The sequence below is a fragment of the Oncorhynchus masou genome, chromosome 3 (genome assembly GCF_036934945.1).
Source record: "Oncorhynchus masou masou isolate Uvic2021 chromosome 3, UVic_Omas_1.1, whole genome shotgun sequence".
Taxonomy (NCBI): domain Eukaryota; kingdom Metazoa; phylum Chordata; class Actinopteri; order Salmoniformes; family Salmonidae; genus Oncorhynchus; species Oncorhynchus masou.
Window position 1 is genome coordinate 17,277,178 of NC_088214.1, and position 107,331 is coordinate 17,384,508.

General features: G+C 43.9%; 6 protein-coding genes and 1 pseudogene across 11 annotated transcripts; 5 read left to right on the top strand and 2 right to left on the bottom strand.

Moving 5' to 3' along the window:
• The first annotated feature begins 7,295 nt into the window (after positions 1-7,295).
• On the top strand, positions 7,296-15,705 carry LOC135511401 (E3 ubiquitin/ISG15 ligase TRIM25-like). The gene is made up of 8 exons (XM_064932925.1): positions 7,296-7,394; positions 9,066-9,605; positions 9,687-9,782; positions 9,927-10,160; positions 10,982-11,004; positions 11,116-11,261; positions 12,078-12,349; positions 12,583-15,705. The coding sequence occupies exons 2-8, from the start codon at positions 9,108-9,110 to the stop codon at positions 12,850-12,852; spliced, it is 1,539 nt and encodes a 512-aa protein (XP_064788997.1). The 5' UTR covers positions 7,296-7,394; positions 9,066-9,107; the 3' UTR covers positions 12,853-15,705.
• An 87-nt stretch (positions 15,706-15,792) lies between these two features.
• On the top strand, positions 15,793-19,370 carry LOC135511412 (cerebellin-1-like; annotated as a pseudogene).
• Positions 19,371-23,273: 3,903 nt separating this feature from the next.
• On the top strand, positions 23,274-27,034 carry zgc:161969 (uncharacterized protein LOC569044 homolog). Its single transcript, XM_064932933.1, has 2 exons — positions 23,274-23,543; positions 24,348-27,034. Exons 1-2 carry the CDS (start codon positions 23,358-23,360, stop codon positions 26,046-26,048), a joined length of 1,887 nt encoding a protein of 628 aa, XP_064789005.1. The 5' UTR covers positions 23,274-23,357; the 3' UTR covers positions 26,049-27,034.
• Positions 27,035-28,286: 1,252 nt separating this feature from the next.
• LOC135511431 (chromodomain-helicase-DNA-binding protein 8-like) lies at positions 28,287-55,069 on the top strand. The gene is given in 40 exon segments (XM_064932940.1): positions 28,287-28,390; positions 29,332-29,560; positions 29,645-30,708; positions 30,874-31,143; positions 31,271-31,381; positions 33,149-33,592; positions 33,595-33,641; positions 33,740-33,854; positions 33,997-34,221; positions 34,331-34,399; positions 34,517-34,572; positions 34,728-34,845; positions 34,979-35,056; positions 35,203-35,340; positions 35,457-35,578; positions 35,653-35,896; positions 36,042-36,218; positions 36,403-36,645; positions 36,772-36,931; positions 37,160-37,370; positions 37,754-37,949; positions 38,067-38,237; positions 38,344-38,637; positions 38,732-38,952; positions 39,111-39,313; positions 40,314-40,470; positions 40,559-40,648; positions 40,767-40,870; positions 40,966-41,089; positions 41,206-41,281; positions 41,368-41,642; positions 43,012-43,244; positions 50,555-51,211; positions 51,294-51,406; positions 51,592-51,819; positions 52,037-52,132; positions 52,296-52,439; positions 52,576-52,683; positions 52,793-52,897; positions 54,010-55,069. Coding segments are annotated over 38 exon segments (7,734 nt in total). The 5' UTR covers positions 28,287-28,390; positions 29,332-29,560; positions 29,645-29,742; the 3' UTR covers positions 54,355-55,069.
• Positions 55,070-56,163: 1,094 nt separating this feature from the next.
• Positions 56,164-64,197, top strand: LOC135511440 (TOX high mobility group box family member 4-A-like). Of its 6 annotated transcripts, XM_064932961.1 has the most exons (10): positions 56,190-56,269; positions 58,191-58,250; positions 58,322-58,387; positions 58,525-58,821; positions 58,930-59,184; positions 59,323-59,676; positions 61,937-62,017; positions 62,169-62,939; positions 63,032-63,186; positions 63,327-64,197. In XM_064932961.1, exons 1-10 carry the CDS (start codon positions 56,264-56,266, stop codon positions 63,382-63,384), a joined length of 2,103 nt encoding a protein of 700 aa, XP_064789033.1. In that variant the 5' UTR covers positions 56,190-56,263; the 3' UTR covers positions 63,385-64,197. The 6 variants fall into 6 exon arrangements, with proteins under 6 accessions (XP_064789036.1, XP_064789041.1, XP_064789033.1 ...); XM_064932964.1 differs by lacking the exon at positions 58,191-58,250 and having other exon boundaries at positions 56,164-56,269; XM_064932969.1 differs by lacking the exon at positions 58,191-58,250 and having other exon boundaries at positions 56,164-56,269; positions 58,528-58,821.
• Positions 64,198-71,985: 7,788 nt separating this feature from the next.
• Positions 71,986-78,907, bottom strand: LOC135511475 (zinc finger protein 37-like). The gene is made up of 4 exons (XM_064932973.1): positions 78,520-78,907; positions 77,559-77,698; positions 77,053-77,137; positions 71,986-76,922 (listed from the first exon to the last, which is right to left on the bottom strand). Exons 1-4 carry the CDS (start codon positions 78,782-78,784, stop codon positions 75,646-75,648), a joined length of 1,767 nt encoding a protein of 588 aa, XP_064789045.1. The 5' UTR covers positions 78,785-78,907; the 3' UTR covers positions 71,986-75,645.
• Positions 78,908-79,636: 729 nt separating this feature from the next.
• On the bottom strand, positions 79,637-98,524 carry LOC135507819 (calsequestrin-1-like). The gene is made up of 11 exons (XM_064927502.1): positions 98,163-98,524; positions 87,393-87,486; positions 86,580-86,680; positions 86,305-86,416; positions 83,383-83,456; positions 83,145-83,275; positions 82,435-82,480; positions 81,346-81,400; positions 81,121-81,221; positions 80,916-80,990; positions 79,637-80,544 (listed from the first exon to the last, which is right to left on the bottom strand). Exons 1-11 carry the CDS (start codon positions 98,397-98,399, stop codon positions 80,356-80,358), a joined length of 1,215 nt encoding a protein of 404 aa, XP_064783574.1. The 5' UTR covers positions 98,400-98,524; the 3' UTR covers positions 79,637-80,355.
• Positions 98,525-107,331: the final 8,807 nt, after the last annotated feature.

A 107,331-nucleotide genomic window follows, 5' to 3' on the forward strand; every position in this document is an offset into this window, starting at 1 on the left:
TTCCTGGTAATTTGAGATTTATAGGTTAGAGTCCTTACTTGGTGATGGATGGAGCAGTGATCAGCTTTGAAGAGGGTGATTGTCTTACCCAACCCCTCTACAATTCCCTGTGAGAAGTGAAAATAATTGAAGTACAAAAAGGTTACATTCTTCAACACTTCAATTACTGTTTTTGCTCATCTGTTGCTTTACTGCAAATTGCCTCCCATCTAAGATGGTGAAACTCCTCCCTATATAATCCCTAGATGTTTTACTCTGTTTTACATGGTTATGTGCTTACCTAGTCTCTCCGCGTCTGTCAATACTAGTCACGTTTTGTCCTCTCTCTCTAGACAACATTTAGTTATTAAGACTTATCCACATCCTGGGCAGAACCATTCCAGTACTTCCCCTGCTGTCATTATTACATAGAAACATGCAAACCATGTTTACCATTTTAAGGTCAGTGCTAGAGAAGTAAGTCAGGGGACTGACATCACTCTGTCTGCTGTTCTGGTGTTTCTCTTCCTTCCTATCCATCTCGCTCAGTCAATAATAGGCTATCAGGTTAGACATATTTGTTTATATCCATTTTGTGCATATTGTAAAACAGTGACTGGTTGGCCTGACAAAATGATAACACATATATACTGATGGCATAAAGCAGATGCCATAAAAACATAGATGATGAGCATATGCAAATAACAAAGGGTTTATAAAGACAGCATGCTCACCCCTATTGTTGTCAACCATGTCACATTGTGGCCAAAAAGGCACAGCTCAAAGCTGAATAGTGAGCTTTGCAGTGAAATGTAAATATTTGAGTCTATTGGAAGTTTAAAAAAGCATCTAAAGTTTGTAATTTCCACTTTGAAATGTCAGATGAAAAATGTATAAACGCCTACAAAAATGTCCATAAATAATAATCTACATAATAAGTCAAATTTCTTGTTGCTGCAAGATTATTTTCCTGTTTTAGCAAACTGTGCTCAAATTAAGATCCTACACCTGTAGTTGTAGAGCAACACAAATGTGGTCACTTAGGCCGTCACACTCTCTCTGTCTCTCTCGCTCTCTCGGTGCCTCTCAACAGGCTAAAGTGTTTTTCAGCTCATCTGAAAACTCAAGAAAAATAAATAAGCTACCCACTCTGCACAAACTGGTTAAAACAACATTGTTTCAACTTAATTTTTCAATGTATTTTGACGTGGAATCTAAGTGGAAAATACATTGGATTTTGAGTGCAAAATTTCAACCACAGGATTATGTCATCATGTTAACCAATTTTCAACATAGACAAATCTTGTATAAAATATGTTGAATTTGTACCTTTGAAACAATGTCAGATCTTCAACATAATATCCACTATACAAAAAAAACTACAGGCTGGGCAGCACCTCCTACTTAACTCTTTCTTGAACTGCACTGTTGGTTAAGGGCTTGTAAATAAGCATTTCACGGTAAGGTCTACTACACCTGTTCTATTCGGTACATGTGACAAAGTTTGATTTGATTTATCTACAGATATCCCTTCCCATCCAGGGTTTTAACCAAGCCCAGCCAAGCTTACAGTGGCTTGCAAAATTATTCACCCCTTGGCATTTTTCCTATTTTGTTGCCTTGCAACCTGGAATTAAAATTGATTTTTTGGGGGTTTGTGTCATTTGATTTACACAACATGCCTACCATTTTGAAGATGCAATATACTTTTTATTTTGAAATAAACAAGAAATACAGAAAAGCAGAACTTGAGCGTACCAGGGTAGCCAAGTGGTTAGAGCGTTGGACTAGTAACCGGAAGGTTGCAAGTTCAAACCCCTGAGCTGACATGGTACAAAATCTGTTGTTCTGCCTCTGAACAGGCAGTTTAACCCACTGTTCCTAGGCCGTCATTGAAAATAAGAATTTGTTCTTAACTGACTTGCCTAGTTAAATAAAGGTCTAAAAAAAAATCAATACTTTGTAGAGCCATCTTTTGCAGCAATTACAGCTGCAAGTCTCTTGGGGCATATCTCTATAAACTTGGCACATCTAGCCACTGGGATTTTTGTCCATTCTTCAAGGCAAAACTGCTCCAGCTCCTTCAATTTGGATGGGTTCCACTGGTGTACAGCAATCTTCAAGTCATACTACAGATTCTTAATTGGATTGAGATCTGGGCTTTGAGTAGGCCATTCCTAGACATTTAGATGTTTCCCCTTAAACCACTCGAGCGTTGCTTTAGCAGTATGCAAAGGGTCATTATCCTGCTGGAAGGTGAACCTTCATCCCAATCTCAAATCTCTGGAAGAGTGAAACGGGTTTCCCTCAAGAATTTCCCTATATATAAAACACCATCCATCATTCTTTCAATTCTGACCAGTTTCCCAGTCCCTGCCGATGGAAAAACATTGGTGTTCTCGGGGTGATGAAAGGTGTTGGTTTTGCGCCAGACATAGAATTTTCCTTGATGGTCAAACAGCTCAATTTTAGTCTCATCTGACCAGAGTACCTTCTTCCATATATTTGAGGAGTCTCTCACATGCCTTTTGGCAAACACTAAAAGTGTTTGCTTATTTTTTTCTTTATGCAATGGCTTTTTTCTGGCCACTCTTCCGTAAAGCCCAGCTCTGTGGAGTGTATGGCTTCAAGTGGTCCTATGGACAGATACTACAATCTCCGCTGTGGAGCTTTGCAGCTCCTTCAAGGTTATCTTTGGTCTCTTTGTTGCCTCTCTGATTAATGCCCTCCTTGCCTGGTCTGTGAGTTTTGGTGGGCGGCCCTCTCTTGGCAGGTTTGTTGTGGTGCCATATTCTTTCCATTTTTTAATAATGGATTTAATGGTGCTCCGTGGGATGTTCAAAGTTTCTGATATTTTTTATAACCCAACCCTGGTCTGTACTTCTCTACAACTTTGTCCTTGACCTGTTTGGAGAGCTCCTTGGTCTTCATAGTGCAGCTTGCTTGATGGTGCCCCTTGCTTAGTGGTGTTGCAGACTCTGGGGCCTTTCAGAACAGGTGTATATAAACTGAGATCATGTGACAGATCATGTGAAACTTAGATTGCACGCAGGTGGACTTTATTTATCTAATTATGTGACTTCTGAAGGTAATTGGTTGCACCAGATGTTATTGAGGGGCTTCATAGCAAAGGGGATGAATACATACAGTGGGGCAAAAAAGTATTTAGTCAGCCACCAATTGTGCAAGTTCTCCCACTTAAAAAGATGAGAGGCCTGTAATTTCATCATAGTCACACTTCAACTATGACAGAGAAAATGAGGGGGAAATAATCCAGAAAATCACATTGTAGGATTTTTAATTAATTTATTTGCAAATGATGGTGGAAAATAAGTATTTGGTCAATAACAAAAGTTTATCTCAATACTTTGTTATATACCCTTTGTTGGCAATGACAGAGGTCAAATGTTTTCTGTAAGTCTTCACAAGGTTTTCACACACTGTTGCTGGTATTTTGACCCATTCCTCCATGCAGATCTCCTCTAGAGCAGTGGTGTTTTGGGGCTGTTGCTGGGCAACACGGACTTTCAACTCCCTCCAAAGATTTTCTATGGGGTTGAGATCTGGAGACTGGCAAGGCCACTCCAGGACCTTGAAATGCTTCTTATGAAGCCACTCCTTCGTTGCCCGGGCAGTGTGTTTGGGATCATTGTCATGCTGAAAGACCCAGCCACATTTCATCTTCAATGCCCTTGCTGATGGATACATGGCCCCATTCATTCTTTCCTTTACACGGATCAGTTGTACTGGTCCCTTTGCAGAAAAACAGCTCCAAAACATGATGCTTCCACCCCCATGCTTCACAGTAGGTATGGTGTTCTTTGGATGCAACTCAGCATTCTTTGTCCTCCAAACACTGTTTGAGTTGAGTTTTTACCAAAAAGTTATATTTTGGTTTCATCTGACCATATGACATTCTCCCAATCTTCTTCTGGATCATCCTAATGCTCTCGAGCAAACTTCAGACGGGCCTGGACATGTACTGTCGCTTAAGCAGGGGGACACGTCTGGCACTGCAGGATTTGAGTCCATGGCGGCGTAGTGTGTTACTGATGGTAGGCTTTGTTACTTTGGTCCCAGCTCTCTGCAGGTCATTCACTAGGTCCATAGTGGAGTTTGGAGTGTCACTGTTTGAGGTTGTGGACAGGTATCTTTTATACTGATAACAAGTTCAAACGGGTGCCATTAATACAGGTAACGAGTGGAGGACAGAGGAGCCTCTTAAAGAAGAAGTTACAGGTCTGTCAGAGCCAGAAATCTTGCTTGTTTGTAGGTGACCAAATACTTATTTTCCACCATAATTTGCAAATAAATTCATTAAAAATCCTACAATGTGATTTTCTGGACTTTTTTTCTCAATCCCTAAAGATTGGAAAGCTGCCGCGGTCATCCCCCTCTTATAAAGTCTTCGAAAGCCAACTGATCACTGACCATTTTGAATCCCACCGTACCTTCTCCGCTGTGCAATCCTGCTTCCGAGCCGGTCACAGGTGCACCTCAGCCACGCTCAAGGTACTAAACAATATCATAACCGCCATCGATAAAAGACAGTGTGCAGATACTGTGCAGCCATCTTCATCGACCTGGCCAAGGCTTTCGACTCTGTCAATCACCGTAAACTTATCGGCAGACTCAATAGCCTTGGTTTTTCTAATGACTGCCTCACCTGGTTCACCAACTACTTTGCAGACAGAGTTCAGTTTGTCAAATCGGAGGGCATGTTGTCCAGACCTCTGGCAGTCTCTATGGGGGTACCACAGGGTTCAATTCTCGGGCCGACTCTTTTCTCTGTATATATCCATGATGTCGCTCTTGCTGCGGGTGATTCCCTGATCCACTTCTACACCATTCTGTATACTTCTGCCCCTTCCTTGGACACTGTGCTAACTAACCTTCCGAACAAGCTTCAATGCCATACAACACTCCTTCCGTGGCCTCCAACTGCTCTTAAACGCTAGTAAAACCAAATGCATGCTTTTCAACTGTTCGCTGCCTGCAGCAGCCCGCCCGACTAGCATCACCACCCTGAACGGTTCCGACCTAGAATATGTGGACAACTATAAATACCTAGGTTTCTGGCTAGACTGTAAACTCTCCTTCCAGACTCATATTAAACATCTCCAATCAAAAATCAAATCTAGAATTAGCTTTCTATTTCGCAACAAAGCCTCCTTCACTCACGCCGCCAAATTTACCCTAGTAAAACTGACTATCCTACCGATCCTCGACTTCGGCGATGTCATCTACAAAATAGCATCCAACACTCTACTCAGCAAACTGGATGAGGTCTATCACAGTGCCATCCGTTTTGTTACCAAATCACCTTATACTACCCACCACTGTGACCTGTATGCCCTAGTCAGCTGGCCCTCGCTACATATTTGTTGCCAGACCCACTGGCTCCAGGTCATCTATAAGTCTATGCTCGGTAAAGCTCCGCCTTATCTCAGTTCACTGGTCACGATAACAACACCCACCCGTAGCACACGTTCCAGCAGGTATATCTCACTGATCATCACCAAAGCCAACACCTCATTTGGCCGCCTTTCCTTCCAGTTCTCTGCTGCCAGTGACTGGAACTAATTTTAAAAATTGCTGAAGTTGGAGACTTTTATTCCCTCACCAACTTTAAACATCAACTATCTGTGCAGCTAAACGATCGCTGCAGCTGTACATAGTCCATCTGTAAATAGTCCACCCAATCTATCTACCTCATCCCCATACTATTTTTATTTACATTTCTGCTCTTTTGCACACAAGTATCTCTACTTGCACATCATCATCTGCTTCTTTATCACTCCAGTGTTAATCTGCGAAATTGTAACTATTCGCTCCTATGGCCTATTTATTGCCTACCTCCTCATGCCTTTTGCACACACTGTATATAGACTTTATTTTTTCTACTGTGTCATTGATTTATTTATTGTGTTATTGGCTTGTTTATTGTTTACTCCATGTGTAACTCTGTGTTGTTGTCTGTGTCACACTGCTTTGTTTTATCTTGGCCAGGTCGCAGTTGCAAATGAGAACTTGTCAACTAGCCTACCTGGTTAAATAAAAGGTGAAATAATTGTTTTACTTTTTTAAAATCAATGATGCTATTTAAGCTTATATAGCATTTGGGAAGTCTTCAACAGCTATTGTTTAAATTCAGTCCAGGATTCAACTAAAAATATACAATACATATAGGCCAAGGGTTTCAAGCTTTGGTTGATTTCAAATGGAATCTACAAGTTAATAATAAATATGTTGGATTCACGTCTCCACCTCAAAAAATACATCTAAATGAAAGAATATGATTAAATCAAATAAAACTGTATTTAAAGGACATATAACATTTGATTTAGTCCTATTCTTTGACCTAGATTTTTGGTTGAAATGGAGACATGAATCCAACATATCAATTATGAATTTGCAGACAAACTGGAATTAAAGCCAGACTCAGTGGCACAGATGGAGCTATCCAAGCAGCAGAAACATCTCCTTCAAATGTTGATATTTGGTAGTGTTGACAACCAAACACAATTCAATATCACTTTTGCAATACTGTAAATAGCCTATTAACACATTTTATTGTGACTTTGGGACTATAAGGTTCTATCTGCACAAAGCATAGTTCTGAGATATTGAGCATCAAAGTTTTCACATCCCAGATGTCAAAAATATTTTGTCCTGAATTCTTCTTTCTTAAAATTAGTAAGACATCCATTGCCACATTTTGAGCTTAATGTGACAATAAATGTATTCTTATGTAACCATAGAAAGTGTGCATGTTCTGGAAATCTTCACAATTGCTATAATAATCTGCACGGAATCTCAAAACGTCATTGATCACTTGCAGCATGTATTTACTTCAATGTAATTTCAAATTGCAATCCAAGTCATTTGGTTGTGGTTTTAGATGAAGTTTAGTGATAACACATTAGCTTGTTCTAAAAATAAGCAAAATATCTGATATAACTTAATTCTAATGGAAAATCAATGCCAGATAAAAAATAAAATAAAAAAAGTCACCCAAATGTGTTATCTGACATTTTCCATTGGAATTTGGTTGTGCTTTTAGATGGTTGAAAGCATAGCGATGACACATTGGGAATTCAACAAACTTTTGGCTGTTTTTTGAGTGGGTGAAAATAGGCTGGAATCTCATTGATCAAGGTATCTACCGAATATTACCCAATTATCTACGTTTACTTCATAGCGCTGCAGATGCAGGAAAGGAGATGAGAAGAGAAAGCCTCCTTAGAGATTTGAGATGGAAACTCGCTCTCTGAGTTGGTCATGTGACTCTGTGCTCTCAGAGGTCAGTCCCTCTGCTTAAACAGACATAGGTATGGGATTAGCCGGTTTCTACACACATTGACAGGAAAACACCTAACGATGACCACACTCTGACAGCCTTGGGACACAAACAGGTAGGGGGAATCTATACTGAACAATCAGAAGAAAGAACGAAGAGTTTCATCAGAATGAGTATAGAACAGTCGTAAACCGGAAAGCAGGATCACATAGGCAGGCAGGCCGGTAGTCCCGATTGTGGCGATGCCTTTCATTGTGAGTAGATTGCCACACACATTTACATATATTTTAAAAAAAGTAAACGTCCCATGTCTGTCACGAATGTTGAATACAATTATATTTGATTTTACCAATTAACCATGGGGTTGGTCCTTCAGTGGGTCGATATTTGAGACAAAATATCCACAGGAAGTATTATTAAACCTACTTGAAAATGCGGGTCTCTGTGGGTGGCAATAAAGATTTGTTTGCTCACGACCAACGGCACGTGCCCAAGACGAAAGTACATGCATGCATACTAACGAAAGTCTTGCAGGTGTTTACGTGGTTTTAAGCATGTGCTGGGGGATATACATTTCAATGCTTTCCTGTTGATATTTGGTCTAACAAAAATTACCCACTGAAGGACCAACTGCACAGACAACCAGTATAGTAAGATCAAATTAAATGTTATTCGGCATTCTGGCTTGTAAGGAAACTTTCCATGTTTCTGGAGTGGTTTGTTTCAGGCTGTATACCAAGAATTGGTATCTCAGTCACATTTTTTAGGCAAGCAGGCGGGCTGGGAGGATGATCCCTTGATCCCTCCATTGCGACAGACAGGGATTGGGATGAGCATCAGGTCAGTGTTACAACTCCATAGGATGAGAATAAACTCAGTGATACGGGTTATACCAGTTCAATACAGAATTAACAGTCCTGTCTGCCACCAAAGACACATTTTTTTTCACCTTTATTTAACCAGGTAGGCTAGTTGAGAACAAGTTCTCATTTACAACTGGGACCTGGCCAAGATAAAGCATAGCAGTGTGAACAGACAACACAGAGTTGCACATGGAGTAAACAATTAACAAGTCAATAACACAGAAAAAAAAGAGTCTATATACATTGTGTGCAAAAGGCATGAGGAGGTAGGTGAATAATTACAATTTTGCAGATTAACACTGGAGTGATAAATGATCAGATGGTCATGTACAGGTAGAGATACTGGTGTGCAAAAGAGCAGAAAAGTACATTAATATAAACAGTATGGGGATGAGGTAGGTAAAATTGGGTGGGCTATTTACCGATAGACTATGTACAGCTTTAGCGAACGGTGGGAGATCTTGAGGTGTTCTAACAATTGAGGACAATGGCCGAAGATCTTATAAACAGACTTAATGGTTGATTAGTAGGCAGATAAAGAGGCCGGTGTAGAGGACTACACATAGACTGAACAGCCCCTGTTCCTAATTCCTAGTATTAGTTTTTACATAAGTGACTTTGGTGTGAACACTCTTAGAAAAAAGGATTCGTAAGGGGTTCTTTGGCTGTGTTTTGTTTTGTTTTTGTTTATTTTGAATTATAAATGCTTGAGTAAGGGGACAGCCAAAAACACTAGGGTTCTAGATAGCTCCTTTTTTTAAAGAGTGCACTGTAAACGTACTTGTCCTCAGGACTCGACTCACCGCTTATAACGGTCATCATGTGGCTTGAAAATAAAATGTTGGGAATTAAGATGATTTCAACTGCTCATTATTTTTGACAACTTGACACAAATGTTGACATTGATGTTTTTGTTTACAAAGGTGCCTTTTCCCTTTTGTGTTCCTGTTGACAAAACGGTCGTCATGGCGTCCCTGGAGGAGGAGTTGACGTGTTCAGTGTGCCGCGACGTCTTCAGCCAGGCCCAGACCTTGCCGTGCGGCCACAGCTTCTGCCCAGCATGTGTGCGAGACGCCTGGGGCCACGGGGAGGCGGGGGTCAGGGGTCGCTTCACCTGCGCACAGTGTCAGGAGGAACAGGGGGTTGTGGCGTGTGACTGCTGCCCCCCTGTGGGGGATGGGGACCAGTCTGGGAATGCTGTGGCGGTGAAGACCTGTCTGCGCTGTGAGGTGTCTCTGTGTGCCGAGCACCTGAAGCCCCACCTGGAGCGGCCCGCCTTCAAGACACACCTGCTAGTGGAACCTCTGGGAGACCTGTCCCACCGCAGGTGTCCTGCCCATGAGGAGATGTTCCGCTACTACTGTGCAGACGAGCGTGTGTACGTGTGTGCAGACTGTTTATTGGAGGGTGGCCACACACAGCACCGGGTTAAAGGACTGAGGAAGGTGGAGGAGGACCTGAAGGTCAGTTAGCGATGTAGTTCCTTACAGCTGGTGTTATAGTGTGGCTTTAACAGTTCTAAATCTGTGTGTATGTTTCCATAGGTAATCCTCCAGAGCCTTCTCCAGAAAGCAGATGAGAAGCTGAATAAAGGTGAACAGATCCTCCAAGAGCACTGGAATACTGACCACACTATAACAGTAAGTAACCACACACTGTATGCTTATAGCAGTCCATCAATTTACTGTTCGTGCTTATGTTAGTCTATCCGGCCTTCTATTCTGCCCTGACGTTGGGTCTTGTTATAACCTTAGTCTTTGGTGGTGGTTGTTGTCCGCCTGCAGGACTTGTCTGTGGCAGATGACTCCCAGGTGGAGCGTATGGGTATAGCCCTGCAGCTGCAGGTGGAGAGGCTGGTGCTGGCCCTGAGGGAGAGCACCAGGAAAGAGAGGCAGCAGGCTGTGGATCGCCTCCAGAACAACTGCAGCAGGGTTCGAGAGGACCTGAGCCAGACCCGGGACATCCACCATTACCTGGGCTCCTTGCTGGAGGAGACAGACCCCTTCCTGCTCATTTGGGTGAAATGTTTATTAATAACCCTTTTACCAGTTACCAATATGACCAGAGAGGGGAGAGGGTTTGAAGGAGCCAATTGGTATCTGGGGATAATTTGGGGACCATGGTAGTAAGAGGAGCCAGTTTGGGAATTCAGCCAGGCTAGTGGTGTTAACACCCCTACTTTTGGGACAAGTTCCATGGGATTATTTGTGACCACTCCAGAGTCAGTTTTGCAATATGGCAATACATATCCAACCTCACAGTAACCATTTCAGGCAGTTATTCTCTGTGCGTTAGACACAACCTTTGAATAATGTCCAACAAACCAAATAGATCAAAGCCATCATCTCATACCATCAGATTCCATACAGTACGTCACTATTCTGGTAATCATTCTAAATCTCAACATTCACCTTTGTACTGTACTGCAATGTTTTAACCACCTACTGTATTTATTTATGAGACAGCATCTGTTGTATACTACATAACGGAGGATTTAAACTAATCTGTTTACCTCCCTGTCCATCTGGGGGAGATTCACTGGGCCATTTGTGCAGGATTTGTACGATGGCATTAAAGGCTTTGTGCTTCAATTCATTACCGTCAATGAATGTCTATTTTCTTGATGGAAAATTTGATCAACTTTATTAAAGGAATAGTTAAGGATTTTGACAATGAGGCCCTTTATCTACTAACCCCGGAGACTCTGGAGAAGTAGATAAAGGTCTTCATTGCCAAAATCCCAAACTATCCCTTTAACAGTTTTGTGTTATTGTCTTATAACAGTGCATTTTAAGTCTTACAACAGTCCTTGACTCCTGTTCTTTTGTTCTGTCCACAGGCATTTCAATCTGATGACTCAAGGTAAATAAAAAATAGACATTCATTAGTATGATATTGTGTGTGTTTGTTTGTATGTTCGTGTGTTTGAGTATAATATGATTTATGTCTAACCTGCTGTGCTATGTGTAACAGGCTGCTTGCGGACCTGAATTGTCCCTTGTTCACTCCTGACTCCCTCAGCCTGGACAGGAAGTATATTATGGAGGATATCGAGAGCAAGTACAGAGAGTTCATCACCGAGACACTGCGCTGTCTCACCGAACTCAAGAGGGAGCTCTGTGAGTGCACAGGCCAAACCTTCAACCCATAGATTTGAGATGGGAGGAATTCCGCTTGTTTATTCATTTATATATTTGTTTCCCTCTGCTTCGTACGTTGCATTCTGAAAGTATTCAGTCCCGTTTACTTTTTCCACATTTTAAAATGGATCAAATAGTTTTTTATCCTCTACACACAATACCCCATAATGACAGAGCAAAAACAGGTATTTCAAATTTCTTCCCCCCCGGAAAGATCAAATTTACATAAGTATTCAGACCCTTTACTCAGTACTTTGTTGAAGCCCCTTTGGTAGTGATTACAGCCTTGAATCTTCTTGGGTATGACGCTTCAAGCTGGGGACTTTCAATGCTGCAGAGAATGTTTTTGGTACGCTTTGAGATCTGTGCCTCTACACAATCCTGTCTCTGAGCTCTATGGACAATTCCTTTGACCTCAAGGCTTGGTTTTTGCTCTGAAAAGTATTGTCAACTTTGGGACCTTTTATATAGACAGGTGTGTGCCTTTCCAAATCATGTCCCATCAATTAAATTTACCGCAGGTGGACTCCCAAGTTGTAGAAACATCTCAAGGATGATCAAATGGAAACAGGAGGCACCTCAGCTCAATTTCGAGTCTTATAGCAAAGGGTGTAAATAAGGAATTTGTTATTTTTAATACATTTGCTAGAATTTCTAAACCTGTTTTCACTTTGTCATTATGGAGTATTGTGTGTTCATTGATGAAAAACTATTTAACGTGACAAAATGTGGAAAAAGTTAAGGGGTCTAAATATTTTTCGAATGCACTGTATGTCTGTTTCTTTGTTTCCATAGTAACAAGTCCGTTGACTCTGGACACTAACTCTGCCCATCCTCTCCTGAGCATTTCGGACGGCCTGCGGTCAGCCATGCGGGTCAAACAGCGCCTTCCGTGTGCCACTCACCCTGACCGCTTTGACCACTGGGCTCAAGTCCTGACCGTCCAGACCTTCTCCTCAGGAACTCATTACTGGGAGCTGGAGGCAGAGGGCTTCTGGGACATTGCGGTGTCCTACCGGAGCATCGGGCGGAAAGGGAAGGAGGGCACTGCCTTTGGAAATAACAAGGTATATTATCATCACCCATCTTCTACATATGGTCTTTAATAATAGGAACAGTTGTGGTAATAAGAGTAGTATTAGATATTAGTTTATTTGATGGTGGTAGCGAAGCTTTTTGAATTTCTTTGTTAACTGATTGAGGAATTTAATTGGTCTATTTAAATACAACTGACATCACAAGAGAGATTGGTTGGTTTCTCTATTGACTGCTAGATAATGGATGAGGTTTTGACTTGCAGATGTCTTGGAGCCTGACGCAGCAGCACGACAGGAAGCTGGCTGCCTGGCACAACCGCAGGAAGACCCGCCTTTCCAGCCGGATGTCAGGCAACCGTGTGGGTGTGGCCCTGGATTATGGCATGGGCACAATCACATTCTCGGAGGTGGGGCCTTCCAACACCCTGACCCACTTGCACACCTTCAGCACCTCCTTCAACCAGCCTGTGTGCCTAGGCTTTGGCCTCTACAAGGCTGAGCTCCACAGCAGAATCTCTATAGTGAGGGTGTGAGGGATCATTCGAGACCAGAGAATAAAAAAATTATATTTCTATAGCTGGGACACCTTCGGGGTGGGCCTCAGGGATGGAGACTTTGTGTGGAGGTTTCTTTCTGGAACGTCTCCCAGGATCTCATGAGGGATTGGACTATGAACAAAAGAGCTTGTGTGAGCATGAATGTATGTAAGACTACATTCTTACAGCATTCAGGACTTGAAATACTTTGAACTATGACTTTGAATCAGTAAGGAATGGATGTGAATGTCCTAATTTTGTCACAGTTTAGGGGAATTTGAAAGACCCAAGTAACTTGGACCCAAGGCAGAGGGTTTTTTGATCAAATACATCCAAACTACAGGACAATATTCTTAAAGAATTATAAAAGTACACATTCAGTTGATAGTTCTAGATTAATGTGGTGTAACAGCTATGGGGTCCCATTCCCTTTCACAAGTTTGTTTAGACAATTTTTTTTATGCATACAATAATCAATATGCGTTCTATGTGGCACCCATGTACCAAGCTAAATACCATAAATGATGTTTAGAAAAGGTGGAAGGGATGTGGACTGAACCATATTGTAATATAGATGACAAAATCATTAGGCATTAGAAGCTTTCACAAAGGTTAAATTACACTGAGTGTACAAAACATCATGAACACCTTCCTAATATTGAGTTTCACCCCCTTTTGCCCCCTCAGAACAGCCTCAATTTGTCGGGCATGGACTCTACAAGGTGTCGAAAGCATTCCACAGGGATGCTGGCCCATGTTGACTCCAATGCTTCTGACTGTTGTCATGTTTTGCTAGATGTCCTTTGGGTGGTGGACCATTTTTTTTATACACACAGGAAACTGAAAAACCCAGCAGTGTGAAAACCCCAGCAGGGTTGCAGTTCTTGACACACAAACTGTTGTGCCTGGCACCTACTACCATACCTTGTTCAAAGGCACTTAAATATTTTGTATTGCCGATTCACACTTAGAATGGCACATATACACAATCCATGTCTCAATTGTCTCAAGGCTTACAAATCCTTCTTTATCCTGTCTCCTCCTTTTCGTCTACACTGATTGAAGTGACGGCAATAATGGATCATAGACTGAGCAGGTGAATCTATGTCATGAAAAGAGCATGTGTTCCTAATGTTTTGTACACTCCTTTTACGTAGGCTATTATATTGAAAAGTATTCACTTGAAGATGGTCAAGGTATGACCTTCAACAAAATAACCTTCAATATTGAAACATCTCAGATGCAATACTTTCACTGGCACTTTTCATTTATAGAGAAAAAATGAGTGAGAGTGAGAGAGAGCCGTGGGTCCTCTGGCATGGCTATTTAGATGTGTGTTTCAAAGGGAGGTGTCTGATACTGTAGAATGGGAGAACAGAGAAGAGAGATGTTACAGGGAATGTGTTGCTATCACTCCATCTCTAAGGACAAATGACTGACTTCAACTGATATGGAAAGCAAGGAGGACACCTTTCAAACTGTAACAGGTGATATCATCATCTCTTTTTTTATTATTAACATAAACCTAGACTCCAGGATTGTATTACAGTACTCAGTGAATAAATGCCTAGTTTTGCAAATCCCTACATTGTTTGTGTTTAAAATCTCAGATCATTCAGGAAAACTGTTCATCTACTGACTGTTTATTGAATATTGGGGACCAACTCTATGAAACATACCGTGTGGACCAACTCTATGAAACATACAGTGTTGGGTCCGTGTGAGGAAGTGCGTGGGTGCTTGAAGAGCGTGTGTAAGGTTGTTTTAAAAGGTTGTTTATAACCAGGTTAATCACTAATGTCATAGTTTAAAAGATTGTTTATAACAGGTTAATCACTAAAGTCAAAGAGTGACCATCAGAGATGTCCATGTATTTTTACACTTGAATTTACAAAATGTAGAGAGATTATTTTAGGAAAGGGAATCACATAAACAGAGTATAAAGTCTAAAATGTTGTTCTATGTGTAACTGCCAAAATAAAGGAAACATCAATTTAGTGTCTTAATAGGGCGTTGGGCTACGATGAGTTGCCAAAACATGTGCCTTGTCAAAGATTCTACAAGTGTTGGAGGGATGCGATACCATTATTCCACAAGAAATGCCATAATTTGGTGTTTTGTTGATGGTGGTAGAAAAAGCTGTCTCAGGGGCCACTCCAGAATCTCCTGTAACCCTCTCCCATAAGATTGTGTGACTGAGACGGCCAAGGCATATCGTGAAACATCAGCAAGTCAAGCAGTCTTCGTCACTAAAACCACTGCCAAACGTGCACTAACAATCACCCCTCTTTCAAAGTCACTTGAGATCTCTTCTCGCCATGGTAGCCAAAATAATGGGCAACTGGGCCTGCCCAGCATTTTTATACATGACCCTAAGCATGATGGGATGTTAATTCCACACCTGTGTGGGAGCACCTGCTTTCAATATACTTTGAATTCCTCATTTGCTCAAGTGTTTCCTTTATTTGGGCATTTACCTCTATGTATACTATCAATACTGGATTCAGTGCCATCTTCTCTGTGTGATTTACAGTAACCATATATTTAGTTGTGAAAAGATAAACACCTGAGGAATTAAGTGAGTGAATGAAAGAGAAGGACAGAGACACTAAGTGATAACATGGTGGGTGAGAGGAGGAGGGGGGGCATGTTGAACGTCAGGAGGGAGTTGCTCCCTCACTCCCTCTTTCTTTCTCACTATCTCCTGGATTTGACATCCTCCCCTGGTCCCCCACTAACAATATTCTCCTCTTCAAAAGCTTTTCTGGTAGCCAATGCCAAGATTCCTCACAGGTGCCCTATCTTTACCTTTCTCAATTTATCCCTCCTCCCTCCCTTTTTCATTCTCTCCCTCAGGTCTTGTGCAATGATGAAGTAGATTGGAACACATCCAAATTCATTCTCTCCCTCAGTTGCAAACAAGCATATAATCATCGGTGAGAACAGAGTGAGAGAGAGAGAGAGAGAGAGAGGAAGGGAAGGACAGACAGACAGATAGTGTGGGTGGGAAATGGAGGAAGTGACTGCATGTGTTCTGAATTTGGCTCCTGCTGCTGAACACTAATAACCCCAAAACCTCCTGGTTGTCAGTCCTACCTGTTGACTCACCTCTGTTTCTATCACTGGGAGAATTCCTGCATAGGGTCTACACTAGGTGGGATAAGAGACTGCTGTCTTAGATCAGGGTGTTCAACCAAGTTCAACCAATTGAGGACCAAGTTCATCCAGCAAAGGACAGAATATCTATTGATTTATAAGTCGTACACCTCTTTTGCTTGACCATGTGTATCTATGTCTCTAAGTAACATTCCTCCATAATTGAATCAATCACAGAATTACATTCAAAACAGCCAATTAAAAGCATGTATCCCAGGCTGGTTCATCCTTCCAACTTCGAGCCCACAGTGCTGCTAATGCTGCTGCTCCTATGGGGGCCTCTAGGGGCTCAGGCCCAGAATGACACAGAGCCTATAGTCCTAAAAGGGAAGTGTTTGGTAATCTGTGACTCCACTCCCAACTCTGAGCCAGTGGGAAATGCTCTGGGCATGTCAGTACGCTCAGGCACGGCCGGGTGGCCTTCTCTGCCACCCGCCAGACCAACCATGAGCCCACAGCCATGAGCAACTGCATCATGATCATCTACTTCAACCAGGTGAACAAATGTAAAGAAACATTGACCATATAAAGTATCACATCATTCTGATTAATGAATTCCCTTTGGTTGTTGATTGATTTCTCTTTGATTGATCATTGATGAATGATTGATATCTATACCTTATAAAAAACATGACATGGCGCACACCCAGATACAATTATTGTATGTAGAGGTGCTGACTAATGGCGAATAAACTATAAGCTATAAAATAAAGAGAGTTGCACACTATATAAACTCAGGAAAAAAGAAACGTCTCTTTTTCAGGACCGTGTCTTTCAAAGATAATTTGTGAAAATCCAGATAACTTCACAGATCTTCATTGTAAAGGGTTTAAATACTGTTTCCCATGCTTATTCAATGAACCATAAACAATTAATGAACAACACCTGTAGAACGTTCGTTAAGACACTAACAGCTTACAGACCGTAGGCAATTAAGGTCACAGTTATGAAAACTTAGGACACTAAAGAGACCTTTCTACAGACCCAGGGTTCCTGCTCATCTGCGTGAAGGTGCCTTAGGCATGCTGCAAGGAGGTATGAGGACTGCAGATGTGGCCAGGAAAATAAATTGCAATGTTCGTACTGTGAGACTCCTAAGACAGCGCTACAGGGAGACAGGACGGACAGCTGATCATCCTCACAGTGGCAGACCACGTGAACAACACCTGCACAGGATTGGTACATCCGAACATCACACCTGCGGGACAGGTACAGGATGGCAACAACATCTGCCCGAGTTATACCAGGAACGCACAATCCCTCCATCAGTGCTCAGACTGTCCGCATTAGGCAGGGAGAGGCTGGACTGAGGGCTTGTAGGCTTGTTGTAAGGCAGGTCCTCACCAGACATCACCGGCAACATCGTCGCCTATGGGCACAAACCCACCGTCGCTGGACCAGACAGGACTGGCAAAAGGTGCTCTTCACTGACAAGTCACGGTTTTGTCTCACTAGGGGTGATGGTTTATCGTCGAAGGAATGAGCGTTACACCGAGGCCTGTACTCTGGAGCGGGATCGATTTGGAGGTGGAGGGTCCGTCATGGTCTGGGGCGGTGTGTCACAGCATCAGTAGACAGAGCTTGTTGTCATTGCAGGCCATCTCAACGCTGTGCGTTACGGGGAAGACATCCTCCTCCCTCGTGGTACGCTTCCAGCAGGCTCATCCTGACATGACCCTCCAGCTTGACAATGCCACCAGCCATACTGCTCGTTCTGTGCAGGATTTCCTGCAAGACAGGAATGTCAGTGTTCTGCCATGGCCAGCGAAGAGCCCGGGTCTCTATCCCATTGAGCACGTCTCTGACCTGTTGGATCGGAGGGTGAGGGCTAGGGCCATTCCCCCCAGAAATATCCAGTAACTTACAGGTGCCTTGGTGGAAGAGTGGGGTAACATTTCACAGCAAGAACTGACAAATCTGGTCAAGTCTATGAGGAGGAGATGCACTGCAGTACTTAATGCAGCTGGTAGCCACACCAGATACTGATTGTTACTTTTGATTTTGACCCCACTTTGTTCAGGGACACATTATTCAATTTATGTTAGTCACATGTCTGTGGAACTTGTTCAGTTTAAGTCCCAATTGTTGAATCTTGTTATGTTCATACAAATATTTACACATGTTAAGTTTGCTGAAAATAAACGCAGTTGACAGTGAGAGGACGTTTCTTTTTTTGCTGAGTTTATAAACTCCTAGTAAATTATTGGGTAAATCACCAACGTTTCGGCATCACTGTGCCTTCTTCAGGGTGATTTATATACCATCACTCCCCATCTCTCTTATTCTCCTGTATTAATTCTCTCCCTTTCTCTTCTTACCTCAGATCCTGGTGAATGTGGGAAATCACTTTGACCAGGAGAGCAGTGTCTTCCTAGCCCCCAGGAGGGGAGTCTACAGCTTTAACTGCCATGTTGTGAAGGTCTATAACAAACTATCCAAGTGAGATACACACCACACATACATCATATGTAGCAATCACACATGTCTCACATACGGTTAGTTATTTGGCATTGAGACTCTGTGGTTCTTCTTCCCCAGATTAGTTTGATGGGGAATGGGTGGCCAATGATCTCAGCCTTCGCTGGGGACCAGAATGTGACGCGGGAGGCAGCCACCAACGCAGGCCTGTTGATCATGGAGAGGGGAGACAAGACCTACCTCAAACTGGAGAGGGGAGACAAGACCTACCTCAAACTGGAGAGGGGAGACAAGACCTACCTCAAACTGGAGAGGGGAAACCTGATGGGTGGCTGGAAGTATTACACCTCCTCCGGTTCTTGGTTTTTCCCTTATAGGGAGACAGTCAGCAGGAGGGAGAGGAGGACAGAGGGAAAGAACAGAGTTAAATACGGAGTGAAAGAGCGATATGGTGGGAAAACGGTGCGACTGAGAAAGAGATAGGATTTCACATCTAAAAGAGGCAATTATAGATGAAAGATGGAGTGAAACAGAAAGACGTAATGAACATTGACAGCTGTGGGTATGTGAATTGTCTCATACCGTGTCCAGTTTATATGTAACTTGTCCTGTAGGATGGAGGACTGAGAGACTATTTTTGTTCAGATACCAGTGTTGATGATGAGCAGTATCTGCAATAAATTTGTATCTTTTTCATTTTCAATTTTAAAAGTAATAAGATAAGTAAATCCTGTAGCCCTTAAAACATGGCAAGACCTGAATACAACATTCGATTGACATTTGGATCTCTGGTATTTTTACCTGTCAATCTGGCCAGCCCATGGTTTTGTTGAACCTGTTTTTCTTGTGAAGGATTATATTTCCTATTGGCATGTATGTGTTTTGCAGAGTGCATACTTCTTATGAAGATTTAAAAAGTCATATTAAAATTAATATATACATTAGCTCTTTAGAAGTGTTTCGAAGTACTATGTGAATTAGATTATTATTTTTGTTTTATGCATGTTACATTGCATGTTACAATAGGTTACAGAGTATTAATATTCACTCTTGTGTTCTTCATTGAACCAATATCATGACAGCTGTTTGTAAATATAGCTCTCACCACCAGAGTTGGCATGGTGGCAGGGCATTGGCAAGTGTGGAGAGCATTAGCATAGTGAATAACGGATACTCCTCATAGGGCTAACAGTCATGCCCAAACAGATGGAGGCTTTGGCGAGGACACAAGCACGTCCTAGCCGGACTCCTGCGGATCAAGTATGGTGTGCTGTCACAACTAGTCAGTCACGCTTTCCTAGTTAGGGGTTCAGCAGCTAAGTCACCTGAAACCCTATTGTATTTGTTAGCGTTTATTATTATTATTAGGGGTTCAGCAAGCATAGGCTGCTAAAGACCTATTTTTATTATTCCAGTTCATTATTATAATGTATACTTCCGTGAGATGGTATTGCCTACAAAGGTGCAACTTAACATGATGGTAAAGTCCCGTGTGCCACACCCTCTCTTGCAATCCCGCGCCGATTGGCCAGATGGTGGCACTATAACAAGCGATTAAAATACAAACTTTGGAAGCTCACGCCCCTCACAATATGACCTATGGTCATGAAATTCGGTACATAGGTCTCTTTCCTCACAAGAAACACCTTTTCCTCAAGGACCCATAATGACCGCCATGTTGTATTTCCTGCCATTTAGAATTTTGTGAAGAGCACTTAAAGCACTTAAAATTCTACTTCTACTATGACCAATCTAAAAGTAACTTGATACATGTCATGTATTGGCCAAGGTCTCTGAAAGCAACATTTTTCCAGACTATACTCAACCTATGCAAGCACATTCAGATCAACCCCACAGTGGTGCTATTATTGGCACATGTTTATATCACTTGATCTGTTTGACCGAGTGATGAAATTTAGCACACAAGTTCATGGACATGCTAACCTCTAACACATGGTTTAGTTTGGTTTCAAGCTCTTTGCTCATAGTGGCCATATTGTTTGAGCTAGAGTCTTGGAAAATGTTGTGTTTAAAAACATGGGTACATGCTGTAGATGCTATGTACCAAATTTGATGCTGATCAGTCCAGCGGTCCTCAATATCATTGAAAATGTTCCAAAATACCTCAAAAGCATATTATATTGCATGATCAGTTTGATTTTGAGTTCTGATATTTGTCAAGTGTGATAAATAGTACAGAAGTAAATTGTCATAGGGAAATCTGTAAACATTTTCCTGATGGTGGCACAGTGGATGCACAGCTGAACCCTGGCAAAGGAGCTTGCAGCATTAATTATTATTCCTCTACTTCTGTAAAGCCAAATTAAAATGCAAATTCCTGTGAGATTATAAAGCCTAGGAGGATGCAACCTGGTATTGACGGTAAAGGTCCAAGGGCCACACCCTCCCCTGCAATGTCTTGCCAATCGGCCACATGGTGGTGCTATAACAATCGATTTAACATGCAAACTTTGACCCTTACCCCGTTTGACCTAGTCATGAAATTCGGTAGTTGGTCCCGCTCCTCACAATGAACAAATTTGCCTCAAGGACCCATAAGGTCTGCCAGATGGATTTTCCGCCATTTTTATTTTGTGAAAAATACTTCAAAAGCTTCCCCTCTGGCACCGAATGACCAATCTGTATGTAACTTCATATGTGGCATCTATGTACAAAGTTCTCCCAACACAACATTTTCCAGACTAGTACCTAAGACAACATGGCCACTATTGACCAGTAAGCATTCACATGGGCGTGGTCTGGCACATAATTGCATATAAATCAGTCACGGATATTCATATTGTAACAAAACTTGGTACACATGTTCCAAACACTGTGAAGACTCAACATATTTAAGCACATCGACCACACAGTGGCACACTTTTTCCTCATCCTTACCAAACGCAGCATATTAAAGTAATTGCATTCTAAAGTGAAGATCATGATTAGTTGATTATTGGAATCAGGTGTGTTAGCTAGGGCTGGGGCAAAAGAGTGACACCAATCAGGCCCCTGAGGACTGGAGTTGCCCATACCTGCTTTGAAATGTCATTGGAGACAGACTATTGAGTCATACAGTTTTTGTCCCCCCCCAAAATGTGTGCCTTTTAGCTAACCCTAACTATTCTACTAACTCTATAGCTTCCCTCCAAACTCATCATTAAGTTCGGGGCCCTGGGTCTGAACCCCGCACTGTGCAACTGGGTCCTGGACTTCCTTACGGGTCTCCCCCAGGTGGTGAAGGTAGGGAACAACACCTCCACTTCGCTGATCCTCAACACAGGGGCCCAACAACGGTGCATGCTCAGCCCCCTCCCGTACTCCCTGTTCACACATGACTGCATGGCCACACACACCTCCAACTCAATCATCAAGTTGCAGATAACACAACAGTAATAGGCATGATTACCAACAATGACAAGACAGCCTACAGAAAGGAGGTGAGGGCCCTGGGAGTTTGGTGCCAGGAAAATAACCTCTCACTCAATGTCGACAAAACAAAGAAGCTGATCGTAAACTTCAGGAAACAGCAGAGGGAGCACGCCCTTATTCAGATCGACGGGACTGCAGTGGAAAGCTTCAAGTTCGTCAGTGATGTGTACGCCGAGAATCTGAAACGGTCCACCCACACACATGTGGTGAAGAAGGGCAACAACACCTCTTCAACCTCAGGAGGCTGAAGAAATGTGGCTTGGCACCTAAAACCCTCACAAACTTTTACAGATGCACAGTTGAGAGCATCTAGTCGGGCTGTATCACCGCCTGGTACGGCAACTGCACCGCCCTCAATCGCAGCGCTCTCCAGAGGATGGTGCGGTCTGCCCAATGCATCACCAGGGGAAAAATACCTGCCATCCAGGACACCTACACCATCCGATGTCACAGGAAGACCAAAAAGATCATCAAGGACAACAACCACCCGAGCCACTGCCTGTTCACCCCACTATCATCCAGAAGGCGAGGTCAGTACAGTTGCATCAAAGAGAGACTGAAAACAGCTTCTATCTCAAGGCCATCAGACTGTTAAATAGCCATCACTAGGTGGCTTCCACCCAGTTACATAACCCTGCACTTTGGAGGCTGATGCCTCATATACATAGACTTGAAATCACTGGCCACTTTAATAATGTTTTCATATTTTTGCTTTACTCATCTCATATGTATATACTGCATTCTATTCTACTGTATTTTAGTCTATGCCACTCCAACATTGTTCATCCTAATATTTATATATTCCTTAATTCCATTATTTTACTCTTAGGTTGTGTATATTATGTGCATTTTTGTGAATTGTTAGATATTACTGCACTGTCAGAGCTGGAAACACAAGCATTTTTCTACACACACAATAACATCTGCTAAACATGTGTATGTGACAAATAAAATAACATTTGATTTGAACCTGCTGCATAAATTCTCTCAAACCTACAGCCTTTGGGGTGGCAGGTAGCCTAGTGGTTAGAGTGTTGGGCCAGTAACTGAAAGGTTGCTGGATCAAATCCGTGAGCAGACAAGGTAAAAAATCTGTCATTCTGCCCCTAAACAAGGCAGTTAACCCACTGTTCCCTGATTTGTTCTTCTTGACTTGCCTAGATAAATAAAAAAATAAAACGAAAAGTTATTTGACAAAATATGTATCCCTTCTAGAAAAAACTCACTATTGGGGAAGTAATTATACCCAGGTGCCACATCAATATCATCTCCTAAATTGTGATCATACACGACTGTAATAAAGACCATTTGGAACAAAGCCACAAACATACAGGGGGCTGGGTTACTTCGGTAAAAAGTAACCAATGGTAGTAACGCATTACAAGTAATCCGGATTACGTGGTTACGTAATCAGACTACCGCAGTGTGCTTTGTCTGTTTCCACAAATTGCTGTCTCGCTCTAAATGCAACACATTGTACGGATAAATTGTTAAAAATGGATACCAGTATGGATACCGGTACTCTTGCCACATCGTTCCACGTCTGGCGATATCGACAACATTTTATTTTCAAGGAAGTAAAAGACAAGAATATAATCGTTCAATGTGTTCTATGCAAACCCAAAATCCGCATGCTGTCTACCTCCAAGAACTCGACATCAAATCTGAAGAAACATTTAGAGGTTAGTAAATGCTTTCAATTAACATGTTGTATGGCGTGTTAAAAATGCAGATAGTTTATAAAAAATGTAACCAAAGCCCGTATCAACTTTATATACTAGCTGTGGCCTAGCCTCTACTCTGCTACCATCTCTTTCCCAATAAAGAATGAAGGTTTCGCTGTGTTTTGATTGGGTGGCGGTGTATTTCGTCCAGCCCATAATACAGACATTTCATTGGTTCCCTCATGCGTCGACATACCCCCCATATACAATAACACGATCAGACAAAAAAGTATATTGGAAATGTAATTCGAACATTCTTAAGCATTGCAATGCGTTGTCATTTTCACCTACTGAAAAATAACAACAAAAAAGACAGCAACCACAAAGACATTTGGGAAAGGGTGCGCTTCTCAATAGAGTAGCCATGTCCAAGAGCATCACGTTTGTTAATTTGCTGACTGACTAATATATTTTGTGACTTGGTTAAGATTGTGTTTTGCATACAAATAAAGAAAGAAAAGAGTGAAAGTAAAGGGATCTTGATAGTTTCACATAGCCTGTCTCGTCCTATAAGTAAAGCTGGAGAGGACCGAGGATGCCACTTAAGACTTGAGATGCATGAGAAGTATATCATAAGGGTAAACGGGATTCTACTGGTGGTCAGTGTGTATGTGTGTTTTTACCTGCAGAAGCAATTGCACAAGGATGGGCTCTGTGTATATTGCAATAAATAGGTTGGGCAAATATTTTGAGCTTTACAAATATAACAGATGTTCTGATATGTATGCTTCTGTATTAATGCATTTTATTTTTGTATTTCAGAGAAAGCATCCCAGCATGTATCTAAAGTCCCCTAAAGTTGAGATGAATGGACCAAATGGACCAACCACCTCAGATTCTCCTAAGGAGCCAAAGTACAAGAAATCCAAGCTGGAAAGCCTTGTCCATCAAATGACATCACAGCCAAAAGTGAACGCCCTGGTCTTCAACTTCATGGTGGATGATGTCCAATCGCTGTCTGTCTTGGAACAGCCTGCGTTCAGGAAGCTGATTGAGGGTTTAAGTGGAGGGAAGATGTCCATGACCCGAAATACATTTATCAATAGAATTGAGATGGCATTCTCCAAAATGAAGGATAAACTAAAGGAAAATCTTGACAGTGTACAATCAGTGTGCACCACAGCGGATATCTGGACAGCCCACAACAGAAGCTACATTGGGATGACATGTCATTGGATTGACAAGAATGAGCTGGAGAGGAAGTCTGCTGCACTTGCCTGTGCCAGAATACGGGGCACACATACATTTGATACAATTGCAGCCAAGATAAACGAGATTCATGTGGCCTACAATATTGAAAACAAACTTCAGGCTACTGTCACTGATAATGGCAGCAACTTTGTCAAAGTCTTTAAAGAGTTTTCAAAGGGGGACAATGAAAATGATGAAGATGACAATGTTGAATTTGAGGACGTGGGCACCATTCTTGATGGAGCAGATGAGGCCATGCACCTCTTTCTGCTGCCGCACCAGAAATGTGCATCACACGCATTGAATCTGATTGCCTCCCATGACCTAGCGCAAGCTCTATCACAGGGAGAAACTGCCCAAGTGTACTACAGCGCAATGGCCAAGTGTTCTGTAGTATGGAACAGAGTCCACCAATCCCCATTGACTATAGCAGCAGTGGAGGACATAGAGAAAATGAAATTGACTGCTCCTTGTGAGAGTCGCTGGAATTCTGAATACTGTGCAGTGGAAAAGATGGTTTCTCTCCCTGAAACAAAACTAATGGATGTTTGTGACAGCCTGGGGGTCCCAAGACTGCTATCTTATGAGATAGCATTTCTAAAAGAATACGTAGATGTCTTCAAGCCACTTGCTTTTGCACTGGACCTCTTCCAAGGAGAGCAAAAATGTTTTCTTGGACTGGTCATACCAACGGTACTCACATTGAAGAAAAAGTTATGTGAGAAGAAAACTCTTACACTCTATCTCTTCGACGTAATCAACCCTGTTCTAGAAGCAATAGATTCCCGCTTCAAACAGCTGTTTGCTAGTCTGGATGCAAAAATGGCAACAGCAACTACTCCACAATTTCGTTTGTGGTGGCTACCAGAAGCTGAGAGAGAAGACATGCATTTGATGCTAGTAGCTGAGGCGACCCCAATGGAGCTGACTGATGGTGCACCAATCGGCAGTGACGACATGCAGTCAGAAGATGAATTTTTCAGTTTCGGACCTGGGACCGGCAACAGTGACACAGAAGAGGAAGTCCGGAGGTACCTGGAGGGAACCAGCAAAAATCTCAGCTGCCTGAAATACTTCCCAAGAGTGAGAAATCTGTTCCTCAAATTCAACACCATCCTACCCTCAAGTGCTCCTGTGGAGCGCCTCTTCAGTCATAATGGGAACATTCTCACCCCCCAAAGGAATGGTCTGACTGATGATCAGTTTGAGCAAGTTCTCCTTTTGCGTTACAACAGCAAAATATGCACACAGGACAAAATATTCCCTGAATGAAAAAGGAATGGGATTTTTCTCACAGATTATGTATTAGAGGTGTATTCTTGGTTGTTTGTTAAGCTGTTTAAAAGTAATCAAAGGCTGTGCGTACTGAGGTTTAAACAGAGATTTATGTTTGAAAAATGTTTGTCTGCGTGACATATTATTATACTCAACAAAAATATAAATGCAACATGTAAAGTTTTGGTCCCATTTTTCTTGAGCTGAAATAAAATCCCAGAAATGTTCCATAAACACAAAAAGCTTATTTCTCTCAAATTTTGTGCATAGATTTGTTTACATCCCTGTTAGTGCGCATTTCTCCTTTGCCAAGATAATCCAGCCACCTGACGGGTGTGGCACATCAATAAGCAGTCAATAAATAATTAAATAGCATAATCATTACAGGTGCACATTTTGCTGGGGAAAGTAAAAGGCCTCTAAAATGTGCAGTTTTGTCACACAACACAATGTTGCAGGTTTTGAGAGAGCGTGCAATTGGCATGCTGACTGCAGGAATGCCCAACAGAGCTGTTCCCATTTAATAGAATGTTAATGGCTGTGCTCCTGCCCAGTAATGTGAAATCCATAGATTAGGGCCTAATGAATTGATTTCAATTGACTGATTTCCTTCTATGAACTGTAACTCAGTAAAATATTTGAAATTGTTTCATATTGCATTTATATTTTTGTTCAGTGTGTATATATATATTCTGAATATTGAGTTATGTACTCGTTGTTAAATGTGAACATAGTCTACTAGTTGTTAAATGTGAATGTTTACTTAACTATACTTGTCAGAACATTGAGTGTTCTTTACTAGTTGTTAAACGTGACAATCTACTTTTCTTTACTACTTTGCTTAAAAAAATGTACTCAAGGCTAATAACCTACTTTTTACATGAGTACATTTGAAAATTAGTAACAAAAATAAAATGTAATGTGTTTATTTGTGCTTTTATTAAACATGAGGTTACCTTAAATATTTTAAAAGATGTCATGTAATTTGTATCAAGTAGGGTGGCAAAACTCCAGTAAATTTTCCAAAATTCACAGGTTTTCCAGAAATCCTGGTTGGAGGATTACAGATATCCTGTTATTCTTTCCTGATTCCAACCAGGATTTCTGGAAAACAATGGCATTTGGGCAAAGTTGCTGGATTTTTGCAACTCCAGTATCCAGTAACTGATTTTCTGTGCTCCTACATGGCTTTGGAGACCTCCAAACAGAGGAACAGGTTCACACTCACAGTTTACACACACTATCACCTCTAGGTGGCAATGTTGAGTGTGTGTATACTGTGAGTGTGAACCTGTTCCTGTTTGGAGGTCTCCAAAGCCATGTAGGAACACCGAAAATCCGTTACTGGATACTAGGGATGTAAAAACACAGTAACTGTTGGCAAGCTATCTTTCATTTAGCAGGCCACTTTTACTATAATGTTTCAGTTCAGTTTGTGTGTACCAGGAAAATAAAAACACAAGACAATACCCAGTTTCAATTTAAATAGAGAGCACCATACAGAAAATAATCTACTTGGAGCATAATGGGGCAAAGGTGAGATGAGGGCATCTCATCAGGTGGCAGTTAATGGACAACTGGGCATTTCAAAGAATTGAGATGAGGTGTCATATATTCCTCTGCTGCCAGTGATTTTGTTAGTGAATCCAGTGCTAATAATAATGTATTTGATGGATGCACCTTCTAGAGACCATCACCACATAAGCCTCAAGGTTAATTTCAGTTTTGATTTAGTGTACAGAAATAATATAATTAATTACATTTTAAAATAAGCATTGCATCTCCGGTCTGGGCACAACTAAAATGTTGAGTGAATAGTTATAAAATTGAATCAGCATGGTCACCTTTTGAAGAGACTGAAAATATAAGAGGTCAAATTGTATTATTGCCTGGATGGTTAGCAAAACATTCCCCATTATTATATACATTATGCAGGTAATAGGACATATCTTTACTTCTTATTCAAGTTAAACATTCAGTAAACTGGTGTTTACGCGTTTGTTTGGATGTTTGACAGCCAAATCCAACGTGTTGGACCTCTGAGCCAAATTGTCCCAACTAGGCCGCATTTATTGTTTTCTCAACCTAACTATGTCTATTACTGTCTCCCGCCCAGCATTCCGTTCATTATATGATGGACCGCCGTATTAAGCCAATGGTATGTTAGAATCCTGCCGGTTTGTGTAAATTCAGACCAATGATAGTTAAGCGGATGGGATTCGATGGGCACACGTTCAACGTTTTCGCTGGCAAGAACGTTAGTTCCTGCTCTTTGCTGGCCGTTTCCTGTAATCGTACAGTGTTGTGAGACGGAGAAAGCCATGTGTGTCGATGGAAAGGTACATTTAGCACCCCTAAATTATAACTGAGAGTCGGGGCAGTGGATAGTACGGTTATTAGGGGATATTTTTTCTGATGAACAGACGTAGTCCAACCCAAATAGTATTGCGGCCTTACCCGTGTCTGATCGTAGACAGACTATGGTTATTGTGGCACGTTGCCTTTGGTTTGGTCCGGTTTGTTGATGAGATTGAAATAGTGGATGGTAACGTTATGCAGTAAATTATGGAGATGCTGCAACCTATTGACTGACCTATTATATAGTACCGTTTTTCTATACCATTTAAAATAGATCTATCCCAAAACAGCCTCATCCAAAGCAAATAGCAATTTAATGCTAACGTTATATCTGTACTGAAGTGGGTTTGCGGAGAGCAACACGGTCGGAAAGAATCCATGTTATCCTAGACGGATGTTTTTCGCCCACTTGCCATTTAAACTATTACTTTCCATACAAACACTGCTCGTAAAATAGTCTATGATCACAATGAAGGCATGTTTTATTGAAGGAAAAACAAACTACGAGTTAGTGTTTGTTGTTGTTATAGCTAGCTAGCATCGATGGATCAACTTATGATTCCGGGAAACGGTAAACAATACGGGAATGACGATATAGATAGCTTTTCAGAACCCCTACTTGAAGCTGCATGCATCGACTGTTTTCGTATTATTAAAACAAAGCTTTTATGTTATACTATTTTCACCAAAATCGTGAAAATACGTCAGCAACAGGGCCCCTGATACGCTAGTTAGCTTACTAACTACATTACGAACTAGCGTACGTTACTAGCTAACTAGATACCACATGACAACTCAGACAATTTCATCCCACCAAGAGCAGCGAGAGTCATGGCACACTGCCTGCTACTTTCAGTAAGTATATTGGAATAGTGATTTTCCTGGTTAAGCTAACCCCTTATCTTCTCTCTGTCTTCTTTAGGAAAGAGACATCAGCGAATGATCTCTCAGATGGGGATCATTGCACACAGAGAGAAGTAGGCACTGAAAACAAGGAAGAGGATAGGGGCGAACCTCTTTCTCTGGTATCTAGCTTAAATGTAGATTTTTTTTCCCCGCCATCTACACTACCCAAATATGTCATTAGAGGATACACAGACAAAGCCCACGTAAATTGTCTGCACAGGACTGAAACCTCAGAATCCATTTTAGTAAGTGATTGACGTTTTGATAGAAATGTGTTTTGGTTATCTAATCACAGAAGGATATTTATGATCTTTTTGTTTTTCCAATAGTTTTTTTTAGGACATACTGGTCAGATCTACAGTTTACCTATCTTTCTGACTGAGAGCAAGGCTGTTTTGTTCTCTATATCTTCTGTGGACTGGGAAAAATGGCAGACCCCATCATGGACCTCTTTGATGACACGCCACTGTTTAACCTGGATGCCCTGCCAGACGATGCCTTCACAGACCCTGTGGAGGAGGCTCTGAAACTGGCTCTGGGGCAGGTGGACCCCCCCTCTGAACCAACCCCAGACCTCTCCACCCCAGCGCTCAGCATACCAGTGGCAGCTCCAACCATCCCAGACCCAGTACCTGTGCAGCAGCTGGCCCCAGTCCCGGTTGCCCTCCCTCAGACTGTTTCAATAGCTACAACAGTACCTCAGACAACACTTTCTGTAGCCAGTAACACCAGTGGGGCTGCCACAGTCCTGCTGAGCTCACCTCTGACTGTCAATAGCTCTACTGGCACCACACAACAATTCACCACACAGCAGCTTACACAGATCGCACAGCAGCTTACTCCTCAGCAGCTAGCTGCCATCACCCAGCAGGCCGGAGGCCAGGGAGGTGCCAAGATTGTCATCCTGAAAGGACCTGGGGGGCAAGCACAGTTGCTGCAGACTGTTGCTGGGACAGGCTCCCAAGCGGGGAAGGTCACCTTTGCCAGGGTACTGTCTGGAACCCAACTCAGGCCCGGCATGCAGATACTGTCTGGAGGAACGGTCCTGAACCAAGGGTCTCCTGGGCAGGGACAGGTGAAGGTGGGAACTGGGGTACAGAGGCTGGTTCAGTCGCCCAACGGACCCCTGAAGCAGGTACAGTTGATCTCCATTCCTCAGGGCCAGTCCCAAAGCCAGACTCAGACTGTCCAGGTGCAGATACCGCAAGCCCAGCTTACCCAAGCCCAGGCTCAAGTGCAGCTCCAGACCCAAGGACAGGCAACGCAAATCCAGCTACAGCCCCAGACACAGGTGCAGCTGCAGTCTGCCATGCAGACACAGGTCACTGCTGCTGCTACAGGCACCACTACAGTCCGACCACAAGGGGTCACCCTCACTACAGTACCACAACAGGTAAGGTTGCCCTCTGAGCTCAATTTGGCCTAACCATCAGGATTGTCAAATACTATGTTTTCAGTAGTCAGTAACCTCCATTAACCAGGGCTCTTCACCTCAGGTCTCAAGATTGCACATTTCTAACTAAATTAGCATCTTCTAATTGATCATTTCTCCTCTCAGGGTGAAGCCAAGAGGATCACCCTGGTGCTGCAGCAGCCTCAGGGGGGTGCGGCCCAGGGGGGTGCTGTGACAGTCGGTGGGTCGGGTCAGCTGCAGCAGGGCCAGCAGCAGAGGCTGGTGTTGGGTAATCTCCCAGGGAAGCTGGTCCTCCAGGGGGGTCAGCTGGCTGCTCTCACCCAGGCAAGGGCAGGGCAGACGGGGACACAGCCTAAAGTGCTCACCATCCAGCTGCAAGTGCAGCAGCAACCCAACCAACAGGGGGGACCCAAGGTAAGGAGGAGGAGGAGTGGCTTGAATTAGTCATTAGGAAATTCTCCACTCTCACTTAACTAATCAGAAATACTGACCTGTTCTATGAAGACTTTGATCTGTAACTAGAACGGTCTCTGTCCTGCAGTTTCAGCTGGTGTCCGGAGGGCAAGGTAGTAGCCCACAGGTTGTTCAGATCTCCCAGGGTCAAGGTGGACAGAGACTAGCCGTGCCCCTCAAACTGCTGCTGCAACCACAGGTATACATACATACATGCATACATACATACATACATACATACATACATACATACATACATACATACATACATACATACATACATACATACATACATACATACATACACACCAGTCAAAAGTTTGGACACCTGCTCATTCAAAGGTTTTTCTTTATTTTTTACAATTTTTTACTATTTTCATTGTAGAATAATATTGAAGACATCAAAACTATGGAATCATGTAGTAACCAAAAAAGTGTTACACAAATCAAAATATATTTTATATTTGAGAATCTTCAAAGTAGCCACCCTTTGCCTTGACAGCTTTGCTCACTCTTGGCATTCTCTCAACCAGCTTCACTTGGAATGCTTTTCCAACAGTCTTGAAGGAGTTCCCACATATATTGAGCAGTTGTTGGTTGCTTTCCCTTCACTCTGTGGTCCAACTCATCCCAAACCATCTCAATTGGGTTGAGGTTGGGTGATTGTGGAGGCCAGGTCATCTGATGCAGCACTCATCACTCCTTCTTGGTCAAATAGCCTTTACACAGCCTGGAGGTGTGTGTTGGGTCATTGTCCTGTTGAAAAACAAATGATAGTCCCTAAGTGCAAACCAGATGGGATGGAGTATCGCTGCAGAATGCTGTGGTAGCCATTCTGGTTAAGTGTGGCTTGAATTCTAAATAAATTACTGACAGTGTCACCAGCAAAGCACCTTCACGCCACCACCTCACTGCTTCTCGGTGGGAACTACACATGCAGAGATCATCCGTTCACCTACTCTGCGTTTCACAAAGACACAGCAGTTGGAAGCAGAAATCTCAAATTTGGACTCATCAGACCAAAGGAGAGATTTCCACCTGTTTAATGTCCATTGCTTGTGTTTCTTGGCTCAAGCATGTCTCTTCTTATTGGTGTTCTTTTAGTAGTGGTTTCTTCAGCAATTTGACCATGAAGGCCTGATTCACACAGTATCCTCTGAACAGTTGATGTTGAGATGTGTCTGTTACTTGAACTCTGTGGAGCATTTATTTGGGCTTCAGTTTCTGAGACTGGTAACTCGAATGAATGTATCTTCTGCAGCAGAGGTAACTCTGGGTCTTCCTTTCCTGTTGCAGTCCTCATGAGAGCCAGTTTCATCATAGCGCTTGATGGTTTTTGCGACTGCACTTGAAGAAACCGATTGACTGACCTTCGTGTCTTAAAGTAATGATGGAGTGTTGTTACTCTTTGCTTATTTTAGCTGTTCTTGACATAATATGGACTTGTTTTTTTTACCAAATAGGGCTATCTTCTATTTACCAACCCTACCTTGTCACAACACAACTGATTGGCTCAAACGCAAAGTAAAGAAATTCCACAAATGAACTTTTAACAAGGCACACCTGTTAATTTAAATGCATTCTAGGTGAAGCTGGTTGAGAGAATGCCAAGCGTGTACAAAGCTGTCATCAAGGCAAAGGGTGGCTACTTTGAAGAATCTGAAATATAAAATATATTTTTTGATTTGTGTAACTTTTTTGGTTACTATATGATTCCATGTGTTATTTCATTGGTTTGATGTCTTCAATATTATTCTACAATGTAGAAAATTGTACAAATAGAGAAAAATCCTTGAATGAGTAGGTGTATCCAAATTTTTGACTGGTACTGTATATATACACACGTCTACATGATAGATGTATCGAGTTTCAAATCTCACTTGTCAAACCTTACACGTTCAGGTTATTTTGCCTCTTAACAACTTAAGAGGTATCTCTATCTATCTATGTATATATATCTCCACAGACAAATGCCACCTCGACAGCAGGCAGAGCTGTCTCCGTAGTGAAGGTCATCAACACCTCAGCTGCTGGCTCCGCCGCTTCCACCACCACCACTATGTCGTCACCAGGGATACGGCTAGCCAAGGCCCAGGAGCCTGTACGTCGTTTGGAGACCCTGTGCAAGCAGGAGAAGGCCAACCGTATTGTGGCTGAGGCCATTGCCAGGGCCAAGGCCCGGGGAGAGAGGAACATTCCACGAGTCCTCAACCAGGACGAACTGCCTGCTGGACAAAAGGCTGCTGACCAAGGGGCAGCTGCAACGACCACTGGCACACCTGGAGCCAAGAAGAAGGGAGGAGGGAGTAAGAAGAAGAGCCCAGCGGCGGCAGCAGGGAAGGGCGGGACTGGTGCAGAAAAGAAGGGCAAAGCCAAGGCAGCAGGTGGGGCTGCTGGTGGGACACCAGGAGGGCGGCTGGAACCGGCTGCAGCAAGAGCAAAAGCAAGGCAAAGATCAAGTAAGTTGTGATGTTCCCATTCTGTCTTTTTTTAGGGGGTGTTGTATCTATTTCTCCAACTAATTCTCGTTCTCATCCTCCCCTGTCTCTCGCCCCAGTACAATCACTCTAGTGGGGGGTAAGAAGAGGAAGAGGAATGCCTCCTCAGACCATTCTGATGGGGAGTTGAGCCCCGCCTCTCCCTCTAAGGCCCTGGATGAGGACATGCTTGCGGTGAGTCACGTCCCTCCTACTGACACACACTTACACACAACCCCCCCTCCTCCCATAATACGTACAGTACTGCACTGGATGTTTGTCAAGACTTCCTGACCGATGTCTGACTTTTTTCCATGTCATCTCCCTCTTCCACCAGAAGAGACGTTCCAACCGTCAGGTGAAGAGGAAGAAATACACTGAGGATCTGGACATCAAAATCACTGACGACGAGGACGAACCGGAGGAGGACGTGGACGTAACCACCACGACGGCGGCGGTGGCGTCCATTACCGGAGGAGCAATGGGGCAGCTGATGGGAGAGCAGCTCAAACAGGAGCTGCAGTTGGACGGGGACAGCCTTTCCAGCATGCAGTTCTTTGTGGTGAGTGGGAGATTTTGATCAGGTTTGAGCAGATCTGTTGAGTGAGTGTTGGTTGGTTATCTTATCACCTGTACATGACAGCTGTATAACACATGTATATGTATCACAGGAAAACCCCAATGAGGAAGATGCAGCAATTGTTGACAAAGTTTTGTCCATGAGGTTAACTAAAAAGGAGGTGAGTGTGCTTACTGTGCTTTTTTTTCTGTTGATTGTTAGTATTTGGGGATATTGCTAATTTAAGAAGTTGCAAATCATTATGTATCATGTTTGTTCCTCTCTTCATATTTTAAAGGTGTCTCCAGGACATTACATCAATGCTGAGGAATTTTTTGTCAAATATAAGAACTAGTAAGTTTCACTCTTTCCTAAGGATGTATATTGACTAAAATGTTGGTTTGAGATCCCATGAAATTGTTTGTGGAGCATCCAAGATCAACAGTGCATGGGGAGTGTCTTCCTTTACATCCATGGCTGACCCCTGACCCCCCTGTTCTCTCTCTCAGCTCCTACATGCACTGTGAGTGGGCCACTCTGGAGCAGCTGGAGAGAGACAAGAGGATCCATCAGAAGCTCAAGAGATTCAAGGCCAAACATGCACAGATGAGACACCTCTTACAGGAGGTAAGGGAATAATATGGCCTCTTTCACAGAAACTCTCCGATTGTGAAGTAGGTGGGTATGTGTATAGAGGTGTAAATTTAGGGATTCGCTGTGTTTTTTGTGTGTCTTATCCTCTCTGTGCTCCTGTCCTTAGGAAGAGGAGCCCTTCAACCCAGATTATGTGGAGGTGGACCGGATCCTGGATGAGTCCAACAGTGTGGACAATGGAGAGGTGAGAGAAGTCAATGACTGATTTCTGATCTCTAAAGGACAAGTCTTAATCTGTTCTTGTAAACCATGAATTAAAACCATGAATTGATCTCATTGTGAAAATTCTGGGTTAGGATTATTTGTCTAAGTGTGTATTATATCTTCTAGCCGGTGGTGTATTACCTGGTGAAGTGGTGCTCTCTGCCCTATGAAGATGCTACCTGGGAGCTAAGAGAGGATGTGGACGAGGGCAAGGTGGAGGAGTTCAGAAAGATCCAAGACCGCCAACCTCAACTCAAGAGAACGGTGCGTGTGGGTATTCACTGGTTGTGTGTGTTCACAACGTTCCATGTGAGTAGTGCCACTGCTTTAATCCAATATGTCATCATTCCACAGTCTAAACCATTCACTCCTCTCATTAGCCCCGACCCCAAGCAGCTGCATGGAAGAAGCTGGAGGAATTCAGAGAGTATAAGAGTGGGAACGTACTCCGAGAATACCAGCTAGAAGGAGTCAACTGGCTGCTCTTCAACTGGTACAACAGGTACTAATGTTTCTTTTATTGAATGCATTTCACATCCCATTCTACCTGTATTAACACATCCTCTCGCCCTACAGGCAGAACTGTATCCTGGCAGATGAGATGGGTCTAGGGAAGACCATCCAGTCCATCTCTCTGCTGTCCGAGGTATTTGGTGCTGGGGTCCAGGGCCCCTTCCTGGTCATCGCTCCTCTCTCTACCATCACCAACTGGGAGAGGGAGTTTGCCACCTGGACTGACATGAACGCCATCGTCTACCACGGCAGCCTGGCCAGCAGGCAGATGATCCAGCAGTACGAGATGTACTGCAAGGATGACAAGGTGTGTGTGTTGCATTCTGTTTGTGTAACCTTAGAACAGAATAATGGATAGGAACTGTCGGAAGACAATGATTCCCTCGTGTTCAGATAATTTGATTCTTGGTACATCGACATCTAGTTCCTCTAACTAGAGTGTTGTATTACAGGATCATCTGATCCCAGGGGCATATAAGTTTGATGCCTTGATCACCACGTTTGAGATGATTCTGTCCGACTGCCCTGAGCTGAGGGAGATCTCCTGGCGGTGTGTGATCATTGACGAGGCTCACCGCCTCAAGAACCGCAACTGCAAGCTGCTGGACAGTCTCAAGATGCTGGACTTGGTGAGTAATCAGGGGATAGATAGTCTAAGGGACAGGGTGGCAAATGTATTGTGATGTGACAACATTTTGGTCTTGTTTAAAAAGAGGCATACTAACACCCCCTCTACCTCTTTTTCTCTCTGTTCATCTCCTTGTCTTCCTCCTCCACTCTCTATTCCACTCCCCTGTCCTCCCTGGTTCTCAGGAGCATAAGGTGCTTCTAACTGGTACCCCCCTCCAGAACACAGTGGAGGAACTCTTCAGTCTGCTGCACTTCCTGGAGCCAGCTCAGTTTTCATCAGAGTCTGAATTCCTTCGTGACTTTGGAGACCTCAAAACAGAGGAGCAGGTCCAGAAGCTCCAGGCCATTCTGAAGCCTATGATGCTGCGCAGACTCAAAGAGGACGTGGAGAAGAACTTGGCGCCAAAACAGGAGACCATCATTGAGGTAAGATTTGACACTCAAAAATTAATAATATTGCACCATATAACCAAGGTGACCTTGTATATGCGTAGCAGAATGTTTTTCTTAATGGACCATAACCATCAAGCTAATACAACCTTATTTACACAGGTGGAGCTGACAGATGTCCAGAAGAAATACTACCGAGCCATCCTAGAGAGGAACTTCAGTTTCCTCAGCATGGGAGCCACCAGCAACAGCAACGTGCCCAATCTGCTCAACACCATGATGGAGCTACGCAAGTGTTGCAACCACCCCTACCTTATTACTGGTACCTTACACCACAACAACACTTCAATACCCTTCCTCCTCCAAAAACAATAACCCCAACAGCGACTCTTAATGCAGCGAGCATGCAGTCACTTGATGCTTACCACAGCATCTGTTGACCTAACATCACTCCAACTGTTCATCTGTATACGCCACTGTCTTCATACCTTTCCCAGGATGCAATGGTATACAATGGGATAGTAACCCCCCTTCTATCTGTTCTGTCCAGGGGCAGAGGAGAAGATTGTGGCTGAGCTGAGGGATGTTTACAACCCCGTGGCCCCAGACTTTCACCTGCAGGCGCTGGTGAGATCCGCAGGCAAGCTGGTCCTACTGGACAAACTGCTTCCTCGCTTGAAGGCCGGGGGACACAAGGTGCTCATCTTCTCCCAGATGGTGCGCTGCCTGGACATCCTGGAGGACTACCTCATCAACAAGAGGTATGCGTACAGCCCAACACATCACTGGGGCCAAGCTTCCTGCCATCCAGGACCTATATACTAGGCGTGTCAGAGGAAGGCCCAAAAAATTGTCAAAGACTCCGGTTACCCAAGTCAGACTCTTCAGTAAGCATTTCATGATAAGGTTGTATTCGGCTTAGGTGACAAATAAAATTAGATTTATGACGGTCTAGATCGACTGCCTGCCTCATCAACGGGTATGGGCATGTTGAAAACAATAGATTTTGCTAGTAAGTTTTGTTTTACTACATTATCAGTCTGTGGTAGTAGACTAGGATGTGGGTAATTTTAAAAGTAGACAGACTGGATGTGAAGAGTAATCTAGATGAGTAAGAAGTTGTCTTTATTAACATTCTGCCCAGATACCTGTATGAGCGTATTGATGGCAGAGTGAGAGGGAACCTGCGTCAGGCAGCCATTGACCGCTTCAGCAAACCAGACTCGGACCGTTTCGTCTTCCTGTTGTGTACACGGGCTGGAGGTCTGGGCATCAACCTAACTGCTGCTGACACCTGCGTCATCTTTGACTCAGACTGGAACCCTCAAAACGACCTGCAGGTAATGTCTGATCTTCCGCTTTTGTGTTTGGTTCCTTACAATGTTTCGTCCTAGTACCCTTACCACACTGTACAAATGGCATTCTAGTGATGTACTAATCCTGCCTTCTCCCAACAGGCTCAGGCGCGGTGTCACCGTATCGGCCAGTCCAAGGCGGTGAAGGTGTACCGTTTGATCACCAGGAACTCTTATGAGAGGGAGATGCTAGACAAGGCCAGCCTCAAACTGGGTTTGGACCGGGCTGTACTGCAGAGCATGAGCGGTAACAAGGAGAGCAATGTCAACGGAGTAAGGAGGTCCAAGCTGTTGTTTACTTAATATGGAGTTTTTTTTTGTCTGCTGTTTGTTTAGATGCTAACTGGTTAATGTCCGTCCTGTTCCACCCGTTTCGTAGCAAATCCAGCAGTTCTCCAAGAAGGAGATCGAGGACCTCCTGAGGAAGGGGGCGTACGCTGCCATTATGGACGAGGAGGACGAGGGCTCCAAGTTCTGTGAGGAGGACATTGACCAGATCCTCCAAAGGAGAGCCACCACCATCACCATTGAGAGCGAGGGCAAGGGCTCCACCTTCTCCAAGGCCAGCTTCGTGGCTACCGAGAACAGGACCGACATTGCCCTGGATGACCCCGAGTTCTGGCAGAAGTGGGCCAAGAGGGCAGACATAGACTTTGATTCCATGAACAGGAAGGTAATACTGACGTCTCAGGCGTGTGTATGTTTACTCTGTGCTTGTTTTTTGTGAGAAAGGCTCATTTTCCTTATGTTTTCTCACATCCCTGTAGAACACTCTGGTGATTGACACGCCCAGGGTGAGGAAGCAGACCCGTCAGTTTGCCACCCTGAGGGGTGAGGGTGGGGAGATATCTGACCCCGATAGCGACGACGAGTACCCGCCCGCCAATTCCCGGCAGTCCCGGTCCTCCAGGCGCTCCGAGCGCCACACCGGAAACGGCTACGGCCGCACCGACTGCTTCCGTGTAGAGAAACATCTGCTTGTTTACGGGTAGGTGTATTTGGCTAGGGCCTGGAGTTTTTTTAATTTTCTGAACACGTGTAGTTATAATACATATGATAGTGAAGTTGTTACCGGAGTTTCTAATAAAGTAAGCTCCATGCTATTGTGTTGAGCCTCCTTTCTCACTCTGCGACCTGTTTGTCCAGGTGGGGGCGCTGGAGGGACATCCTGTCTCATGCACGCTGTAAGCGGCGCCTCGGGGAGCGAGACGTGGAGACGATCTGCAGGGTCATCCTGGTCTTCTGCCTGCTTCATTACCGTGGAGACGAGAACATTAAGAGCTTCATCTGGGAGCTCATCACCCCGCCAGAGAACGGCCGGGAACCCCACACACTCCTCAACCACTCTGGTACGTACTGAACCCCACACACTCCTCAACCACTCTGGTACGTACTGAACCCCACACACTCCTCAACCACTCTGGTACGGACTGAACCCCACACACTCCTCAACCACTCTGGTACGGACTGAACCCCACACACTCCTCAACCACTCTGGTACGGACTGAACCCCACACACTCCTCAACCACTCTGGTACGGACTGAACCCCACACACTCCTCAACCACTCTGGTATGGACTGAACCCCACACACTCCTCAACCACTCTGGTACGGACCGAACCCCACACACTCCTCAACCACTCTGGTACGGTCCGAACCCCACACACACTCCTCAACCACTCTGGTACGGTCCGAACCCCACACACACTCCTCAACCACTCTGGTACGGACCGAACCCCACACACTCCTCAACCACTCTGGTACGGACTGAACCCCACACACACTCCTCAACCACTCTGGTACGGACCGAACCCCACACACACTCCTCAACCACTCCCACGGACGAACCCCACACACTCCTCAACCACTCTGGTACGGACCGAACCCCACACACACTCCTCAACCACTCTGGTACGGACCACTCCGGTACGGACCGAACCCCACACACTCCTCAACCACTCTGGTACGGACCGAACCCCACACACTCCTCAACCACTCTGGTACGGACCGAACCCCACACACTCCTCAACCACTCTGGTACGGACCGAACCCCACACACTCCTCAACCACTCTGGTACGGACTGAACCCCACACACTCCTCAACCACTCTGGTACGGACTGAACCCCACACACTCCTCAACCACTCTGGTACGGACCGAACCCCACACACTCCTCAACCACTCTGGTACGGACCGAACCCCACACACTCCTCAACCACTCTGGTACGGACCGAACACATTGTCTAAATATTTCTTGCTGTTTTGGATAACTTTGTTCATGTATTTTCTCTCACTTTAGCGTTGCCTTCCAGGGTCCTGCGTATATGTTTTAATGTGTTTCTATGTCTAGGTTTGTCCATCCCTGTTCCTCGGGGCAGGAAGGGGAAGAGAGTGAAGGCTCAGAGCTCTTTTGATGTTCAGAAGGTGGAGTGGATCCGCAAGTACAACCCCGACTCCCTGCTTCTGGATGACAGCTACCGCAAACATCTCAAGCACCAGTGCAACAAGTCAGTGTGTATTCACCCTCAACCTCTATAAAGAGTACTGAAGTGTTTGTGCTCAGTGTCAGAGCATTAACCCTTTCCTTGTCGTCAGGGTGTTGCTGAGAGTACGTATGCTGTACTACCTGAGACAGGAAGTTATTGGAGAACATGCTGATTCTGTGCTGAGAGGAGCTGATGCCAGGTCTCAACCTATTAAAAATCCTTGTTATCTGCTATACACATGCCCACACACACACACATCTACACATGCACACACACTCTCAGGTGTATACTGAATCCATCTGTCTGTGTCCTCGTAGGGATATTGACATCTGGATGCCTGAGATGGAGCAGCTTGAGGTGCCGTCAGGTTGGTGGGATACAGAGGCAGACCGCTCCCTCCTCGTCGGAGTTTTCAAACATGGTGTGTGTGAATGTGAAAAGGTATTTAGGAGTTTGTTTAGGAACGTGGTGTTTAGTGAGTGTGTTTTGTAGTAACTCCACAGTGTGTTGCTCCAGGGTATGAGATGTACACTACTATGCGTGCCGACGACTGTCTCTGTTTCCTGGAGAGAGCTGGTCGCCCTGACGACCAAGCCATTGATGCTGAGCAGCACTCTGCAGACGCAGAGCTGGGAGACGGGTGAGCTACACTGGCTAACCTTATTAGCACCTCACCAAACAGCCCGTTAACTGTATATTACAGAATTATTTAGAGCTGGCCTCACCAACATTAACTTGAAAAAACAATTCCCCCAGAGGAGACGATGACAAGTATTCTGAAGACCCGGAGTTCAAGCCTGCGTTAAGGCACACCAAAGACCTATACGAGGAGGTGTGAATCAGTGCTTATTATTCTCATTGATTTGATTTTGGTTGTAGAATATTGTTGACATGAATGATAATCTCTCTCTCCCCCAGGCTGACTCCTTGAACATGGATGATGATATCTGTGTTGAGGACAAGGCATTGCCTGTTAAAGCCAAGGGGCCGCCCTCTGGCCAGTCCGGAGCCTGTGAGTGGCCGACCAGCTCATCACTTACCGCGCGGCTCCGTCGTCTAATCACGGCATACCAGCGCAGCTACAGGAGAGAGCAGCTGAAGGTGGAGGCAGCAGAGAAGGGCGACCGTAGGCGCAGGAGGTGTGAGCAGGCCAGTAAACTGAAGGAGATTGCACGCCAGGAACGCCAACAGAGGTACCAACTACTACCCTCAACTATTAACTCTGCAAGCATATGTGTCCTGAAACTGAGGTACAGTTGTTGATATGTTTGTTTAATGTCTCTGTATGGTGTAAGGGACAGTTTGAAATTTACTGGGTTGTGGGTCCAGAATAGTGGAAGGTTTTATAGCCGAATGTTACCTGCTTGCATGCTCCTCCCCTATCAATACTTCCCTTATGTTCTACACTTCTCAGCATGCTTACTATACAGTCAACTCTATTCTGCCCTCTGTCCAATGTGACAACAGTGGTAGGTGGATTGTTTGTCCAAATCTGCAATAGGTTAACTAGCAATCATATCAAACAAAACCAATTTTCTATATAAATCCACAAGAACATAGAGGACAAGCTGATGGGCAGTGGAGAGCCATTGTGCATGAAAGAACAGATGTGACATGCAGCTTTAAGGTCACCTATTGATCTTGTTGAGGCTATACAAATGTAATATACTGATTTTTGTAGATTCTTAAAGTTGATTTGGATATTATATTTATGGGACATTGCAACTCAATAGATGCTTGTAGTCAGCCTGAAGTAAACATTTCTAAAGGTAAGATAGCTATAGCTTATCGGCTCTATAAAATCAGCAATGAGTGCTTATAGTCATTTTCAATGATTTTCCCCAAAAACCTTCCCAATTTTAAATGTTGACTGCAAAGTAGCAGAATGATACGGATCAAATCATGATAAATCATGATGATTTATATGAATCGGGTGCACATTTGTTTGGTATACTCTGCCATGTGCAGTACAGAAACACTAATGTGGCTGGGACATGCTTTCAATGGTGCGATCAACCATCACAATCCTCGCTATATGAGCCATGATCCAGTTTCCTACAAAGTGGGTTAACTCTATTGGCACGATGTAGGGTGTTTGGCTTTTACGCCAGTGACCCGGTTTCACTTCCTTGTCCTGCCGTTTACTACATTTTAATTTTTTATTTATTTATTTAACTAGACAGGTCAGTTAAGAACAAATTCTTATTTTCAATTATGGCCTAGGAACAGTGGGTTAACTGCCTTGTTCAGGGGCAGAATGACAGCTTTGTATTTGGATTCGAACTTGCGATTACTAGTCCGACGCTCTAACCACAAGGCTACTGGTCTAACCACAGGGCTATTGGTTGAGTGTGGTACATTGGCACAACCTGTTGGTGGAAAATGTGTTACATATAATTATAAATATAGCGTCAATGTTAAATCAAGGAGGGTGAGATTTTTTATTTTTACAGTACAAAGGGAGGGTCATGTGAATTTCGAACTGTCCCTAACAGTATAAGATTGAGAGTGAGTTTTTAGTGTTTTACTACTTTAAACATTAGTCTTTTGTCTCCTTGCTAGGTGGACCCGTAGAGAGGAGTGTGACTTCTACCGTGTGGTGTCCACATTCGGTGTGGAGCAAATAAAGAAAGAGGCAGATACCCCAGAGGGGGAAGAGGCTGAACTGGAATGGGCTCGCTTCCGGACATTTGCCCGTCTAGAAAAGAAGACTGACGAGAGTCTGAGCCGCTACTTCCGCTGCTTCATGGCTATGTGCCGGAGGGTGTGCAACCTGCGGCCCGCCTCCGGAGAAGGTCAGAACTACATCAAATGTTATTACAGTCAAGGTGTTGATACAGTGTGTAGTCACTAAAAGGTAGACTCAGCAAAATGACGTTGCCACGAGACGCACCGCATATATTGAGATGTGAGAGATGCAAGACTTCGCTCTCACACCGTCACAAACAATCTCACTCTGTACAGCGTGGTAGCCACGGGACCCAAACAGCAGAGAAGTTGAGCCTTGCGCTTCAACGCTCTTAGTTATTGTGGAAATTCAGCCACTGTGCTGTTTACTTTCTGCATCAATGTCATATCGTTGAGTCTACCTTTTTAAATCAGTCAAATACACTGAACAAAACTATAAACGTAACATGTAAAATGTTGGTTTCATGAGCTGAAATAGAAGATCCCAGACATTTTTCAAAAAGCTTCTTTCTCTGAAATGTTGTGCACATGTGTTTACATTCCTGTTAGTGAGCATTTTTCTTTTGCCAAGATAATCCATCCACCTGACAGGTGTGGCATATCAAGAAGCTGATTAAACAGAGTGATCATTACACAGATGCACCTTGTGCTGGGGACAATATAAGGCCACTCTAAAATGTGCAACTTTGTCATACACAATGCCACAGATGTCTCAAGATTTGAGGCAATTGGCAGCCACCTGGACAGCTGACGAAACTGGGTTTGCACAACCGAAGAATTTCTGCACAAACTGTCAGAAACCGTCTCAGGGAAGCTCATCTGCGTGCCAGGGTCTTAACCTGACTGCAGGTCGCTGTCGTAACTGAATTAAGTGGGCAAATGCTCACCTTCTATGGCCACTGGCACGCTGGTGGCTCTTCACAGATGAATCCCGGCTTCAACTGTCGCGTGCAGATGGCAGACGGCGTGTATGGCGTCGTGTGGGCGAGTGGTATGCTGACGTCAACGTTGGGGTTATGGTATGGGCAGGCATAAGCTACTGACAACAAACACTTTTTATCAATGGCAATTTGAATGCACAGAGATACCGTGACGAGGTCCGGAGACACCTTGTTTTGTCATTCATCCGCCTCCACCTCGTGTTTCAGCATGATAATGCACGGCCCCATGTCGCAGGGGTCTGTACACAATTCCTGGAAGCTGAAAATGTTCCAGATCTTCCATGGACTGAATACTCACCAGACATGTCACCCGTTGTTATTTTTTACTGCTGCTCTTTAATTACTTGTTACTTTTATCTCTTTTTCTTATCCATATTTTTTAAAACTGCACTGTAGGTTAGGGGCTTGTAAGTAAGCATTTCACTGTAAGGTCTACACCTGTTGTATTCGGCGCATGTGACTAATAAAATTTGATTTGATTGAGCACATTTGGATTGACGTGTATGACAGCCTGTTCCAGTTCCCGCCAATATCCAGCAATTCCGAACGGCCATTGAAGAGGAGTGGGACTAGGGCTGTTAAGGTGACTGTAATAATGCCATGATGGCAGTCAAATTTCACGTGACTGTTTAGTCACGGTAATTGGGCTTCTCCAAGCTCTGATGCTGCTGATGGTCATTAGTAGCCCACCAAACTTGCTAACTGCCTGGTACTTAGCACTCTATTGTCTCTCTAATCACTCTAACATCAATGCAAATCTTTTCGAAAATCTAATCAAACACTTCATGAGAGCTAATGTTGCATAACATTTTCTATAGGCTATGCAATTGCTTGAGAAAACAGTGGTGCACTCTATTAAAAGGATCCCATCACCTTTTTAGAGTCTATGCCTACTATATTTAAATCTCAACTTTTCTAATATTAAGCACATTGCTTCTCTTTACAATATGAGTATAGCCTACCTGGCTGGCATAAAAATTGACCACGGGAAAAGCGTCCTCCATTCACGATTTAAGTGCATAGATGACATTTTATATAAATGTTTTCCCCTGCCCCTGTTTCGAGACTGGTGCATGATAATGATCCATTCTAAATCAAAACAAATTTCACACTTATATGATTTAGTACAAAGACCAAATGAAATCAGGAATAGTCTGATGGGGATAACATTAGCCTATCACTTGTTTTTTATTTTACCTTTATTTTACTAGGCAAGTCAGTTAAGAACAAATTCTTATTTTCAATGACGGCCTGGGAACAGTGGGTTAACTGCCTGTTCAGGGGCAGAACGAGAAGATTTTGTACCTTGTCAGCTCGGGGATTTGAACTTGCAACCTTTCGGTTACTAGCCCAACGCTCTAACCACTAGGCTACCCTGAACAGCTTGGGTGCAGTAAAGGCAAGAAACAGCGCATGCCATTTTTTTTTTTTGCTTTTTCAAATCGTAGTCGCACACCTCATGTAGCCTAGCCCAAATGCCTATAAGGTTTGTATCACAACTGAAGTGTCCAAATAACTTTAAAATTAAGCACATTTAATCCGCTTTAAAATGAGTGTAGAGCCTAATTTGCATACATACGCAGCGTGTGAGTTTCAAGTTTGGGGGAGAATTTTCACCATAAAAAGGCACCTTTCTTAATAATAAAGGCATTACATGCATAATCACATTTCCAGTCACTTTTGAGAATAGTGTTTTCCAGCTAATTGATTGCATTTTGGAATTTTCGCGCTTATAGCCTACTGCCGTGTGCGCATTGCTGAAGAAATAAACTATTAGGCTATCAAAAAATGTTCAACTAAACATTCTGATCTGTTGCGTCAGCCTAATTGAGTATAAAAGTTTTTTTTTATGCTAGTGGTTGTATTAATTTGGGCTCTATTGCATCCCATAACTGTCCGACTATGTTTGGAATATATATTTCTCAAACAGGATAGAGTAGGTCAACTATTGTACTATTTATTTATTTTATTTGACCTTTATTCAACCAGGTAGGCCAGTTGAGATTCTCATTTACAACTGCGACCTGGCCAAGGTAAAACAAAGCTGTGTGACAAAACAACAATTACACAGTCAATAACACAATAGAATAATCTATGTACAGTTGTGGCCAAAAGTTTTGAGAATGAGATAATTTCCACAAAGTTTGTGGCTTCAGTGTCTTTAGATATATTGTCAGCTGTTACTATGGAATACTGAAGTATAATTGCAAGCATTTCATAAGTGTCAAAGGCTTTTATTGACAATTACATGAAGTTGATGCAAAGAGTCAATATTTGCAGTGTTGACCCTTCTTTTTCAAGGCCTCTAATCTGCCCTGGCATCCTGTCAATTAACTTCTGGGCCACATCCTGACTGATGGCAGCCCATTCTTGCATAATCAACACTTGGGAGTTTGTCAGAATTTGTGGGTTTTTGTTTGTCCATCTGCCTCTTGAGGATTGACCACAAATTCTCAATGGGATTAAGGTCTGGGGGGTTTCCTGGCCATGCACAAGAAATATTGATGTTTTGTTCCGCGGGCTGCTTAATTATCACTTTTGCCTTATGGCAAGGTGCTCCATCATGCTGGAAAAGGCATTGTTAGTCACAACTGTTCCCGGATGGTTGGGAGAAGTTACTCTCGGAGGATATGTTGGTACCATTCTTTATTCATGGCTGTGTTCTTAGGTAAAATTGTGAGTGAGCCCACTCCCTTGGCTGAGAAGCAACCCCACACATGAGTGGTCTCGGGATGCTTTACTGTTGGCATAACACAGGACTGATGGCAGCGCTCACCTTGTCTTCTCCGGAGAAGTTTTTTTCCAGATGCCCCAAACAATCGGAAAGGGGATTCATCAGAGAAAATGACTTTAGCCCAGTCCTCAGCAGTCCAATCGCTGTACCTTTTGCAGAATATCATTCTGTCCCTGATGTTTTTCCTGGAGAGAAGCGGCTCTTGACACCAGGCCATCCTCCAGAAGTCTTTGCCTCACTGTGCGTGCAGATGCACTCACACCTGCCTGCTGCCATTCCTGAGCAAGCTCTGTACTGGTGGTGCCCCAATCCCGCAGCTGAATCAACTTTAAGAGACGGTTCTGGCGCTTGCTGGACTTTCTTGGGTGCCCTGAAGCCGCCTTCACAACATTTGAACTGCTCTCCTTGAGGTTCTTGATGATCCGATTAATGGTTGATTTAGGTGCAATCGTACTGGCAGCAATATCTTTGCCTGTGAAGCCCTTATTGTGCAAAGCAATTATGACAGCACATGTTTCCTTGCAGGTAACCATGGAACACAGAGGAAGAACAATGATTCCAAGCACCACCATCCTTTTGAAGCTTCCAGTCTGTTATTCGAACTCAATCAGCATGACCGAGTGATCTCCGGCCTTGTCCTCATCAACACTCCCACCTGTGTTAATGAGAGAATCACTGACATGTCAGCTGGTCCTTTTGTGGCAGTGCTGAAATGCAGTGGAAATGTATTTTTGGGATTCAGTTAATTTGCATGACAAAGAGGGACTTTGCAATTAATTGCAATTCATCTGATCACTCTTCATAACCTTCTGGAGTATATGCAAATTGCCATCATACAAACTGAGGCAACAGACATTGACACAAATATTAATTTTCATTCTCAAAACTTTTGGCCATGACGACAGTGTGTGTGTGCAAATGTAGAAGAGTAGGGAGGTACAATTTAGCATTAACACTGGAATCACAGATGTGCTGATGATGATGATGATGTGCAAGTAGAGAATAGAGATACTGGGGTGCAAAAGAGCAAGAGGATAAGTAACAAAATGGGGATGAGGTAGTTGGGTGTGCTATTTACAGATGGGTTGTGTACAGGTACAGTAAGCTGCTCTGACAGCTGATGATTAAAGTTAGAGAGGGAGATCTAAGACTCCAGCTTCAGTGGTTTTTGCAATTTGTTCCAGTCAATGGCAGCAGAGAACTGGAAGGAAAGGTGGCCAAAGGAAGTGTTGGCTTTGAGGGTGACCAGTGAAATATACCTGCTGGCGCGTGTGCTACGGGTTGGTGTTGCTATGGTGACCAGTGAGCTGAGAAGGCAGGGCTTTACCTAGCAGAGACCTATAGATGACCTGGAGCCAGTGAGTTTGGTGACGAATATGTAATGAGGGCCAGCCAACGAGAGCGTATAGGTCGCAGTGGTGGGTTGTATATGGGGCTTTGGTGACAAAACGGATGGCACTGTGATGGGCTACATCCAGTTTGCTGAGTAGAGTGTTGGAGGCTATTTTGTAAATGACATCGCCGAAGTCAAGGAACGGTAGGATAGTCAGTTTTAGGAGGGTATGTTGGCAGCGAAATAGGAAGCCGATTTCTAGATTTAATTTTGGATTGGAGTCATTCGAGAAATCAAGGCTGTTGAGTCTGCCGATAAGAATACGGTGATTGACAGAGTCGAAAGCTTTGGCCAGGTCGATGATGGCGGTTATGATATCGTTTAGGACCTTGAGCGTGGCTGAGGTACACCCATGACCAGCTCAGAAACCAGATTGCAAGTTGATGCAGGGGGTGCTGAGATGTTGGTAGGGGTAGCCAGGTGGAAAGCATGGCCAGCTGTAGAAAAATGGTTATTGAAATTATCAATTATCGTAGTTTTATCAGTGGTGACAATGTTTTCTACCCTCAGTGCAGTGGGCAGCTGGGAGGAGGTACTCTTATTCTCCATGGACTTTAATGTCCCAAAACTTTTTGGAATCAGTGCTACAGGATGCACATTTCTGTTTTGAAAAAGCTAGCCTTAGCTTTTCTAACTGACTGAGTGTATTGGTTCCTGACTTCCCTGAAAAGTTGCATATCGCGGGGGCTATTCGATGCTAATTCAGAACGCCACAGGATGTTTTTGTGCTGGTCAAGGGCAGTCAAGTCTGGGATGAACCAAGGGCTATATCTCTTCTTAGTTTTACATCTTTTGAATGGGATGGAGAGGAAAGATGGAAAGCACTTTTAAAGAGCAATCAGGCATCCTGGTTGCTCTTGGTACTATGGTGAATATTAGATTGACATAGGCTAGTGCTTTTGCTGTTCTTTTGGCCTACTTATCTTGTTGGCTGACAAAGTAAATGTGGACCGTTCTTCCAATATCTTTAATATGCACCTCGGAATTGAATAAAGACGCACACAGTTTCATCCCTGATGTGTCTGTCTTCACTTGTAGCATTTGAGAAATACCCTATCACGTGACGGGCATTGTCTAATGAGAATTTAGCTATTTGAGAGAGCAATGTGAGTGAGAGGTGCTTCGGCGCATGCAGCCAGGAGAAAGGAATTCTAATTTATATTCATCCCAAGGACACAACGGCCACTGGCTGCAAAAGGCATGTTTTTTTTTAAGGGGCATTACGTCCACACAAAGGTTGATGCTGCCGGGAAATTCAAGGCATTATCAATTGCTTGTCAAATTGTGAATTAGAGACTGAAGTGTGTGCAGCACGAGGAAAAACGAAAGCAGAGCTCATGCCTTTTTCAAGCAACTTTTTTCAAATCATTGTTAGTTGCTTCATGCAGCCTTCGAATGTAATAGAAATCTAAACATATAGCCCAACGTTTGTATCACAACTAAAGTTGCATAAATAACTCTAAATTAAGCATATAGGAGGACCTGTTTCTTTGTTTCCGTTCAACACGCAATAGCTGCATATTGCAAAAATCGTTTGGAGAAAATATAATTGTATTTTATTATGCTATGTTCAATTGTATTCTTCATATTATAAAATAATGCCACAGAATTCTATGCAAATCTTTTCTGCTAAATGAATGAGTGTAGCCTACAGCCTTATGGCATAGCCAGATCGGAGCATAACATTAGAACAACTGAGTATTCTGTTCTTCTGAAATAGACTACATTTTCTTCATATCATGTTTCTTTAGACCTGTCTAAAATAAGGGATTTATTGTGAAGGTGTAGACTATATTACATGGATCTATTCGACTTTTTAAAATGTAGATGTTCCAAAGGTCTGCATCAGTGGTTTGTAGGCTTAGTGTGGAAGTCAGGAGATGCTAAATGTGTTTGTTGATTAACGGTCAATTACCGTGAAAACGGCAGTTATTTGTTTGACAATCACCGGCTGACAAAATGTCATGATCGCCACATCCCTAAGTGGGACAGCATTCCACAGGCTACAATCAACAGCCTGCTCAACTCTGTGTGAAGGAGATGTCGCGCTGCATGAAGCAAATGGTGGTCACACCAGATACTGACTGGTTTTCTGATCCATGCACTTCTTGTTTTTTTCCTGTGACCAACAGATGCATATTAGTATTCAGAGTCATGTGAAATCCATAGATTAAGGCCTAATGAATTGATTTCAATTGGCTAATTTCCTTGTATGAACGAATAGTAACTCAGTAAAATCTTTGAAATTATTGCATGTTGTGTTTTTTATATTTTTGTTCAGTGTATGGTGTCTAATATTTTGGTAGATCTGAAGAGAGACAGGTCCCTAACCCCTCTCTCTGTCCCCAGACCCTTCAGAGCTGGGCCAGTCTCTGGCCCCAATCACTGAGGAGCGAGCCTCTCGCACCCTGTACCGCATCAGCCTGCTGCGCCGTCTCCGTGAGCACGTCCTGCCTCACCCTTCCCTGGAGGAGCTCCTCCTGCTGGCCCCGCCCAGCTCCGAGCTGCCTGCCTGGTGGAGCACTCCAGCCCATGACCGGGAGCTCATGCTGGGTTCCGCCCTCCATGGCGTCAGCCGCACTGAGCTCTCGGTCTTCCTTGACCCGCAGTTCTCATTCAGCCAGGCCCGCCACGACTACCTCGAGAACCAGCAGAACCAGCCTGCCCCCGCCACTCCCCTCCTCCAACCACAGGCAGAGGAGGGCTCAGTCGTCAAAGAAGAGGAGGGTCTGGACAAGGAGTCCCGCATCCTTGGAGCCTCTGAGGCTCTCGGCCACTCAAATACCCAGATCACACACCTCTCCCGTCCTGATGGGAAGGGCCGAGCCCGGACCGGCTTGGGATGGAAGAAGAGCAGGGGGAGAGGGCCGAGAAGTGGAGGAAATAAAGGAGAAAGAAGTGTAGGAGGGATTTCCGATTCCGACTCTGATTCTGGCTCGTCTACCTCCTCCCAGCGATCAGGCAGCTCTGACGACAGTGGCGACAGTGAAACAGAGAGGGAAAGAGGTGAGTGGGGACTGAGTGATATCGAAGTGTGAGGATTGAGATAAGACAACACACATTGAGGTTTTTTAAATTCTGTTGTCAGCTGCTTTGAAGATGGAGGAAGATGGGGAAAACAGCTTGCTCTCAATGACTCCATCTCAAGATGGTGCGCCACCAGAGTCCCTTACTGACCCATTCAGGGTTGATTGGCCCAAGGTATGTAGGTTGGGGACATGTACAGTCTGCAACTATAGCGTATGGATGGATCCAGATATGTGGATGATGTTTTGGATGCTTGCACATTAGTACTTCAAATACAGTATTAACAGGAAGTTGAATATGAACTGTACAGTAGAAGGGATTGTTGTTTTGGTGAAGTGATTGGCTGGTTTCTCCCTCAGGACCGTGTGTTGATAAACCGGCTGGACAGCCTCTGTACCCTGGTGCTGTCTGGGCAGTGGCCAACAGGGCGGCGCTATGTTTCTGATGCCCAGCTCAACCCAGGCTCTGACGACCTAGGGGCAGTGGATGAGCTCAGCTTTGCACGGCTCATGCGGAAAGGCAACAGCACGCCCGGTGGAGAAGGAGCAGACGGACGGGAATCTGAGTTCACCGTCAAACTCCTGAAGGTGAGATGAGAGGAACACAGAAAAGTTTAATCAATTCTGGTGCTGGGGGACCCACAGAGTGATCAGTATTTTGTTCTAGCCCTGTAATAACACCTGATTCAGCTTTTTAGGCCATTGAAGTACATTGGGATAAAGCTTCTTTGACTGAGGTACAGATGGAATGACTAAATTGTCTTGTCTTTCTCCACCCCCTTTTTTTAACTTCCTACTCTCTTAGGAGGAGGGGCTGAAGCTGACCTTCTCTAAGCATGCCTTGATGTCCAATGGGTCAGGGGGAGAGGGGAGCGGACGCAGGAAGCGTAGGGAACAAGAAGTACACATATATACAATACTAGTGCACGTTGTCATAGTCAGACGTTAAGACTGCTCATAATGCACAGATGTGCAGACAAAGAAACAAACTCTTGAAATCTACGTACTCAAACATTCATGTAATGTTTGCATTTATCATGCCTCATTCATAATCTTCCACCTAGTTGTCAGATCCAGATGGAGCAGTCCCGGTGGTCGATGCCATGACGGGCACAGTGCTGAGTGGGGAGCGAGCCCCTCGCCGCAGAGACCTGCCTAACTGGCTGAAAGAGAACCCAGACTATGAGGTGGAGGGAGACATGTTGGAGGTAGATTTACCTGGAAGAGTATGTCCATGTCTGTCTCTGCCTATGTCTCAATTGAGGCTCTGGCCAGAAGTGCTGCACTTTGTGAGAAATACAGTATCATTTGAGATTTTCACAGTGTCCCGCCACCCCCCCTCAGCTCCTTGTGAACCAGAAGAGGAGGAGGAGGAAGAAGAGGACTGAGAAGACCGCAGCACTGTTGGGCAGTGAGAAGGTTAAGATCATTGATATGAGGACAGGAAAGAAGGTGAGAAATGGCAAAGGATGAATTACATGGGTGCATTGGGATCCTCGGTCAAATATTTATTTGTGGATGTTGATTGCTTAAGGGTGGATTTTCTTTCCCTTTTATTCAGATTGGGGCTACGTATGGACCTATGCTGCAGGATCTGAGTGAGTTTCTGGAGGAGAACCCTGACTGTGCAGTGGCACCAGAATGGGCTGAGATGGTCCAGAGCTCTGTGAGTACCCTTAACTTTTTATAGCACACGTTCGGGCTGGGCGATATGGCCAAAATCTCCTATCCTGATATAGGTCATTTCAAATCCTGATAACGATACATATCACGATATAGCACATTTTCTGTCAATTCAATGAATAAATAGTTTATATAAAATGACCACATGTAAAGGCCTATTTCTTATTACATTTTTTATTATTATAAATAAAAGGTACTTACTCATATTTGATTATTTCTCCTTTTATTTAGAACCTTTGTGCAAATATTCAATTAAGCATGTAACAAAATATGAAATATTAATGTATAAAATCTAAAGGTAAATAGAAAACATTAACTATAGTTCATCTATAAATATATATTTATATTTTTGGGGGCTTGCCTGTTTTGCATGTTATTTTGGCATTAATTAGTTTTATCAATTTGCATTTGGTACCTTGGTTCGAGTGTTAGCACCAACTCACGAAACCCCCGTTTCTCAGCTGTGTATATTGGGACCGTGTCTTTGCAGATGTTCTCTCCTTCCAGCTTCGTGATTCTTAGCCATATGGTGTGCCGCAGGCAAAACCCTCTTGCAACGTTTGAATTGGGGGTTTGATTTGAGTACTCGACTATACTTTTTTGGGTCTCGTCCGTAGACTCTATACTGTTTCACATGATTCTTGCGTAGGTGGTAAAAGATGTTAGTGGTTTGAGTCTGTTGTTGGGACTGGCCTGAGGCATATTTTGCAGAGGACTGTTTTCTGGTCCGTGCCAGACTTCGTACCCAAACCACGTCCATACAACCGAAGTAGCCCCTCTTTTAGGTACGAGCTCTGTCTCCATGCTCTGTGTCACATTCACTCTCCTCCATGTTTGTGTTGCTAATTTCCTTCCACACGTGAACACAAAGTGTTGTCCAATTGACAAAAAATATTGCTGTAAAGAGTGATTTGCGACACAACGAAATAAACGATAGAGCATAATATGAAACGATAGAAAACATCTATTGTGACACGATATATATCGTCATATCACCCAGCCCTAGCACACATCAAGTTCAGTGAATCAGTTCTGCTTCACATTGTAAAATATTTCCAAAATCTGATCCTGGTTCACTCCATTTTGTCCTTCCAGGGCTTTCTGCCAGAAAGCCTCTTCCACCGGCTCCTCTCTGCACGCTCTGTCATCCCCAAGAGAGTCCGCCGCCACCACCACCACCATGTCCCTCAGCCTGCCCCGCTGGAGGACCCAGTCCTGGGCGGAGGTGTAGAAGAGACCCTGGTCTCAGACGGGGCCTACATGATGGAGGACGAAGACTTGGAGAATTCCCCTTTCCTGACTCAAGCTTTTGATGTTAAGATGGAAGGAGGCGACAGCTTGTCACAAGGCGGATACGAGAGTTCTGACAGGGAGGCCCTTTTGGACGACGTCATCATGGCTCAGAAGGACTCAGACTCTTCCTCCAGCTCAGAGGATTGACCAAGCCCATTTAGTCTGATATAGTCCCAGAAAAATCATGTTATTTTCCCTTTCATGTTATTGCTCATTGTTTATTTTTATCATGATATATATTGAATTTTGGATGAATTTGGTTTTTGTTCTTCTTACTCACTTGGTTTATGTAGATTTTTGGAAAGGACCAGGTTTGCACCCAACTCTTTCCATTCCCTTCATTCATGATATTCCCCCTCCCTCCATGACCATCCCCTTGGCACCCTCTACCACACAGTGAGTCCACACCCAACTGTTTCTCAACCCACTGCTCCTCTTCTCCCTCAAACCCATTCCCAGTCTCAGCTTTAAGGGGAGCCCTGCTGTGAATGCATTTGATCAAAGAACCTCCTAGCTAGTCCTCCAGTATAACTGGACGAGAGGACATGCGTACTGAGCAGACCAGAACTTTGCTCCCATGATGCCTGAGTCTGATGTCATAGGCCATTTCTGCTCCCTGTTGAGTCAGTGAACTTGAAGGGGTCCAATTTGTGATGTACATTTTTTCTGGTAGGGTAAAGGTGGTGGTGGGGGGGGTACCGGTATATAAGTTACTGATCCAGTGCTAGGAAGATGGGTGTATTGTACAATGTAGAACTGGTCAGTTGTGTGCTATGGTGCAAAGATGACCACGATGAGTTAATATTCTTGTTTTATGACCTGAATGTATCTGTGATATGAATAACAATCTACAGTGAAAGCAGCCAAGTCCTCTTGTCCTTGTGTATTTGTGAGAAATAGCTGAACACATGCTGTCAAGAAAAAGCTGTTTTTTCAGGCATTTTCCATGTTCACTTACAATCTTGAGTTTTAAAAAGGATTAAATGAAGATGTATATTTGGGAAAATCGCACGTTTGTGAAGGCGGAAAACAATGCCCCAGGTCGCTGGTTTTCAGGGTTCTGACCGGAAGCGACTTTTTCGTATGCAGGTAAGGAGAATTTATGCAGCAGGTTTGAATAATTAAGGTGGCAGGTTGAGACTTCGGTTAAGGTTGGTGCTTTGTTAACCTACTCCTTCTAGTCACCGGCGTTTTTCAGGGGACACGAACAGTGTAAAGTTGCAATACCAGATATCCATCAAGTGGACATGTGCTCTGACATAAACAAGCATGGTGCTGGTCACAATCTATTTACGTTTATAAGTGGTCACTGGAAAGCAGTCTAAGCGACGAGTTGAATCTGGCGTACCTTATCTGGTGCCTATACTGGAGTGAATTTTCTCCTGCCTTTCAAGCGCCAATGAGACTTTCAGACATGTCTTTAGTGTGAGCGGGCTGCCATGTTTCTTCAATTCTATCAACCCGAAAATTCTATCAATTACCCGCGGCCGGCATGATTGCATAACTGGTTTTCGTTCTGTATGGCTTTATAACAAACCCACTATCTCTCCATCTCAGAAGGTGGCCCTCGCGGGCCGGGCCATCCGGCACGGTTCTTCCCCCCCCGGACGACTAGTTCTCGCGGCACCGAGTGACACTGATATGCTTCGGGCTCCAATTCATGTGCTATAGTTGCAAGTACTGGTATGTATTAGCTCTACTGAATATTCACCCATCCATTAACGTTATATTGAATTATGTTGGGCAATATTTGTTGGGGTTACTTTAAATGGGCAACTCGTTCTTCAAGATGACAATGAAAATAGTGAATAAAGTATATATATTTTGAACAACCCCCTTATTGTTCTATTTTACTTAATTTGATTGTGAATTGTGTGATGTAAATAGCATTATTATGGTATGTTTTGTTATCAAATACATTATTACCGATGATAACCAGTAAATAAGGCCAACGGAATCTAAGTGACGTCATTTCCCCGAATCAAGGAAACCCGGAAACCAAGTGTATCAACTAAAACAATTAATTAGAAAATAAGTGGACCGATGTAGTGCGAGGATGGAGGTAAGAGAGGATAAGAAGCTTAGGAATTTGTAAAAATGTTTTTTTTTTTTTTACTGAAGATTGAGTGTGATTAAGTACTGAACGCCTTGATATTTTGTACCGTCTTTCCACTTTTAATAGCCTTCAGTCTATGCTAAGAATTAGCCACGCCAGGTAGCTTGTTAACCAAAACTTCTCCAACACTCATTTTTGACACGTCCATCATGCTGGTTGTCATTTGTAAAGCTGATGAACAACTATCACAGCTATTATCACACCACGGTTTTACTATGACAATGTTTAGCTAAGTACAGTAGTTATAGCCTCCCTGTAAACAAGGATGTATTCATTACCGCAATACTTAGACAAAACGTTTTCGAAACCTATTCAGTCTGTTGGTGTAATTTAGGTGCTTTCCAGTTTCCACTATCACACCAATCCATTCCTTGATAATCCACGAGGGGGTGTACAGTCGTCTTTTAGGACAATGGTGACACAATTCCAAATTGACTTCTATCCCAACTTCCTAGACATGTTGGATAGGTCTCAGCAGAGTTATATCGACGTCCAGTAGAGTGAGATTTGACGATAGACGTTCCAGCGATATTTCCATCAAACTATTTAATGAGAGAATCCTGTCTGCGATCAAGAGCGTCGAGTCACTTGTGAAATACCACAGTGTACAATCGCAGCAGCAAGATTGACCTGTTGCCACAAGAAAAGGGCAATTTATTTAATATTTACCTAAATACCCATTTGTTTATTTCCCCCTTTTGTACTTTAACTGTTTGCACATCATTATAACACTATATAGACATGACATTTGAAATTTATTTTTCTTTTGGAACTTGAGCGTAATGTTTACTGTACATTTTTGTTTATTTAACTTGCTTTTGCAATGTTTACATGTTTCCCATGCTAATGTGGCCCTTTGAATTTAAATTTATACTTTTGAGGAGATGGGAAATGTATGCGTCGGCAGTGTGCCGAGCATTCTGGAACAAGGAGAGCTCTCCTTCAATTAGTGAATAGCAGTCAATTGGGCACTAGCTCAAAAACCAAACATTAGCAATTTCGTCAGAAGTACAACAATGCAAATCTTTTCCGACATATAAATAACTTGTTCTCTGTGATATCGTATAGCTTTGGAATCGTAACATTACGTACGTTCGAGGAAAATAAGCAGGTTTCTCGAAACCCTGATTTTGAGAAGCGGTGACGATTAGCTTTGCAACCGTGTTGACGCAATATGACAACGTGAACGCGATTGGTCTACAGGCTGCTTGGTGATGCGTTATACGTTCAATTCATTGACCAATGGGATTCCTTTCTCCTCCTTTTTCTAATATATCTGCCTAAAATTAGTGGTCGAGCTTGCTGAGTTGGGACCGAATGAACCATATCAACGTGATTTTGACACATTGCTTATAGCTAGCTAAATATCATACGGGCACATTTAGGTTCTTATGGGGAACAAAGATTGTTCCCATAATTAGTTAAAAATAACAGCAAACGTGAGCTAAATCTGAATGATTCCCTGGAAGCTATCATTAGCATTGTTGGCTAGCCTGCCAGCTAGTTAAGTACTTTAAATTAATTTCGTCAAATACTTAATTAGCTCTCTGATAATGCTGAACAAATCCTTTACTTGCAATGTAATTTTGTAAATCAAAGTTACCTAGCTAACATTTATCAGCTTACATATATTGGTGTACAGCTAGTGGTTAGCAAGCTAGCACGCCAATTAAAGTGAGGCGATTGATTCGTCTCCTTTGGCATGATGGTGCTCTCTAGCTAGTTTGGAGTTCTTATTATAGCTCAGTGGCTAGGAGACTGCATCACAAAGAGCTCACCACTCTTGGTTGTTAAATTGCACAATTTTGATTGGTCTGTCACGATGGATCTTCATTTTTACTCTGACCTCTCTGATGGCACCGATCAGAATGCCGACCAGGAGTTCTTGGAAGCACAGGGTTATAATGGATACGACCCAGTTAACAAGGTATGGGGCCTATTTCTAAACAAAAAAAGAGAGACTATTCACACAACATGAAAACAATGTGTGTTTTGCAGTTTCCGGGAGGCAGTGATACTTACCTCACCATCTCTGGGGCAGGTCATCCTTTTCTCTCCTCTGAGGTGGGTGTCATGATCCTCAAAGCCTGCACACATTCCGCAATGCGTATTATTCACATTGTGCAGTGTATTCACACCGAAAATGTTCATGTAATCGATTTGTCCCATTAACAGTTGTCCTTCTCCTTCTCTCTGTTTAGCAGACATTCCATACCCCCAGTCTTGGAGATGAAGTGTTTGAGATCCCTCCCATCTCCCTGGACCAGGACTCGGCCCTCAGTGTGGGGGACGAGGTGTCCCATTTTGGGGAACTATCGGGGGGAGCAGGGGGTCCTTCTGGGGTTGGAAGCCTGGCGAGGAATGCTGTGGTGGGGGGCAATGACCCCTCCTTTGCCTCCACCTATGTGAACCCAAACTCTCAGGGCCTGGAGCACCTGAGTCTTAGGGTGATGAGCCAGTCTGGAGGGGCGGCCCTGCTCAGCTCAACACTGGGGGTGGTAAGTGGTGTACTTATGAATACTACTAGAAGACTTTCTGCATCAATAATGTTTTTTCAAATTGTAATCCTTTAAGACTTGTGAAAACTCCTGTCTTTGTCTCTCCAGGAACTTGGCCACTCCATTGGCTCCCATTTCAGCAGCTCCTCTCCAATGACCATTGATGTCCCACTTGGTGACATGAATCATGGCCTATTGGGACACAATCAGCTAACCACTATTGATCAATCAGAGTTGAGTGCCCAGCTTGGGCTTGATCTTCATGGCGGGAACATTCTGTCCCGTTCCAAGTCCCCTGACCAGCTGTCTGTCACGCCTTCTCCAGCAGGCTCCCTCCAGGATGATGACATGGATGACTTCAGGGTGAGTGTCTGTCTGTATGTTTATTTATATGTATAGGACTTGTTGGTTTGTCATGTGTTGCTGAAGTCTTGCTAAGTCAACTGATCTGGCCTTGTATCTTTCCCTGTCTCTCTGTCCACTGGTCCCACTGTCACCCAGAAGAGTGTGCTGGTTGACTCTCCAATGTCCCTGTCGGTCTCCCCTGCAATTCTCTCCCACCTCTCCACCATGCCAGGCTCTGCCCCCATGCTCTCCTCCTCCATCTCCCCTGCATTAGTGAGGCGCGGCGGGGGAAAGCCGGCCATGGTGGCCGCTACGGCAGGGCCTGGAGGAGGGAAGAAGGGAAAGAAAAAGAAAGACCCCAACGAGCCCCAGAAACCCGTCTCTGCGTACGCCCTGTTCTTCAGGGACACCCAGGCTGCCATCAAGGGCCAGAACCCTAATGCCACATTTGGAGAGGTGTCCAAGATCGTAGCCTCCATGTGGGACAGCCTTGGGGAAGAGCAGAAACAGGTATACAATACACACTTTTACTAAAAGATATACCGTAAAACTTCAATGAATAACCCAGGTGCTTATTTACAGGGGTGGCAGGTAGTCTAGTGGTTAGTGCGTTGGGCCAGTAACTGAAAGGTTGCTGGATCGAATCCCGAGCTGACACACATTCTGCCCCTGTTAACCCACTGTTCCCCAGTAGGCCGTCATTGCAAATAAAATAAAAATTCTTAACTGACTTGCCTAATTACAGTGCCTTGTGAAAGTATTCAGCCCCCTTGAACTTTGCGACCTTTTGCCACATTTCAGGCTTCAAACATAAAGATATAAAACTGTATTTTTTTGTGAAGAATCAACAAGTTGGACACAATCATGAAGTGGAACGACATTTATTGGATATTTCAAACTTTTTTTAACAAATCAAAACTGAAAAATTGGGTGTGCAAAATTATTCAGCCCCTTTCAGTGCAGCAAACTCTCTCCAGAAGTTCAGTGAGGATCTCTGAATGATCCAATGTTGACCTAAATGACTAATGATGATAAATACAATCCACCTGTGTGTAATCAAGTCTCCGTATAAATGCACCTGCACTGTGATAGTCTCAGAGGTCCGTTAAAAGCTCAGAGAGCATCATGAAGAACAAGGAACACACCAGGCAGGTCCGAGATACTGTTGTAAAGAAGTTTAAAGCATGATTTGGATACAAAAAGATTTCCCAAGCTTTAAACATCCCAAGGAGCACTGTGCAAGCGATAATATTGAAATGGAAGGAGTATCAGACCACTGCAAATCTACCAAGACCTGGCCGTCCCTCTAAACTTTCAGCTCATACAAGGAGAAGACTGATCAGAGATGCAGCCAAGAGGCCCATGATCACTCTGGATGAACTGCAGAGATCTACAGCTGAGGTGGGAGACTCTGTCCATAGGACAACAATCAGTCGTATATTGCGCAAATCTGGTCTTTATGGAGGAGTGGCAAGAAGAAAGCCATTTCTTAAAGATATCCATAAAAAGTGTCGTTTAAAGTTTGCCACAAGCCACCTGGGAGACACACCAAACATGTGGAAGAAGGTGCTCTGGTCAGATGAAACCAAAATTGAACTTTTTGGCAACAATGCAAAACGTTATGTTTGGCGTAAAAGCAACACAGCTCATCACCCTGAACACACCATACCCACTGTCAAACATGGTGGTGGCAGCATCATGGTTTGGGCCTGCTTTTCTTCAGCAGGGACAGGGAAGATGGTTAAAATTGATGGGAAGATGGATGGAGCCAAATACAGGACCATTCTGGAAGAGAACCTGATGGAGTCTGCAAAAGACCTGAGACTGGGACGGAGATTTGACTTCCAACAAGACAATGATCCAAAACATAAAGCAAAATCTACAATGGAATGGTTCAAAAATAAACACATCCAGGTGTTAGAATGGCCAAGGCAAAGTCCAGACCTGAATCCAATCGAGAATCTGTGGAAAGAACTAAAAACTGCTGTTCACAAATGCTCTCCATCCAACCTCACTGAGCTCGAGCTGTTTTGCAAGGAGGAATGGAAAAAAAATTCAGTCTCTCGATGTGCAAAACTGATAGAGACATACCCCAAGCGACTTACAGCTGTAATCGCAGCAAAAGGTGTCGCTACAAAGTATTAACTTAAGGGGGCTGAATAATTTTGCACGCCCAATTTTTCCGTTTTTGATTTGTTAAAGTTTGAAATATCCAATAAATGTCGTTCCACTTCATGATTGTGTCCAACTTGTTGATTCTTCACAAAAAATACAGTTTTATATCTTTATGTTTGTTCAAGGGGGCCGAATACTTTCGCAAGGCACTGTAAATAAAGGTTAAATAACAAAAATTAAAAATGTATTAGTCTATTTTCTAAACGCACACAGCTTATTCGTTGCGCTTTGTGACCCCCTGTAGTTGAGCCGAGCATGTCAAACCACACAGCTGTCTGATCCATGGCAATGATGTTGCTTTCCTTTATCATCTTTTGACAATCTTTACATTACACACTGCAGGAAACTCGTAAACAATTCATTTGAACCCGGCGTTTATTTGAAACCGGAATTTATTTGTTGAAATGACGGAGATGATGCCCGGCTATTAAAAGGGACAGGCGGCTATTTGAGACTGCGTTTCATTGAAGTTTTACGGGACACTTAAAACAATTGAAGGCCATTGTGGATAAAAGGATATACTGTAATTCATGTAAACAGGATTGGTGTTTACTTTTGTCTTCATCTACATAATTATACCCTCCATCACTGTTAGGTGTATAAGAGGAAGACGGAAGCAGCGAAAAATGAGTATTTGAAGGCATTAGCAGCTTACAGAGCCAATCAGCTCTCACAGGTAAAATCTAGTGCTGTCTTTGCTTAGAAGTCGTGTGACAATGTTATATTGAAAATATTGTCATTTCTCAAATGTAATATACTCTAATCTCACCAATTAATTATTTATATATATATATATATAAAATATTTTTTCCCTGTGTTCTCTTTAGCCCTCTATTGAGATGATGGACACGGCCTCTTCACCACCACCTCCAGTGCCTGAGCCAGTGAATGTGGCCCTCCTGGCTCCCACCCGCCCCTCCCGCCTCCCCCAGCACAACCCTGACCAGAATACCATCACCAACATCTGCACCTCCAACATCATTCTGGACGTCCCCCAGGTCACCACACGCTCCCGCACAGGGGCTCACAAGCCCCTCACCCTGGGCCCCACAGCCACCCCGACCCTGATCCCAAACATCACAGCCACCCTGACCCCCACCATCACCAAGATCATCATCTCCAAACAGATGCTCCAGGCCGGGGCTCAGCTTCACCAGATCCCCACCTCCATGGTGACTGTGCTCCCTGGCGGTGTGCGCACCCTGCTGCCCTCAGCCCCACGCCAGCCCCCACCTCTGCAGCAGATGCAGCATGCCCCTCCTCCCCCGCGGCTCCAGCAGATGGTACACTCCCCAGCCCCGCCTCCCCTCCAGGCCAAGCCCAGAGGAAGTGCTGGACCTGGGATTCCTGTGTCCATCACCGCGACACCTCCCCCTCCACTACAGATCACGATAGTCCCTGCTTCTTTGCAAGCAGACGCATCCTTGCCCATTATTGTTACGACAACAGCAACCGCCAACTCAATTTGTGTCACCAATTCCACTGTACCTACATCTGCTTACTCCACCCCTACAGTGGCTCTGCAATTGGCAAAGTCCACTGACTTGACGGCCAGTGCAGATGAGGATGCGGTTACGGAAGAGTTCACGTCAGGAGAGGTAGGCTGAGGTTTTTCTTTGTAAATTGACCCAATGTGCATGTTAAATATGCTTGGTGTTTCAATCATCAACTTTTCCCTATTTTTCTTCAGATGGAAATGGAGTTCAATGTGTCACCAGGTGCCACTGATGTGGCTTCTGGCCCTCTGACTATGTGTGTGCGCGCAGGATGCACCAATCCTGCAATAGAGAGCACCGACTGGGACAAAGAGTACTGCAGCAATGAATGTGTCGCCACTCACTGCAGGTGTGTGGGTTTGTATGTGTTCCTTTATTTCTGTGAGGAAGGTTGATGTTGTTTTTGGGACATTTAAATGAAAGTGGTGTTGGAGTAGAACAGGGAACATGTTAACTGACTTAAACACTTGTCTCCTTTCTCTCCTTCAGGGATATCTTCATGGCCTGGTGCTCCATCAGGAATCACAACACCATGGTTGTCAAGTAAAGACCGGTATTACCCAGACAAAGGGAGGAATGTGTCTTGTTGGGTTGAGTGAGAACCGGCCCACGGTAGACCAATTGGGGCGAGAGGAAAAGATGGAGTTCGGAGGGGAAAAGAAAAGCACAGTGTACCACGAAGCGATCCATTGGAAATCATTTATGAACATTACACATGGGATTCATTTACAAATTCATGGATTGTTGAGACAGTGGCCGAGATGTTTTTGTTTTATTGTTTGGACGTGCATACCTTTAACAGGTCTAGTCACACTGATAGTGTTAGAGGATGTAGCCCATATGAAGGGACCTAAAGTCATAGTGGGATTCCAAAGGGTACATTGGAACACAGTGCCACTAGTTGTGACAAAGCTCCATTTGATAGGTTCATTGAAATCAGGTTTGACAGAGAAATTTAGGATACAAGATTTTTTTGTGATCCATGGCAGCCAAAAGCTTAATAAAGTGTGCTATCTTAACTATTTGGATAAACATATATTTGATACCCACCTTCTCTTTTTTGGGGGGGTTGCCTTGAGGTCCTTGAAAAACATTTGTCAGTGTCTCTTCTTTTTAGAGAAACAGAATCAGGAAAATACAAAACATTTCAGTGAAACTGAAAATATGTGATTTGGAGTAGTGTATCATACAATTCTCTTGTTTTCTTTTTACATTTAGTTTAGTGGCCTCTAGGGCCAATACTCTTACTTTTTCATTACTGTGAAGGAAATGTTCACTGTGTCCGTGGTGAGTAAACATCAGCAGAAATCAAGGTCAATTTGTTATTACATTTTTAATAAAAGAGCAATGAAGATAAGGAGCTCAAACTCTGGTCTCATTTATTGTGAGTAGCGGTGAATAGCGTGTTTCAGTGCTAAAGGGGATGCTTCAATCAAATCAGACAGAACAACAGACAGCATTTCAGTAAGTCATTTCTGAGCCTCACTGTATAATGCATTTCCTTTATACATCCTTTACAATGGACAATAAGCAATAGTTAAATACACTATTTTTACATAAACAAAACATTAAATCAAAATACTATGGAGTCATGTCAACATTTTAATATAAAAGAAACCTGAGACAACGGTACATTTGGTTCACTGCTTGGTGAATAGTGTCATAAACATCATTTACACCTTGTGCTAACGTGTTCTGTGATCTGATCAAGGTTCGTCGCTGGTATTATTATTATTACAATTTGTCTCTTATCCTTCCACTGTGTCCACATTGTGACCAGATTAGCTGGTGCATCCCTGTATGCAAAATATTTTACAGATATTCTTTCAAAATCATGAATTTCTTTTAAGACAATCGCTTACAGTATGCCATTAGTCCTGCGTTTCCCAAACTCAGTCCTGGGGACCCCAATGGGTGCACAATTAGCTTTTTGCCCTAGCACTACACAACTGACTCAAATAATCAAGTTTTGATTATTTGAATCGGCTGTGTAGTGCTTGGACAAAAAGCTAATTGGGGTCCCCAGGACTGAGTTTGGGGAACACTGCGTTAGTCAATGGTGCTTCCTGTAACCAAATTTAAAGGCCTGTATAATGATGATTTAAATGGTTTGACAATCATGATATGTTTACACTTGATATCAATGGGCTCCCGACATCTGGCAGTGATTGGTAGTCCCATAGGGCGGCACACATTTGGCCAGGGTAGGCATTCATTGCATTCATTGTAAATAAGAATTTGTTCTTAACTGACTAGGCAAGTTAAAATGAAGGTTAAATAAAATATCCAGACAATGGGTTCTTGACTACCTCTGGAGGTTGTCAGGAAGATCAGATCACAATGTGTCTTGTCTTATCTACACTGCTCTAAAAATGTGAGCACAATCAGAATGTGGGCAAGATCAGGACAAAGGGCACATGTTAGCACCAGGTAGAAACAGGGTTAAAGTAGGACCACTACCGGGTCTCTATAATTGTGACTCTACTGGGAGGATCTATGCGGAAGAGGCCGAATCCAAGTCACAGTCTGGCTGAGCTGAGCCTTGAACTGGTGTAGCTGGGTCAGTTTCATACCCACTTGAGAAAAAGTGATGGTTCCCTGCCAATCTGTTGCCCTTCAGGGAATTGGTGATCTCCCTCTTCATCATGTTGTGGTAGGCAAACCGATTGCCCTTGTGTGTGATGCTCCAGGATTCATTTTTGAGGCCCTCAGTCGCCTAGCATTAAATGCTCTGGTAGGGCACAACTATATCCCAGTAGCTCACGGCCTACACCTCCCAGTAATGTCTCCCAGAGGAGTAGCACTGGGTGGTGAGAACCTTAGGTGCTTTGTCAAAGTGGGGGAGGGACAGTTTCTAACTCCACTCTCCACAGACTGGAGGTCAGTGGTGGAAAAAGTACCCAAATCTCATACTTGAGTAAAAGTAAAGTTACCTGAATAGAAAATGACTCAAGTAGAGGTGAAAGTCACCCAGGAAAATACTACTTGAGTAAAAGTCTAGAAGTATTTGGTTTTAAATATATTTAAGTATCAAAAGTAAATGTTGCTAAAATATACCTAAGTATCAAAAGTAAAAGTAAGAATAATTGAAAATTCCTTATATTAAGCAAACCTGATGGCACCTTTTTTTTATATACAGATAGCCAGGGTCACACTCCAACACTCAGACGTTTAAAAACAAAGCATTTGTGTTTAGTGGGTCCGCCAGATCAGATGCAATAGGGATTACCAGGGATGTTTTCTTGATAAGTGTGTGAATTGGACCATTTTCTGTCCTGCTAAGCATTCAGAATGTAATGAGTACTTTTGGGTGTCAGGGAAAATGTATGGAGTAAAAAGTACATAATTTCTTTAGAAATGTAGTGAAGTAAAAGTTGTCAAAATATAAATAGTGAAGTACAGATACCCTAAAAAATGACTTAGGTAGTACTTTAAAGTATTTGTACTGCTGGAGGTCCAGGGGCACATTGAGAAAATGACTGGCTGAGTCTATGTCCAGATTCAAGGCACCTAAGAAGACAAATGGACACAGATCAGTGACAAAAACTGATTACGTTGGGCTCCTCTGATGTCTGCATTTCGATGGCCCTTTGGTGAATTTTAAACCATGAATTCTGTAAATAACTACATCACATCTCTTATTACCATACAGTAATGTGGCAGGTAGCCTCGTGGTTAGAGAGGTGAGCCTGGAACGGGAGGGTTGCTAGTTTGAATCCTGGGACGGACAGGACAGATTTGGTGGGAAGTGAGCTGGCAAACTGAGGATTGCTGGTATAAAATCCTAGATGCCATTTCCTGCCATTGTGCCCTTGAGCAAGGCACTTAATCCCCCACAACAACAGCACCCTGGGTGGCCAGTGTGGCAACCCCCCTCACTGCCAAAAACCCTGTGTGTGTCTTTCATGGGGGGTTGGAAGTCAAATTTTGGTTGGACCTTAATTGACCAGTAAAGTAATCTTAAACAAATAATCTTATAAAAGGAAATAAATATGTAATTACCTATTTATGACTACAGTACCAGAATATTAAAGCTTGATTATCTACAAAGAGCAACATTTTAACCTGCCATGGAGGAGTAGACATTGTGGAAGAGAGTCTGCCGTTTCTTCAGTGTATCTGTGAAATTCTGATTTTAAACAGAGGAACTATAGGCTACGATGTAGAAAAAAAAAATCATCAGACAGACAAAACCACCTACACATACCTGCACACACATCTGTGCACACACTCAGGCATACAGGCACGCGCTCACACATACACCTAGCCGAAGTCCAAGTGTATGCAGGTCAATGATTGACAATGTTATTTGGGGTAGGTAAGAGAGCAATGACTCCTGATGATGCAAGAATGCGATATTCAAATTCTAGACCATGATAGAGGACAATGAATCAGAGGCCCAGCAGCACCACAGTAACTGTTCATTCTGGAGTTATTGGTATTAGAGGTCCGCCTCTGTGCACAAAGAAAGAAAACTATGAATCTCAAAATAAATCAAAAACACTAAAAGCATTAGAGGGAGTATACACTGAACAAAAATAGAAACGCAACATGTAGTGTTGGCTCCATGTTTCACGAGCTGAAATAAAAGATCCCAGAAATTTTCCATTCTAACAAAAGCATATTCTTTCTCAAATGTTGTGCATAAATTTGTTTACATCCCTGTTAGTGAGCATTTCTCCATTTCCAAGATAATCCATCCACCAAGAAGCTGATTAAACAGCATCATCATTACACAGGTGCACCTTGTGCTGGGGACAATAAAAGGCCACTAAAATGTGCAGTTTTTTCACACAATACTATGCCACAGACATCTCAAGTTTTGAGAGAGTATGCAATTGACATGCTGACTGCAGGAATGTCCACCGGAGCTGTTGCTAGAAAATTGAATGTTAATTTCTCTATCATAAGCCACCTCCAACGTTGCTTTAGAGAATTTGGCAGTCTGTCCAACTGGCCTCAAAACCGCAGACCATGTGTGTGGGGTCGTGTGGGTGAGCAATTTGATCTAATCTGATCTAATCTCAAATATGTGACATGATTCTTACATTAAGGCTAGAAGAGCCTGTTTGTGTTTGCTCTCTTTTTTCTCCAATAAACCCAGGGATTTCTACCGTGCATACCTGCCTGGAAGTGTACTCCTTTTATGAGAAAGTCACCTCCCCTTACTCCACCACACCACATTTATTCTTGTTGAAATATGGTAAAAGAATTTGTTTTGTTAACACACAGTCAGTTTTCTCCCCAGAACATTGGACGTCAAGATGATGAGGTTCATCTGATTCTTGTCCAGACATGGAGCAGTAGTATCTCAGCACCTCATCCTCATGCTCAGGGTATCTCCTCTTGTTCAGGTGTCCTAGGGGTTTGACCAGAGGATGTCTCAAGTAGGCAGGGAGCTGCAGGTGATGCTGGACATGCTCCTGCCACAGCGACACCTCACACTTCAGACACGTCTTCAACGCCAGGCTCTGTTTCTCTGGACAGCAGTCACAATACACACTTAGTCCTCTTAGCCTTCAATGAAATCAGAAATCAATCAAGTAAACCTGCAATATGTAATTTTTTGGGCAACCCAACCAAATTCACATAGAAATACAGGTTATAGATCTGTCATTCGCATTGAAAGCAAGTCTAAGAAGCTGTAGAGCTGTTCTACAGTGGCTTTGGAAATTATTCAGATCCCTTGACTTTTTCCACATTTTGTTACATTACAGCCTTATTCTAAATAAATAAAAAATCCTCAGAAATCTACACACAATACCCCATAATGACAAAGCAAAAACAGTTTTTTTGCAAATAAAAATAAAATAGAAATACCTTATTTACACAAGTATTCAGACTCGAAATTGAGCTCAGGTGCATTCTGTTTCCATTGATCATCCTTGAGATGCTTCTACAACTTGGAGTCCACCTGTGGTAAATTCAATTGATTGGACATGATTTGACACACCTGTTTAAATAAGGTCCCACATTTGACAGTGCATGTCAGAGAAAAACCAAGCAATGAGGTCGAAGAAATTCTCTGTAGAGCTCTGAGACAGGATTGTGTCTGGGGAAGGTTACCAAAAAATGTCTGCAGTATTTAAGGTCCCCAAGAACACAGTGGCCTCCATCATTCTTAAATATAAGAAATTTGGAACCACCAAGACTCTTCCTGGGGCTGGCTGCCCGGCCAAACTGAGCAATCGGGGAGAAGGACCTTGGTCAGGGAGGTGACTAAGAATCCGATGGTCACTCTGACAGAGCTCTAGAGTTCCTTTGTCGAGATGAGAGAACCTTCCAGAAGGACAACCATCTCTGCAGCACTCCACCAATCAGGCCTTTATGGTAGAGTGGCCAGATGGAAGCCACTCCTCAGAAAAAGGCACCTAAAGACTCTCAGACCATGAGAAACAAGATTCTCTGGTCTCATGAAACCAAGATGGAACTCTTGGGCCTGAATGCCAAGTGTCACTTCTGGAGGAAACCTGGTACCATCCCTACAGTGAAGCACGGTGGTGGCAGCATCATGCTGTGGGGATGTTTTTCAGCGGCAAGGACTGGGAGACTTGTCAGGGTCGAGGCAAAGATGAACGAAGCAAAGCACAAAGAGATCCTTGATGAAACCATGATCCAGAGCACTCAGGGCCTCAGACTGGGGCATAGGTACACCTTCCAACAGGACAATGACAAGTCTCTGAATGTCCTTGAATGGCCCAGCCAGAGCCCAGACTTGAACCAGATCAAACATCTCTGGAGAGACCTGAAAATAGCTGTGCAGCTACGCTCCCCATCCAACCCAACAGAGCTTGAGAAGATCTGCAGAGAAGAATGTGAAAAACGTCTCAAATACAGGTGACTTGAGGCTGTAATCGCTGACAAAGGTGCTTCAACAAAGTACTGAGTAAAGGGTCTGAATACTTATGTGAATGTACTATCAGTGTATGGTATTTGTTTTAAATATAAAATAGCAACATTTTCTAAAATACTGTTTTTGCTTTGTCATTATGGGGTATTGTGTGTAGATTGATGAGTGGGGGGGAAAGCAATGTTATCAATTTTAGGATAAGGCTGTAACCTGTAGCTTCCAATACTCTACTCAGCAAACTGGATGCAGTTTATCACAGTGCCATCCGTTTTGTTACTAAAGCACCTTATAACACCCACCACTACGACCTGTATGCTCGAGTCGGCTGGCCCTCGCTACATATTCGTTGCCAGACCCACTGGCTCCAGGTCATCTACAAGCCCATGCTAGGTAAAGCTCCGCCTTATCTCAGGTTAACTGGTCACGATGGCAACACCCACCCGTAGCACGCGCTCCAGCAGGTGTATCTCACTGATCATCCCTAAAGCCAACACCTCATTTGGCCGCCTTTTGTTCCAGTTCTCTGCTGCCTGTGACTGGAACTAATTGCAAAAATCGCTGAAGTTGGAGACTTTTATCTCCCTCACCAACTTCAAACATCTGCTATCTGAGCAGCTAACCGATCGCTGCAGCTGTACATAGTCTATCGGTAAATAGCCCACCCAATTTTACCTACCTCATCCCCATACTGTTTATATTTATTTACTTTTTTGCTCTTTTGCACACCAATATCTCTACCTGTACATGACCATCTGATCATTTATCACTCCAGTGTTAATCTGCAAAATTGTAATTATTCGCTAACCTCCTCATGCCTTTTGCACACAATGTATATAGACTCTCTTTTTTTTCTACTGTGTTATTGACTTGTTAATTGTTTACTCCATGTGTAACTCTGTGTTGTCTGTTCACACTGCTATGCTTTATCTTGGCCAGGTCGCAGTTGTAAATGAGAACTTGTTCTCAACTAGCCTACCTGGTTAAATAAAGGTGACAAAATTTCACACAAACTGAAATTTGGCAAACTATTACAATTTTAGCAACCAGGAAATGGCGGAGCAATTTCTATAAAGTGCATCTTTAATCAAATGGATAGTCATGACACAGTCATACCAAGGCAACCAAACCAATCTAGTGACAGATATATCAAGACACAAGACAGAAGTCTTGGCAAAAGTATGAAACCAGAACAGTGAACAAAGAGAGGAGCACCTTCAGGTGTTCTCTTTAGCCCTCTGTGATGTTAGCCAGGGGTAGCATAGCATTCCTGGACCCTAATGATGGCCCCGCAGTATGAGCAGTGGAAGGGCATATCCGAGGCGAAGTCTATCACGCCCTCCAGATGCACCATACAGTAGCTGTGCCCACAGGGAAGCTTGCGCCAGTCCTTATGTCCTGGCACACTGGGCATATCAGCATCACCTCCAGCTGGGTTCTCCTTGAGGGAGGAATGGTACATTTATTGTCCATCTTGCTCCCTTCCTGTTGTTCAAAGACGATTGGAGCAGAAGGCAGAAATGTGGAGTGTAATCCCAGAGAGTTCAATGTTGCCTGTTTCAATGGTAGCCACATGCTGAAGTGAATGACATGTTGACACAGTAGGTAATGAGCCCTGGGAAGGTCTGTGCAACTAAATCAAACAAAATAACCTCCCTATAAGGTCGTCCATGAGTCCTTGCCTGTGTGTATTTCTCTGGGAGAGTCTCAGTTGGATACTCCTCACATCCTCTGTCCTTGCCTCCTTCTAAAAACCAATTGGAGAAGGTCCGAGTGGAGAGACCTCTGCCTTTCTCATCCAATGAGTTTTGAAGAGGCGGGGAGAGAGGACGCAAGGAGTGTGAAATTGAGATTCTCCCTCTCTCGGTGTGCAATTCAAGCATTCAAAATTGAAAGCAAAGCTCACTCATATGTTGCAAAATGCATGACACTGGCTGTATTTCTGTATTTCGAAAGTAATACATCTTGAAAACTTCTCTCTGACATACAAAATATTGGGACGATATCAACAATGAACTAATGAAACAAATACCTAAAGATGGTTTTTGGGTGGAATTTTCCTTTAACCCTTACCATTTTAAACTTCAACGGGGCAGGGATGTCCCAAGGAAACTGGATAGCAAGGACCAGTTATGACATCTTTGTGGCTGGAATTTTTGAATATGCTATAGAATAGAATATGCTACTGTAACATACATTAACTTTTGGAACAAAGGGAACCGAGACTGACACATCAGAAGTGTCTGGTTGTGTGAATGTTTAAAAGTCATTAGTCAAACCAAAAATACAGGTGATGTCTTTTATTGCCAGACAAAGGGCCAACTTGTGGCTGTGATTGTGTAACAATCAGGAATTCCCACAAGATTACTACAGTACTTACCAAAATCCATATAATAAAACACAGACCTTTGATGAGTATTTCCACACAGATTACAAAAACTATTTTCCAGTAAAACATGTTTGTTTTTTAATTGGATCACAGATTACAGCATTTTTGGTTAGAATTGAATACAATTAGTTGACAAAGAAAGCTATGAAGTAATATATTTCTTATATCTTCAGAAAATAAGCCAGAGACATCAGCTATAATTGCATAATACATATGAAATAACTTCTCACTACACATTAAAAGGAAACATAATTCCCATTTTGAACTAAGTCATGTGTTTTTAGAGAAACTTCTCTACTTCTATAAAGGAAAAAGTAAGGAGGATGTTTCCCTGACAAAAACAGCAATACGGATAAAAAAGAATGAGAGAACGTTGCTGCATTACTAAAGTATTTGGCATAATGGTTTAGTAAGAGTTAGAGATAAAAGTATCAACTTCACACCCATCTCTAAAACAATTTATAAACAAAGATACAAAAGGAACAATCTGTTGGTATTTACAACAAAGTGATGATATGTATCATGAACACAGATCGTGGTCTGAAAATAATCTCAAACTAATCTCAGCCCAGATCCCTTGTGTTTTGTCCAACAAAATACAGTGTAAAGACCTAGAGACAGATTTCCAGACCCAGATTAAAGGAATAATTTTGGCATTGAAGTCTCATCTACTTCCCCAGAGTTAGATGAACTGATGGATACCATTTTTATGTCTCTGCATATACAGTTGAAGTCAGAAGTTTACATACGCCATAGCCAAATACATTTAAACTCAGTTTATCGCAACTCCTGACATTAAATCCTAGTAAAAATTCTGTTTCAGGTCAGTTAGGATCAACACTTCATTTTAAGAATGTGAAATGTCAGGATAATAGTAGAGAAAACTATTTATTTCAGATTTGATTTCTTTCATCACATTCCCAGTGGGTCAGAAGTTTACATACACTAAAATTACTATTTGGTAGCATTGCTTTTAAATTGTTTAACTTCTGTCAAACGTTTCAGGTAGCCTTCCACAAGCTTCCCACAATAAGTTGGGTAAATTTTGGCCCATTCCTCCTGACAGAGCTGGTGTAACCGAGTCAGGTTTGTTGGCTTCCTTGATCGCACACTTTTTCAGTTCTGCCCAGTTCAGTTCAAGGCTTTGTGATGGCCACTCCAATACCTTGACTTTGTTGTCTTTAAGCCATAACTTTGGAAGTATGCTTGGGTTCATTGTCCGTTTGCAAGACCCATTTGCGACCAAGCTTTAACTTCCTGACTGATGTCTTGAGATGTTGCTTCAATATATCCACATAATTTTCTTTCCTCATGATGCCATCTATTTTATGAAGTGCACCAGTCCCTCCTGCAGCAAAGCACCCCCACAACGTGATGCTGCCACCCCGTGCTTTACGGTTGGGATGGTTTTCTTCGGCTTGCAGGCACCCCCTTTTCCCTCCAAACACAACAATGGTCATTATGGCCAAACAGTTCTATTTTTGTTTCATCAGACCAGAGGACATTTCTCCAAAAAGTACAATCTTTGTCCCCATGTGAAGTTGCAAACCGTAGTCTGGCTTTTCTATGGCGATTTAGGAGCAGTGGCTTCTTCCTTGCTGAGCATCCTTTCAGGTTATGTTCGATATAGGACTCGTTTTACTGTGGATATAGATACTTTTGTACCCGTTTCCTCCAGCATCTTCACAAGGTCCTTTGCTGTTGTTCTGGGATTGATTTGCACTTTCGCACCAAAGTACGTTCATCTCCTACCTGAGCGGTATGACGGCTGCGTGGATCCATGGTGTTTATACTTGAGTACTATCGTTTGTACAGATGAACGTGGTACCTTCAGGCGTCTAGAAGTTGCTCCCAAGGATGAACCAGACTTGTGGAGGTCTACAATTTTTTCCTAAGGTCTTGGCTGATTTCTTTTGATTTTCCCATGATGTTAAGCAAAGAGGCACTGAGTTTGAAGGTAGACCTTAAAATACATCCACATGTACACCTCTAATTGACTCAAATGATGTCAATTAGCCTATCAGAAACATCTAAAGTCATGACATTTTCTGGAATTTTCCAAGCTGTTTAAATGTACAGTCAACTTAGTATATGTAAATTTCTGACCCACTGGAATTGTGATATAGTGAATTATAAGTGAAATAATCTGTCTGAAAACAATTGTTGGAAAAAATACTTGTCATGCACAAAGTATATATCCTAACTGACTATAGTTTGTTAACAATAAATTTGTGGAGTGGTTGACAAACTAGTTTTAATGACTCCAACCTAAGTGTGTCAACTTCTGACTTCAACTGTTTATTCAAAATGATGTGGACATCCCTTCAAATCAGTGGATTTGGCTATTTCAGCCACACGTGTATAAAATCAAGAACACCGCCATGCGATCTCAATAGACAAACATTGGCAGTAGAATGGCCTTACTGAAGAGCTCAGTGACTTTCAACATGGTACCGTCATAGGATGCCACCTTTCCAGCAAGTCAATTTGTCAAATTTCTGCCGTACTAGAGCTGCCCCGGTCAACTATATGTTCTTATATTATGAAGTGGAAACATCTAGAAGCAACAACGGCTCAGCCGCGAAGTGGTAGGCCACACAAGCTCACAGAATGGGACCGCCGAAGCACGTGAAAATCGCCTGTTCTCAGTTGCAACACTCACTACAGAGTTCCAAACTGCATCTGGAAGCAACGTCAGCACAAGAACTGTTAGTCGGGAGCTTCATGAAATGGGTTTCCATGGCCGAGCAGCCGCACACAAGCCTAAGATCACCATGCGCAATGCCAAGCGTTGGCTGGAGTGGTGTAAAGCTCGCCACCATTGGACTCTGGAGCTGTGGAAACACGTTCTCTGTAGTGATGAATCACACTTCACCATCTGGCAGTCCGACAGACGAATGTGGGTTTGGCGGATGCCAGGAGAACGCTACCTGCCCCAATGCATAGTGCCAACTGTAAAGTTTGACCATCTCATTCCGATATAAACGAGCAGGTGTCCATATACTTTTGGTCATGTAGTGTATTTTCGCAAGCCAATTCTAACTAGCGTTAGAGCAATGACCGGAAATCTGTTATCTACTAGCAGTTACTATAGACTTCCAGTCATTGTGCTAGTTAGCAACTTCCTTCAAACTGAATGCAGAGTCATAAAAATGGTATCCATGAGGTCATCTGACTCTCTGGAAGTAGATAAAGGGCTTCAATGCCAAAATCCTGAAGAGTCTCTTTAAGCCTAGTCCAGCATGCGCAATAGAAAAACTCCATTGAAATAACTTTTTGGTTTAAAATTAAGCATAATCTGTGTCTGGAAAACAGGCCCTTACTGTATTAGAACATTATGGCTGTCAACAACATCAGTGTCCACTGAAGCTTACACTCTGATGATCATTCTGGACAATCCAAACCTGATTGCAATTTACCATCATAGCACCTTATCAAAAATAACCAACATGGTTGGTTATAATGAGGAATGGACATTCAGTAGTTTCAGTTAGAGGTAGGACAGTTTTGTAAGGTGACCTACAAAAGGCTGCTCATGCTTTTAGCACAGTTGTCTTTCGCCGGAAAATGTGCTATTTCGCTGTCGCTCCCAAGTGATCAATGCTGTGTTTCTCAAGATTCCGGAAGATTCTGAAGCTCTTGGAGCAGAAGGAGCAGGTGAAAGGTCTCTCACCAGTGTGAAAGCGCAGATGAGCCTTCAGATTGTCCCTGAGACGAAAGCTCTTCCCACACTGGGGGCAGCTGTGAGGTCTCTGCCCTGTATGGAACCGTTCGTGCCTGCGGAGGCTTTTCCGCAGGGCGAACGTTTTGGAGCACTGGGAGCAGGAGTAGGGCTTCTCACCGGTGTGGAAGCGCTCATGCCTCCTCAGGATCTTCCTGCGCTTGAAGCGCTTCCCACAGATCTTGCAGCAATGGGCGCGGCTTGAGGAGAGGACCCCTTGCAGCCGCCAGACACCGTTCCCACACTGAGTGAAGCAGCAGAGGCGTCGGCCCGTGTGGAGGCCTTGGTGGGTCTTGAGGTCCTTTGGCATGGGGAACCTCTTGTTGTCATGACAGTTGCTACCATTAGCCTTCTTCCCTCCAGAGTTCTTTCTTCCGGGCACCAAAAGCAGGTTCACCAGCTGGACAGAGCAAGGCCTCGTCAACTTCTGCTCCAAGGAGGTCTGGTCCAGCTTGAAGTCCACCATCTTCTTCTTTGTCTGGTCCAGCTTGAAGTCCACCTTCTTCTTCTTTGTCTGGTCCTGCTTGAAGTCCACCTTCTTCTTCTTTGTCTGGTCCAGCTTGAAGTCCACCTTCGTCTTCTTTGTCTGGTCCAGCTTGAAGTCCACCTTCTTCTTCTTTGTCTGGTCCAGCTTGAAGTCCACCTTCTTCTTCTTTGTCTGGTCCAGCTTGACGTCCACCTTCTTCTTCTTTGTCTGGTCCAGCTTGACGTCCACCTTTTTCTTCTTTGTCTGGTCCAGCTTGAAGTTCACCTTCTTCTTCTTTGTCTGGTCCAGCTTGACATCCACCTTTTTCTTTGTTAGAGCAGAGGGAGCATTTGTTACACCCATAAATTTCAACTTACTCTTAGCCTGTACAGGAACCAAAGCACCATCTGAGGAGGATGGGCTGTAGGCTGTCCCTTTGGCGGTGCTGTAACTGGCCTGCTGGGGCTCCATCTGGGTAGGCTTTTCTTTACATGTAGGCTGTCGTGTTATGTCCTCCTCTGCCTTTGGGACCATTTGGCAGATGACTTTAGTCTCACATTCTATGTTGATTCCATTCTCAGTTTCTGTCTTGAGGGGCTGGGGTTTCTGCTTAGTTGGGGAGCTTTGAACAGGAACATAAAGGTGGATTGGATCCACAGTGGCTGGAGGACAAAAAATAAAATAGTTGTTAAATAGTACCCTCAACCCTTTATATACAAAGAGTTTATAGCAAATATATTTCAGTGTTTATAGCTTCACTACTACCTCCTAGAATAAATGTTTTTTTTTTACCAGAATAGATCACTTGTTCTTCTTCTGGCTCAGTGGTTGTTGAAGATTTTGTTTCCAGACTAATCCCCTCCACCATCTCCACAACCTGATGACAAGCCAAAAAGACAACTCCTTAGGTTCTGTAATACAGGTGTCAGCTAATCAAATTAGCTTGAAGCCTACAAGTCAAAGGGCATTAGTCCTAGTAACAAACAACAAACACATCGTATGGTTCACAATGAAGCCCTTTATCTACTTACCCACAGTCAGATGAACTCGTGGATACCATTTTTATGTCTCTACATCCAGCATGAAGGAGGTTTGAGGTAGTTCTGTGAGCCAATGCTAATCAGCATTAGCACAATGACTGGAAGTCTATGGTAACAGCTAGCATGCTAGTTAGCAACTTCCTTCAAAATGCACATATAGACATAAATTATACGAGTTCAGCTGACTCGAAGGAAGTAGATAAAGGACTTCATTGCCAAAATCACAATGTATCCCTTTAACCCAAACAACTCAGTGACCTTCTCTTCTAGAACAGAGCACTTGAGTTCAGCAGGCTGATTAGCCTTCAGCAGGGGGATATGATGTGCAGGACCCTCCTCCTCATTGCTCCCATTCAAAGAACCACTGCCTCCCTCCAAGGACAAGCACTGTTTTGGGTCTGGAGAATGCATGGGAAAGGGGAGGGGTAGAAAGCAAAGCACACAAAGATTCCATTTGTTAGACAGCATGGTGCAGATCAGTACTGACAATAATAACAATAAAGAGATTAAACAAATCAGTAATTGTGTATTTCTTTGTTATTTTTTGCCTCCAAAATGTTGTTTGTTGACATAAATCATAAAAAGTCATACAATTATTATTTTTAAAGGATTTCAACAGTCACATTCAGAGAGAAAGATGATAAGTCATAATGCATACTAAACCGTGTGTATTTACTCAAATTTGGAAAGTTTAACATATGGCTCTCGTGAGAACACGATTGTATACTTGCTTCAAAGTATCCAGAAGAATTGTTTTGTTGAGATTGTGAACAACGTTTCACTACACTCTCTGCAGAGCAACAATGTTTGCTACAGGATAGAGACCCGATGTTTTAATTTAAAAAATGTATGCCAAACAAAAACCATTGACTTCAAACCATACAACTCTATGCACAATGGCTACTTTGAACAATTTACACAGTAAATACATAAACTGTGAAGATGCTGTCTGGTAACAGAATTATGGTAAAATGTCCGTTTTCATTCTGTTACCCAACTTTATCTGCACAAGTTCTTCCTGTAAATGTGTTTTTGTAAAATTGTCAGTGGAAATTGTTAAAATTAGTATTTGTGCATTGAGTTGTATGGTTTGCTCAACTTTGAAATCAATGTTTTTGTTTGGTATACATGTTAATCTGGAAAACATAGAATTTCTGCGTAAATCCGTTACCATGGATTTACCAGTGTAATGAAGTACTACTAACGTTAGCTAACATACTTTCATGTAGCTCTAAGGACGTTGTTGTTTCCCCATCCACTTGAACTCCGATACTGCGAAGACATTTTTTGCCAGACTTTTTTACAGCGTCCACTGTTTGCAAGGTTTCATTTTGTTCACTCCGCCCTTCAATGAGAATAGTGGTTCCCGAAGCAAGGAAGCGACTCTCGAACAGTTTCGTTATTTCCACCACCGCCACCTTTGCAAGTGAATCCAAAACAGACGCAATCTGGGTTTCAAAATTCACATCGTCGGAAACAGACATGGTGACAGCTAATAATGAGCGCGCGGTAAGAAATCTAACTAAAATCGAACAAATGTAAAAACCAAAAAGCTTAACATGGCGAGATAATCAACTGTGTTTATCATCAACCACATGGTCTGAGAAACCGGGGGCGTGTCTCTGACGTTGAATGAAAAAAAAGTACGTGTTTCCACAAGTTACCACAGCCACAAAGTATATCGTAAAAATAAATTAACTTTTCATTTAAGGTTAGGCATAAGGTTAGCAGTGTGGTTAAGGTTAGGTTTAAAATCACATTTTAAGAAGATAAATTGTAGAAATGGGCGGGGTTTAGTATTTGGTGGCTGTGCTAACTAGTGACGACCACACGTACGCTTAGCGTCTTGTGCCAAATACATTCTATTTCCGGGGAAAGCGTGGTGCGTAGTATGGTAATATCTCATTATGTAATATGGGGGAAAATAAAATAATGCTAACAGTGAGAGATAATTGTTGTTATTATCTTATCTGAGTTTTATGGTACACACACATAGTATTGTACAACTAACTAAATCCTATTTTCCCTAACTCCTAAGCCTAACCCATACTCTTACCCTAACCATAACCTTAACCCATAAACCTAACTCTAAAACAAACCCTGGCTCCTAACCCTTAACATAATTCTAACACTAATTGTAACCTTAACCCTAAACCCTAGAAATAGCATTTGACCTTGTGGGAACTAACAAAATGTCCCTAGTTGGTCAAATGTATGTTTGTTTACTATTCTTGTGGGGACTTCTGGTCCCCACAAGAATAGTTAAACATGTCCACACACACACAATAATCCAGATCACAAGTTGTTTTCAAATCTTTTTCCAAGCTGTCATTTATTTTAAGCCTTTACAGTATGTTTAAGTTTTCTTGTTTAAAAAAAATGAATACTGTTGTTATATTTCTTTGTCAGTAGAAAACATCCATGTGATTTACAGCACATTTCAGTGCACAAGAAGAAAAAAAGCTTACCAACTAAAGTTACAATAATTCAACAGAGTAGGTTGGTATGACCCATGACCTGTATGTAGGAAAAGCCTGCTTGCACCCTTGGATTTGACAAGTTAGGAGAGGAAAATACATTCAGACGACAAGTTTACAGATGGACTCAGACTTAAAATGCATCAACAAAGTAACCCCTCTATTTGTTTGAAATATAAAAATCAGAAGCATCAGGTGTTTTAAGATTTAGTGCTAATGAATATCCAATAGTTGTATTTTGAAAGTATTATTTTCAAAATGTATTTTTTGTATCCTTTTCATATTGTATGGATGGCAAAGTTACAGGTGTGGTGTGCATAAAAAAAATGGGGCTCTGAGAAAGTACTGTCTTTTATGGATTCAAAGCAAAGTGAAAAAAATGAGACAATATTTTGACAAGATGCTCTGAGCAAGGATGTTGAAAACATGAGGATGTCCATATGAGCAGACATATTTAACTTAATGAAGTGTTACAACAGAGGACAAGGACAAGTTGAGGAAGGGGATGATGTGATTGGACAATTCTATTATATTGGCCAGATTTAGACATAGGCCAGTGAAATGATGAGATCAACAATTCACTCATCATCATCATCATCGTCGTCGTCGTCGTCTTCATCATCATCGTCGTCATCATCATCATCGTCATCATCATCATCGTCATCTGGATCAATTTCATCTGAAAGAACATCTTCAATCCATTCCTCAAGCTCATCTGCGCTTGGTAGGTTGTCATCATTGTCGATCTCCATCCATACACTGTCAGCCTATAGAGAGACAAAAAGCAATTCAGTGCCAAAGATAGACTATTGAATGTTTTTTAATGCTCGTGGAACCATAGAAATAGAATTAATAGAACGGGTGTCCCCATTCAAGTCAGTGAAAGCATAATGGGTGCACTGCCGGCCATTGCGAGTGTACCCATAGCAGCAAAGCAGCAAATGTACCCATCAATCTGTGCTGTAATTTGTTGAAGCTACTGAACAACACATTGACATTACAAAAAAATACATTCAGAGTGTACGCATGAGTTTACCAGTTAAATTGCCAGCGTTAGAGGTTCCAAGCCTGTTCTATTCATTCTATTTCTATGTGTAGAACATCATGACTCCTCATACATGACAGAAACATTACTCACATCTTCAACATCCACAACACCAATCTGGGGAGAGCCCAGGTCAATTCCAAAGGTCTTCTCCCAGTATGGGACAAGCTAAAGAGGATGGATAATATTCCAGGAAGAAATCAACAGCAATCAGAATCTCATATCACTATCCCCCATATTTCATGTGGGAAATTGGATAGATGGATTATATTGTATTGATAAGTGACCATGATTTTACCAGCGGGAAGTCATCTGGATCAATCCAGACAATGCTGAGGTTGGGATTATCATTGTGCTCCTCTGCTACTTCCTTAAGGATTTCCAGGAACTCAAAACCATCTTGGAAGTCAAAGGTGAAGTGTCAAATGTACATAAAGCCTTATGAAACCCCTCTTGCTGACAATGGTTCCCTCCTCCCCCACCCAGCCCTATTGACTCATTAGCCTCCCCTTTGGTTCTGTACCTGGATCATCCTCTTCTGCGAATGCAATGATGTGCTCACCATCGATGTCATCCTCCTAAGAAAAGACAGACTCCTTAAACGTACTAACACCAGGTAAGAAAACTGGGATGGGGAATATAGACTACCTACAAGTCTATTTCCATCCTTGTTTGCACATTTAGGCCACATAAATACACTGAACAAAAATATAAGCACAACATGTAAAATGTTGGTCCCATGTTTCATGAGCTGAAAAAAAATCCCAGAAATGTTTCATACGCACAAAAAGCATATTTCTCTCAAATGTTGTGCACAAATTTGTCTACATCCTTATTAGTGATAATTTAATATTTGCCAAGATAATCCATCCACATGACAGATGTGGCATATCATGAAGCTGATTAAACAGCATGATCATTACACAGGTGCACCTTGTGCTGGGGACAATAAAAGGTCACTTTAGAATGTGCAGTTTTGTCACACAAAACAATGCCACAGATGTCTCAAGTTTTGAGGGAGCATGCAATTGGCATGCTGACTGCAGGAATATCCACCAGAGCTGTTGCGTCTGCCAAATGACTTAAATGTAAATGTCTGTTGCCAGAGAATGTAATGATAATTTATCTACCATACACTGCCTGCAACGTCGTTTTAGAGAATTTGGCACTACGTCCAACCGGCCTCAAAACTGCAGACCACGTGTAACCAAGCCAGCCCAGGAGCTCCACATCTGGCTTGTCTGTAATAAAGCTTTTTTGTGGGAAAAAAACATATTGTGATTGGCTGAGCCTGGCTCCCTATGCCATCCGAGGCCGCCCCATGGCTGCACCCCTATCCAGTCATGTGAAATACATAGATTAGGGCCTAATGAATTTATTTCAATTGACTGATTTCCTTATATGAACTGTAACTCAGTAAAATCTTTGAAATTGTTCCATGTTGCGTTTATATTTTTGTTCAGCATGTTGCATTTATATTTTTGTTCAGCATGTTGCGTTTACATTTTTGTTCAGTATACTTAATAAAAATTGGGGAGGCATGCTTACTCAGAAGACATCATCCATTTTGTTTTGTAGGGTGATTTTTATGGTAATAGTAGGTATAGCTTACCCAGATCTCATACATGTTATCAGGCTCCATCTTCCTCAGGGTTGGTCTGTAAAGAAATAGGACGTCAGATATGTATTTATTGTTCATTGAGCAAGGTTACACTTTTTAAACTTTGTGCCTTACTTTAATGGGAATAGCCAGTTAAGCGTAATTAACACAATACTTAGCATATTTATATGCTTTCCCTTTCTATAATACACATGACTTCCAGAGACCTATTTGCAACACTCATTTGTGTACGGGTTGATGGTCACTAGACTTGTTACTGACTGTTATGGATTGTTCTCATATCGTTTGATAGGGATTGACGCCGGAGCTACTCAAGGTACAAGGAACAAGGACACACTGATTAGTATTGTATTGATGACATTATGAACACTCTGTAGCAGAAAAGTTACTGTCTTTTGTTTTGACTTTGTACAAGCCTCTTGGGCTGATGTTTAGAGAACATTTAGTACTGTTCGATTAGAATGTAAAGGGGCCCGTCTCCAACAGTCCCGATTATACATTTTTTCTGGAGGTGTCTCCCTGTTGCAACTGTTGATTTTGATTGATATTATCAACGACTGCCCTCCTTTTGGTTCACCTGAAAATTCCCTTTACACCTAGTTATAGGGTTTTTACAAGTCAAATCACAAAGCCAGGAAAGAACACCTGACCCATCTCATTATGTATATCGCCATTCTGGCCACTGTGGCCATGAATCTCACCTGTCGTGATCCTCGATGTACTCGACAAGCTCCTCCTCTGTGTAGGGCTTTCCGGGGATAACTATGGGTTCATCTATAAAGGGTTCATAGAAGTCCACCTCATTCACCTTCAGGCCCAGATCCTTGGCAACCTGGAATACAGAGGATTGAATTGAAGGAACAATGGGATACTTTTAAAGGAGAGTAGAGCTCCAGTGTAATTTTGAGGATGTAGTTGTTAGTGGGTACGGTTCTTCACCTTGGGAGTGAATGTAGCGAAGAACTTGATGTGTGGATGGAACTCCTCAGCCGCGTCCACATAGGCCAAATAATCTGAAATGTTACAGGCATCTGTTAAGACCTTAGTAAAATCTAGATTTTTTTGTTGACAAATACACTGTTAATACACTGTTTTATCCATAAAATGTACACATAACTTATAATATACAGTAAAAACACAGAAATTAAATGTTTTAAATAAACTGGGATATGCTTAACACCCCGGCAGTCCTACAATCTGAGCTATATGCCCTCAATCTCACACAAATCATCAAAGAACCCACCAGGTACAACCCTAAATCTGTGAACAATGGCACCCTCATAGACGTTATCCTGACCAACTGGCCCTCCAAATACACCTCTGCTGTCTTCAACCAGGATCTCAGCAATCTCTGCCTCATTGCCTGTATCCGCTACGGGTCCACAGTCAAACGACCACCCTTCATCACTGTCAAACGCTCCCTAAAACACTTCTGCGAGCAGGCCTTTCTAATCGACCTGGCCCGGGTATACTGGAAGGATGTTGACCTCATCCCGTCAGTTGAGGATGCCTGGTCATTCTTTAAAAGTAACTTCCTCACCATCTTAGATAAGCATGCTCCGTTCAAAAATTGCAGAACTAAGAACAGATATAAACCTTGGTTCACTCCAGACCTGACTGCCCTCGACCAGCACAAAAACATCCTGTGGCAGGCTGCAATAGCATCGAATAGTCCCCAGAATATGCAACTGTTCAGGGAAGTCAGGAACCAATACACACAGTCAGTCAGGAAAGCAAAGGCCAGCTTCTTCAAGCAGAAGTTTGCATCCTATAGCTCTAACTCCCAAAAGTTCTGGGACACTGTAAAGTCCATGGAGAACAAGAGCACCTCCTCCCAGCTGCCCACTGCACTGAGGCTAGGTAACACGGTCACCACCGATAAATCCATGATAATCGAAAACTTCAACAATCATTTCTCAATGGCTGGCCATGCCTTCCTCCTGGCTACTCCAACCCCAGCCAACAGCTCCCCCCCCCGCGCAGCTACTCGCCCAAGCCTCCCCAGCTTCTCCTTTACCCAAATCCAGATAGCAGATGTTCTGAAAGAGCTGCAAAACCTGGACCCGTACAAATCAGCTGGGCTTGACGATCTGGACCCTCTAGTTCTGAAACTATCCGCCGCCATTGTCGCAACCCTTATTACCAGCCTGTTCAACATCTCTTTCATATCGTCTGAGATCCCCAAGGATAGGAAAGCTGCCGCAGTCCGCAGTCATCCCCCTCTTCAATGGGGGAGACACCCTGGACCCAAACTGTTACAGACCTATATCCATCCTGCCCTGCCTATCTAAGGTCTTCGAAAGCCAAGTCAACAAACAGATCACTGACCATCTTGAATCCCACCGTACCTTCTCCACTGTGCAATCTGGTTTCCGAGCCGGTCATGGGTGCACCTCAGCCACGCTCAAGGTATTAAACGATATCATAACCGCCATCGATAAAAGACATTACTGTGCAGCCTTCTTCATCGACCTGGCTAAGGCTTTCGACTATGTCAATCACCATATTCTTATCAAATCGGAGGGCAGGCTCCTCTGGCAGGCTCTATGGGGGTGCCACAGGGTTCAATTCTCGGGCCGACACTTTTCTCTGTATATATCAATGATGCTGCGAGCGATTCTCTGATCCACCTCTATGCAGACGACACCATTCTGTATACTTCTGGCCCTTCCTTGGACACTGTGCTATCTAACCTCCAAACGAGCTTCAATGCCATACAACACTCCTTCCGTGGCCTCCAACTGCTCTTAAACGCTAGTAAAACCAAATGCATGCTTTTCAACCGTTCGCTGCCTGCACCCGCACGCCCGACTAGCATCACCACCCTGGATGGTTCCGACCTAGAATATGTGGACATCTATAAGTACCTAGGTGTCTGGCTAGACTGTAATCTCTCCTTCCAGACTCATATCAAACATCTCCAATCTAAAATCAAATCTAGAGTCGGCTTTCTATTTCGCAACAAAGCCTCCTTCACTCACGCCTCCAAACTTACCCTAGTAAAAGTGACTATCCTACCGATCCTCGACTTTGGCGATGTCATCTACAAAATAGCTTCCAATACTCTACTCAGCAGTTTATCACAGTGCCATCTGTTTTGTTACTAAAGCACCTTATACCACACACCACTGCGACCTGTATGCTCTAGTCGGCTGGCCCTCGCTACATATACAGACCCACTGGCTCCAGGTCATCTACAAGTCCATGCTAGGTAAAGCTCCGCCTTATCTCAGTTCACTGGTCACGATGGCAACACCCACCCGTAGCATGCGATCCAGCAAGTGTATCTCACTGATCATCCCTAATGCCAACACCTCATTTGGCCGCCTTTCCTTCCAGTTCTCTGCTGCCTGTGACTGGAACAAATTGCAAAAATCGCTGAAGTTGGAGACTTTTATCTCCCTCACCAACTTCAAACATCTGCTATCTGAGCAGCTAACCGATCACTGCAGCTGTACATAGTCCATCGGTAAATAGCCCACCCAATTTACCTACCTTATCCCCATACTGTTTTTATTTATTTACTTTTCTGCTCTTTTGCACACCAGTATCTCTACCTGCACATGACCATCTGATCATTTATCACTCCAATGTTAATCTGCAAAATTGTAATTATTCGCCTACCTCCTCATGCCTTTTGCACACAATGTATATAGACTCTTTTTTTCTTTTTTTCTACTGTGTTATTGACTTGTTTATTGTTTACTCAATGTGTAACTCTGTGTTGTTGTCTGTTCACACTGCTATGCTTTATCTTGGCCAGGTTGCAGTTGTAAATGAGAACTTGTTCTCAACTTGCCTACCTGGTTAAATAAAGGTGAAATTAAATAAATAAATACATAATACATTATATATTCTTACGTTCAGACTTTTCACTCTTAAAGTAGCCAACCAGTTTGATATCCTCCTCAATGTTATGGAAACCTTTAACCTCCGGATCGTTCTCAATGATCTCAACTGGGTCTTCAAGAACCTTGAACAGAGTAAAAGAAGGATGGATGGAGAGAGGAAGATCATGGTGTGGGAAAAGAGAGTGAAACAGTACAGAATATATTAGTAGTGGATAAATAGTCTGTTTCCTACAAATTGCAGCCAGGTAAAAGAGAGCATAAATAGATTACATTACTCTCACATACATCATAGATGAACTCCACAATTGTGTCTGCAGCAAGCTCCCCATCGTACTCAATGATCTCGTTCTCGGTGAAAATGTAGATGCTGTCGGCCTCCTCAAGCCCTGAGGAGACAACAGAATTTCAACTCGAGGCTTACATATCCAGTCATACCCGGGAATCCACTAGAGGTCAGGCTTGCTCATAGGTTGCCTTAGCACAGTGACACAAGTTGTGCATTTCAAAAGTGTAGTGGCTTCTCCTTGTTTCCTTTACTTCATCATCACTGAGGTGAGATAATTAAAAAGGTGATGTCTCAGTGGGCAATGGGCGTCCAGCATATTGCTTTCACCTATAATATATTTCCTAATTTTGGGAGAGTGTAAGTCTCAGTGACCCCCTCCTTCAAAATAACCTTTTTGAAAAACAGTACTCCGCAAAACTGTCATCTTAAGAGTGAGGTATCTTAGTCAGCAGCCTGTCGAAGTGTGACCCGCACAGCAGCTCGTGCACATAAACAAGTAGAAATGAGAAATAGTGTTCTGCAGCGCTCTCCACAGGGGAAATTATCTACATTGATAGTTGCAGAGGAAGGAGGCAAGACAAGGAGAGGAATCCATGTATGACTATTGAGATGCATCCATTAAGACCGGTCAAGCAGTTTACTCCACTGAGCACATACCTGGTCAGTGGTGATGTCTAGATTAGATTGTGACACTTTGACAAATGGATCATGTTTAAAGATGGTGACAATTTCACCATAACTGGCCTCAGAACTATAAATAATCCTGTGAATCTTGAATATCTGTAATAGTGTCTATTTCTGTGCGTATTTACCTAGTTTCTTAGCAACAACACTGCCCTTCTTCTCATCAACAAGGCCAAATCCAATATCCTCATCGTCAAGGTCATCAAGTACCTGAGCTGCAAGCTGTGAAAAAAAACAACACTTTCACATAACTGAAAACACAGTGGCAGCCTTATGCCTATGCAAGAATATCTTCTGTATAATGTACGAAGAACTTATAAGGACTTTTGGGGAGTTTGTTTTTAAGTTTATTCATGAGTATTCTGTAAGGAAATTGATGTGCATTCACTTCACCCTCAGCTTTGTGGGTTTGTGGGAGGGACAGGTGTCATTCTCAGGGCACTGTGTACGCACTAAAGCAAACAGAAATGTTGTTGTTTTATTTCACACATTTTCATTCAGTTCCTCCACCATAAAAGCCTGGGACTCAGAGCGCTGTCCATGCACTTTCTAAATCTGTGTGAAACTTGACCCTTATAACTGACAACCGGCTCAACCAACGATGTCGCCACATCCATGGCCTGCTTATGGAGGGGGTGGGATAACAGTTCTGCTGACTGCGTTGGGGTAACTGGGTGCTTGGATAGCAACAGGTGCAACCCTGCTTTCACATATCTCTTCTAGCACTTCATCAAGGAGGTGCAGGCACCCAAACATACATACACAAAGACACACAAACTGACATGAAGGATAAGTTATCAGTGCTTCTGTGCAGTTAATTTTATTGCATAGCAAAATCCCATAACCAGGCTGTCATGTTCCACACCATGGCAATGATGATAGCTGGCACTGATGGTAGGCCTAAAGATCCTAGCCAGAAACTGCAGGATGCAAGCAATTGTGGCCCCTGCTTTATGTCTTGGTGTGCAGTTTGATATTATGTACCTTTTGGGGGAATGTTTATTTGTGATTAACTGTAAAACAGCGGCCCAAATGTCAGAGGTGAATTATTATACTGTATTATAATAGCAGGCTGTCCCAGGAAAGCTGATTTTTAGCTAAAGTCCCCACTATTTACTTGTCAGATTAATAGGTTTTTCCTCGTAGACACTTCCCACTGTGTACAAACTGGTTTAAACAAATTTGTTTCCATGTCATTTCAACAACAAAAAATTCAATCTGATGACGTTGAATCAACGTGGAAAATTCCATGAATTTAGGAACTTTTTGTATTTTTTTTCACCCAACCTAAATTCAATGACATGGTTTGACTTTTTGGTGTTTTCACTTTGAATTCATGTTAGTTGACAACTTAATCAAATATGAATCAAAACTACACGCTGAACTGACGTCTGTGCACAGTGAGTTATGTGTCCATATTTGTCATGTGGGGAGTGGTATTCATATGAAGAGGTTCTAAGGGGGTCAGGATCTAGATCGGCCTGTTAAATAGATTGAGGGCTAAACTCAGCTAAAGGCTTTTAGCCAAACAGACTACTACAGCTATATAAGGTTGCTGTTTGGGGGCAAGTGTTGTGAAGCGGGCAGGTTTGTTGCCTGAGTGCAAGGGGAGAGTTCGCTTCATGACAAATCAGGGAAGGGAGGAGGGAGGAGCACATACTGTACATCTAAATGAGATGACATGCTATCCTCATCTATCTCATTGCCTGACCTAGATTATACCATAGAAATAGAATGAATAGAATGGGTGTCTCCATTCAAGTCGATGATGGCATAATGGGTGGACTGGCATCAATTCATGAGATAGCCCACTGCAAAGGACATGAGGCTCAGCCTTTCATAAATATGTGGGACTGACTCATAAACGATATGTAAAATCTGATATGGACAGTGTTGTATAACAGTCTCATCGGTTGTTCCCTACAAATGCTGTTTTGAATTCAAAAGAAATTCTACCTACACACTGAAGAAGGCTGCAAAGCCAGAACGTCTGTGTACGCTATCCCTGATGTAGTGATTTTTTTCTCTCAAAACAAAGTATGTTTTATGAGACATCTTTTTGAGTGCAGACCCATTACACATTTTGTTTGTCCTAATTTACAGGGTTTTTACCAAGCTTCTGGGAGAGCGCGATGGTTCTCTTTTGATTAGCCATTGAGAGTGTATCCATAGCAGCAAAGCAGGAAGAAAAAGCAGGAAGTGTACCCATCAATCTGTGCTACGATTTGTTGAATCAACTCAACTGACACTACAAAAAAATGAATTTCATTCCATGAGCCACATCAGTTAGCATCATTTGAATGCAGTGGAGGCTCCTCAGATGAAGAAGGGGAGGACCATCCTCCTCACTGAATTTCATAAAAATAGTGAAACATTAAAAAAAGTTAACATTTTTAGATAAAACCATATGCATGTCACCAAATAATTGATTGAACACACTGTGTTGCAATTAAGGTCTACAGTAGCCTCAACAGTACTCTCTGGGGTAGCTCCATGGTGTAGCTGGAGGACAACTAGTTACCTTCCTCCTCTGGGTACATTGACTTCAATACAAAACCTAGGAGGCTCATGGTTCTCACCATGTTCCATAGACTTACACAGTAATTATGACAACATTCAGAGGACGTCCTCCAACATATCAGAGTTCTTGCAGCATGAACTGACATGTTGTCCACCCAATCAAATGATCAGAGAACGAATCTGAAAGCATAAGCTACAGCTAGCTAGCACTGCAGTGCATAAAATGGGATGAGTAGGTGACTCAATTAGAGAGAGACAATAGTTGAACAGTTTTGAATAAATAAATATTAAAAATGAAGGAGACACAAGAGATAGAGAGAGAGCTAGCTATATTTTGTTGTATACATTTTTCCACTTCAAGATGCACTATGTAGAAGTCGCTCTGCCATTTCCTTCTTGCTAAAATTCTAATAGTTCACTTAATTTCAGTTTGTAACAAAACAAGTATAGTGTAGAAAATCATTGTACCATCTAAACCGCTGTGAAATAGTTAGTTAGCTAGCTAGTTTAGCCTACTGAGACACACGGCTCAAACAGAGGGATGCTATGTTAACTAGTTATGGCTTTCCAACACTGGAACTCTTCCAAGTCAAGGTAAACTTTTGGTTTTACTAATCTATTCCCACAGGGGCCTGTATCGCTTGCTGTACACTGTACTGCATGATTGTATCGGGTTTACTAACACGTTAGTTTTAGTAGCTATGGTGACAATGATGTAGGCCAGCATTTCCCAAACTCAGTCCCTGGGAGCCCAAGGGTTGCATGTGTTTTTTTCCCTAGCACTGCACAGCTGATTCAAATTACCAATGCTTGATGGTTAGTTGATTATTTGAATCAACTGTGTAGTGCTAGAGCAAAAACCAAAACGTGCACCCCTTGGGGTCCCGAGGACTGAGTTTGGGAAACCCTGATGTAAGCTGTGTGTAGCGGTTATGGGCTGAAGGTTTGGCTTGGAAAGTTTTTTTTTGCCTGGTCACAGAATAGCGTGTAGCTGCGAGAAGGAATTATACAATGAGCAAAGAGATCATGCTGTTTGTACACCCTAGATCAGCTAGATGCAGGCAAGAGTGTGCAAGGTGGTATTGAATAGGCACACAATGTGCTTACTTAAGTCTGATTTGGATATATTTGGCAGTTTTTGCTGCATAACATGTAGAAGTTGTCCCTTTTCAGGTTTAGAAGAAGTGATTAGTTAGAATAGAAGCTGATTAGAATAGCTAGCATATATAAATTGTTTATGGTAGTCAATTTTGTTTTTTAATTGTAACTCTTTACCACATCTATTGCGAGTGTACACATCAGTTTACCAGTCAAATTGCCAGGGTTAGAGGTTCCAAGCTCGTTCTATTCATTCTATGTAATATACTCTCTCTCTCTCTCTCTCTCTCTCTCTCTCTCTCTCTCTCTCTCTCTCTCTCTAATAGACCAAAACAGAGTGCAGAGTGCACATTAATTTCACATAATGTCATGGCACTACTACCTTTCAGATAGCAACACAGCACTTTAGGATACACAAACATCCACAACAGCAGCACTTGATAAATATAGACCCAGAGCCACACCAACCAAGGACTATTTTGGCAAGGTGCTGGTGACGCTCAAGTCTCTAGGATCCGCTGACAGGTACAGTACTGCAGCCGTCTGTCAGTCATCCCAGTCCAGTCAGCCGACACCGCAGTACTGGGGCCTGAACCTCCTGGTCTAGGCCTCGATGTCCCATAACATACAGAGGAGGGGGCAGGCAAGTATTCTCAGATGATGATTAATATATCATTAATCAAAACACATTGCTGAGTAGACATATGTCTCTCCCACACACGGACCTACATACATGCACACATGTACTCCTATACACCCACATGCACACACGAAAGTGGATGTGTTCATTTCCTGAAGCGTTTGTTTCCAACCTGGGAACCTGGTCATGGCAAAATTCTACAGTAGACTTTGGTATATTTATTCGTTATTCGTTTCCCAGGTGATTAAATGAGTTAAAGTAAACCATACAACTCCTTAAGAGGCACCAGTCCCAAAATAGCTCTTCAGGCTTTCAGAGCTGTGTTGTGTTTCTCTTTAGGGAATCCTGGAAGATGTAGTCCAAAGTTGTTAAATTGTAGTCCTAAGAATTTGGGCCAGTCCTGGCAGAGCTGGATTTGAGAGGATTAGCTCATTGGCCATCTGAAGAGCATTTATGTTTCTTTATAAACCACCAGTCATTCACACTAATTTGTCTTCAGTTTCAGGCCATCCAGGGGTACCTATGGGTTTCACTGCTGAATGAGATAACCTTTGTGCCTCCTGAGAGGGCTACTGATTTCACTGGAGATCAAGAACCGTTATTCCCTTTCAAGGGTGAGAGAGTGCAGGGGTTTAAGATTGAACAATGTAGTTAATTGGAAATGTAGGTTGGCACTTGCTTTGGTGCCAAAACTAATCAAAAAAGTGTCTATGAAATCACACAATGCACACATTCTTGTGATCCATACTGCTCAGATATGAGTGAATGAGGAATAGCTGCACATCTCTCACTGAACGTATGGAATTGTGTTGACAGTAGGCCTATGTGGAGTTCTCTAAGTAACAGATTTACAATGGAGTGGTGTAGCCATTGAAATAGAATGTACACATTTTATTTCTATGGGTGAATTATTCTTCTATGTACGAAGCTGTAGTCTGAAGCAGACCTACGGTGTAACTCTGTCAGACACTGTTAAAATGATGATCAATATGATCATGCTATGGATGTAACCCTCTCACCAGGCTGAACGGGACTGTTCTGCAGCTGAACATCTTGAGTGACAGGATGGAGCTTTAACCTTTGACCTTTAGCCTATCGTGAGGGGTTATTGGGATGGCATGTTGGCTGGTAGGAAGGCCAGTTGGAAATCAGGGAGAAGAAAAAGGGCAGTTGAGTGTGTGATGGATGTAGCGAGGGGCACACTTCAAAGAACAGGGTCACATAAACAGACACACACAACACACCCATGGTGACACACACATATCAACATGGACATATGGCCATGTGCACACACATATGGATTTACTCCGCAGACCCTATTACAATCAATACAAGAAATGTAGGACATTTCTGATAGAAGTTAGGAAGTTAGAAAAGATTATCCTCATGGATTGTAAAATCAGATCAGTCAACGAGCTGATGACTTGGGGTCCTGCTACTTCTGTCCATGTCATGTTTGAGTCATAGATGGTTGACAGTACAGATAGCAGGTCGAACACCTGCTATCTGTACTGTCAACCATTTGCCAGGACTGGTGATGGAATCCCGTGTCCTCACGACTCAACACTTTGCATGTGAAGAATGCTGTCTCACACCTCCTCCATGCCACAGGCACGTGACAAATGTTTTTGTCTCAGTTGTCAGTATTTCTTATGTCTCTGCACAAATTCCTGCCCCACGCCATTCCTTAAAGACAGACCCATCCCTGCCATCTCCCATTTCATCTAAGACCACAAAATCATGAGTCAGTCTTAAAACAATACACCCCAGGGATATTTCCAGCAACCCAGAGATTTCTGGAACAGCAGGTGAGTCAACACAGTACTCCTACAGTCCCCTCCAGGCACTAGCACTTATTTGGCAATTTATAGTATCAGCTGATTATTAATTTATGTTACTATCTCATGTCTGCCTCTACCCATTTACCCTGATGACAAAATTCATTCACTAAAAAGCCTTTCAAATTCAGTAAACTGTCCAATCCATGCAATAGTCAGACCCTTGCAGCTTTTGCTTCTTATATATTGCCTTGAACATCTTAATTTAATCATTGTCTCTGTTGTGGCATGTTTCAAAGGCCACATTTTAGTTGCCTTACCCTTAAGAACAACACTTAGCTACTTGTAAATACTGTCTGTATCCACGTAGCCCCTTAATACACACTATTATGCCTCATCCAGTTGATTCATTATAGCAGTGATGGTGCATCCCTACCCAGGCACTGTGTGTCCCACTTCTAACTCCCAGTTACCCATCCCCTCTCCTCACCATCCCCCACTCAGTTGCCCGAGTCCTTCCAGTCCCCTGACCCAGTCCTGCCAGTCCCCTGACCCAGTCCTGCCAGTCCCCTGACCCAGTCCTGCCAGTCCCCTGACCCAGTCCTCTCAGTCCCCTGACCCAGTCCCAGTTCCAGTCCCCTGACCCCCTGACCCAGTCCTGCCAGTCCCCTGACCCAGTCCACTCAGTCCCCTGACCCAGTCCTCCCAGTCCCCTGACCCAGTCCTCTCAGTCCCCTGACCCAGTCCTCCCAGCCCCCTGACCCAGTCCTGCCAGTCCCCTGACCCAGTCCACTCACTACCCTGACCCAGTCCTCTCAGTCCCCTGACCCAGTGCTCTCACTCCCCTGACCCAGTGCTCTCAGTCCCCTGACCCAGTCCTCTCACAGTCCCCTGACCCAGTCCTGCCAGTCCCCTGACCCAGTCCTCTCAGTCCCCTGACCCAGTCCAGTCCCCTGACCCAGTCCTCAGTCCCCTGACCCAGTCCTCTCAGTCCCCTGACCCAGTCCTGCCAGTCCCCTGACCCAGTCTACTCAGTCCCCTGACCCAGTCCTGCCAGTCCCCTGACCCAGTCCTCTCAGTGCCCTGACCCAGTCCTCTCAGTCCCAAGACTCAGTCATCCCCACAAGAGATTGGTGATACCTTAATTGGGGAGGAAATGCTTGTGGTAATGGCTGGAGCGGAATCAGTAGAACGGTATCAAATACATAAAACACATGGTTTGATGCCATTCTAGCCGCTCTGTTCCAGCCATTATTATGAGCCGTTCTCCCCTCAGCAGCCTCCACTGGTCCTCCCAGTCCCCTAACCATCCTCCCAGTCCCCTGACCCAGTCCTCCCAGTCCCCTGACCCAGTCCTCCTAGTCCCCTGACCCAGTCCTCCCAGCCCCCTGACCAAGTCCACCAAGAACCCATTACCCTCCTAGACCCATGACCCAGTCCTCCCACCACCCTGACTCAGACCTCCCAGTCCCCTGACCCAGTCCTCTCAGTGCCCTGACCCAGTACTCTCAGTCCCCTGACCAAGTCCTCCCAGCCTCCTGTCACCTGACCCAGTCCTCCTAGTCCCCTGACCAAGTCCTCCTAGTCCCCTGACCCAGTCCTCCCAGCCTCCTGTCACCTGACCCAGACATCCTAGTCCCCTGACCAAGTCCTCCCAGCCTCTTGTCACCTGACCCAGACCTCCTAGTCCCCTGACCAAGTCCTCCCAGCCTCCTGTCACCTGACCCAGACCTCCTAGTCCCCTGACCCAGTCCTCCCAGCCTCCTGTCCCCTGACCCAGACCCAGTCCCCTGACCCAGACCTCCCAGTCCCCTGACCAAGTCCTCCTAGTCCCCTGACCCAGTCCTCCCAGCCTCCTGTCACCTGACCCAGACCTCCTAGTCCCCTGACCAAGTCCTTCTAGTCCCCTGACCCAGACCTCCTAGTCACCTGACCCAGACCTCCTAGTCCCCTGACCAAGTCCTCCCAGCCTCCTGTCACCTGACCCAGACCGCCTAGTCCCCTGACCAAGTCCTCCCAGCCTCCTGTCACCTGGCCAAGTCCTCCTAGTCCCCTGACCAAGTCCCCCAAGCCTCCTGTCACCTGACCCAGACCTCCTAGTCCCCTGACCATGTCCTCCCAGCCTCCTGTCACGTGACCCAGACCTCCTAGTCCCCTGACCAAGTCCTCCTAGTCCCCTGACCAAGTCTCCCCAGCCTCCTGTCACGTGACCCAGACCTCCTAGTCCCCTGACCAAGTCCTCCCAGTCCCCTGACCAAGTCCTCCTAGTCCCCTGACCAAGTCCTCCTAGTCCCCTGACCAAGTCCTCCAGTCCCCTGACCAAGTCCTCCCAGCCTCCTGACCAAGTCCTCCCAGCCTCCTGTCACCTGACCCAGACCTCCTAGTCCCCTGACCCAGTCCTCCTAGTCCCCTGACCCAGACCTCCCAGCCTCCTGACCAAGTCCTCCCAGTCCCCTGACCCAGTCCTCCTAGTCCCCTGACCAAGTCCTCCTAGTCCCCTGACCAAGTCCTCCTAGTCCCCTGACCAAGTCCTCCCAGTCCCCTGACCAAGTCCTCCCAGCCTCCTGTCCCCTGACCAAGTCCTCCCAGTCCCCTGACCAAGTCCTCCTAGTCCCCTGACCCAGACCTCCTAGTCCCCTGACCAAGTCCTCCCAGCCTCCTGACCAAGTCCTCCCAGCCTCCTGTCACCTGACCCAGACCTCCTAGTCCTCTGACCCAGTCCTCCTAGTCCCCTGACCCAGTCCTCCCAGCCTCCTGTCACCTGACCCAGACCTCCTAGTCCCCTGACCAAGTCCTCCTAGTCCCCTGACCAAGTCTCCCCAGCCTCCTGTCACCTGACCCAGACCTCCTAGTCCCCTGACCCAGTCCTCCCAGCCTCCTGTCACCTGACCCAGTCCTCCTAGTCCCCTGACCCAGTCCTCCTAGTCCCCTGACCAAGTCCTCCCAGTCCCCTGACCCAGACCTCCTAGTCCCCTGACCAAGTCCTCCTAGTCCCCTGACCAAGTCTCCCCAGCCTCCTGTCACCTGACCCAGTCCTCCTAGTCCCCTGACCAAGTCCTCCTAGTCCCCTGACCAAGTCCTCCCAGTCCCCTGACCAAGTCCTCCCAGCCTCCTGACCAAGTCCTCCCAGCCTCCTGTCCCCTGACCAAGTCCTCCCAGTCCCCTGAACAAGTCCTCCTAGTCCCCTGACCCAGACCTCCTAGTCCCCTGACCAAGTCCTCCCAGCCTCCTGACCAAGTCCTCCCAGCCTCCTGTCACCTGACCCAGACCTCCTAGTCCCCTGACCCAGTCCTCCTAGTCCCCTGACCCAGACCTCCCAGCCTCCTGACCAAGTACTCCCAGTCCCCTGACCCAGTCCTCCCAGTCCCCTGACCAAGTCCTCCCAGCCTCCTGTCCCCTGACCAAGTCCTCCCAGCCTCCTGTCCCCTGACCAAGTCCTCTCAGCCTCCTGTCCCCTGACCAAGTCCTCTCAGCCTCCTGTCACCTGACCAAGTCCTCCTTGTCCCCTGACCAAGTCTTCCCAGCCTCCTGACCAAGTCCTCCCAGCCTCCTGTCACCTGACCCAGTCCTCCCAGTCCCCTGACACAGTCCTCCTAGTCCCCTGACCAAGTCCTCCTAGTCCCCTGACCAAGTCCTCCTAGTCCCCTGACCAAGTCCTCCTAGTCCCCTGACCAAGTCCTCCCAGTCCCCTGACCAAGTCCTCCCAGCCTCCTGACCAAGTCCTCCCAGCCTCCTGTCCCCTGACCAAGTCCTCCCAGTCCCCTGAACAAGTCCTCCTAGTCCCCTGACCCAGACCTCCTAGTCCCCTGACCAAGTCCTCCCAGCCTCCTGACCAAGTCCTCCCAGCCTCCTGTCACCTGACCCAGACCTCCTAGTCCCCTGACCCAGTCCTCCTAGTCCCCTGACCCAGACCTCCCAGCCTCCTGACCAAGTACTCCCAGTCCCCTGACCCAGTCCTCCCAGCCCTGACCCAGTCCTCCCAGTCCCCTGACCAAGTCCTCCCAGCCTCCTGTCCCCTGACCAAGTCCTCCCAGCCTCCTGTCCCCTGACCAAGTCCTCTCAGCCTCCTGTCCCCTGACCAAGTCCTCCCAGCCTCCTGTCCCCTGACCAAGTCCTCCCAGCCTCCTGTCCCCTGACCCAGTCCTCCCAGCCTCCTGTCCCCTGACCCAGTCCTCCCAGCCTCCTGTCCCCTGACCCAGTCCTCCCAGCCTCCTGTCCCCTGACCCAGTCCTCCCAGCCTCCTGTCCCCTGACCCAGTCCTCCCAGCCTCCTGTCCCCTGACCAAGTCCTCCCAGCCTCCCTGTCCCCTGACCAAGTCCTCTCAGCCTCCTGTCCCCTGACCAAGTCCTCCCAGCCTCCTGTCCCCTGACCAAGTCCTCTCAGCCTCCTGTCCCCTGACCAAGTCCTCCCAGCCTCCTGTCCCCTGACCCAGTCCTCCCAGCCTCCTGTCCCCTGACCCAGTCCTCCCAGCCTCCTGTCCCCTGACCCAGTCCTCCCAGCCTCCTGTCCCCTGACCCAGTCCTCCCAGCCTCCTGTCCCCTGACCCAGTCCTCCCAGCCTCCTGTCCCCTGACCCAGTCCTCCCAGCCTCCTGTCCCCTGACCCAGTCCTCCCAGCCTCCTGTCCCCTGACCCAGTCCTCCCAGCCTCCTGTCCCCTGACCAAGTCCTCCCAGCCTCCTGTCCCCTGACCAAGTCCTCCCAGCCTCCTGTCCCCTGACCAAGTCCTCCCAGCCTCCTGTCCCCTGACCAAGTCCTCCCAGCCTCCTGTCCCCTGACCCAGTCCTCCCAGCCTCCTGTCCCCTGACCCAGTCCTCCCAGCCTCCTGTCCCCTGACCCAGTCCTCCTTTTGTCCCGTGACCCACCTCCAGGGCCAGTTCCTCGATTTCAAACTGTTTCTGGGCAACGGCATCGGATCCGGGATGCTCATGGTAGTACAGAACCATCACATCATGCGTCTTCATCACAGACTTGTAGTTCTTGGTAGTCAGCTCGATGACCCGGTCCATCCCATCGTACTCAGGGAAGTCCAAACCCTGCTCACCCCATGACAGTCCCCCGCAAGACAGAAGGACTGCCATAAACACCCAGCTCCAGTTCATGTTTCTTTGCTTATTTGGAAATTAATTGTAGTTTCAGTGAGTTAAAATTTAAATAATTTCTTAAAAATGAGGAAGGACTTCCGATCCCCACCACCCAGAGCAGAGCAAGACCAACTCCTCACACGTGGAGCTGGAAACAGGGCAGAGAGAGCAAGAGGGGGTGGGCTCAATTATGGATGTGTGTGTGTGTGTGTGTGTGTGTGTGTGTGTGTGTGTGTGTGTGTGTGTGTGTGTGTGTGTGTGTGTGTGTGTGTGTGTGTGTGTGTGTGTGTGTGTGTGTGTGTGTGTGTGTGCGCGTGTGTGCGTGTGTGCGCGTGTGTGCGTGTGTGTGTGAATGGGGCAAAGAAGGTGGGCGGGAAGTAGAGTGGCTGGCGAGGTGACAGGGCTGACGAGAGTAAGACACAGATCCTGTGTGTGTGTGTGTGTGTGTGTGTGTGTGTGTGTGTGTGTGTGTGTGTGTGTGTGTGTGTGTGTGTGTGTGTGTGTGTGTGCTAGTTTTCATGGGTGTGTGTCTGCATCTGTGTGTTTGTGTGTTGGGTTAAAAGAAGGCGGAGTCAGAGAGGAATAACAGACTGCCCCCACCTCTCCTTCAGTGAAGAAGAGGACGGTGGGAGACAGAGGTGATGGTTTCAAATAGAAAGAGCAAGAGATCGATTGACAGCCCATTGGAAAAGTTAAGACAGACTAGGAATGATGGGTGGGGGGATGGGCACAGATCCTGGAACACTTTACCCATACTTATTTTGGATGGACTCCAATCCTGGCGAAGAATAATAGATTTAGGATGATGAGGGGACATGTTGGGAGGGGTGCTGGTCTAGTTTACTGCTCTTAGCACTGCCCGGTGCTAGAATGTGGCACGAGGTCACACAGGGACAGGGGGACAGGGGACAGGGGCGAGAGATGAGAGTGACACTTCTGGTTTGGTTTCACTAGAGTTACAGTACATAGGGCAGGCCAACTGACCTAGGGGATATCAGTCTTCACTCAATGATAACAGACATAGTTTTACCATTGTGAAAGCATTTTCATTTGTTTGCGCTCTGTGAATTTGTCGACTTGCAAGTGTGTGTGTGTCTGTGTGTGTGTGTTGCCTGTGATATAACTTTACAAATTGAAAGGGGAGAAGTGAATTATAAATAAAAGTCTGCTACATGATCTCCCCCTCTGTATTCAGTGACAAGCAGTGCTAATTCCTATTTAGTCACCCGCACCCCACCGGCTCTTGTAGAGGGAAATGAGGGGGAAAGGGTGTAGAGATGGGGATATGTGTACTGTAAGGGGACAAGGTGACAAGGGGATTGTTGACTGAGATGACAAGCATATTTGGTGTCATTGACTGTAGAAAATTAATGTTTGCTTAACCCATGGCCTGCTGTGTTTCATTTGTCTCTGAGAGAAAGATAGTTTAGTGAGGAGCAGTCATATTAATACTTACACAATACGACTTTTGTAAGCATTATGTATTTCAAACAACCGTGGAGTCCTATCCTAATGTGTCTTTGTGGGTGTTAGTTGTACAGGAGAAAAACAATATTTTAGCTACATGGGTCAAGTGTGGTTGATGCGCAAACTCATGCAACTGAAACGCACTGCCTAACCTTAGGCAACAGCAGCCTCTAGTGGTGTAATATGGCATGGCAGCAAATATGTGCAGTAATTTGGAGCAAAGCAGCCTCTCAGGATCCCTAGTTTCTCCAGCCTATGGACTGTTTTGAAATTATTGCTTTGATTGATTGATGTTTTGATACGTTTGGCACATATACCATTGTGTTGTAAACAGAAACTGAAGACTTGGATTTAATTTAAGAACCTTTATTTTGGTCAGCAATTAACATAGAACATTTCAAAATTGGTTAAACAACTTGAAATATATATACACACAGTATATCACAAAAGTGAGTCCACCCCTCACATTTTTGTAAATATTTGAGTATATTTTTTCATGTGACAACACTGAATAAATGACACTTTGCTACAATGTAAATTAGTGAGTGTACAGCTTGTATAACAGTGTAAATTTGCTGTCCCCTCAAAATAACTCACACAGCCATTAATATCTAAACCGCTGGCAACAAAAGTGAGTACACCCCTAAGTGAAAATGTCCAAATTGGGCCCAAACTGTCAATATTTTGTGTGGCCACCATCATTTTCCAGCACTGCCTTAACCCTCTTGTGCATGGAGTTCACCAGAGCTTCACAGGTTGCCACTGGAGCCCTCTTCCACTCCTCCATGACGACATCACGGAGCTGAAGGATGTTAGAGACCTTGCACTCGTCCACCTTCCGTTTGAGGATGTCCCACAGATGCTCAATAGGGTTTAGGTCTGGAGACATGCTTGGCCAGTCCATCACCTTTACCCTCAGATTCTTTAGCAATGCAGTGGTTGTCTTGGAGGTGTGTTTGGGGTCGTTATCATGTTGGAATACTGCCCTGCGGCCCAGTCTCCGAAGGGAGGGGATCATGCTCTGCTTCAGTATGTCACAGTACAGGTTGGCATTCATGGTTCCCTCAATGAACTGTAGCTCCCCAGTGCCAGCAGCACTCATGCAGCCCCAGACCATGACACTCCCACCACCATGCTTGACTGTAGGCAAGACACACTTGTCTTTGTACTCCTCACCTGGTTTCCGCCACACACACTTGACACCATCTGAACCAAATAAGTTTCTTGGTCTCATCAGACCACAGGACATGGTTCCAGTAATCCATGTCCTTAGTCTGCTTGTCTTCAGCAAACTGTTTGCAGGCTTTCTTGTGCATCATCTTTAGAAGAGGCTTCCTTCTGGGAAGACAGCCATGCAGACCAATTTAATGCAGTGTACAGCATATGGTCTGAGCACTGACAGGCTGACCCCCCCACCCCTTCAACCTCTGCAGCAATGCTGGCAGCACTCATACGTCTATTTCCCAAAGACAACCTCTGGATATGACGCTGAGCACGTGCACTCAACTTCTTTGGTCGACCAGGCCTGTTCTGAGTGGAACCTGTCCAGTTAAACCGCTGTATGGTCTTGGCCACCGTGCTGCAGCTCAGTTTCAGGGTCTTGGCAATCTTCTTATAGCCCAGGCCATCTTTATGTAGAGCAACAATTCTTTTTTTCAGATCCTCAGAGAGTTCTTTGCCATGAGGTGCCATGTTGAACTTCCAGTGACCAGTCAGTATGAGGGAGTGTGAGAGCGATGACACCAAATTTAACGCACCTGCTCCCCATTCACACCTGAGACCTTGTAACACTAACGAGTCACATGACACGGGTGAGGGAAAATGGCTAATTGGGCCCAATTTGGACATTTTCACTTAGGAGTGTATTCACTTTTGTTGCCAGTGGTTTAGACATTAATGGCTGTAAGTTGAGTTATTTTGAGGGGACAGCAAATGCACACTGTTATACAAGCTGTACACTCACTACTTTACATTGTAGCAAAGTGTCATTTCTTCAGAGTTGTCACATGAAAAGATATACTCAAATATTTACAAAAATATGAGGGATGTACTCACTTTTGTGATATACTGTATATACACAGGACCAGTCAAAGGTTTGGGCACACCTCCTCATTCAAGGGTTTTCTTTATTTTTACTATTTTCTACATTGTAGAATAATAGTGAAGACATCAAAACTATGAAATAACACACATTTTTCTACAAAATCCTGGAATGAATAGGTGGGTCCAAACTTTTGACTGGTACAATATGTATGTTTGTATGTATGTATATATATATATATATATATATATATATATGTATATATGTATGTATGTATGTATATATATATATATATATAAACAGGTGGGGCTCTGTCCCACCTGCCCTGAATGACTGTTCGCCACCAAAACTTAACAATAACTTGCACTTAACTTGCAGATGCTGTCATAGGTGCAATGAAATGCTAATGTTTCAAGCTCCAACAATGGAACAATATCTAGCAATACAATTACAATAAAACCATAATCTAAAATATATTTTTTTAAAGAACAAAAAATGTAAACATCAGAACGAGCAATATCAGAAGGAGCAAAGTCAGAATTCTGATTTATTTTAATTTTAAGTATAATGTTTTTAAATTGCATTTATTTGCATCCTCATTAGCCAACCCCAATGGAATCCAAATATACAGTGCATTCGGAAAGGATTCAGATTCCTTGACTTTTTCCACATTTTGTTACATAACAGCTTTCATCTAAAAAGTATTACATAGTTTTTTTCCCCCTTAACACATTTACATAAGTATTCAGACCCTTTACGCACTACTCTGCTGAAGCACCTTTGGCAGCGATTACATTCTCCAGTCTTCTTGGGTATGACTCTACAAGCTTGGCACACCTGTATTTGGGGAGTTTCTCCCATTCTTCTCTGCAGATCCTCTCAAGCTCTGTCAGGTTGGATGGGTAGTGCCACTGCACAGCTATTTTCAGGTCTCTCCAGATATGTTCGAGAAGGTTCAAGACCGGGCTCTGGCGAGGACATTCAGAGACTTGCCCCGAAGCCACACCTGCATTGTCTCGGCTGTGTGCTTAAGGTCGTTGTCCTGTTGGAAGGTGAACCTTCGCCCCAGTCTGAGGTCCTGAGCGCTCTGGAGCAGGTTTTCATCAAGGATCTCTCTGCTCTTTTTTCTGTTAATCTTTCCCTCGATCCTGACTAGTCTCCCAGTCCCTGCTTCCGAAAAACATCCCCACAGCATGATGCTGCCACCACCATGTTTCACCATAGGGATGGTGCCAGGTTTCCTCCAGATGATAAGCTTGGCATACAGGCCAAATAGTTCCATTTCGGTTTCTTCAGACCAGAGAATCTTGTTTCTCATGGTCTGAGAGTCCTTTAGGTGCCTGTTGGCAAACTCCAAGAGTGCTGTCATGGGCCTTTTACTGAGGAATGACTTCCGTCTGGCCACCCTACCATAAAGGCCTGATTGTTGGAGTGCTGCAGAGATGTTTTTTTTCCGGTCACAACTTGTAGACTTGTTTACGTGTTTACGTGCTGCTGTGAGGTTTGTTGCTAACGTTTCTTTGCTACCTGCCAACTTTACGGTTTTTACCTTTTAATTACCTTTTTCACCCTGGACGCTTTATCTGGACATAGTTCTTTACGACCTCCACTAGCCGATGCTAAATAGTAACATTAACATTATGCCTTCTAACGGCAGTCACTGTACTAATAATATACAGGAGAACGATCGGCTTATGGCGATGATAGCCATGCTGCAAGCCCAGCTTCAGACACAATCGTTAGGCAAGGGTAATTTAAGTGTAGGAAAGGATGAAACAACGTCTGTGCCATCAATAAGTACAGATCGTAGTGAAAATCCCCTCGCACAGTCCCCGCAGCCGGACAATGTACTCATGGCTTCTGGGAGGAAATGCTGTAGAAATGCTCAACCGTTGTCGCTCATTCAGCCGACAGAAACTTTCAACCGGTTGTCCCCATTAAGCAACAAGTCGGAGTCAGGAGCCTTTTCTGGTCTCTCCTCCACCCGTTACGGGGTCTGAGACGCCGAAGCCTCCAACCATTAGCTCTGACAAATTGAACACCCTAGTCATTGGTGACTCCATTACCCGTAGGATTAGACTTAAAAATAATCTTCCAGCGACCACACACTGTTTACAAGGGGGCAGGGCTACCGACGTGAAGGCTAATCTGAAGATGGTGCTGGCTAAGGCTAAACCTGGCGAGTGTAGATGGTATAGGGATATTGTTATCCACGTCGGCACCAACGATGTTGTATGAAACAGTCAGAGGTCACCAAGCGCAACATAGCTTCAGTGTGTAAATCGTCTAGAAAGATGTGTCGCAATTGTCTCTGGCCCCCTCCCAGTTAGGGGGAGTGATGAGCTCTACAGCAGAGTCTCACAACCCAATCGCTGGTTGAAAACTGTTTTCTGCCCCTCCCAAAAGATAGAATTTGTAGATAAGGCCCTCTTTCTGGGACACACCCACAAACAATACCGAGCCTGGCCTGCTGAACGGACTCCATCCTAGCTGGAGGGGTGCTCTCATCTATGAACATAGACAGGGCTCTCAAAATAGGGCTACTTAATGTTAGATCCCTCACTTCCAAGGAAGTTATAGTCGGTGAACTAATCACTGATTATAATCTTGATGTGATTGGCCTGACTGAAACATGGCTTAAGCCTGATGAATTTACTGTGTTAAATGAGGCCTCTCCTCCAGGTTATACGTGTGACCTTATCCCCTAGGCATCCCGATAGCAAATTTCAATTTACCCCCCCAAAATTACTGCGTTTTCATCTTTTGAGCTTCTAGTCATGAAATTTATACAGCCTACTCAATCACTCTTTATAGCTACTGTTTTACAAGCCTCTGGGGCCATATACAGCGTTCCTCACTGAGTTCCCTGAATTCCTATCGGACCTTGTAGTCATGGCAGATACAGTGCTTTGCGAAAGTATTCGGCCCCCTTGAACTTTGCGACCTTTTGCCACATTTCAGGCTTCAAACATAAAGATATAAAACTGTATTTTTTTTGTGAAGAATCAACAACAAGTGGGACACAATCATGAAGTGGAACAACATTTATTGGATATTTCAAACTTTTTTAACAAATCAAAAACTGAAAAATTGGGCGTGCAAAATTATTCAGCCCCTTTACTTTCAGTGCAGCAAACTCTCTCCAGAAGTTCAGTGAGGATCTCTGAATGATCCAATGTTGACCTAAATGACTAATGATGATAAATACAATCCACCTGTGTGTAATCAAGTCTTCGTATAAATGCACCTGCACTGTGATAGTCTCAGAGGTCCGTTAAAAGCGCAGAGAGCATCATGAAGAACAAGGAACACACCAGGCAAGTCCGAGATACTGTTGTGAAGAAGTTTAAAGCCGGATTTGGATACAAAAAGATTTCCCAAGCTTTAAACATCCCAAGGAGCACTGTGCAAGCGATAATATTGAAATGGAAGGAGTATCAGACCACTGCAAATCTACCAAGACCTGGCCGTCCCTCTAAACTTTCAGCTCATACAAGGAGAAGACTGATCAGAGATGCAGCCAAGAGGCCCATGATCACTCTGGATGAACTACAGAGATCTACAGCTGAGGTGGGAGACTCTGTCCATAGGACAACAATCATTTGTTAAAAAAGTTTGAAATTTCCAATAAATGTCGTTCCACTTTATGATTGTGTCCCACTTGTTGTTGATTCTTCACAAAAAAATACAGTTTTATGTCTTTATGTTTGAAGCCTGAAATGTGGCAAAAGGTGGCAAAGTTCAAGGGGCCCAATACTTTCGCAAGGCACTGTAATATTCACATTTTTGGTGACTTTAATATTCACATGAAAAAGTCCACAGACCTACTCCAAAAGGGTTAGATATTGTGGATCTGAATGTTTTTCATCATAATCCTGGACTATCGGACCACCATTTAATTACATTTGCAATCGCAACAAATAATCTACTCAGACCCCAAACCAAGGATCATCAAAAGCCGTGTAATAAATTCTCGGACAACACAAAGATTCCTAGATGCCCTTCCAGACTCCGTCCACCTACCCAATGATGTCAGAATACAACAATCGGTTAACCACCTAACTGAGGAACTAAATTTAACCTTGCATAATACCCTAGATGCAGTCGCACCCTTAAAAACAAAAAACATTTGTCATAAGAAACTAGTTCCCTGGTATACAGAAAATACCCGAGCCCTAAAGCAAGCTTCCAGAAAATTGGAACGGAAATGGCGCTACACCAAACTGGAAATCTTCCGACTGGCTTGGAAAGACAGTACAGAGCAATACCGAAGAGCACTCACTGCTGCTCGATCATCCTATTTTTTCAAATTAATTGAGGAGAATAAGAACACCCCCCCCCCAAATTTGATACTGTCGCAAAGCTAACTAAAAAATAGCATTCCCCAAGAGAGGATGGCTTTCACTTCAGCAGTGATAAACTTATTTGACAAATATCATGATCATTATATAGCAAATTACGGACTCCGCTTTAAAGCTCAGTTGTCCTGAGTCTACACAACACTGCCAGGACCTAGGATCAAGGGAGAAACTCAAGTTTTTTAATACAATATCTCTTGACACATTGATGAAAATAGTCTTGGCCTCTTAACCTTCAGGTTGCATACAGGACCCTATTCCAACTAAACTACTGAAAGAGCTGCTTCCTGTGCTTGGCACTCCTATTTTGAACATAATAAATGGCTCCCTATCTACCAGATGTGTACCAAACTCACTAAAAGTGGCAGTAATAAAGCCTCACTTGAAAAAAACAAACCTTGACCCAGAAAATATAAAAAACTATCAGCCTATATCGAATCTCCCATTCCTCTCAACAATGTTAGAAAAAGCTGTTGTGCAGCAACTCACTGCCTTCCTGAAGACCAACAATGTATACAAAATGCTTCAGTCTGGTTTTAGACCCCATCATAGCACTGAGACTGCACTTGTGAAAGTGATATATTACCTTTTAATCATCATCAGACCAAGGCTCTGCATCTGTCCTCGTGCTCCTAGACCTTAGTGCTGATTTTGACACCATCGATCTCCACATTCTTTTGGAGAGATTGGAAACCAAAATTGGTCTACACGGACAAGTTCTGGCCTGGTTTAGATCTTATCTGTCGGAAAGATATCCGTTTGTCTCTGTGGATGGTTTGTCTTCTGACAAATCAACTTTAAATTTCGGTGTTCCTCAAGGTTCAATTTAAAGACCACTATTGTTTTCACTATATATTTTACCTCTTGGTGATGTCATTCGAAAATTCAAACTTTCACTGCTATGCGGACGATACACAGCTGTACATTTCTATGAAACATGGTGAAGCCCCAAAATTGCCCTCCCTGGAAGCCTGTGTTTCAGACATAAGGAAGTGGATGACGTCAAATGTTTTATTTTTAAACTTGAATAAAACAGAGATGCTAGTTCTAGGTCCCAAGAACCAAAGAGATCTTCTGTTGGATC

Bases quoted from the DNA above. Each gene is read 5' to 3' on its own strand.
- LOC135511440 (XM_064932950.1), top strand. From the start codon at position 58,146: ATGGATCTTCATTTTTACTCTGACCTCTCTGATGGCACCGATCAGAAT. The intron at 59,677-61,936 runs GTATACAATACA...CATCACTGTTAG, and splicing joins TTGGGGAAGAGCAGAAACAG to GTGTATAAGAGGAAGACGGA. The intron at 63,187-63,326 runs GTGTGTGGGTTT...TCTCTCCTTCAG, and splicing joins TGTGTCGCCACTCACTGCAG to GGATATCTTCATGGCCTGGT.
- LOC135511401 (XM_064932925.1), top strand. From the start codon at position 9,108: ATGGCGTCCCTGGAGGAGGAGTTGACGTGTTCAGTGTGCCGCGACGTC. The intron at 9,783-9,926 runs GTAAGTAACCAC...GTCCGCCTGCAG, and splicing joins ATACTGACCACACTATAACA to GACTTGTCTGTGGCAGATGA. The intron at 10,161-10,981 runs GTGAAATGTTTA...TTCTGTCCACAG, and splicing joins ACCCCTTCCTGCTCATTTGG to GCATTTCAATCTGATGACTC.
- LOC135507819 (XM_064927502.1), bottom strand. From the start codon at position 98,399: ATGAACTGGAGCTGGGTGTTTATGGCAGTCCTTCTGTCTTGCGGGGGA. The intron at 86,417-86,579 runs GTATGTGAGAGT...ACTCTGTTCAAG, and splicing joins TTGTGGAGTTCATCTATGAT to GTTCTTGAAGACCCAGTTGA. The intron at 81,401-82,434 runs GTAAGCTATACC...GTCTTTTCTTAG, and splicing joins ATAACATGTATGAGATCTGG to GAGGATGACATCGATGGTGA.
- LOC135511475 (XM_064932973.1), bottom strand. From the start codon at position 78,784: ATGTCTGTTTCCGACGATGTGAATTTTGAAACCCAGATTGCGTCTGTT. The intron at 77,699-78,519 runs GTATGTTAGCTA...TGCATTCTCCAG, and splicing joins GTCCTTAGAGCTACATGAAA to ACCCAAAACAGTGCTTGTCC. The intron at 77,138-77,558 runs GTCACTGAGTTG...GCTTGTCATCAG, and splicing joins GCTCTGTTCTAGAAGAGAAG to GTTGTGGAGATGGTGGAGGG.
- zgc:161969 (XM_064932933.1), top strand. From the start codon at position 23,358: ATGGATACCAGTATGGATACCGGTACTCTTGCCACATCGTTCCACGTC. The intron at 23,544-24,347 runs GTTAGTAAATGC...TTTGTATTTCAG, and splicing joins ATCTGAAGAAACATTTAGAG to AGAAAGCATCCCAGCATGTA.